Source organism: Nesoenas mayeri, assembly GCF_963082525.1.
Source record: "Nesoenas mayeri genome assembly, chromosome: 14".
NCBI lineage: Eukaryota > Metazoa > Chordata > Aves > Columbiformes > Columbidae > Nesoenas > Nesoenas mayeri.
The window spans coordinates 9,697,341-9,841,519 of NC_137556.1; the positions used below are offsets into that span (position 1 = coordinate 9,697,341).

The 144,179-nt window shown below is 40.9% G+C and overlaps 1 protein-coding gene across 6 annotated transcripts; it reads left to right on the top strand.

The window, feature by feature from the left end:
* Nucleotides 1-41,141: 41,141 nt before the first annotated feature.
* MACROH2A1 (macroH2A.1 histone) lies at nt 41,142-87,428 on the top strand. Of its 6 annotated transcripts, XM_080353058.1 has the most exons (10): nt 41,155-41,263; nt 42,042-42,159; nt 49,368-49,568; nt 62,692-62,798; nt 64,276-64,473; nt 66,608-66,718; nt 73,340-73,439; nt 78,811-78,900; nt 82,034-82,208; nt 86,697-87,428. In XM_080353058.1, the coding sequence occupies exons 3-10, from the start codon at nt 49,397-49,399 to the stop codon at nt 86,860-86,862; spliced, it is 1,119 nt and encodes a 372-aa protein (XP_080209184.1). In that variant the 5' UTR covers nt 41,155-41,263; nt 42,042-42,159; nt 49,368-49,396; the 3' UTR covers nt 86,863-87,428. The 6 variants fall into 6 exon arrangements, with proteins under 6 accessions (XP_080209183.1, XP_080209187.1, XP_080209186.1 ...); XM_080353057.1 differs by lacking the exon at nt 42,042-42,159 and having other exon boundaries at nt 41,142-41,263; XM_080353061.1 differs by lacking the exons at nt 42,042-42,159; nt 73,340-73,439 and adding an exon at nt 74,916-75,006 and having other exon boundaries at nt 41,142-41,263.
* Nucleotides 87,429-144,179: the final 56,751 nt, after the last annotated feature.

Genomic DNA, 144,179 nt, shown 5'->3' on the forward strand with positions numbered 1-144,179 from the left:
TCAAAAGCCAACACTAACTGCTCTCTGGCCTTTCTTTTTGTGTCCCAGCTAAATGGCCTAAGGCTGCTGATGCAAATGCGCTGGGAAATGTTACAGGCATTGGATCCTGAACGTCCATGTTTCATTCAGCTCCTGCAACTTCAGATTGCTGCTCCATCACAAAGCATTAGGGGTGGGGGGTTTAAATCGAGTTGAGAAGCAGATAGAAAAACTGTACAAAATCAATACAAATAGGTTCACCTGCTGTGTAGGGATACAATAAAAGCCTTCTCTACTTTTAACTAACACTGTGCCCTAAATTATGCCCCAATTCAGTGGCAACACCTGGTTTATTATTAAAGCATCACAGGGCTGGCAACCACCCTGGATGCAGAATTTGCTCTTGCAAATTAATTCCTTGCCCACCCAATAGTTTGCTTCACTAATAGCTCATGTGAGTTTAGTTCACTCTGCACTGGAAGGGATGAAGAGCGCCTGTACAGTCATCACAACATGTCAAGAAAGTGGGAACAGGGACTTTTCAAGCTTCTGTTGCTGTTTCATAAGCCAGTGCTGGCCTTTTGCATCTCATGAGCAGGACCTAAGATTCTGCATTTAGCCCACAGCAATAAAGGGAAAGAGAAGTGCTCAAAGTCAGAAAAAGGCGACAACAGACAGAACAAAATAATCTCAAGAAAAAAAAAAATTAAAAAAAGCACAAGTTTTCTGGGAACTGCATTCAAGCAGAATAAAATTCAGCCTGCGTACAATGCAGTTCTTATTTATTAGTGGCTCTGCATGAACGCAGCAAGAAAAGTGGGACAGAAGAAGTGACCAGCTGGCTCTGAGCACCTTGGTGGGTCTTACGGGCAGCAACTGGGTTGCTGGAAACCTGCAGAGGCTCCATGGGGCGGCTCCTGCCGCACCCCAGCCCCTGTGCCTTCATCCCCAGTACTCGAGCATCAGCCCAGCTCACTTAAACAAAAACACACACACACACACTTGCACTGATAAAAGGGCTGCAAACTTATTTAGAAACACAATACTGAAGAGAAAAACAAATAAATGTGGCTGTAAGAGGAGAAGTGGGATTAATTATGATATTTTCCCCACACCCTTGAGCAGCACCTGATGGACAAGCAGCAACCCCAGGCTGCGTGTAAAACCACCAGGATGCTGCGGAGTCTCCCAGGCAGCTCTCGGTGACCTGGGGAGTCTGTGCCTGATTTTCCTTTTATTTATGCCAGACTGACACTGCCAGCAATCTCCAACTGGCCTGCACAAGTGAGAAGAGAATTAGGCATTTTTTTGGCAAGCTTTTCAAAAGAACTCTCAGCAGCTACTAGGGTTCTCACTATTGGCAAAAAAATAAAGGGGATAAATCTAGAAAATTAAATATGTATCTGCTGCTCTAAATCTAGTTGCTGATAGCCAGATGTTAGCTTTAATCTGGGTATTTCAGACAGGAGGCACAAAAGGGCCAGCTACAGATTAGCTACAGGAAGGTTAGCTTTTGTCTTATGGCCTTCATCAAGTTTTCAGGAAACTGAGGAAAAATAGATATTATCCGTATGATATTGTGATGAGGCAGAGTAGATTGGGCTGAGGTAAGGGCATGGATAGTTGCATAGGGAATGGACACGGACCCCGATGCACCCTCCATTTTTGCAGTTTTTACTTGCCTCTTCGCAACATTCAACGTGCTTTCTTAGGCTGAACACTTTTTTGGGGGAGAATTTCACACTTTGGCCATTACATAGGCATACTGAAGCACTAGCATGAGGTTTAACATTTTTCCAACATTACTCAGCACTCGGGAAAAAAAATATCAGACGACAGATTTACATCCCTAAATTTCAGTGGATGCGAAGGGTCTAAAATCTCCTCATGTTTCTTTTTATTGATTGCTCCCAAGATGAAACAATTGGGAGTTTGAGTAAATTTATAACTAGCTTGTGAAATAAACCTCACATCTAGCGAAGATATTACACCGAACAGGAAACAAGCCCACAGAAATTCATTATGTTCCCAGAATTAAATGAAAACAATATCGTTTATGGACCATAGAAGGTAGTTACAGCAAAAAATGAAATGAAAATCCCCGGGTTGTGCAGACAGCCTGTGCAGGGGTCCTGGATCTTCTGGAGCGAGGACGTTTCAGCTGCCAGTTTTGTGTCATCACTTCGGTGCTCCTGATCCTGGAGCCGTGCGCTGAGCAGCGCAGCACAAAAACACACGCGAATGGTCTCGTGTCTCCATTCGCCCAAGAAATGCAAACAGCCACACTGCGGGATTGAGTCCCTGCAGGATGTCGGGGATCACTGAAGCGAGAGAGATGGCAGGGGATGGCACCACGCCAGCAAGGGTAGCAGCGACCTGGCCAGGGCAGCATCCCTCAGCCTCCTGCGCCTGGAGGGAAAAGGACAATGTGAGGTGGAGCCTTTTAAGCTGGCGATGAAAGGTAGAAATGGTCTTGATAAGCCAGCTTTCCCGAGCATTTATTTTTAGCAAAAAACATCCCTCTCTCACTGCCTCTGTGACTAGAGGTGAATTGCTGCAGTAGGAATCCGTGGGCTGAATTTCCAGTAGTGGAAATCTGCTTGCTCCAGGGTAAACACTAAGGAATATATGTATATATTGGTTTTAGGAAGAGCAAATCACTAAACAGCACAAGCAGCACCTGCACAGACCTTTCTACAGACAGCATCCATGGCTGCCGCGGGGCAACAGACATGTCCACATCATGCTGGGGGAGAGTCGCAGCTTTTGACCCTACATTTTGCCAGTGGGAATAATTAACTTACTGAGGTTAGCATCAAGGGGTGAGACAAAAGCAAGGACAACAGGGCTGTATGTCCACACCCAGGGAAACAAGTGTGGGTATCATTGAGGTGATGCAGCTTGGTGTCCTCAAAGAAGATGCAGACAGCAAGATGCTCATGTTGGCAGATATTTTATTTAGTTATGAAAACAGGCTGGAACATGAAAAGAGAACTAGAGTGAAACATAACCATCTCAGCCATTCATATTGCAGTAGGAAGGTTTTTAAAGGCTGAGTCGTAGGAGGAATGTAAATGAAATAAAACCCTATCATTGAAGACAGGCAGTGTGGGGCTGCCCCATGGAGCCCATCACTGCCTTGGGGGGCAGCTGGGGCAGGACAACCTGTTCTTCTGAAATAGGCTCAGCTGAAGTGCTGGGGATTTACAGCAGCACCAGAGTGCTGTGGAAGTGATAAATGATGTTTCTGTATTGCAGGCAGATGCTGGGACATAAAAGAGTAACTGTAAATTTGAATATGCCTTGAAAAAGGCTTTAAAATCCTGAGCAGTGCCTGCTTAACCCTACACTAGGAATGTGCAGCTGTTTGGCTGTATCAGCCCTTCCCCAGACCGGTGAACCAGCACAGCCCTGGCTCAGACTGGATGCTAAAAGGCCTGCAGGTGAAAAGAGAAAAGATTTTGAGTGTATTTAATGATGCTGCCTTTGCTCAGCCTCCCACCGCCATCCCCAGCCAACACTGCCTGTGCTAGCCCTGTGTGTCCTCATTGCAGCGGTCACGGGCAGGGTGGCTGCTGCTGCTGGAAGCAAAGCTTTATTTCTGCCTGATAAACCCAGGTCCTATTAAACCTTGCTAATTAAGAACTGACCCAACAAGGGAAAGCCCTGCTCAGTGGCCCATAAAGAATAACTGACAGACAGCACTTAAAAAATGGCCAAGGATTTCAGTGTGCAGCAAGCTTTGGTCACAGGGTTAATTGAGAGCGAGCCTTGGCTAATAGCAGCCCATGTCCACCTACAGAGGAGGCTTGCGCATTCGAGCAGGGACTATATTATATGATCTACGCCCTGTGGCTTAAGAGACATGCAGTGTTGGCATGCAGGTGAACTTACTTCTGTCCCCAGTTCAGCCTCTGCTTCACACAGACTTGCTCCATGCCTCAGTTTCCCCACCAAGAACCAGAGAGAATATGTGAACCCTTTTTGCAAAGAGATCTGCTGGTGAAGACTGCTGCACAAAAATTAGCCTTTAGGATCGTGACACACCTGTAAGGCATCCAGCACATACAATAACTGCAACAAAACTGAAGAAAATGGCTACAGCTGCCAGCTCATTGAAACAGAGAAAGAAAAAAGCTGTTCTGGGAGCCATGCTGGCTGATGGAAGAGAGAGCAGACCTGATGGGCTTGAGATCCCCTCCCAGTCTACGTCCCTCGTTCCTTCACTCCTCCAAACACGCAATCTCAGAAAAAGGGAGCGACAAGCAAAGGAATGGTGTTACAGCAGCTGGGATGGAGCCACAGCAGAACTCAGTCCAGAGCTCAGCTGCCTTGGGAAAGCCACATGAGCAGCACTGGCCGAAACTCAATTTAGAAAAAAGAAAAGCCAATAAAATGGCTTCATAGTCCCTGCAGTGAAGCAAGGAGGAGTGAAACTCTAAAAGCAAGAAAAAAGCAGCTTAGAGAAGGGTCACTTCTTTAGGAATTACTGCATGGAAGAAATAGAAGTGGTTTGGGATCCTCTCTGCCCTGGGAGTTGGGGAGCAGAGCTGGGTGGAGAAGGGCTTCCAATACCACATTTCCAACAGTACACTTTTACCTCTGGAAAAAGGTTTCAAATCTACTGGAATAAGACAAGATGTAGCAAATTGCATAATGGAAAACCTGGCAAGGCAGGTTCCCCCTAGGGAGTCACAGAATTTCAGCCCTTGGTTTTCCTGGTCCACACAATAAGCTTCCAAAAGGAGATGTCAGTGTGAGGAGAGATCTCAGAGCAGGCAGGTGCACACCAGGTCCTGCATCCCTGCCCAGGAGATTGTCATTACTGCACAGGCTGGGTCTGAAAACAGCAGCTTTCTAGCTTGGCAATAGGAAGGGGTTCTGACATTACAGCCCCAGTCATCTGGTAGAGCCTTTAGAAGAAACCAGGTTCCCACTGCTTAAAATCTTGCCCCCCAACACACAAAATGAAGCTGGAAATGAGAGTATTAACTTCCTTGTGAGTTTTAACACAACCATTTATTCTGTGAATAGCAAAACTAGTAAAGCCTGGATGTCTCCACACTTGTGATGGATCTTAAAGGTGAAGCAGGAGTAGTCTTTTCTGGGGTTGCTCATACACGGATGCTGTAGAGTATCTTCTGCGTAAGCTGGTGCTATAACATTACATGATCAGTATAAACATACATTGCTTCCCACTCCCGTAAACTTTTAAGAATTTAACTATATCTGAGCTTTCTTACTGTTTGGTGAATTTGGATAAAATTGATCAATAGATTAACAAGTTACAGCAGGGCAAAAGAGGTGGGAGAGAGCAGGCACAGGGAAGGATATGAGCGTTAGTAAACTCCCTTCCAGGAGAAACCAGGCTTAGGGCTGCTCTGCCTTCATCTGTGAATGGCAGAAAAGTTTCCACAGCATAATCCTTTCCAAGATTATGAGAAAAATGGTCTCATCTGTGAGCGGTGTTCCTGGCCAGGTTCACCTCTGAAGTCATTGGGACTTTCAGTGAGTTTGAACTGGGCACATCCTCAAATACGTCCCTCCTTTCGCAGGCAGAAAACAGCCTCCAACACACACCCTGACCTAATTGTCACAGGAGACTGCTGGGTTTTCCAAATTCTAATGATGTTCACACTGAAGTCAACAGCAAAACTCCCAACTGCTCCAGTGAGGGCAAAAGCTGGGCCAAAGCAAAACACTTTGGAAAAATGCCACTCCATCAAAGCATTAGGATTATTACACGTGGCAATGAAAACTACAGACGTGCAGAGAAGGGGTAAGACGTATGGCTTTCTTAGATGAGATATCACTTATCCACTTGCAGGCAAATAAATAGTATCAGAATTATCTTATTCCTTGGCAGCATCTGTTCCAGGCCACCAAACCCCTGACCTGTAGATGCCACCCACCAAGGGTCAGATGCCTTAATCACTTGAGCTGAACTAGGCTATTGGCACCAAAAGCCATGTCTGCCCAGGGCCAGGGACACTGTGCAGCCCCAGCCCACCCCAGAACACAGCAAGAGCCACAAGCCCACAGATCCAACCTCACGTGTCGTTTCCATGCAAAGGAAACCCTGAAAGCAACCCAAACGATTGCTGATCTTGCTGGATGTTTTTGGAAATAGCGTGGCCAGCAGGAGGCCCAGGCTTGTCTCCTAATAGTCAAACAGAGGGTGTTTTTATCACAGATATAAATATTCATCCCAATTTATAGCTGTTTCCTTTTATTATTGAAGTGGCTTACGTAAGTAGTTCAGATGAAGCCAAACTTTGAATCTTTTGTGTATCACCAATTACTAGTCTGTACCAAAGCTGGCTTCCTTCTTGCTCTCAGTCTGATGATATTCAACAGGACACTCACTCCATGGCAGAACTTTCTCAGGCTTGTGCACATCCAAAGACTGTACTCAAATGGCAATTATTCCTGCAGTGACTTATGTGGTTGAGCTGCCGAGGCAGCAAACACATGTTAGAAATTAGCGTATGTCTGGTACTGTCTCCTTTCTCTGTTTCTCCAGGTGGCTGAGCAAAAGCAAGAGCAAGAACATTTTCTGATGCTGACCCTGGTTAATGTGAGTGTAAATACAAGGTTAATACCCAAAGGACGGTTGATGAAGGAAAAAGTGAAGAAAAGTAATCAGGATGAGGAAAGTAATTCAAACAATTCCTTGAAAAATGTGCACCTTTGGCTTGCATTCTGACAACAAAGGGCGAGGATTACCTTGAAATAGGAGAGTAGCATGTGTTATGTTACTTACTCCTCAGGAAGTAAATCAGAAGATGTTAAATCTCCTAGTAAAACTAACTCAGTGACTATTTTTAGTCAGACAGCATGCCTCAGCAGCAGGCAGTGTGTGCAGGCCCCTCTGTGTGAATGCAGATGGCTTTCCTGTGTGGACAGATAATGTTTTCTTGCAATCTTACAGCTCAGCTTATCCTCACGGTTTTCAAAACCTGCTGCACTGAAATGAAGATCCTGCTGCCTGAAGCATCTCTGGAGCCACGTGCATCCCATTGCAGCACCCCCTGAGCACCTATGGGTGCTGCGGGCTGACACTCCCCCACATCTCCCCATTCAAGAGCCTCCAAGCTCAACACAGAGAAGGCAGATATTTAAGACACTAGATACAGCACTGCATGTCCAGCAGATAACAGACCTGGCAACTGTGACCCCAATGGGGACAATGGTGCAAAGAAGGATCAGCTGAAGGGCCGGGTACTGCGATGCCAGGGGAATTATTCATCATCTCCATAATTTTATTTTCTCTTTATATCATTTTTTTCAGTACTATGCCTTACTTCTTTTCTATATACCTGGAAAAGCAGCATTCTCCCATTTACCTGTTATGGGATGAGACATTAGAGCTGGAGGACCACGAGCTTTTATTATTCTCCTGGCCAGAGAAGTCCAAGGATCTGATGTAGCTCGTGTTGGAGTTGGGAGAAACGTGCTTGCGCCTGAGGCAGGATCACATTCTGGATGAACTAATGTTCAAATAAGCAAGATGTGCATTTTTGCCATCTACCTGTTGGCTTTCCTGGGAGAGATGTGACACTCATGCATGGGGCGGTGGAGGTTCTGCACCTTTTGGCCCCCAGTGAAATGATCCTCAGGATGCCGGGATATGTGGAAGCAGTGGCTGGAGAACAGAGTTTGAACACTGCCTTCTCCCTTTTCCGGCCCATTCAAATTGACCTTCTCTGAGCCATCCAATGATATCATTTTGGGCAAATAAATATACTAAGTCCTGCATTTTTTAATGCCAGAGACTATAGCACTTTCCTGTGGGAAGGAAGAGGGAAATTCCTGCTCCCTCCTGCACACACATACTCAAGTAAAGCACAATCTGTCCCAAAGCTTTAATAAATTTTTATACATACTTCAGGCCAGTTTCTGCTCTCAAATTCTTCAAGGTAAATCTGGAATGAGCAGACTTCAGTGGAGCTGCTTTATTTTCCCCAAGAGCAGAATTGCCCTCTCTCTGCCCAGTGCGATTGAATGAAAATAATGGGAACCACAGCTTTGATATCCTCACAGACTGGTTCTCCTCCTCTTCTCACTTATGCCTAAGTTCACTTCATTAGATGTGATCTTCTCTGATTAGCTTGTCAGCTACATTTCACGTCCCCTAGATGGGAAGTACTGTAGCAAATGAAGAAAAGGCAGCGCAAGTGCAAGGTTGGGCTGCAGAGGAGACTGTGGGCTGTGCTGAGAGCTTCTCCCCATGCTCCTGCACCATGCCAGGAGGGCTGCAAGGTCCACCAAAAGCAGGTCCCCAGCCCCCAGCACCACGTGTGTCTGCCCGGAGTCCCATGACATGACTGTGGCATGTTTGTTCTAGGGATGGATCCATCTGCGTGGGTGGGGTTATGGTTTGCGATTGCTGCTTCTGCCCTCTCTGGAAACACCCCACAGCATCTGCTCAATTCTGCAGATCTTTCCAGCTAGGCACCAAACCAGGTCTCTCCCTAGATGATCAAGGGATCAAGGCAAGAGAAGTAGCTCTTATTCATAAAGAGAAACATTCCCAGGACATTATGGCCAGTGCAGGAGAGGCTGCATTTACACTCTCCCCAGCTCCTGATTTACAGCTCTGTGGATGAACATTAGGAAATGCAATTCTTTTTCCAGGACAGAGGCTTTCAGCATGAACAATAGGCGAGGATATGAATACTTCTAACACTGCCTATAAATTCTTGCTGAATGTGTAACAGAGAGAGTTAAGAATAAGCTTGGTTGTCTACAGAAACATATTTCAAGTAATTTCAGACAAAATGAAATGAAAATTAATACAATATATGTTTTCAGCCTTCTGTAAGGCAACAGTCTTATCAGAGAGGTACAGCTCAGAATCTGCTCCTCTGTCATCTTTGGAGGCAGCAGACTGGACAGAAAAAGTAGTTTTTAACCCTCTGAGGTCATCATCTCTTTGGGTCTTAGGTTCCCTCTTGGCCCTTCCAATTCAGTACCATGTCACCCTTTTTGCTTTTAAACTGCTTTTGCTCTGCTTCCTTTTGACCACATGTCAGCTTGGGAGCAGGGAATGGAGGGAATCTAAAATCAGAAAAATCCTGCCCAAGGAAAAGGTCCAACTTAAGGCAAGTTCCCCCATGCCCAGCCAAGCCTTGTGCTGTTTTCCTCATTGTTCTTCTCCCTCCTGTTTCTGACAGACCCATGCTGCAGGAGTAGCACTGCATCTTAGTGTGATCTGTGAAATAAGCCTTCTCAGGACTTACCATGTCATCCGGCCACCCAATGATGCATTAAAATATACCACATTGCTTGTAATCTGTAGCTGTAGACAAAGAGCCGGCCTAAAACCACTCTCCCCTCAAAGAAAACCAGACACACTTGCAAGACTTTCAATTACCCCTTAAGCCACTTCTCCTCTCTGCTTCACTCATCCCTAAAGTCCCTGAAAAACAGATGGTCCTTGCAGCTCGCCTGAGAGTTTAACAAATCTGCTGGACCAAATGCGAGGAAACACGTTTCAGGAAGAGGGGGCTGCGATGAGGATGCTCTGTCAGCTATTCCCCCTGTTCACCATGGACTTTGGCCGGAGTCTCTCAGACACCTGTGGATGCTGCAGATCCATGCTGGGAGAAGAAGCTCCCTCTCCCCTTCCTTCCCTTTATTACCAAGGTCACAAAATGGTTAAGGCTTCGCAAGCTCTGCTCCAGACCTGGAATTCCACCCAGAAACCTGTTGGCAGCTGCGCTGATCCCAGAGCTCTGGTCTAATGGGCTGTGGGTGTGAAAATCAGCTTAATGAGGGGACAGCTGCATTGTGAGCTGCTCAGCCCCCAGGAGTGGCAGCATGGACCTTTTGGAGACAAAGGTCCACAGTCACATCTCCAAGCATGGAGATGAAAGCTGTGTCCAAGATGCACCTAATGTATCCCAGATAATTCATACACTCCTGAGAAGGAGCAAGGCTGAATTTATCACCTGTAGATGCCCCGGGGAAACGCACTTGACAGCTTTCCTATACTCATTGGACATATACACAGTCCTGCCATATTTATTCATGGAATAGCTGGATTTCTCTCTTAGGTTTTTCCTCCAGGAACCCCGTTGTGACCATTAGGCAAATCTCTGGAGCCACCACCTGCCTGTTTTTCACAACCAGTAAGAGGGATGAGCCACTGCCTGCACAACCATGGAACGGCTGATGGGACAAAGTCTCCTCCTTCCAGTGGGGCAGCTCAGGAGCAAGCACCACAGACATCAAAACCCTCATCTATAAATATTCAACTCCAACCCGGATTAAACATATGCCAAAAATGTGGACATATTCAGCTCAGAGTAATGGCAAAGCTTATAATCTGCTCATAAAGAGGACTTTCATCAGCTGTTCATATGGATTTCCTGGGTGCCACCTCTTCCAATCGCCATGTACCAGAGAAGGCTGCAGCAAGGGTGAAGAAAAAGGAAATAAAATAATGGATTTTGCTAGTTTGCTAGTTTAAATTTAATCTTTTAGCTCACATAGATTTATCTTCTTAATTTAGCTCCCAGAAAATAAGTCCATTTCCAGTTTAACCCAATGTGCACTGAGATTCCTGTGTTGAGTAATGGAATCTTGATTGCTTTTGCACAGGACAGGAATGTATCTGCAAGTGCTTCAACTCCGAGGTCACCACATTCTGCACAAGGACATAAAATATCAGCCGACCTCTATTTCCTTCCTGATTCTGATGGCACAGAAAGAAGAAACAGCAGTGATCTCCAAACCCTCTCTGAAGAGAGGGCTCAGATACTGTGCTTTAATGAGCTGCTATCACCCTGACTGGAGAGCTGAAGTATTTCAAGACATTTCTCAGCAGCTGCACTGCAAAGTTTATGATCTGTTCATTGCAAGAGCACATACAGATTCAGGCTAAAGGATGTGGAGTCAGCCTAGTCACCTTGAACCTTTTGATATTAACCTTCTCCTGGCATTTGACCTCAAAAATGTGACCAAGCAAAGTCATCAGCACAAAGAGAAGAGACTGTGATTGCAATTAGGTGATGGACTGCATGTTTGTGGAGTCCAAGTATGATGGATGTTTTCACAAAACATCACCCAGAGTGAGAGATAAATGCAGCTAAAACAGAGATGACTGATGTAAAACAAAAACAACAAAAACAAACAAACAAACAAAAAAATCCCAACCCAAATTATATGTGTGGATAAAAGCTGAACTAGCAAGAGCTGAATTAGCTTTGTTTCAATGAGTGGACAATTCTACAGACCAAAGCAACATAAAAACCTTACCAAGCTAATTCCAAGGTGAAAGCTTATGAGGAAAGATCTGTTGTTTTAACACACACTTGAGTGTTAACAGAGAAAACAGGACTGTGTTCATATCTCCAAATTTGCCCAAGAGAAAAGCTTGAATTTGCAGTTGGGAAACTATTAAGAGGTACAAGCTCGTTATATAAAAGAAAACCACCTGAGTAAGAGGTACTTGGATGCACAGAACACAAGATCATCAACACTTGCTTTGTTGATGTGCAAGTATTTCAGTTTGCTGAAGTAATTTTGAAGTGTTTGCGTAGAAAAGAAGAATTGCGGTGAACCACTTTGAAATCACCTCCAAACACTGAGGACAGAGCACTTGAGCATTTGAGTTTGGCAGCAAAGAATCTTCAGGGAACAGAACCTCAGAACAGCCAAGGACACTTCTGTATAGAGGGGAAATTAAGTAGCTGGCGTAAGAAACAGAAGAAATGCTGTTAGCACATCTATGAAAACAGCCTCTTCGTGTATCCGTGGCCTTGAGGACAAATAACTTTCAAGTACTCTTGCAAGCATCTGAGCAGGGGAATAGAGGAAAATGAGAATTTGCCATTAAAATCTTTATGACAAACTGAAGAACTCACTGGCATGAACTCAGTTCTTCTCAGCAAGGTCTGAAGCGCTCCTTTGTTGAGTGGATGAGATTTTGCAGAAGGTGAAGCTCCAAGCCTACACAGAAAGGCCAGTTGCTTTTGGCATCCCAGTAGAGGATCTTTCAGGCTTATTGAAGCTACCAAGAAACACCTCAGAAGACACTGAATCTGGCATTTGATGCTTAAGTGACTCATATTTTCATTGATAGACTGTGGGAAGCTTAAGAATAATGAATTTGTTTAAGGGAGATTTTTATCCTCTTGCATGGGGCAAAATGAATGCATGTTGCATTATTTTAAGATTCAGATTTTTAAAATGTCACATTTTAGTGTTTGAGGAAGGTTTCCTTTTCCAGAATGTCACACAATGCATGTAGTTCATTCTGGAACACAACTCATTTCTAGACAGAAAACCCTTTCACTGCCAACTTCACATGGGAAGAAAAACTGGTTTCCCTGGATGCAGTCTCCACTTTGTTACTCTAGATAGAAGCATTGGCAACCAGAAACGAGTGCATCGAGAGAGCTCTCTCTGTTGGGTAGTTTCATGAACGTTCAAATTTCCAAACTACTCACGAGTGAAATCCACCATTCGACAAAATACGTCCAAAACACCCTTTTCCTGAGGGTTGTACCTCGCTGATCAGCCTGGTGTGCTGGTATGGACACGGCTTCATGCCAAGAAGCAGAATTAAATGTGTGTTGCCTTCCCTGCAGTAACCAGGCATCTCTCACCACCAGACCCTGCCGCTGTGTGCAACTGATGTGTCTCCCAGCCGAGTTTCCAGTAATGTGCAGATCTTGGGTGAGCCACAACCATCACCAAACCCTGGTGTCAATATTGGAGATGCTCCAAGAACACCTCTCAGCTGTGGAAAGAAAAAAAAGACATTAAAATTTATTGGTTCAAGATGAATCTCTTCCCAGGTGCATGCAGCCGGGGGCTGAGGTCTGCACTGAGACCTGCCAAAGGATAAGCAGGAACTTAGTGCACTTGATCCTGTAAAGTGGCCAGAGCTCAGGTCCCAGTTCTGTAAGTCAGTGAAATGCAGACTTAACTTTAAGCACGTGAGTAGTCTCTCCCTCACTTAGTAGAAGCTTTTTTCCAGTACACACTTAAAACAAGGTCGGACAGAAAAACAGAAATCCAAGAAAAAAAGACTAATTCCCACAATAAGTGGGAAACAGAGAAGGACTAATAAGCATTTAGCATTTCTAAAAGCAACGTTTGCAGCAGGGAGTGCCTTAGAGAAAAATCTCGCTTGGGTCTGAGCCGGGAACGTGTCGTTTCCTTAGAGTCCTCCCCGTGCCTGTCAGCGGTGGGGTTATATTTTCTTCTTTTTCTGGGGCAGGGAGAAGGGGAGAGGAGCTTTTTTTTGCCTCTGTGTGTGTGTGTGTGTGTGCGCATAGCTCAGGAAAATAAAAGCAATATTTCCCAAATGTTGCAAGGTTCTCGATGTACTTCATTTGGTTGCTATAACATCATTTGCAATTGTCCTTGCTGCACCAGTAGAGCCATTTCCCAGTTGGTCTTGCCCTCAGAAACACTCTGGAAGCCTTTATGCATAAGGAGATCCAGGGCTTCTTCCAAAAGGAGCTGCAGAATTTCATTAACACTACTCCATGTTTGCAGTCCTGTGATTTCTCTTACCTTTAACATGAACTCACATACGGATTAAAGTGAAATAAAACCTACAATTTGAGTTCAATTCAAAGCTGATTGGAAACATGTATTACCTTTCCTTGACCCAGCAGCGAGAAGGAAGTTATTACAGTTCTTTAGTGAGTTTGTAAACTCTTTACTGCTGTGGCAGTTTTAATCCTGCTGAGAGAAAATTTGATCTGGAAAATAAATTGCTCCCATTTTATTCTTATGTTTTACAATCACAGGTTTACATATAGCAAACACGCATCAAGTTTTTTTTAAATCAAGAAGAAAGAGTATTATCAGGATCCAGATGGCCTGTTTAGGTTAAATAATAAATAATCATAAAAAATAATAAAGAATTGCTCCAGATCTTGCAGATTTTAATATGCTGACATGATGCAGAAAAATTTGCAAATTTTAATGATTCAGTTACAATATGACCAAGAAACAAGTTGTATGTCTGAACAAAATTAACTAGTCATATGTTCCCAGACAAAACAGCAGATTTTCAGCATTCTTTAGAAGTTTGCAAACATTTTAGGGTCATACACAGAAGAGTCACAAACTTGAGATGCTAAAATACTGGCAACACTTTCATGAAAATGAGAGTCTGGTCTCACCGAGTTCAGAACAAAATCCTGTTAGTTATAAAGTGCTAACAAGACCTAATGGTTGTTTGCATGTCAGCTAAATTGAACTGGAAACAAAGCACATGCAGTGAGTGATGAAGGTGATTAACACATTATGAAAGGAAGAATTGGATTTTCTATCTCCTGAGGTCTTCAGATGAAGGCAGGCTGCCTTCCTGGAAGATGTGCTTTGGCAAAAGAGAAATTATGAGGTTCCAAACAGAAATGAGCTGGGCAACATTTATTGGCCAGTGACAGATGAGATGTACCTAATCTAATGTGCTTCCAGCTTCCAGTGCCATGAATCTCTGAACAAAAAAATCCATGATGAGTTTCATCCAGGAAGTCTAAATCAAATATCTGAGATCTTTGCTTAAATTAAGCAAATCAAATACTTTGCACAGGACAGATGTCTCCTATGTGTTTGCTTTTCTGCATTTGCAGGGTGGTGAGGTACTAATCCCCTGCGCAGTGTGAGGTTCCCAGCCTTTCCTCTTAATTTACTGGGATGAACTGGTTCTGCATATTCTCACACGGAACAAACCTCAGCCAGCCCAGTATGTCACTGTCTACAGCAAAGAAGCCAACACTGGATGGAAGAACAACTTGATATATTTCAGCAATAGAGTGAAATGCCATCTACTAAGGATTTTTCCATCTTTCCTTAAAAAGAAGCTAACAAGGCAGGTACAGGAAGGAGGAAAAGACATTTTTCCTCTGCTCTTAATTCTCTTGCCAAGCTGGATGCTGTGTAAGCCACCTGGACACTCGGGCACTTGGAAAGGCACAGTCCACTAACAGGGTTTTCTATAGCACCTGGGCACCAAGTATCCGCAGTTTCTGAGATCCATTTGCCACACCATTAAAACTGAAATGTTAAACACTCCAGGATACTCAGCTGAAAAGTGGGGTTTATTATTCTAAATGAGCTGCAGACTCACCAGACAGAAATAGTCAATAATAGTTCTTTTTAACACAAATAAATTATTTGTACTACACAGTAGAGTCAACGTAACATTATTTACAGGAACATAATCATGCCATCTCTTTCAGTATCTCCTTTTTTTTGCATGGCACAAGGGTACAAAGGAAAAAATATTGATAGTGAAATCAAATCAGACAGAATATGATGCAGTGTAAATAAAGCATAAGGGAAGAACTTTCTGGATTTATTTTCACTGCTGGCATCAGTTCCTCCTGACACATAAAATCACAGAGAACGATAATGTGTTTTCATGGGCAAACAAAGAACTAATGGTAAAACAGAAATAAAATCAGAAACACATAGGAATGTGTATAATGGGGCATACCAAAGATGAACTACCTGACAGTAGCTGGTGTTCAGGCTTGCAAAAAAAATGAGTTAGAGCATAAATACAGTGCAATGCTCCCCCAGCATCCTCCCTGCTCCTGGCATGCCAACACATCAGGGCTCCCTAGGCAGGGGGTCTGAGCCCAGGCTGCCATGTTTCCCACTGAGCAGCTGAGCTGCAGGACTTCTACAGGATTTAGTTGTACTTCGGTTTATTCAGAAGCTACTGCCCTGTAATTTCACTGAGTGCTCACTCCTTTTGTCTTATGACAAAAAAGGATAATAATTTCCTATGCAATTTCTCTATCCACATGCAGTTTACTGATCCCTGCATACAAGTAAAAAAGTTTCTCCTCACGTTCAGATGGAACATTCTGTGCTTCGGTCTGTGCCCATGAGCCCTCATCCTCTCACCGGGCACCACTGAGAAGAGTCTGGTCCATCCTCTTGACACCCACCCTTGAGATATTTATCAGCATTGATAAGATCCCTCTCAGCCTTCTCCAGGCTGAACAGACCCAGCTCTCTCAGTGTTTCCTCATAAGAAAGATGCTCCAGACCCCTAAGCATCTAATCATATTCCCAACTCTCTGGACCACTCCTCTTCAGACTATTCCCAGTCTGAAGTCTCTCCTTCGGGAGGGATTGCCAGCCCCGAGATCTGGGCATAACTGCTAAAACATGAGGGGTGCAACAGCCTCTCCTTGCCCATCCTCCCCAGGCTCCCATTCGAGAGGCGAAGCATCTTTGTAAATACTTTTTAACAAATTCTGGAGGATTTTCAGACTGAAGGAGGAATTACTTTCCCTGTTGATAGATGCAGCGAGAGTGAAGAGGGAGGGTGTCACTGTGCAGTCCTCCACAAGCATGCTTGAAGCACCCGGTACCTTGGGTCATGCCAGAGGCTCTGTCCTTGCCCCTTGGGTGCTGTCACTGCTGGGGACACAGCCCCGTCCCTCCCCCAGGCACATGTGGTGCTCCTCCAGAGAAGGGCTGAGCACTGAGTTTCCATGTGCTTTCTCCAGCATTGCTGTAACCAGCTGACTACACTCCCCCCAGCACCAATTTAATGTTATATCATTAAACAACAAGGCACAGTCCAGAATATCTAAAGCCTTTGAGTGGTCAATGTAAACTACACCCGTCAAAAGCTCCTGATCCCCAGCCAAAGCTAACTCATTAGGTACCAGAGGAACAGCAGTGGTAATACTGTTTTTCTTGAAACCCTGACTGCACTGGGGATATTATATGAGGAATGTATAAATGGAATATAATTTTTACGTGGTCGGTAATAACCCTATGAGGTTTATAATTTCTCAGGTCTTACAGGTCATGAGTTTTCAAAATGCAGTTATTAATTTCGCATACCTACTGATGTCTGGAGTAATACTCTGAGAGACAAACATTTTGGTGCTTGGACAAGAAATCAAAGCTGTTGTCCAAGGCGGCAGAAAGGGTAGCAGGGATGCTGGGAGCAGGAGGGGTAGGCAAGAGCTGGTGGCTGAACAGCCCCAGGAACTCCCTCCCCTCTCTCACGCCATCTGCAAGCTTGTGCTCTGCAAATTTTTCTCCCAACCATTGGGCAGAGGAAAGAGGAACTGGCTCCTCATTTCATGTTCCAACTGTTCTAAGACACAGAGAAATAGGCACAAAACTATCTACAGAGATTTTTGGTAAAGAACATCAATTTCAGCAGAACCTGAGCAGGACCAGGACCTGCCACTTGTTTCCAGGATCCAGAGAAAGGTCTCAGCAGTGCTGGGCTGGAAAGGGAAACCTGGCAGTTCTTGGCTGTTGCTCACCCCTGCCCCTGGCTGTGCCTGGGCAGGGACAGGATGAAAGGAAATGGCCTCAAGTTCCACCAGGGGAGGTTTAGATTGGATATTGGGAAAAATATTTTCACAGAAAGGGTTGTCAGGCACTGGAACAGGCTGTCCAGGGAAGTGGTAGAGTCACCATCCCTGGAGGGGTTTAAAAGACATGTAGATGAGGTTATCAGGGACACAATTTAGTGGTGGACTCAGCACTGTTGGGCTAATGGTTGGACTCAATGATCTTGAGGGTCTCTTCCAACCAAGATGATTCTATGACAGAAGCAGCACTGTGGTTGATGCAGATGAGCTGGCATGGCTGTCCCTGCATGCTGCCCTTGCTGAGGATCTGACCTGGAGTGTGAGATGTGGGGAAATGAGCCAAGCTCTTCTTGCAGAGCATCTGTCATTCCTGATGCCACCTCAAGGATCAGGGGTGCTCTGAGTAGAGGAGGATGATGAAAAGTGTCACGGAGGACTACGAGCCTTTGCTTCTCACTGCTAATCAGAGCAGGGTTAATATGCCCATGGGAGTATTCGGCAATTGCAGCTTGATGTCTGGCTCCAAGGGTGCTGGGCAGTGGGACAGTGGTGTGGAGATGGGGATAGGGATAGGGATAGGGATAGGGATAGGGATAGGGATAGGGATAGGGATAGGGATAGGGATAGGGATAGGGATGGGAGCAGTTTTTCCCTGTACTGCTCCTTCCCTGCTCCTGGGCTCCCTGCTTGTAGCTCTCTTTTTGCCTCTTTGTTCTCTTTTTGCCTCTAAAAACCTGCCAGGGAAATGCTGTGCTAACACGTTAGCCAGTGCTGTGCTCAGCACACGAAGGGAGAAGGGGGGGAACATACAGGCACCAAAACCCAGAGGTCACCACACCGATGAGAAGCACAGAACAGGCTTTGTGCAGATTTGCCCTGCCATCTCCCTTCATTCTTGACTTGAAACACTTGCTGATAATCCACTCCTTGACCTCTCCTACACAGGATGCAGTGTCACTATATGGAAGCCATATGGAACAAAGGGATCACTCTCAATACACGCTGAGCATAAAAAATAAAGTTTTCAATGGCACTGTAACCACGGCAGCTGGGTCGGCTGTTTGCCAGCGTGCCCTCATGTTGGCAGCTGAAAGCTCGTGTGCCCGCTATGATAAAGCACAGTGTATCATGCTTTAATAAGAGGCATTTCAGACAGAGGATGTGTTTGTACCTCAAGCTAGCTCCTGAATTTATTGTCCAGCATTTTCCCCCCTTTGAATAATCATTAAAGATGTGAAATGCTTTCTAGAACATGAGAAACAGATACGATTCTTGATGTTCCTGTTCCTTTGAAGGAGGATACCTGGTTCTCATTAATAACCTATGTGTTACAGGATGGAGCTATGGACAATTTGCTTTCTAGTGATTGCAGATTGGAGTACAAAGCTCAGGAATACTCAGAAAATACACTGAGTTTCTGCTCCAAATGTTTTAAATGTGCATGCACCTCTCATGTCTAAAGTTTAGAAATATCCCATGATTTGAACAACTCCTGCCAGAATAAAGAACCTACTTGTGTTTGGGGGCAAAAATGGGGGAAATTAACTGAAAAGCTGCATGACTTTGCAAAGAAATAGTAAGACTCAAATTATGCCCCTCCAGTACAGAAATGAGTACAAGGCTTCAAATAAGCCTTAGAGGGATGGAGTCCCATGTAAGGTTTTGACCTTCTTGTTCCATATTTCTTCACTAATCTGGCTCTAATGGCAGAAAAGATGTTCTGGCAGACACAAAAGCCACTTGATGACCAAATCTGAGCCGATGTTTCCATCCCACTTTCATCGACAAGGTGCTAGTCATACCCTGCCCTGCATTTCCAGCGCTTCTGGAGCAGATGGCTAGAGGCAGATTACAACCAGCATCTTGTCTCTACTCCTTTGCCTTTCAGAAAGGTTTTATTGGAAATCTCATCTGCTCCTATTGGTTTGGTCCCGTGCCAGCTCTAAATGAGAAATGGCCCATTTCCCGCTTCATTTCCCCTTCAAAACTCACAGGGAGTACTTGGCGGTTTTCAAATCAAGCCCTGCCCAAAAAACCCACTGACTAAATCCGCAACCAGAAGCAAAACCCGGTTAATTTAGCCCATCACTGCTGCACTGGCACCGCTGTACAGGAGACTGAGCTTTGCTTGTTTTCAGCATCTCCACCAGAAACTCTCCTGTGCACACCACAAAGGTGCACGTAATTTTATTATATTTTTTTTGCAGATCATCAGAGATGTTTGATAGTGAGAAATTTTTCACTGTATGGCAGAGCACAAGCAATGGCTTTTTTGGCAAGACAAGACAAACCCTTCTCCGGTTTTCAGCCAGGAAGAAGGAGGGGGTTCGTTTGGGGCCAATTATTTAATTATTAGACTTAAATCTCGGTATCCCTTGGAAAAATGATAGAGAAAAATGTGGTGTGTTTTAAAGCAGAGATTGAGTGACCTTCCTTGCACACAGATCCCAGCTTGCTACTCCACACTTTTGGGTGGCAAAAAAAAGAGAACAAAATGTGTCTTTTCTTGTAAGCTAGCAGCTGACCTCAACACAGCCTGAGGGCATTTTAAACCTATCTCTGCCTTTATTATGTGTGTCATATGCCCCTATTCATCCTTTGTAGTTTAAAGCAAAAATTACCTTTTATAGCTATCTAAAGCATAATTTTGCTCATGTTCTCCACTCTCTCCATTTGTTTTGAGTTAAATATCAAACAGATGTGCACCCATTTTTTAAAAAAGAAGTTTAATATTAGAGAGCATGCCCTCATATAAGACTGGGAAAGCCTTTCAGAGAAATAAGCCTTTCAAATAAAAAGGCATATTAGTAAATTTTAAGGCGATTTTAACTGTATATTTTCAAGCATTAAAGGAAACAGATCCAGCAAGCCATAAAGTGACAAGTAGGAGGTGGGGAAAGATATACGGTACTAGTTTGAAAGAGAAATTAGACCTGGAACAGGGTGGAAAAATCCACCTACCCTGGAGCTATTTGGATTCCCAGGTTTGGGGGTGGGGACGCTGGAGCGAGGGAGGGCTGAAGGCTGGAAGGAGGCAGCAGCTCCATCCTTCACCCCCTGGCAGATACAGAAAATCACACTATGGAGGTGGCAACCTTCAGGCTCAATTTATATGTCATGACTAAAAGGTAAACACCAGCGAGGGCAGGTTTTTCAAAGCCAGGTCTCAGATGGAATATTGTGCTGTGGCTCTGATGAAGGTATCAGTCAGCTCAGCAAGAGCATTGCCCTGGTTCTCCTCCCTACTCTGCAGCCCTGATGGTGCAAGGCTGCATTCTACATTCCACAACCCCTAATATTTCTTGGCATTGCACATATTTAAAGTTCAGAACTAAATTACCTGGCTCCCATGATCTGCAACAGCCATCTCCTCTGATGGTTAATGCTGAAATTAAAGTATTTCCATGTGGCTGCTTGAATTTCTTCTCCTGTAGGAAAGGACTTTCTCTGCTGACACATGCCTGCAAATTACATTTCCATTTGGTACCAAAGCCAGTTTGCATAGCATTACTCTATTCTGGGGCTATTTCATCTGCAGTTTGTGGCACCAGGAAGGAGAGCTGATACCTTTGGTGTTTTACAGAACTTCAGGTCGTGTCTTTTTGTACAGTCCAGGAAGATCTAACTGGTTACCACTCCATTAGGCTGCTGTAGCAGCACCTGAAATCCTGAATAATCTGAAGTCGTTTTCCTTAATGACTGCTTAAGGGAAATGGTCCTGTTTCCATCTACGTAGCTTTGACAATGCAAGCAAGCCCAGGGGTCTGTAGGAATTAGACCTTTGAAGGTTTGGGGAAATAATTCTCTCACTTGGTCTCTCTGTTTCTTTTACTAGCCAGGCTGCCAGCTTGCACATCCACAACAGTCTCGCTGATTCAACTGTTCAGCTTCATTGCAGTAAATGAAATACGTTTTCCTCAACTTTGGGCAAAGACATTTCTGTCTCTTTTAATCCCTTTATTTACTATGAGCAGATGAAGTGGGAATGGGCATAATTTAGGTTTTGAGAAGTGTATCAAGGCTCTGGGAGGTTTATTCCTGACTCTCCTATCCTTGCTGAGGGATGTCTCGACCAAGGTGTCACAATTTGGAGGGCTCTGGAGCCTGGGGCAGAAGGCAAAGCCCATTTTGGGGTAAGTTTTGCATCTCCCAGGAATGGGCCATGCAGAGTGCAGGTACCCAGGGGTCACAGCAGCCATGGGACTGGATAATGGACCAGATCCCTCAGATCATGGTGGCACTGGAGAAATTAGTGTATATTTTCCGTGCCCACAACTGCAAGGCATGTCCATTGCATCATGAATTTTAAGGTCAGAAGGCACTATTAATACTGTCCTCCAGGAGTATTTGTTCCTCTGTTCACCTACTTAGTTAAATGATCAAGTCTACCACCACCACCTAGGTCTATCACGGGTTCATCAGTCACTGAATTAACTCTGATTTTGCTTGTGTTCCTTCACAAAAGAGCAGCTCAGCCATTCAGAGGCCTTACAGCCTGATCCATCCCCCAGCAAGCCAGTGGAACTGAGGCTGGGCCCTTCATGCTTTCTTCTGGGAAGGAAAATTAGCACAAGTCGGGCTGGAGAACGGGAGCAGTAGAGTACGCAGCCGTGTTATTAAGGCAGCTCAAATCACAACCCAACAGAATTAAATGGTGTTTTTAAAATTCAGTCCATTAAACCAGGACCACCCAACAAAACCAGCTTTTCACCCTAACAATTGAAAATGAACAATGAAATTATCACTGCTTGCAGTACCTGTTACTCGCTCAGGAGGATTTCCCCATCCTTCGCTGAGAACAAATACAGCGGCTGCCAGAATGTCAATGTATGGGACTAAGCAATGAGAATCATTTAGATTCCAAACCATCCCATCCTAATCCTCGCCTCCCCACTAGCTGACTTATTCATCGGATAACCAGAAACACCTGGGTACAAGGAATTTCCTGCTGCAATTCAGCCTTAATTTCCTCAGATAGTAAAAACCTAAGGCTTGCAAAGGTGAAAGAAACCAGCAGTCAATCAAGTAAATCACCACCACCACCACCACCACCACCACCACCGCAGCAGTGATAGTACATTCTAAATTAAATTTTAATTCCCACCTGATGGTTCACCGGGAGTTACTTTTATATGAACCATTCATCTGACCCACCTTTGTATTTCAGACGATTTGTTGGGGTCCCATTAGTTGTTAACACCCATCCAAGTTTCAGAATGTCTTTTTTTTCTGCATTTGTGATCAGAATCAAAATGAGAAGCAAAGAAAGCAAGTCTGTAGGTATCAGCTGGACAGACACATTAAGGCTACACAGACAATGTTACTGTGGAAAGCAATGAAGAACAAAAATGCCAAGAAATCTCCCAAGTTCAAGCACAAAGTATAAACAGGGCAGGTTTGGGATCTTTTATGTTAATTACTTTTTGGGTTAGCAAGTGGTTACAGTGCTTCCTGGGATCATGCCTAGAGATGAGCTTTGTCACGTCTCCTTGTGGTCAACAGCCTTAGCAGCAAAAACATCTGAGAGTTTGGCATAAACCACATGACATTATTCCTCAAAGAGGCTCAGACATTAATCAGAAAAGGTGATCAGGGCTGAGGCGTGAGGGAAAGCAAGAGGGGGCATTTCTAGCCAACACTTTCAGCCTCTCATCACCTGGATTAACTGATTAAATAAATAAGAGTAAACCAAGTCTTTAAAAATAATTTTTTAACAGAGATATTCATGGAGTTCCCATTTTCACATGCTCAGCACAGTATCCGCACTCATTTCTGTTTGCAATTCTGCCGGATCTTTTGAAATAGCATGCATAATTAAAGAATATTTCAGCAAACAAAAACAAACAAACAAAAAAGTGAATTCCATAGAAGATTCACCCAAAATTGCTGACATTCCTTTTTTCTTCTCAGTAAATCCAAATATGAATGTTCACAAATGCCTATGAAAACTAGATTCTTTATCCTAAGATGAGGTGTTGCAGGACAGCTTTCTGAGACACTTGGAGACTACTGAGACCAGGAAACCATGTGTCCTTGCCAGGCAGGGGACACCAACCTTAGGGTTGTGTTAACAGACAGCTGCCAATACCAAACGAGCAAGACCTCCTCAGCAAAGGTGTCGTTAGGTTTTATTGGCAGGACCCATGAGACGGGCATTCCAAAAACATGCATTGCAGCTCCAGCATCCCAGCCACAGAGAAATGTACCTTCTCTGGTGGGAGACCCTTTGCCTTCTGGGGTAGGAGAGCAATACAGCTTTCTTGATCCGCTTGAGAATTATTTTGGGCTAACCAATGTTGTAGTTATCAGTGTGAATGCAGCAGCATCTTTAAGGAAGGAATTTGCTCTGGCACATGGCCGTGTGAGCTCTTTAAAGAAAATACTATTTTTAAACTGTCATATTGTTGGTGTTCAAAGAGCAACAGCGTGGCAGCTGCAACATCTATTTTCAGTGGTTCAGTAACAAATTTATGCACCACTTGCCTCTCGTATCAATATCAGTGCAAAGCAACTAAGACCTTGCCAAATCCTGAACCACCACAATGAGGCAGGTATCGGTGCCTGCAATGATAGGCAGTGCAAAATCAAAAATAAAAAGGAAAACAAACAAAGAAACAAACAACCTACAACAAAGGCACAGGCAATTCTGCTATTGCAAACTAGGGAACAGCACAGGATGTTGCAGCAACAACTGAGTGATGTTCTGCCAACATGAAATTCATGTTGGAAAACTGGAATCTGGCACTCACAAGGAGAAAACAAAGCAGACATCACATTCAGGTCTTCATCCTTTCTGACTTCTATCATGCTACAAAGCTGACCACAGCCAGGAAAGGCTCCCAGAGTCAATGTCAGCATTACATCTCATACGCACTACTGGGACCTTCTGAAGCAGGAGGAAGATCTGGAGCAGATGCCTCTGTAGGGCTCAGCTCCTCATGGATCAACTAACTCCTTGGGACCTTATTCAAGTCAACACAAAGGAAGATCTGTCAAACCATAAGGGCAGCATTTCAAATCCACTTGGTCTCTATTACTCAGACCAAAACCTGTCAAAATGACAGGTCATGATAAGCCCTGGTCTTGAAGGGGAGAACATTTGCAGTGAAGAACGATTTCCACAGACCAATTTCCAGCCTATGACACACCGATTGCCCAGGCATGGTATGCTTTTCATTACAGCTCTAATGATACACGTGTCCATAGATGACCATAGCCAACAAACAGACTCTAAGAAGGGAAGTGTAATGGGTTGACTGAATGAGGATTGCACCAGGAACACAATCATGTGAAAATAATCAGCACGCTTTCTCAGGGGAGGAGATCTCTCTCGCCGTCTCCAAGCTTTTCTGTAAATTCCTCCTTTTCAGTTAGCCTGGGCAATTTTTAAATTCATAAACTATATTCTTTAGGAGGGATTTTCCAGCCTTCTGGTTGTTTATAGCAATTAGGGTTGCCTCTGTAGTGATATCATGTCTATTTTAAAATGTTTATAACTCACTGATTTAAGCAAATTTCAAAGCATATTTGTGTTGCCCAGCAACAGAAAAAGCTGGCTGCTGTTTCCTGAACAGAAAATTAGGAGTGTAATCACCTCATGTCATCCTGTTCACTGAAAATTAAGCAAATTATGTTCAAGGAAATGCCTTATATTAAGGTTAGAGCAGTGATTTTTGCTTCCACCCACAGGATCAGATCTTGGCTCCTCCTCTGTGGTTTGCTGAGCGACCTGAAAAACTTCATGTTTGATGTTTGTGTTACTCCTAAGTCCTAGTTACTCAGGACAACCTCAGAGCTATAACTCCAACCAGGTCATGAGAGAGAGGGAGGAATCACACTCAGACCTCTTGAAATTCATCCCAACACCCCAACCACAACATGAGACGTTCTGAATAGTGTGCAGCTATTTCCTCTAGGACTTCATTGTACCCTGCTTCCCATGACCAGAGGACCTGCCTGACTCCGAGGTCCCGCATACACCCACAGCTCAATGACACAGCAGTAATGCTTCCTGAGGTCTGCCCTTCCCAGTGGTCCTCTTGATCTTAATTTAAGTGGATTTACTTTTACATGTTGCTGGATGCAACGTAGTCCAGGAACAGCTACCCACTGTCTTGGGTGGCACTGGTGATCCCAATGAAGCCTGGTCCTGTTGTGAAAAGGATGATGAGAACTGGCTCCTCCAATGCTCTTCTCGTTGTCAGGGAGAGGAAGCCAGGGGCATCCTGAACAGCTTAGAGTCTTCATAAAATGAGAGCAATTAATTTTAATCCCCACTAGATGGTGCAGGAAGTCAATAAAAGTCAATCGTCCTCTAACACTGGACTTGTCTTTCAAGTGCTTCCATATTCCACTGCAAAAACCTCATCAGATGGTTTCTTTCATGAAGCCCTAAATAGGGCTTGACCTGGAATCTGAACAGCACCTGAACTCCCTGTCGTGCACCAGAAAGAGTTTTAAAATACTTTTTGAGCATAGCTCTGTATGTTTGTACAGCACATTATTATTTTACAGAATAATTAAAAAAATACTAAAATAATAACCAGATAGGAATTAGTTGTAAGAACTAACAGAAATGTAGCTCTGCTGACATTCAGAACTTGTCTATGAGATTGAATAGGCAATTGCATCCTTCTTCTATAATAGGATGGTTTAATGTATCAAAAGACAAGATCCGTTGTCTTATAATTAGATTGTAAATGATTTGAAAGTACAGACTGTACAGCTTCTAGTACAAATGGTCTAATTCATGGTTAAAGATCTCCAAGATGCTGGGATGATATAAAAATATACATAAAGATAATGAAATCCTGATGGATTTTATAATTATTTCTGTCTTGCAAGATCACAATAGCTTCATATCCCTATTGCAGTTTTCTGAATCTCAGGCCATAAACCAGTGGGGTCTTGCAGGACCAATATGCAAGTTATTTAGGAGACTGTTTGATGCACATCTGACTTTCTGTAACACAGACACATGGCAGCATGTAGATCTGAAACCAACAACAAAACATGCACACGCTTGGGTAAGGATGAAAGAGAGAATGAACATGGCAGATGTTAGCTGGATCACATAACGCTTAGCTAGGAGGCACTCAGATCCTCTCCAGTGATGAAGGTGGAATAACATCCCATATAGATGAGAATCAAATTTACCCAGGGAACTTGCAAGTGAGTAAAAAAAAAAAATACAGTACCATACTCATGAAATGAGCCCTCTCTCTTCAGTCTTAAATTTTGCCATGAGGCAGTACTCCCAAATATCTAAATGAACATGATTCAGATGAGTTTCCAGCTCTCTGAAAGCAAATCGTATTCAGAGAGATAATGAGCCAAACAGAGACAGTAATTATTTTTTATGTTGTCATTTATTTTGAGACAATTAATGTCATAAAAATATATAATATACATTTTCAATAAAGAATTCAAAATACCACAATCAAAGATCACATGACCTTACTTTCATTATGAAAAGTACCTGGATTCAATAAAAAGAGGACATAGCTTTATCCTAGACATAAATTTGGTTCAGGCAGCAATATTGAGAAAGGTTAAATGGTAAAGAAAGCTAATCTCTTAAGGCAATATGAATCATAGGAAAAGAGGCTGTGGTAAAGCGATAATAAAAATCATAGCTGTAATTTTCTTCTCCAAGCGCCGATGCCAGCAGCTCCGCCGGTGCCTCCATACCATGGCCATGGACTCATCGACGTGACTGAACAGAGACTGAATCTGCAGCGTTTGTACATTGTGCACGAGAAGTGAAAACAGGAGCAGATGCAACCTGCACCATATGAAGCACAGAATATCTCCTTAACATGGCTGGCTCACAACCTTTCATGTGTCACCAGGGTAAAATACCACAAGCACATTGCCTTCTGGTGTCAAACGTGGCAGCAGCATCCTATTATTTTGCAGTTGTGCCAGCTTACCCTAATGGACGACTCAGTGTCATATATTTCCAATTAGCATAGTTGCTTGCTTATATTTTTGAAGCCAGTTTAGATTAATCAAAGACAGTTTAAAACTTGTCCTTTACTCTTCAGTGTTTATTTTCTTTGCTGTTGGCCTGAAAATGAGACCACACCAAAGTCATTTGTTTTTATTGCCAGTTGTACAACAGCTTTAGGCTTTGATGTGTTCAAAATTTGGGGTCAGACTGCAGAGATCCACCTTTTGGACAGCACATCTGGTCAGTCTTTGGGATTTGGGAGCACTAATTTACAGACATGTAGGGGAAACGTTCATGTTGTTCTGCTTCCCTTTTTAGTTGTTTCCATTATTTATTGTAAACCTTGGCATGTTTGGGGTTTAAGGTTTTTAATAGTCTCTTTGGGGGCTCGAATTTGATCTAAAGAAATATACCATAAACTAACTCTTCTGCAATGCTCAAATGCCATTCAGAAGCAGCTAACTGCTGTGTATGAGTGCTTGGCACAGCAGTACAGGCTGGCCACAAAAAGGCCTTCAACTGTTTGAAGGTGAAGCAACGCTAGCTCTCTGCTACATCTTGCTTTTTCTAAAGAACATGAGAAATGCTCCTAGGAAAGAATGAGGGGGAAAAAATTGGAGAAAAAAAGAAAAGGGAAAAACAATGTTGTTCTTCTCCAGATTTATTCTGGTTTACTTTAGTCTTCCTGAGTCCAAATTGGAAAAACACAATAATGTGTGGCAAGGCTGTCAATCCCAGTGATTAAAGGAAAAAAAAAAAAAGGCTATGTCTTTGCTTCCCAAGGGATGGAACTACAACCTGTCTTCACTGATTCACAAAAGAGATAACTCCACCATTAGGACAAATGCAGTTTGGTTTCCCTCCTGGCATCAGAGAAAGACTTGCTTTAGACTGTTATTCCAAATGACAGCACTGCTGAGAGGTTTACGAAGAGAGGACTTGGATTAAATCAGCTTCTTTAACAAATCAGGTTTTCCCTGTATTTCCCTGATAGCTCTATGAAAACCTTTGCTGCACATGCATTATCCTGCTAGCAGCTGCCTAAAACCATAACGAGCGTCTCTGGAATGGCAAAGGCACCAGATTCATCTCGTATCTGAACCTCTGATGAAAACATTAGAGGCACAGGCTGGAATTGAGCTGGCTCATGAGGAAAGGCTGATACTTCCCCGAAATAAAAATCCCACCTCTGTTACTCACCAGCTGGATTTGGAGAGCAACAGCTCATATTCCTAATAATTTTCATATATGGGCATCAACCAGACTATGAAATGGATGAAACTGAAAACCTCCCATGGTGATGTCTCTTGGATTTGGTGTTCATGCAGAAAAAGAGGAAGAGCTGAGTGGTACTCAACTGTTTTAAGCTCTTGAGCAAATCAGAGACATCCTGCCATGCTGGCTGTGCATGGGACATGACCTTCTGTCATGTGTACTCTTCCCCTCCTGCACCCTTAAACTTGCAGTAAAATATTGGACTTATCTGTAATTTCTCTAACCCTCTTACTATTTATTGCCAGACCCTGTGGAAACTGTTCTAGCATCTCTTTGTTCCTATTTCCCTGGCAGCTCTGCAGCTACATTCAGGATTTATTTCTTCTTGACAGTACAGACTAAGTCCTAGACACAGTCACACTACATCACCGTCCTGTGCAGAGGTTGTCTTCACATTCTACTACATTCACTGTGAGTTTCTATATTATTTTAACTCTGACATTTTGTTTAATTACATTAACTCTGCTTTTATAGCTGTTAGCTTGTCTGATAACCAAAATATGTTCATTTGCGTTGGACATTTAAGTGCTTTAATATTGTACAATGTCTCCTGTGTGCCTTTTGGGGGAATAGATACAGCCCAGCTAATGCTGTCTGGATATTGAGAGTCCAGGAGCCAAGGAGAATGTGGTACTCGGGCATGTTTTACATGATCCAAAGCTCTGACAAATAACAATATAAAGCAAAATAATAAATACCTCATGCAATACACTGCAAGTACTGCCTAATGAGAAAATATGTGTCTTCAGGATGTATATCTGACAGAGGTCTTTACTCCATAAAATCAGCAAACTCTTCCAATGAATCCTCTTGCAGCCTCAATAGCTTAAATCTGCTCATTCCAGCTGCAATGTTCTGTCCGTTTGCTTCTCACACCATGATCCGCTTTTCTAGTCAGTCAGTGGCAATTCTTAGACATTCCAAACTGATCACAACCCTCTCCCTGTAACGTCAGTAATTAACCCAGTCATATAGCAAAACTGGGGCGTTCCCCTTGCCTTCTAAACAACTGCTTCTCCTGGCCGTTGAGCTATTTCCCAGATTTAAAGAAAGGAGCATTGCAAAGCAGAGCTGTCTTTGTATCACAGCAACCTCCAGCACAGCCATCCGCAAAGGAACGGCACACGCGCGCCGCAGGGACAGGAACAAACCCCGCTCTTTGCAGCAGGAGGTGAACGTTTCACGAACACACAGGGAGGAGAATAACCTAAAAAAAGCAACAGCCCTTCCTGACGAGCTGCCACAGGTCTCCTGCACACTTAAAGCTACATGATACACGAGCTCCTGCACAGAAACAAGGGGCCTTTAATAAAAAAACATGAGTTTCCTAGAAACCAAAGGTGATGATCTTCTACAATCCTCTCCCACGGCCAGTTCCCCGTTTTCCATTCCGCCCTCCTCATTCCCTCTGACTGGCAGAAATCGGCAAAGACGTGATAATAATAAAACACTCACTGTCTGCTTTGTCTTCGGAGCGAGGTGATGGCATGGATCTCTGCAGAGAACAAAAACTCACTGCCGATGAAGTAATTTTAAAACCATCTGTTGTAATTTACTGACTAATGAAGTGAAGGCTCACTCTCCCAAGCCTCAGTGCATTTTGCCATTTTTTCAGCACATACATAAAATGCCACTGGCCTCTTCTAGAAGGCTCTGTGACAGTTTCAAGGTGACTGGCCCAACACTCCTCACCGCTGGCAAATGTAAAATCCCCAAACTTAGCTTGACTCTCACTGATAAACACTATAATAGAGCCAGTTCTGTAGTACTCTAATAGTAAATTCTCTCCCAGTGGCTGGTATGCTGGCAGGAAAGGACAAGATCACACAGAATATACAGCAAACCCGACTAAAACTGGAGTTCATGGCAGAATTGATTAATGGAGGTTCAGATGCAACTTAAAAGGTAAAATCATGAGTTACTTCACCATCCCTTCTTTTATCTTATATAGCAAATCACCATCCTTGACTTTGAATTCCTTCCCTCTTCTCTTTTTTTTAATGCCCGTTCATTTCTTTTGATGTCTGAAATAAAAATCAGTGTGCTGGAAATATTGCAGCTAATATGTGGGAATCCAAGCATTGCATTACTTGTGGGATCCCATCTGATTTCAGGTGCATCTCGTTGACCTCATACCCCATACTAGATTTTGTATAGAAGCTGAAGAAAATATGAGAAAACTTTATTTAATTAAAAATAAGAAATAGCCCGATCTTGGCAGAATTTCCCACTTATAGTTTAGCGATGTTTATTGCTTGCCAGTTGCTGCAGCCTTCATCCTTTGCACATTTTTCTTCCTTTATGCCTGCAACTCCTTTCCACACTGGCAGGTATAATGATGTTGGGACTGTAAGCACCAAAGTACAGGAGTTTGCTGACATCAGGCAGGAAGCATCTCACCGGCAGACTGGAAAGGTAGTTTATAGCGTCATTTCAAGAATGGAACGCCACATATTTTCTTTGCTTTTTGTAGCTTTCTTTAAGAAGTTTTTGTGGAGCGCACTCCTGATTCAGCGTTGCCTCCTGGTGAGCTACAAGAGAGTGATGACGTGAAACTGAAACACTAGACCCAGGGCTGGAACAGATCCTTAGATCTGCAAAGCAAATCTTCTGCTATGGCAGAAAGCACATCACCCAAGCTTTGAGATTACTGAGGTTTGCTAAGGTGGCAAGCAAAATACTGTTAATTTTTGCAGCCAGCAAGACAGCAGGAATAAACCAGGGCTGGTTGTCTGAGACCACCCAGGCAGGGATGGCTGCCTCCCGAAATGCTTCCCGGCGTTATTCATGTCAGCCTCGGTGGCCACAGCAGCTCTCCTTCCAGCACCAGTGGCCAACTTTCTTTTTTTTTTGGCACTTAGTATAGGGAAAATTCTCCTTTTTGCCAGGTGAAACGTATTCACTGAACTGTGAGTATTTGGTAGTAAATTCTTGCTAGGGCTTTGTTTAAAGTTTCTTGGGTCTAGTGCAGTTTGTCCATCTGCTCCCTAGTTGCTGCATCCCTAATGGGTGCTGAGATGCTTGGTTTATAGCTCCTGTTATTTCCTTCTCCTAAGGCATTCTGCTGAGCAAGTGCCTGGCTGGTTTGAGTATATGAGCATGTTTTCAGATGTAAGAATCCGAAAGACATTTCAGTTCCTCCAAACACGTGGGCATTTTCCAGCAGTTTTTTTACAGCCTGTGTCATCTGCTTTGAACATGCTTTTTGTGGTGCTTTGCAAATCTCTGTTGAGTCCTTTGTCACAGGTTTAGTGTCACCAGTTCAGGAACAGACCTGGTTTAGATTAAAGCAGTAGTTTTTCCTGTAGCGTCTACAACTGAAATTTCAGCCTGGACATTTTTCTTCATTTTTTTTGCCTGTAATTCGCATTGTCTCTGCAGCCATCAGGTTGTGCCATCATGTGTTTTTAATGGCTGCCAATTCCCTTTCTTCTCCTGCACAGCCTGAGGGAGTCAGGGTAACCTGGCAGGCCCTGATCTGCCCCTCTGCTTTGCTTTCCCTTTCCTCTTTGCATGCTCCTGCCTGGTTTTGTGTCCAGTATGACTTTAGATTTTATAGACTGCATCTTCATGAGGTTCTGCAAGCCATTCCTGTCAGGAAGGTGCAAAATGTCACCCTTCAACCCCCTGAAAACTGTAACATAAGGACTTCCCTGTATGCCAGTACTGCTTACATCTCTATTAGCCAAAGAAAAACCATCGTGTTTTTTCTTTGCAGTCGTATACACTTCTTACACTGATCTCTACATAACAGCAGAAAATGCCTCCAGAACAGAATAGCTTATCATAGCAGCATTTATAAAATCAGTCTTCTCGTTAACCTTAAGCCAGAACACACAGGGTAAGATAAAGTGGTGCCAGACCACACAGTTCATCTCGAAGATGGAGGTATAAGGCTTGGAGTCTGGCGTCATTCCCGGGCAGATGCCAGCCATAGCCATATCCTGCTCAGAAGGCTTGGCCAGCTCTGGTTTCTCTTGCTTTGGCTGTTGTTCAGCACTAGATTCACAATAAAGCTCAGTGGCAGATGCAATAAACCCTTCTCTTGTCTACCTCCCATTGCTACCCATCCAGCATTATGATTTTTGTCAGATATTTCTTGACCCTCTCATCTCTTTCAGTGCTTAATACAGATACTAGTGGAGCATTGCCATTGAATTCTACCCTAATCCTATTTTTTGCTGTCAAGGCAAAAAAACAAAAGAGCTTAACTTGGGAATTCATTTCATCTGAGTGCTCCTTCCCCTTCATGTCTGTTCAGGTAAATATAAAATTCACAGGTTTTTTATTAATTTACACATAGCACTCTTCCACATTACTCCAAAGTGAGTTAACAAACCGTATGTGCCATCTTTGCACTAGCAACGTGACCTACATATAAATGGTCTGACAGCCAATGGAAGCTTTAACGACCCAACGCTCTTCCAGAACTGTCAGAAAGAGGCATTTTCAGTAGCGCAGTTCCAGCTAAGCCTGAATCTGAGTCTAAAGCTCTGCTCTTTAAATGCAATTTAAACTCCACCTGCTGGCTGAGCTCCTTAATGGCATCATGTCTACACAGACAGATGGTGAAGGCGCTTAAGGATGTTCTCCTTTTCCGCAGTAAGGGGCTTAAGAAAGATTTCATGATACACCCAATTAAAAATATGAGGCAATACTTTCTAAAGTGATTAATGATCCCTCTAGCTCTGTTAAATAGATACAAGTGTAAAAGATCTGATTTGCAAAATCACTGATCACATTTGAAAAAGTTGGCCACAACAGCCCAGAAACATTCTGAGGCACAAACAGGTCCAAGGAGAAGCAACAAATGTCCTCTCAGTTTTTTAAAAATGGAATATGTTTAATGAAAAAGGCTTGACATAGTGGTTTGAGTGACCAGATGCTGCTTTGTTTGCCAAATCGAGTTTCCACAGATATATTTCAAGTAATTGTATAACAGTGGACTTCACTAATTGCACGTACATATGCAGAACACAATGCAGAAAAATGAAAAGGAGGGTAATGGGACTGGTGCAGAAAGCTGACATTTACTTCTGTTGGGATTCCTGCATGCCTATGTTTTTACAAAATCATACAATGAAAAAAAAAATCAGGATTTTGTTTTCTCTTCTTTATTTCGGTACCTAAAAAGCAATGTCAGTGGAAAAACAATCAACAGAGTAGCTTAAGAATATGAGATGTATTCAGGAGATATGCTGTGCTCTAGTAAACGCTTCCATGTGTGATAAGGGTAATTTAGCATAACTCTATACATCTCTTATTTTCTTAAAACTAGCCAAACATTAGAAAAATGTTATGATATTAATGAGACAGAAACCTCTGAGAATTCAATGCACAGCATATAGGGAAATCAAAAATTAATTTAAGAAGCATATTCCCAAGCTATAGGGGTTATTCACAGTAATCAGTATACTCAGGAAGTCACCAAATACTATTTTCTTCTCAAAGGAGTACATAGAAAGATTTAGATTTTCATTTTGTTTCATATTCATATTTTGTATTCATTTATTATCCAATAAACAATTTATGTGACCATATTTCTATTGTATGAATTGTTTGGAAAGTATTCACCACAACTATCACCCAGAGAATGCTTTACTTTCCACAGCTCAATTTGTGGGACAGGTCAACTGACACGTGAGACTAATTCTGCTGGCCTGGTTGATCCACAACCTTCAGAACGACCTTCTAAGCACTTCCAGACAAATATCCTGGAATATTTCTCATCGATATTCACCCCAGTGCTTTCCATAAGCCATTTTTTATGGACAAAAATGTCATGAGACGAATTAGCAAGAAGTAAGTAAAGGGAATAACATCCCAAAATGAACTGTAGGGCTTTATGTAAATAAAGCAACGAGGAATATTGAAATATATATACAGATATATATTTTACAGGCACTTGCTTATTCTCATCGTGTCTAGTGACATAATCTGAAGATGACAAAGTCTGTCTCACATCTCTAGACTTTTGCTTGGGTTCAGCATAGTGACATTTTCCTCCCTCTGTAAAACAATGTGGTTCCTTCTTCTTCCAGGGACTATGCAGAAGGGTTGAACTGTCAAAGCACAGAAGGATGGACCTGTTCGCCTGGCAATTTACAGGGATTTGCATGCTGGTTACCCCATCAAAAGTAGCGCATGTACATCAATAATCACTGGTTTCTCATTAACATGTGTAAACTCTTTAAAAGCACAAGTTCTGAGTAGCTGTCAAGAACCAAGATTTTAGTTAGAAATAATTAGTTACGGTTCATACCCTCAGCATCTGCTTGCTGTTAGGACCCACAGTTCATCTGCAGTTAGCAGGAGCTGATGAGGTTTGGCCCACCGGACAGGTATCCAGCACTGCAAGAGATTTCAGCTGCCAAGAGCCTGGGGCTGCAATCCAGGCGACTCCCGTAGAGGGAGACGTTGCTTTGTTTCCTTCTTATTTTAAAGGTTTTCATATGTCCATGCCATGTGAAAAACTTTACATGTTCCAGTCATCGTGCAGACACTTCTCAACATGCAGATTTTTAAGACGAGCAGAGCATGCACTAGAACTTGTCATTCCTATCTATTATTGTATTACGTTTTTTTCCTTTGTCCTGACATAACAGCTTTGTTTCACATTTCTGCTTCCCAGAGGGCTAAAGATAGACTGTTACGGAGTGACAGTAGTGACTTGGCAAATCTTGTTGAAACAGCATTACTAAATTTACAATTCATTATTGTTTTCTTCACCAGTGCTTATAACATTTCCCAAAGAGGGATGGAGACAGAAACTGTTTTTAAGAAGAAAAACAGCTACTGCGTTCCCAGAGCTACCAAGGCCTTTGAGTCCTCCAGCAAAGCCCAGGATGACCATGTCATCTGGCACTACTTTTGACATAAACACACAGCCACAATTCATATTTCTGCATCCATCACAAACAAGCATCCAGCACCGTAATTTCTGCTTTCTGTAGTCCACTTCCTGAATAAAGAATATACTTCAAAATAAACAGAAAAAATAATGGACTCTCTGATACGAATGCATTTGTGATGTTAAGTTTAAACTGAGGATGTTAGCTCCTAGTAAACTTTTGTTTGCTATGACAGTTGGTGATCTTCATATCTGCAAGAGAAGTTTTGTTTAATTTAAAGAGTAAGGTTTGTCTCATGAGATGGACATGGAAGCTCTTGATTTCATTGCTGCCTGGTATTACGGTGAACTCTAATTCTCTTCACTCCTTCATGAACTATATTCTACATAATGTCTGTTGTCCAGCACAGGAACTTTTTTAATTACTATTCCTCAGAGAGGTGATCTGATTTTGCTTTTGCAGGCAAAGAAATGGATCTACTTTAAAAATAACCTCTTATTTCAAATGATGTATCATTGTGCTCTCATGCAGAACAGCAGCAGTTAGTGAAGTATTCCATAGCAACAGCCACATCTTAATAGAAGATAATCTCCTGGACATCTCCCTCTGCATTTCTGCAATTACCAACTATGTCTCCTACCATCTGCAATTATATAAAATCCCCCTGGAAACTACAGTTATTGCTTACATGCAAAATTAATGTTGGGGAAGCAATGGGATTTAATAACTAAAAATAAGAAATATGAGTTATTACATGACTATCCACCAAACTTTTTGCCAGCTACCAGGAACCATTGAGCAGATCATCATGGGATGTAATTTTGAATTCTCTGACTTAATAATATAAATCATAGCTCTTACATTTAATATTTCCTTTGCACACTAACACAGAACTTTCCCCAGTCACTTGACATTAAAAATGCAGTCATGCAAGAGGCTGTCTTGAATACCAGAAGAGAATGAACTTCTTGGCTTAATGCACAACCTGGAATCAGGTTGTTCTTGGAGCAGAGGCTGCCTACGTGAGGGACAGATGACAGTACCTGTTCTCCGTCTGCTTGAGAGTGCTTCTGTTGGGAAACAAGCATTTGCGTTTCCTGATGTCACTGTGTTATACTGCTGGTGAGCTACCAATCTTATAACTCAAAACAGCATTCAGCTTTTATTTGGAAGAAGAAGGTTTTGAAATGCATTCTATTGGAGCTCAATATTATCCCTAATCTACTGATCAATTATGATTTTACACGTTTCAGCACTTTTTTGAGTCACAGCATGAATAGCCGTATGAATGACTTTACAACCTGGGTTCAAAAGTGCAGTTATCACAGTGGCTTTCATTTTCCAGATTTAAAATGGAAAAAGTTTGCCTTCCTTAAAGTGACATTTTATTTAAAATATTTTCAAAGCAATTAAGCAGTTTTTTATAGGAGGTACAAGCACGGTTGGAAATTTCCATAGTTTATCTTTTTCTAGAACAAAGCAATTACTAAAACAGCACAGGTATTTGAAAATGTTGGTTGGCACAATTTTCATTTTGGAAAAAAGTAAGAGGTAGCCTGCTTGCAAAAATTTTCAGTGAAATAAGTAAATTATCTGCAATAACTTCGCTCTGTCTACCAACCCAGGAAATTAATCCCAGACATCCACTTATTCTGCCCTGAAACCTTACCATAACATATTAGCACCAGTTGGCACTTCTGCTGTAGAACAACACACCTGGCAATAATACAGAGTCTATGATTCTATGGTTCTGTGATTCAGAGTTGATGGTGCCTTGAGAATGTCAAGGCAGGCACAAGTAATTGTTTTCCATGTTCAGAAGAAAAGGAATATCCTCACAATTGTCATGACTTGGATGTTAAAGCAAAGAGTGACTATTGGAAAATGGAATTAATTGTGCTGGCTTGTGGAAGATAAGAAGTGTGAAACAACAGCTCACTTCAACAAAGTCAGCTGGCAGTGTTTGAAGTGTGCTGGAAACCAAACTGCAGTTCTCTGTCTAAATAATGAAGATAAAAAGATCATTAAGACCAATGGCTCTGACCCTGCACAAAACAGGTATCAAAACACACCATGGCTCCAGCATCAGTTTGTGGTTGATCTCACTTGCAGAAGCTCCTGATCTCGATGGGCTAATTTTGAATAACAGAGCAGCTGCATAATATCTTTATGGGGCTGGCCACCAAAGTGAAAGAAAAATAAACATCAGTCCCACACACATTCAAGTACCATAGTGAGGAATTTTTCAATATGGTAACAACCACAGTGGATTACAGCAATCTGCAGGAAGGCCAGTGTCAGCCCGCTGGAAATCACAGTTAATACTCTGCCATGAGAGGTATTAAGTCTGTGGGTTGCATTCAGAGCGTGGTGAGCACTGACCGGATTTGGTACAACATCACTGTGCCCCATTTGACAGGGAACGCAAGAATGTCAATAGCATTACGCACATTACAGGTACATCTATGTGACTGTTACCTGACTGTAAGGAATTAACTGAAGCGTGGATTAGTCATATAGTCTGCAAAATGAGAGGAGACTAAGCAGCTGAGGGAGGCTCAGCCAGCCCCTTCAGAGAAGTAGGTCGTGTCTGAAGAATATGTACTTTCTTTTGACCAAGTGAAGACAGAAGAAAAAGATCAGGGACCTGCTGGCTGGGCAAATCACACCTTGAAGAGATATTTCAGCAAACTGAAGTAACCTAGGACAGGCATCCTGAATATCCAATATAACAAATACACAGTGACAAATAAATAGCAATGACAAATGGGGTGACACATTCAGAATTAAGATAGCTATCTCAAAGTGAAAACGCTTATCTCAGTTTACAAGGATTATCATCAGCCACAACCTTCCCACATTGCTCTGCCCCCTCCCAAGTAATATTTCCTTCTTTGCCACCTAAGCTGTATAAACAAGCGAGGTGTTTATATTCTCAATCACTCAGAACTATCTTCTGCAAATAGTCCCTTGACATTGCTAAAATTGATTACAGTCAGGGTGTCAAAATGAAGTAAGAATAAAAGAATTTAATAATGTGGACTGTTTATATTAATCATAAAGACAGCAGAGCTCCAGAAAGGTGCTTTTTTATCATTCTAGATGTAAATAAAAACATCACTAAACCAGCAAAGGGAATAAAATCCAAGCCAAGGTGTGTTTTAGTGAGGTAGTTTATGTAGTGTCATTTCAGGGACTTTTGTAGCAATGTTCCCTTCTAGACACCCATGACACACTGTGTGCTTTCAAAATGGGTGCTCTTTGCAGACCCAGATGTTCAGTATGATAAATCTGTGCTTTGGTGGGAGGTGAGCCAGTCAATGTGAACATGAAAATCATCCACAGCAGCCTCCATGCTAGCATCCTAGTCCATGGACAAATTTTTCAGACCCTCTGCAAACTCAGGCAGCGCTCGCTCCAGAAAACCTCACCAATTGTGTTTTTTGCCTCGGGAAACAAACAAAATGAACAACAATAGTAGAAGAGCACAGGAACCAACCTACACTGGTTTTAGAGATAAATCCTTCTATCTGCCCCTGTAGGTCAGCTCCCTCCACCTTGTAGCCTTATATCAACCCCATTAGAAATGTGGTGGGTTCTTTAAATTCCTTTGCAGCTCATCATGTCAACAGAGATATTTAGGGGTTGTTTTGGTTTTTTTATACAAAACTTTTGTGGGTAACAGCAAAATGGAGTGGGAAGAGCCAAGCCTTGGAGGACCAGCTCTGTTTGGTGCTCTGCACAGCCCACGGGAAGGGTTATTGCGTGAGTGGTTCTACCTGCGTGGAATAAGGGAGCAGAGCTCTGCCGTGCTGTGGAGGTGGAGGAGGAGGGAGGAAGAAAGATGGTTTGTGTGGATGGGAACATGTCCTCAGCTGTGTAAGAGGAGCCACGGCAGATGGCAGTAAGTACTGTATCCATATCTTTGAGTTAAGGGCAATCAGGGACTAGAGGGTACTTTTCTTAGCAGGGAGTCTTTGTTAAGTAAAACTGCTTGTCTGAATAGTATTCAGGTTACAATTAGTACTCTGGGAGCACCCTCAGGCCAAGGCTGCATTTGACCATGCGCTGCACAGAAGCATCACAAGAGATGTCCTGAGAGACGCAGTTCAGCTGCGTTAAGAAACAGACCAAGCCTGGCCATTTTGATGGATGAGAACACCACAATTATAAGGTGTTTCAAAAAGATAGACCCAGTTTCAAAGCAATATATTTCACAATGGCAACATGATACAATTACATAAAAATTTATGAACAGTTTAATGAGTTATCAAGCAGCCATCATTTGAAAGTCTATGACCTGCCCTTTCAGGTAGTCATGGGCAGTTCATCGTTGCAGAGATTTAGTGATTTCAAATTGCGTCCGTCTTTATAATGACTGAGTGTGCCTAGTGGAATCACACACAACATTGCTTTTGTAGGCCACATGTATCGCTCGCAGCCCTGTGCATTCAGTCTTCTTGCCTCTTATTTCAAAGACACTTTTCGAAGGAATGTTTCTCAAACCAGCCCTGAGTTTTATATAGGCTGTCCACAGTTCCTTGTTTTTCATTCTTCCTTTAAACCATTATCTTCCTTTCTGCTTTTTATTTCGTATGACAAAGGTGCTGTGAATACATGCTGATACTGAACAAAGTACAGAGAGCTGGAGCTCAGGGTGGTTGAAAAGGGGGAGAGAGATAAACTCCTTGTCTCTACCAGCTGTTGGTGGCTGCAATATTATGCCACTGTCACCTGTCATAGCTCTAGACATGAAGGGACAGCAAGGTACAATGTGGGGCGAGGCCATGGGCTGGCATCCTGCTTTGGGCACTGAAGAAACGGGATACTCTGTTCAGGTGGGAGCAGCAGAAGGGTCTGGGAGTGCTAGCAAGCCAGGGGTCTGCCATGACATTCAAAACTCCAGCTGCCTATAGTCCCACCGCTGTAAACGCAAAAGCAATCTGCTGTGACTCGTCCGTGCTCCAGCCAAGGCCTGCTGTGGCAGCCACCCTGTTCCCCTGGCACCAGTGGGGAGGGCAGAGGAGACAGGGAGGGGGTGGTGAGGGCAGAGGAGGCAGCAAGGGGCTGCAGTCTCCCTTTGTCAGCTGGGTGGGCAGCAGCAGCAACCCAGCTTTCCCAACCCGGCAAGGTGCACTCAAGGACATCGGCATCTCCCATGTGAAAACTCCTCCGCAATCTCCATCTGGGGCCTTTATAAAATGGCAGCAAGCCAGTTTTGTACAGCATGGGTGGAGCGTGAACGCCTCGCACCAGCGCTAACGATCCAGTCATTCGTTCTCTTCTCTTCTCTTCTCTCCTCAAACAACCAACTTCATTTTGGGAGGAATGTGGCATTAACCCCCTGCTTTGTCCTCCCCGCTCGAGGAGCGAACGCGTTTGCAGACAATGGCCGGGCAGGTCGCAGGGAGCGGGGGGCCGGGAGCAGCTGTGGCGAACGCAGCGCCAAGGCACAGCCCCACGCAGGGACGCGGCTTTTCACCAAGCGGGCCGGGCTCCCGCATGGCAGCCAGCTGCCGCGGGGGAAACCGAGGGGGCGGCCGCTGAGGCGGGAGGCTCCGCAGTGCTGCCAGGCGGAGGGGGCGGCGAGGAGCGGGCTCCAGGGCGCCGCTTCGGCGAGGCCCCGCGGGGAGCGACTGGCAGCGGCGGCCCGTGCGGCGAGCGCGAGGCGGCCGCCACGCCGCCGTGAGGGGCGGGGCCACGCGGGGAGGTGGACGCGCGTGGGGAGGGGGAGAGGAGGGATGTGACGCGAGGGCGCGCGGGGCATTGTGGGAGTTCGCCGCCAGCCCCTCCAGCCGTTACCGTTGGCCCCCGCGGAGGCAGCGGCTGCGGGAGCGGGGCCGCCGCCGGCCCACGGGAGACATCTTGCCGCCGGAGGCCGGGCTGTAAGTCGCTGCCGTGGGGTGCCCGCCTCACGCACGGCCGCCCGCTGTGTGGGGAAAGGGGGCGGCGGGGTCGCTGAGGGGCTGTGCCGCGGCGGGTGGCACCGGGCCGGGAGTAGCGAGCCGGCCAGGGTGGGCTGTGAGGAAACTGGGGTCTTAGTATCGTCACCCCCCCGCCCACCCCTCCCCTGAGGAAAACCACGAGCCCGGGCCGCGCCGGGCGGTCTGTCGGTTCAGCCTCTTCTCGTTGTGCTTCGGGTGAAGCCTGGAGATCCACCCGCTCCCGGGGAAATGGTGGCAGCGGGGTTTTATTGCTATTGAATCTGCATCTGGGCTCTGGCAGGGAGGCTGGAAGGGGTCCAGCCGGCGCCCCGCAGACGCGCACTCCGCACGGTGATTCCGAGGGACGGCTGTGTCGAACCACGGTTTCTCCTTTATGCACTCGCACGGACTCTTCTTCTTTATTTTTTTTTTTTAATTATTATTTATTTTCCCTTCTGTGTGGTTTTTTTTTTTTTCCTTTTCCCTCTTTCCCACCTCGTGTCGTCGGGCAGGAGAAGAAGATAATCTAGAGAGACTGCAAAAAGCGCAAGTGAGAAGCAGCAGAGCATGTTTTCAGTGTGTTTCACTTTGAGATGAAGAAACTGTGGCGTAAAAGTTACCTGCCACATGCGAGTGACTTAATTAAAAAAAAAAAAATGGCACTTTTAAACCTGTAAGCAAAGGCTTCCAAGAGTGGTAAAAATAAATGTTCAGCTAGAAATGCATCTTATTCTTTCAGAACTGTCACTTCTTGTATAGCCTGCAATATGTCTGCCTGCAGGATCTGAGCAACCCGTACAGACTGTCTCTGGGTGTGGGTGTTTCTCACGGGGGACTGCGAGTACTGCAAGATGCAGGTGAATGCAGGTTCCTAAGACTCAGTGTGAGGCCTGTCACAGGCATCCACAGATTTAGACTGAAGACTGACATGTTTATTCATGTAGGAGACAGGGGAGCAAACTGTTTCTGTAACTTGTGTGTTTCTATAATCCTTTTGTTTCCTCTGTAATCTTTAAAAGTAAGTTGCAGAAGGCCCATGAAATTGCATCTGAAGCCAGCACTTGGAACCACCTCATATGCAAGCAGGCTAGTGTAAAACTGAGGTTGCTTCATTTATGCTGATGGGAGCAGACTGTTGAAATGTGTTTGGATGAGACCTGTTATTTATCTCTTGACCATACAAATGAACGACCATTTTTTACCCAGGACTGTGTGTGGCTGTCACTTAGCAACAGGTCTGTAGGGAACTTTGCAGATCCACTGCCTCCCTCATTCCTAAGAGCAGAAGAAATGAATGAGCTAAGGAGCAAGTGAGCAGTTAATAAAAACAAGACCCAGGTTCTCAGGCACAACCCAGAGTTAAAAGATTTAGGTGGGAACAAAGCAATTACAGTTGCTTTGAAAAATATATTTTAATGTAATGGGCTATGGGAAATCTTATATCAAGTGGTCTCTAGAAAACTACCCAATGTGTTCTTTTTGTTTAAGTGTTCTGAAAGAAAGGAATTGCATTATTGTTTACTTAGTAATGGCTGCACATCATTTTGCTGTGTTATGTGTCATAACCTCTCACACTGAAATCTTCTAGGCCTTCTGGGTTCCTGAAAAGTAACTTTGTTTTGTTTTGTGCAAGGCATACCCTTCTGATTGCCAGTAAAGCCAAATGTTGACAGTATAGATTAAACTATAACTGATCTAAAACTAGTAGAAAGATTAGTTTGGCCTAATGACAGTAATATAGGAAGAGTGCTTAAGCACTGCTTATTTTTTAGATCAGCATTAGCAAAAAGAAAAATCCACTGCTGCAAACTTAGTCTTAAAATAAATCGGTATGTTTAAATTTGTCTTTAGGCGGTTGCCTGGTTCTGCAGGTAAAATCCAATACACAGCAATGAGCTTTGATTCTCTTGATAAGGTAGGTGATATAGTCATATTCCTGAAGGATGGCCAAAATCTTGTTCTCTCAAAGAAATTCAGAACTATTTTTGTACAGCTCTGTCAGCCAGGATCAAGGCCTGTTGTCTGGTCTGCATGGAAGGTGGTCCTGCACAAGCAAGGTTATAAAGTAGAGATGAAGGAGCAAGAATCTACAACTGATGCCACAAGAGGAGAAAAAGAGTCTCCAGAGACCTTTGGAAGAGGGACTGTTGACCCAGTGGGCAGTGCAGCAAGTGTTATGTTTTGGCAGCTTAGTGCTTCCTAGAGGTAAAATGGCAAAAGAAACATGCAGTGTCTGTGGAAGGAACACAGTGCTTGCTTGCTTCTCAGGGAAAGAGGCTGTAGACACAGAAAGAGTTACAGTTCCTTACCCAGACCAGTCCAAAAGAGAGGGTGGGTAGGATTCATCTCGTGGTCCCTGCTCCAGAAGGAGTGATGCTGGAATCGTGCCATTCATGGCCTTCTCAGTGGGTTGAGTTCTTGCACTCCCTTCCCTCAGCAGTATAGCATCTATCATAGATTTCCTTCTGCATCTGGATTTTGCCTTGGAAACATCCACGTGAATTCTTGATTGCATTTTTGCTTTCTTCCACAAATGTCAAGGGGCAAAAAAGTTTTCGAAATGTTCTTTACAACAGTTTTTCTAAACACTGAGTTTGTAAATGGTCCAATGATTTAAGGTCCTGTGTCAGATTTACCTAGTATACTAAAAGCCATATGCACAAATGGGCTTGATTTCATGCTAGTACTCCCAGCAGTGGTCAGTGAAGACAACTGTATTTACGTTTTCCTGACTATTGGTGGCAGGATGCCCAGCGAAAACCGTCCTTGTGCTCCCAGTGCTGTTAATAGTGGAGGTTTGCACATTAGGGGGACATTTCGGGGTTTCAGACCCATTGTGGGTGGGAGGGACTTTTGCCTGTTGAATAGAATTGTGCAACAATGTTTTGTTTTGCACACAGATTTTGCAAAAATGTTATTCCTCTTTTTCCCATCCTTTGCATTATCACTGTGGGGATTTTAGTCGTCTTAATCTTCAATAGGAAGTACACCTATTGGGCATTCCTAGATGAGTAATGTTCTCTCAGTTTTCCAAGTGAAAATGAATGTATGTATGGTGCTGCCTTTTCAGATGAGAAATTAGCATAGTACTGGAATGGCTGTTTCATAACCAGTTTCAGACCACAAAGAGTTACTGCTTTGATAAAGCACTTAAGCTAAAATTTGAAATTGCGTCAGATCAAACGGTAACTGATTAGCTCTTATTACTGTTGCACTGAGGAACCACAGTCACAGACTAAGATGATGTTGTGCTAGGCAAGTAATAGTAGAGACCATTTTATAGCGGCTCTGTAAACAGTGCATTTTTTAAATATGCCAGACTAGTTTGTGAATAGCCAAGAACAGAGCAAGTTAGTTGTCAAAGTAAATTCAAATGCACCTTTTCAAAAAGAGTTCAGTGAGTGGCTATTATTGTAGTACATAAATAGATTTAAGAGAGAATGACAGCACTTACATTGTTAATCTTTCGAAACAATGCAAAGAAAATAGCATTGCAGTTAATCTCTTGTGATACAAAAATGAACTTTCCAGCTTAGTCTTTCTACTGGAAAGAAAAGTAATTACTAAATCTTAGTATTTATCCTGTTGTAGTAATGGTCTCCTGATGTTATAACATAGATCTAAATTTAATCATCTGTTTGCCGAGTGCAGTTAATACACCAGTGTAAACCTATGATCAGAACAGTCCCTGCTTGACAGCAGTAGCATACATAGTAATTTGTTAAGTCGTTAAGAACCAATACCTGAAAACTATTAATAGCAGGGGCTTTTATTACTACTGTTTGATGAAAATGTCAAACTGACTGAGTTAATGAAGTACTGGTATTTGGAAATTAGGTATCACTTTACCAGGATGTGCAGCCTGTACTTTCAGAATTGTGTGATGTTAAACCTTTCAGGAAAACTGATGCCTATGTGCATTACAGGAAGATGGTATTTGAAAGTGTGATTTAGCAGAGGATCTGTCTTCACACAGAAAAATATGGCTAACCAGATTTATTACAGGCAATTTCAAATAGAAAAATACTAGTTATGCTGATTTCATTGCTATACCTTAATATTATATTTTTCTTAGAAAAAGTATTTATGGCTTGCAAAGATGTGACAGCAGAGGAGCCTTGTAGCTTGAATCTTTGCTATGAGCCCAAATAATATGCCATCAAATTCTCATTTCTGTGACTTTTGAGATCTTAGAAAGCAGTATGAATCTTGCTACAGGCTTTAAGAGGTTTTCACAGGGCTATAAATCAGGTGCTAAATTCTGCAACTAGGGCAATCTGTGTTCAAGTACAGGAGAGCCACTGAAGAATATAGCATTAAATTGGGTTCAGTGTCGAAGGTGGACTTATCTAAGTTGGCTCCTCAGTGATATCCCCTGATTATCTCAGTGATAATTTTTGGAACTGTCACATTGAAACTAGATCATTTGATTGTCAGATCTTTGAAGACTTTGCAATGTATTTGATAAGTTTCTTAGTAATTCAATTGCAAAGACAAAGGAAAGGAGTGGTCCATTGACTGGAATTGTTGGTTTTGTTGTTTTTTTTTTTTTAATTACCCTGCTCAAATCTTGTCTGAACTGTGGCACATGTGATAAGGTTCCCTTTGGTTGCTTGGTTAGCAGTGACTCAGCAAACAGCTCTGGTTCATTAATGTTGGCAACATTCCAGCATTTCTGGTGTTACATGTTCTCAAATGGTTTATCTTTGTAAGGCATGCAGTTTTCTTGGTTTTTTGTTGCCATGCTCTTTACATTTAACTTCAATTTTTTTTTTTTTTCTTTTGCTGGCTGTTGCAAGTGAAATCTCTTTCCATTCTCTTTTGCTGTGGAGAACTAGAAGTAGAGAAGAGACTTTGCGAGCTCATTGCACCATCCCTCAGCTCAAAGACAGGACAAACAGGTTCTGCAAAGTAATGGTCCTGAATCTGCAATTAAGCCAGGAAAAGGTCTTCCATGCCAGACTTTCTTTTTCTCCTTCCAAATTACATGGTTTCCAAAATCAAAAGTGGTACTTGAAACCTAATTGGAATTTCCCTCCCTCCACCCTCAACATATAAAGGTACAGTGATTTACTACATGTTGTAGGAATAGAGTTTGTAGGAATGGAAGCTCTGAAAGTCACCTCTATGGTATTTCACCTTTAATCTCAAAAGCTGAAGAAGTTCTTGCTTTTTTTCAATATGCAAGCCCCTCACCTTTCTGGTTCAGGCAAAATTTTTCTTCACAAATAAAGTTACAGCTGGAAAGCTTTTTAATGTACAGTATGAGAGGATCAGGTGGATTGTGAAGATAGATCCAGGGCTATCTTAAATATTAATGAGAGAAATGTGACCAGGAGTATAAAATAAAGGGGGGAATTAAGCTGTGGAGTTTGCAGAAGTGATTAAATAAGCTTATTAAGACAGGAAAAAAAGATACCATTTTATATATGGGTAGGTGTTAGCTGCAGATGACAGGAGGCTTGGAGGTATTAAGTAGAAAATAGTAGAACATCTGGACACTAGATGAAAGAGGTTGGAAAGTAACAGCAAAGTGTTTTGCTCAAGGGTAACGTACGGGAGGTTGGTTCAGCATGACTGATGAGAATTGACAGGATGTTAGCAAAAAACTTAACGTCACTTTGCATAGGTGAAGTGTATTCAGAGACAGTGATACACAGTGCCCATTTGTTTCAATATATGAAGGAACCACTTCCTGTCTCTATGATTAGTCCTTTTCTTGGGGCTGAAAATGAAAGGACAGTGAGTGTTCCTTCTTTTTCTGTTACCAGCTACAGCACGCGTGTGTGTGTGTGTCTTCCACTGGGATTTTTAGTTTGGGTGAGCTGTATTTACTCCAGCCCCTTCACAGCCTCTTTGGCAGTAGTTCTGTATTGATATATGCTTTACTCAGACTTTGATCCAAGTGGTACAGCAGCTGATGGCTCCATGACACTCTCCCCCCCCCCAAAAAAAAAAACCCACCACCAAAACAGAAACCCAAAAGAAACATCAGGAAATAAGGATTTCCATGTTCTCTTCCAGCTATTCTGACTATCCCATAAACTCATAAGCCAAATCTGCCTAAGGCTTGCAGATTTTCTGTAGAAAAAATGTTTTTCATCATTCACCTATTGCTTACAATACAAAGGAATTATGAGGGAAGGTAGAAGCACTGGTATTTCTCACGCCTACTTTCCTAGGTGTTTGGTTCAGTGAATTTCTTAACACTTGTGAGATTAAGCAGTTGTAGTTTTTATGAAAATGTGTTATGAACTATGAAAATAATTTCTGGCAGAAAGTCCATAGCCAACTCAAAGGTACACCCAGCCTTCCTTCAGACAAGGCCAGAGCTAAGTTGGTGACAAAATGCAATTAAATGGAAAGCTTTTGAAATCAGTTGCGAACTCCGGTTAGGCAGTTTCTCAAGGCAAGAAAATTGACTTCTGTCCTCTTCTTAGCAGAATAATGGTTATTATAGAGCTGAGTTCACAGCAGAGGAAGGGGGAATGAGCACTTTTGATGGCTTCCCTCTTCCAAAGCTTTTTGTCTGTTTTTTGACATGAGTTTAGTAAATATAGTGTGAATTTAATCTGAACTAGTAAAATTATTTAATTTATCTTTAACAAGCAGTAAGCCCTTTGCATTTATTTTACTTAATGTGCTGTACAAGTATTGACTCCTTGATGAATGGAGTGTGGAAGTGGAAAGGAAATATTTGATACTCATGTTTCTTTAGTTATCCTCAGTGGTCTTCATTTGATAGTTATGTAGTCTGAATCGCAGTGACTCATTGAGATTTAAAAGACTGCAGGACATGTCAGCACAGAACAGAAGTTGCAAAACTTAGAAGTGAGCTTGGTGAATCTGTTTTGTCTAATTCTGAGCTCGACTGATCATTGTGGATTCAGATGTATGGCAAATACAGTTAGGTTCATAAGAATGGACTTCAGAATAAACGAGAGGAAAAAAAGGGAAACAGAACTGGTGTGATGGGAAAGGAGGTTTAAAGAGGCTTCATTGTGGAGTGTATAAATGCACCAGTGAATTTGCATTTGTGTTAGGATCTGTGCAACAAGGAAAGCACTAGAACATTCAGAGGTGTGTGTGTCACTGGTGTGTGCAGCCGATTTCCCTGGAGGTCAGATATGCAGGAGTGGGGGGGATATGGGGACAGTCTCCTTTCCTTAGAGTTAGTTTCAAAACCCAGTGCACTGCCTAAACCTTCAAAGATGCCTTGAGAGCCTGTGAAGCCTCCAACTCTTTGGATTTGTCAGCTTCTATTTACAGCCTGAGCAGAAATCAAAGAGAGAAAAAAAATATGTTTGACAGCTGTATCAGCAGTAGGTTTCTTCACTGAGATAAACCAAGATACAGTTGTCAGATATCTCCTGGGTGTTCAGACCACTGTTACATTAAGGAAAGGTGGCAGATTGAAGTTCATCACATTCCTAGAGGGTGTGTTGAAGCAGTACAGTCTTTGATATTGAGATAGCTGGTTTGTGATATGTTCAAATCTCAAGGGGTTCATTTCAAATCTTTCTAAAAATAGAACATTTAGTGTACAGGAGGTGTATTTTGCCATGCGTAGGCATTTGTTCTGTAAATTCACACATGCTTGAAGATCTAGTTCTTTAAAGAAGGTCAATGCACTTTATGAAGCCTTTAGTGGACGCAGTTTTTCCTAGTTAGGAGCATAGTTATTTGTGTTACAGTCCTACCACAGTTGTTCAAATGCCCAGTGAAGAGCTTTTCCCAGAGAGCAGAGGGATGTATCAGTTTCCTTGCAGGAAGCATTCTCTGCTTTAAAGCAGCAGCTCTACTTTACGTTAGGTAGTTATCACACTTAGTTCCGTTAATGGTACTGGGTTTCATCTGTTAGGAATTACAGAAATGTAATTCCAAAGCAGATTTAATGTATCTAAAAAGGTGACGTCTGTATGTTTTAAGCACCCTAATGCATTGCCTACCCCAAAATACTGATCTGTCTTAAAATCCAGTATATGGTGTTATGGCATCAGTCCTTATTGATAACCTTGATAATCTGTTGGTTTTTGTTTTGTTTTGTTTTTTCCTTTATATATAGAGTGCTGTTCCAGACCCAGTGCAGACAAAATGTCCAGCAGGGGTGGAAAGAAGAAGTCAACCAAGACTTCCCGCTCTGCGAAGGCTGGGGTCATATTTCCTGTTGGAAGAATGCTACGTTACATTAAGAAAGGCCACCCAAAGTACAGAATTGGTGTTGGTGCTCCTGTGTACATGGCTGCTGTACTGGAATATTTGACCGGTAGGTTTTGCAGAACAGTGTGAAATAGCAGCAGTGAAAGTAATAATACAAATTGAATTTGCACAGGACAAAAAAAAAAAAAAAAGATAAAGATCCTCTGATTTATAAATGACTAAAAAAGTTATAGCTGAAGTAAGTGCTATGCTGATCACACATCTAAGCCAAAATCAAGGTACCTCCAGCTCTGCTTCACAAGTTTGATGGCTTTTGTGCATTCCAGCACTGGGTTTGCTTTGACCTGCTGTAAACACACTTCTTCCAAGTAGGTGGGCAGAAGAATTCCTACTAACCTCAATGCGTATGGACTGAACCTTCAGTGTTGCAGTCCTGCCTGCTCCAGTTTTGTGCTTTATGGCTTTGTTTGGGTTCTAATTGTCTGTTAAGCATATACATTCATTTTAGAGAGCTTCTCAGTGTTTACACAGAGCTGAGATTGCTTACAGTGTTGTTTAAACGTTTTTGTTCAATTTGCAGATTATTTTTGAGACTGTGTATGTTGTGTGCAATTTGTTTGGTTGAGTCTGTGTATAAATGCACACTCTGTTCATCTGCCCCAGATCAACATAGCTTATTTTCTTACATTTGTCATGCTTTTTCTGTTCCCCTCATCACATCAGAATAAGAACACCTTAAATAATTATCTCATCCTCACAGTACCTTCTTGGAGGATAGAAGTATTTATTTTTCCTCCATTTAGAAAGAAGTTTCAAAGGAAGAAAATGATTTGTCCAAAGACAAACCAGACATGCAAGTAAAGAACATTACATAGCGATTCTCCTCTCAAGCGAGATCCAAAATATTGCAAGTTTACCCCACAAACAGCACTACAAAAGTAGTCTTCTCATGGAAAATAAACCCCAGCTATAATAGCATCAACATACAGGCTTTTCACAATATTGTTTTACTTAATATTTTTTTAAAAATAGATAAGAATAAACCACCAGTTCAGTCACGTTCGCGTGGCCAGACTGACTTACAAGCATATACCTGTAGGCTGGGGATCTAGAAGAAAGCACAAGTGCTAGAGGGATTGGTGTGGGGAAACAGGTTCTATTAGCATGACTAAGGAAAAGCTGCACTGGATCTCATTTCTCCTAGCAGTGTTTCTTTTTACAACGCATCTGCTCATGTCTGTGTTCTGGTTCCAGCAGGTGTGAGTGTTTCAAAGGACAGTAGTCTTTAAGCTATAATGGTGAGCTGAGTCTCCGAGGAAGAGATACAGTTCATTCCTTCTTTGACTTAAGTACAGAGTAGCAAAGCTACTTGTGGTTTACCTTTGCTGAGAGTATTTAAAACCCAAGTGACCTAACTGTTGAGAGACAATTTTAGATACACAGTAAAATGGATATTTACTTTGAAGAACAGAAATGGGCTGGTGGTTTTTTTGTTGTTGTTTGTTTTTTTTTTTTCTCTGTAGAGTCTCTTCTTCCTCTAAAGATGGAGGTCGGTAAAATTAGAGAATAATTAGTAGAGTGCCTGTTTTCTGTAAAGTATTCATATTACATAATTTTTCTCAGCCATTAAATATCCCTTTTTTATCTTTACTTGTTCATGTTCATAGTTGTCTTTATTTGGGCCTTTTCTTTAAAAGAATGCTTTTAAACTGCATAGATGGCATTAAAAAAAAATGACGTTTCCTTCAGATAGGTTCCTGCTTACACCAATAACAACTCACATAAAATTCGTCTTAAGGTGGAGGGTGCTTTGAATGCTGCCCTTTTAAAGAAAAAGAACAATAACACAGGAGCTTAAGGCACTGCTAATGAGCAGCACATGTTATTGGTTAACTGTTTGATTTAAAATATTTACTGAAGCAATGATGCTTTAGGCAGCTAAAAATAGGCTGAGGAAATAAAGATGTTTCTTTAACTGCTGTGCATCCTGGGAAACTGAGGAGATTAACAACGACAAAAAATTGCACACATTTCTTCTTTAGAAAGAAGAAAAATGGAGGAAGGAAGGAGAGCTGAAAGAAAAGTACATGCTTTTTTCTTCCTTTAAGTATTTTTAAGCTGTGAGTATGTTTGTTTGTTTGTTTTTCCTCTGAAGGCTAGGTAGATAGCTCTAGCATCTTGTATCTTGGGATTTTCTTTTATTCTTATACATAGTTGCACCTCAAAAGCACAGACACTCTTCTTTCCTTACTGAGTTAGTGATAGTTTTATGTTTTATGACTGTTTCAGTCTGGTGGGGGGTTTTTTCTCATTCTATTTCTGTAAGTTTTTCACACCCTATATAGTGTAATTCTTTATCGTTTTTAATGCTCAGTGTGTTTTCTGAACTTAAGGTCATTCATCTTATTGCAGTATGATTCAACAACACTTCCTTGAAATGGGATGCCTGGAGATTTTGGATGTGTGTTCTTTTTACTTCTTGGCAGTTATTGCTTTACAAAATCAGAGAAATGCTGACTTTTCTCCAGGAGAGTTTTTAAAGATGCTCATGTCGGCACATGATCTGAGACTAAATCAAAGCATTTCAGCCATTTCAAAATAAAAGCAGGAATGTGACATAACAGGAAGGAGACCATGTGAAGTGGCATGCTAGTAAGTTGGCTAAATCAAAAAAGCAATCCCATGCATCCAGGAAGGAGAGAAAAACGTAAAATATCAAAAGCAGTTGCAGGAAAGAACTTCAGAAAAGACTAGGAGGGGAAATGAGAAAGACGTGACCTAATAGAAAGAAACCTACTAAGGTTTGAAAACTAGTTCATGTGTGTGCAGAATATGGCACTGACTTTAATCCTTTAGAAGATGAGGTGCTAAATTTTGCTGGCCTTTGCTAAAGTTTAACTCTGATGTAAATCTGACGTTAGCCCATAATATGCTCAGATCTGGGATTTTGGTTCGGTTCAGTTTGAGATTTGAACTTCCATAATGCTTCCAGCTGTTAGACTTGGAGTTCTCTTCTGAATCCATCTGTAGTTATGACTTTATCTGCTTTATACTCGGAAGGTAACTTACTCTTATGAATATGTAGTGCTACTCACCAAAAAGTAAAATTATGCATTCTATAATTTTTGTAGTGTATGAGTGTATTTATAATTTAAGCACTTCTTCAGTCTGTGCCCAATGAAGTGCTTTTCAAACTACATTTATGTTGTTCTTCTACTTTTGCATTAGCATGTTTATACACGGTACAGCTCCGCCAGCAGGAACATGCATTGGTTTAGCACACAGGAGTTAGTCTGGCTGCTTCAGTTGCTTTGAACTAAAAACTGTGTGTCTTTGCTGCTTTTCAGTCCCTTGGCTTCAGACAACTTCTTCTACAGGAACTGCCTGGAATACATCTTGCCTGTGTTGCCTGTTCTGGTAGCTTTAAATATAATAATAAACCTACTGTATTATTAGATGTACAATTTGTCTTCTGGTCTTCAGCTAATAAAGTGTTTTTCCTTATCTTACATTTCAAATACTTGATATATAGACAGGTTCTACAGTGAGTATTATCCTTCTCTTATTTATTTACTGAAGATTCTTGATACCTATGAGTAATATTACAAAATAATTCTCTCATCAGCACACCCAGTGTATGCAGTTTGGTTTCTTAAGCAAGCCACCTGATTTTCTTTCCTGCTTTTCATCTAAGGAAATCATTTGTAATGTCCCCTATCAATGGAATGCAAGTGTGTGTTTGTGGGTGAATGTGTAGAAAGTACCTTTGAGTTCTGCTGATATTGAAGCAAGTAGATATATTTCCATTCTGTACTCTGGAGGAAGAGTGTGGGTGCTTAAGAACTGTAATGCACACTTCTTGTTTCTTTTCTGTGTTTGCAGCAGCACTTCATGCAGTGCTGCCTGTCTTGCAGGGAGTAGTCAGAATATTGGATTAATTTAGGCTTATGCTGAATTCTAAGCGTTATCAACTGCTTTAAGCTGTCAAGAAGTTCATTGTTAGTATTTCCTTTTGTCTTTTTTACTTATTGTGGCACGTGTATTACAATGGTTCATTACTTATTTATCTTCCCTAATGTGTAATTCAGAAAACTACAATCCATTCTTTATTTTCTCTACAAAGTAGTGCATCAGTATCAGTTTACATTAAAAAAAAAAAAAAAAAACCCAAACAAAAAACCAAAACAACTAGGTCAGTTAGGAGAATAGCCAGAGACATCATTTGGGCATTGCAGCTGCTGTGATGAAGTTGTGTGGTTTGTGTTTGTCAGAACTGGTCTGGCCATACATGTAATCAGGTGTGTTCCTTTCAGATTTGTAGCTTGCAAAGTTATAATATAGTCCAAACTTTTTTACTAACTGAAAAAGACACTCCTTTGCCCTCAAAAAATAGAAACCTCTTGAGTATATTTAAAGGCAGCAAGAACCAGGCCTGCAAGTGATTCTGTTCTCCCTGGCCCCCCATCATTTTCTCTACACTGTAAATAATTTTCAATTGCCAAAATGTCATAGCAAATGAGGAGAAGGAGAAGTTTATAAAACAGCAGGAGAACAGAAATACAGAAGAAATGAGACTTTGATTTATGTTTGTTTTGTAGATACTGAAGTAAGGTAGGAGAAAATGTCTGTTTTCTCCATTAGATTTTTTTCTCTTACCTGGGTTTTTATTGCCCATTGTGTGCTGTTGATCATGTATTTTGTTAAAATCTAAAGCACCTTTAGAATCCCACAGTTAGAATTGCATCTGGGACATTCTGGTGCTTACCTGAGTTTTTGTTTTCAGGCTTTCTGATGTCACCGGAATTGCTTAATGCAGGTTCATGTGCCAGAGCTCAGTTCATTGCATTTCCATCTTGATTAATTTTCGATGTGGAAAATTTTCTTAAGCCAGTTGCTGATTGGCTGCAGATTGAAACTTCTTCCCAAATGCAGTAAGTTTAGCTGCTCACTTCAGCTGCTCGCTTTCCAACGTGCAAGCTGATCAACTTGAACTGCTGCTCACCTCTTGTGCTTTCCTTGCTGCTGAAATTTTTTACAGAGTCACAGAGGAGAACAATGATTTGCCCTGTTTGACAAAGCAGATGTACTGCTGAACTTCTGCTTGGAGGCAGAGGGATAGCTCAGAGGTCCACAGTAAAAAAGCATTAGGTTAAAAGTAGATTCAAGTTCCAGGCACGCTGAGAATACCATAAATAATGGTCCTTAGGGAGTAATGAAATTTAAGAAGAGAAATAATTGAAAGTATCTTTTTGATACTGTTGAAATGTACATTCACTACCAAGATACATTTCTTTTATTTAAACAGGCAGCTTTAGAAACACTAATCCTTGTTATGGTGTTGTGCCACAAACTGTCCCTCAAAAGAGGTTTAAAATAAATTAGGGGCTTGTCACAATTTAAAATTACTATACTTGCAAGAAGTGCCTCTTTACATTTAAAACTTTGCCTTGTTATCAGCTGAATGACCAGGTCTCTTTCTGAACTTATAAATGCATGAAGCGGTGGAATTTAGTTGATCTTGGAGTTCGAAAAGCTAAGTTGATACAAAATTACTTACCTGATTAGGAACCTAATGTGTACTTCAAGCTACAGAGATCAGACTTGATGAAAAACAATAAAAGCAAAAGCATTTTCTCATAATAAAAGCCATAACAGTGCATACCAATATGTCAGTATATATACTTATTTCGGAGAGGTAAATATGCATCAGAATTTGCATTGTGACGTTTGTCATATTTGGATATCGTACAAAATGCTGGACTGGATTGGTTTGATTTTTTTATATCATAGTCACAGAATTATTTTCTCTCTTGAAAATGTTAAATTTTAGTTATATTTTAATATCCTTAGAGCTAGAATTATTTTTAATTCTAGCAACAGTCATTACATCTATTTATTTGGTTAAGTTGCAACAAAGCAATGACTTCTATAAATTGCTGTTCAATTTAATATTGGTATCACCCTTCATTTCAAAGAATGGAGTTTAAGTGAAGTGTAAAACAAAAATATAGCTGATTTTGCTACACATTTTTTTCCTACCCTTGTATTTATTTTTACTTATATCTCCCGTTGAGAACAACAGACGACATCCTTTCCCTAGGTTTTCTCGGACTTGAAGTTCTGACATCAAGTATTGTAAGCATGCTTTTTTCCCTTGTCTTTTTTTCATAAGGATTATTTAAGAATGCCCATGTTCAGATCACACTATATGTTTGGTCTTCAGTCTTTTTTCCACAGCGCATTAAATTCCATGTGGATTCTTGGGTGCAGTCAGATAAAATGCTTCATCCTCAATATAAATTTCATTGGGGAAAAATAAATTTATTGGGGTATACAGTGAATTACAATATTTTTAAAATAAAGAGGAGGTACTTTTGCTCCAAATTACAAAAATATCTGTGATGTAGTGAGGCTTGTTACTGCAAGATGTCATGGATACCAAACCATTCTGAATGGTTTCAGAAAACAATTAGACATTTGCATAGAAATAAAACCCACTGGGAGACTAAACACAAAGATGGCAGTTCTAAGCTGGGAAACCACTAAGCTGCACATAGCTGGAATCAGGGGGAATGTTCTGGAAAAAATAGCATTTTAATTTTGCCTGTTCCTTTAATCCTCCTGAGCATCTGCTCTTGGGCACTGGCTGGTGACAGGATATCGGGCTAGATGTATTTTTTTGCTCCAATGGAGTTATAGCTAATCCATATGCTCACCTACCACAGAATACACAAAGTAATAGAATTTTTTACATGCTTTGTTCTCCACACATAGATTTAAAAAAAAAAGTGTTGAACATGCTATACAGTTACTCCTATACTGCTTCTGTAAAGTAATGAGGGAAAATATTTGTAAAGGTTTTTCTTCTAAATAATAACAGTCGTATTTGTCTACAGATACTTGTATTTATTATGGTTTCAATTTTTATCTTGATACAAAAAGACTTGATGTTAGGAAAAGGCTTTGAGACAACAGCAATTTAATGTCATAATATTTTCAGTGACAAATATTGAATCCACTTTCCTCACTGTCAGAGGCAGTATCTAATAAAACCATTATCACCATCTGCCAGATCACTGAAGTGGGTACACTACAAAAATGAGAGCGGAGCATATATGGTTTACATCACCTTTGGTCATTGTTTAGTAAAGTTTTTGATGGTGACTTGTACGCCTTGCTCCTCTTTGTAGGGACAGGAGCACGCACACCCTTGACATACATTTCCATTTCCTCTTTCAAGCCCAGGTTTTGGAGCCGCTTCAGTAAAATCCAAAGTTTCAATATGAAGTCCTATTGTCTCTTTCTTTTGTTAATAACACAATTAATGTTCACTGAGCTTCAGTAGATGATTGGCACCTGCCGCTTCTATAATGTTTGGATATGCAAATTCCTAACGTGTGCCTGCAAAGGCCAGAGACTAAGCTAGGACCAGGCGTTAAGACATGAGGAGTATCCTGCAGACTGTAACAGCCCGGCCAAATCATACATGCTGCACTTGATTGAGAAATGTCTGGCAGAAGTGATGTTAATCATGTTTGATTGCATTTCTAAAACATGTAAACTGTTAGGAGTAATGGCAAAGTGTAAACTGCTAGGTAGGGGAAGCTCCACTGTGAAAAAAGAAAAAAGGTTCATTTGAGTTGGATCAGGATTCCTTGAGTCAGTGGAGGCTGTTGCTTTTTAAATTAGTATCTGGGGTGTGACTGTTGTAATAAATAACATTTGAGCTTAAATTCACTTTCAGGTTTCCCTGAAAAGTAAACTTACATACCTTTTACAGATTGATAGTAAACCACAACATTTTAAAAATTAGGAAGTTAAATAACTTTGAATCTCGTACCAAAAAAAAAAACCAAACAACAACTGGGGTTGGGGGATGGTATTGAAGTGTCAAGAAGCGCTGTAAAGAAGTGTGAGACAGATCAGAAGACTCTAAGTGGAGGTGGCTTTTGTGGCCTCAACTTGAGTTTTATGTAAACAGCAGTCTGTCATCTGCCTTACAGAAATGCAAAACTTATAATAACTTGGCAAAGTGAACAGTTTCTCCTTTAAGGGGCCCAGTTTTGATACAGCTCAGACACTAAAGACTGAATGGTTTGAGGTTTTTTTATCGTATCCTAAGAGAATGATTGCTCTGTAGAGAGTTGAGGTTTCATCAAGGCTTGTTCAAAGCAGTAACATTTCTTGAATTGATTTTCACTGCATCAAATTTCCATGACTTTGAACCAAGGCTGAGAACTGTTTTATTGGAATGCATGAGGGAAAGTGTTGTTAAATGATTCTACCTTCACTCTCACAACTGCAGATTCCAGGGAGATTGGGTGGAATAGACAGAGAGAAGAACGCAGGAAACTCTTAACAGTCTTGGTTGATTGGGATAAAACCTTCCTGAATTATGTAAAATGATTCTGAAGTCAATAAAATGCTATGGAAGGATGATTAATTTAAAGTACGATAAACAGACTCCTTGTCATGTAGTTGGCTTTGTAGGAAATACATATTTTTCTCAGGGGAATTGTTTTTCTTTATTTCTTTTCATTCATTTTTCTTTAATTTCTGGATATTGTTCTCAATTTTCTTTTGAGCAGAGGCTTCAAAATTTTTAGGCTTGTTCCTGTTGGAACTTGCGTGTTCAGAAATTGGCCTTGTGTCAGCATATCACCTGTTAGTTGTTAAGAGTTTAATTTTCAAAGCTATGATTTCATCTCCCTGAAGAGAAGGTGGACAAAGGGATTCAATGCAACAGCAGCATTTTAGCTTGAGATGTAAACGAAGAAAAGAAAAAAGAATTGGGGGATGAACTTGGACCAGGTTGATGATTTACATTTAGAAAGTATTATAGCCTAGAATGCATGATAAGCTAAACGCCTTGTCATTTAGGCTTTAAAGGAACTTTAGTCAGTAATGACCAGTAATATTTTGTTCGAAAATTAGGATAAATGAACCAGAGCATTCTCCAGGAGTGGAGAAGAATGCATTTGCTTTTGTTTTCCATCCAGGTCTGCAGTTGCTACTGTGCCTGCTTTGGTTTGGTCTAATTGTAATTTGTTTCATTTTAACCTTGCGCTGAGTTCTTGTTCCAAAATTTGCAAGTGTTGTGAAATACCCAAGCAACGGTATTTAAGGCAGAGCAGTACCACTGTGAGACAGGGAAATGCAGATAAGGAAATTAGGAACTTAGTAGGGTGGCCAAGAGATAACCAGAGATTATAGGGTCCCTGTGAGTAGAGGATGAGGAACTCGATCTGAAAACTTGCTTTAGGATGAGGTTTTTGTGGAGAATTCTAAAACGTTTTGGTTGTGTTTGATTAGGAAATGCCCTGAGACCAGCTTTTCCTGTGCTCTTACGTTAGGCTTAAGTGCAAAGATATACAACCTGGTTTGTCTTTTTTTTTTTTCTCCTTTAAAAATATTTAACTGAACTTTTCAAAACCTCCGAGAAAAAATAGTTTTGGTTCAAGTGCTGAGAACAGGCTTAGACCAGTTTTCACTGCCCGTACCATTTGCCTAGGTCTAAACATTGCAGAGAATTTTTCAGTTGATATAAATGACAACTACATTTCATAGAATCATAGTTCTATTAAATTAATTATATTAATAATTTAATAGAATTTAGAAATCAAATTGATCTTTTCGTATTATAGTCAGACTCCTAAGGCATCCATCCCTTTTCTTGCTATATAGCAGCTGTTCATACATGAATATGTCACATGCTGACATGGCATTCCTACATAGTTTTTAATTTTCTCGTATACTTCTTAGTTTTTTTGCTAGATTGTTTTATATTTGCAGGTAAAGTAATACATGTTGTTTTGCTTTTTATGGAAATTATTTAAAAGCACATAAAAAGCCATTTGTATAAATACAAAGAGTATCTCTTCATGTTAACCGAAGATTTCAATATGTAGTAGTTGAAGAATTATACCTTCAAAAGCTTATAATATTGAATAATTTGTATATTTTCCTCATTAAAAAAAATATGTTAGTGTTCAGCGCTGCTTTAAAGTGTGTTTCACAGTTGCCTTTTGCCTGCGTGGTGGGGGTGTAATTATTCTCTGGGGGGAAATGCCTTGAGTAAATAAATGAAAGGAATGGAATAGACATTATGCAACTTGTATCCTTTTTGTGAGGCCTCATTTTTGTAAAATGGTCTTGTTTTGGTCTTCTGGCTGGATAAATACAAGCTGAGTAAATCCTGATGTCATGGAAGCTCCTAACACTCGCTTTTGCCTCAACCCTGACAGCTAAAGCTTTCTCTCTGACCCTGTTCAGTTGCAGGAGTTGATTTTTGAATGTCTGTTTTTTCCCACTGTTGGAAGATCACTTTTAATAAACAGAAATCTTCAATGATTCAAACCTTTGAGCCTGGTAGAATGGCATTTCCAAACATGAGTCTGACCTAAGAATTCAGATCCCATCTTGCTTTTAATTACCTTTTCCCACCTACCACTATTTGCAGCCCCACATCTAAATCCAGAGTCATTATTTTGGAGATTCGAGTCAGTTCCCTTACAGAGAGAGCTAGATTTTAATCTAGTTTAAAATTGGTTTAAAACACAGATGAATCACCAGTTCAATCTTAAGCAGTAAAGTAGCATAAAACAGATGTGAAAGTAAAGCTGGCTGCAAGCAAAATCCAGACAAGATCCCATCCAGATCCAGCAAGTCTTCATTTCTACTATCATTTGTTGGGCTTGGATAAGGTTTGCCTCTGTCAGTGCTAAATTAAACAAAAAAAAAAAAAAAAAAAAAGTTGCCTATATTTGCTTCAGCTTGAATCTGTCCTAATTTTCCGTTTTTAAATAGGGGAGAGTTCCCCCTTTAACCAGACTTGCATGCATAGCTGTGTTTGGCTGTTCTCTGTGCTGCGGGTCTCTCTGCATGTGTGAGCAATGCTTGGTTATTATTGGAGAGCTGAGAAGGCCAGAAGAGAAATTCCACCCTCCATGCCCTCCTCTCTCCCTCTCCCCAGCTCCTCTTTTGTGGTCCCCAACACCAGTGCAAGGCGTTCTGTTCCAGCAAAGGAAGCGGGGTACCTCAACTTCCCTAAAGGACCATTAGAAAACTGTAATTTCAAAATGAGTTTCCTGTCCAAGGAAGAGGGCTTAGCACTTACAAGAACAGTTCTCCACTGTACGAGGCAGACATTTTACTTTTATGAGGAACAAATAAAACATTCCTCTGCACTTTACAGGCATAACACTTTCTTAGACTCTTTAGTTACAAAACGACCTGTCTGCATAGTTATGCTGATCGGTTGCAGAAAATAACACGGACCGACTGTTTCATGGTGCCTGATGCGGTAAAGAAGCGGAGGTGGGGGAAGCAGAGGCAAACCAAAAAGTTCTCTGCTGTTTGCGGCAGATTCTTCCCATGCTTTTTAGCCGGTGATATAGCCTGAGATACAGCCAAGACAGTTACTGATCTAGAGAGGTGGAGATGCTGGTGCTATTACAGTGACACAGAGTCTTGCTGAGGTCAGTGGGGATGCGTGGGTGTAACCCAGAGCGCAGCTTCTCCGTTGGAAGGTGATGACATGTCTTCTGTCACGGGCGGCTGTATGCAGTGCTGAATGCAAGCTAAAGCTCCCCTGTCTGAGCTGTGGCTTCTGAGAAGTATGTGGAAAGGATTATGCCAGGTTAATTCAGTTCTTTGGAGGTGTGGAAAGTATAGTCAGGTTGACTTTACCCTGCTAATCCTGCTTTAAAAATAAATTAAAGAAATTGTTGTCAGCACGAAATGCTGAGTTACTTTTGGGGGCTTAGACTTAATATTCTATCTTGTATAATAAAGTCAATTGTGCACTTTGAAGAATGCAAAAACAGTGAAAGCCTAGCAAAATCCTCCGTGAAGTTTAACCGTAGAACATCCAGAAGCAGCTGTAAGTTTTCCAGTAGGTGTCATAACTAGATTATTATGGAACTTCCAATGAAAAATAATTGGGGAATCATGTTAAATTCAGCCTAATGAAAAGCCGTAGTCTGTGCTATGTACTATTACTTAAGATTTACTGTGTGTTATGGTAAAGGCATGTGGTCATGTGGGCTTTGATTTTAGTCTTTTTCATTTCCAGATTAATGTCCTAATTCAGTTCTATTTACCTCTAAAGCAAGCTTATAGGAGAGCTTTCATGGTATAGCCAGTTGTTAAGTGTGAAATCAATCTCATACACTATTCTAATGTTAAATTTTAATATAATAGTGTGTAATAGATTTTAAAAAGACGCTTCCGTTTTCTTTTTTCTCTTTTTTTCTCCAAACGTTACCAGATTTGCAAAAGGAAATTTATCAAAAGCAATAGTGAAACACAGTCTGTACAGAGGGAGATGAAAGGTTACGTGTAACGGAGACAGCAATAGCACATTATTGTGAAGTCAGATAAACATGTTATGTCATTTTTTTTAAATTGTTCCCCAGACTTTCTTGTAATTAATTGCATTCTTTGCCTAAGGCTTGTTGAGTTGAAGACAGATGAGTGAGCAGGTAATGCTGTAGCCTTTCACTTCATAGATCTTTGCAGGGGAGCAAGTTAATCTTTCCTGATTGCAATAAAAGTCATTTTATGCACAGCTGCTAAATATGTTTTGTCAAGACTGGAGATTTCTTTTACAGAGATAATTTACTGGGAGCAAACAGACATGAATCATCAATTACTTTTTTGGACAGAAACTTTTCAGATAGAGGAAAAAAAAAACCCAACATTAAGTCGGTGCAGCAGTGGAGTTTGTAGTCTTAGTGTCCTAACTTGGATGTGTGCTTACATGTTTCCATAATGTTAAAAATTACAAACTGAGATTAATGTCGTTTCCACTAATAAAAAAATAGAATCGATGTAAGCCAGAACTCGCATATATGACAGATTTGAGGAAAAAAACCTGCAGCGTTTGTACATCTAGTACTCTGTCACCTGATAGGAGAGAGATCCTGGGAGATGAACGCACAGTAGCCCTGACAAGAACACTGAAAAGTCAAGAATCTAGAGGAACTGCTTTAAAAGGACAAAAAAGTGAATATAGTTTAGACTACAAGAATTCGAGTGTGCACTCGCCCATCGGTGATTAGATATATAAAATGAAATCATAATATTAGAGTTAGATGTCTATTGAGGGTATTCTACAGTAGTTAGGAATAACATGATATAATTCAGATATCTTTTTGCATGGATGCTAAATAACACATTGATTTTTCTTAACGATTGCAATAATTAAAAGGGACTTACTTTTTTCCCAGCGGAAATTCTTGAATTGGCTGGAAATGCAGCAAGGGACAACAAGAAGGGTCGAGTCACTCCTAGACACATCCTGTTGGCTGTAGCAAATGATGAAGAATTAAATCAGGTAAGAAAAAACTTCACTGTGTGAGGGCCATGATTTCCTTTAGGGCTTTTAAAATTGTCTTTCCATATAGCTGAATTGTAACTCAAGACCTCTGCTTATTGAGTAGCCCACCAGGAAGCAGCTCATTCACTCACTAGCACACTGCCTGCCTAACAAACTGTAGCACTCAGCTTAATTATGTATTTCAGGACTCTTAAAATGTGTAAAAATGCAATGGAGAAGCTCTCACTATTACATCCACTTCTGTTAGAGCAGGACATTGTCATAAACTCTACAGAGACATGGAGAAAATCTTGTAGATGCTTTTTTGTTTGTTTGTTTTTATTTTCTCCCTTGTGCAGCTTAGGACTCAGCAGGACCTATCATGTTCCCATTGAAGTCTGTTAGTTTTGACCACAGAATTAAGAGCGCTGGATCTCTTGCAAGTCTGTGTCCTTTGCAGATTTCAAAATGCGTGTAACTCAGCCAGAAAAAAAAAATTGAGCATTATTATTACAGTGCTGTGGTGTCAGCCAGGGACACTGGCTAGGATTAATGTCTGTTTGTGTGAGGTGCTGTAAAAACAGGTCTGAAAAGATATTGTTTCCAAACCTACATATCATGATGGAGCAGGAAAAAAGGAAATAATATCCCCAAACCAACCGCCTCCTGACTTTGTCTGAAATTTGATACTTTCCATTCATCATCCCTTTGTGAGCTTGGAGCCTCACTGAGTTGTGGCTGGGGAGCAGTAAACACAACTCAGAAGGTGGGAGTACCTGAGGGACTTTAATGTCACCTTTTGTATCCTCCTGAACAGTGAATGAGTCCCAGTTAGGTGTATAAAAAATGGGTTAAAGTGGTTTTAAGTACAAAACATTATATATTTCATCTCTGCTTTTAAAGGCTTGAGTGAACTGCACACTTTTGAGTATTGATCTGCTTTTCTTCAACTACATAAAGATTTTTTTTGAAGAAAGACTTCAGGTATAGAGATTTGTATAAATGTTACCCTCCATTTGAAGTTTCATCTTCTAATAAAAAAAAAAAAAATTGTTTTAAAAATGCACTTTCAAGAAAATTCAGTAATTGGGACAGATATTGGGTTCTCCACAGCGTGGTAGCCATTGCAGTCCCATCCCATGGACTTTGGGGTCCCGTCCCTGCCGCAGACCACCTGCAGAACCTTCACATCTGGGCCTGGGGCTGTTCTGATTTGTGGCAGCTGGGTAACGGTCTGGATGGCATGGCCTCACAGAAACTCATCTGGTGTGAGCCCAAGAGATACTAACAAGCATATGTGCAAGAATACCTATTCACTTTATAGTTAAAATTTAGTACGTGATCAACTCCATTTCATGGCTCTCTTCTTCAAGGATAATGTGTTGCAAAAAACACAAGAACCAGTTAAAATGTACAAAGTTTGTAGTGACTGTCATTTTCTATTTGTGAGTGAATGCTGAAAATTGTTATCTACAACTTTTATTTTTTTTGTTAGCTATTGAAAGGGGTCACCATAGCCAGTGGTGGAGTGTTACCCAATATTCACCCAGAGCTGTTGGCAAAGAAACGAGGATCAAAAGGAAAACTGGAAGCCATCATCACTCCACCTCCAGCAAAGAAGGCCAAGTCTCCATCACAGAAAAAAACTGTATCAAAGAAAACAGGTGGCAAGAAAGGAGCGAGGAAATCCAAGGTAGAGTCACCTGTTTGTTTTAAACCCAACAAGCTTGCTTGTAGTAGCTGTGGGGGGCATCACACAGGGTCACCTTTCTGTTCCATGTGTTGTTGACAGCATGAATTTCAGAGGCAGTGTGTCAGTCTTGTGTGTGTGTGTGTGTTTTGGCTTATTTGTTTCGTTTTTCATTGTGGTGTTTGTTTGTTTGTTCCAGCTTAGTAAAAGATTCCTCTTAGTCGATTTGATGAAATCCAAAAAGGGTGAAATATTTCAGTAGGGTCCATTTCTGCTAGAGCAGGTAGCTGAGTCTCTTGCAATGTCAGAGTAGCGTTATGGCTATGTGTAGCATTATGGCTACACAAAATTGCTTTGGCTGAGCTAAAGATGCACAAATGCCCCCCTCTGTTTCTAATATGTTATAGATGAGAATCCTGCATGTTTAGACTTGTATTTTATTTTGGTTTTAATTCCTAGCAATTAATTAAACTCATTCAAAATGAAGTGTGGAGGTGAGGGGAAAAACAAGAGGACCAAAACATGATTTTTCTTGTGTTAGGAAACTAAGAATAACTTTTTTTTTAAGCTAAAGTGAACATTCCTTTCCTCCTTTTTTAGTATCAGATTGTAGGAGCAGGGAATCTTTCTAATGTGTGTGTGTTTAGCCAAGGATTTTTTTTTGCAAAACAACTACAGTCAAGCAGTAAGCTCTGAAGTTACATAAAAAAATAACATGAATTTCATGTGTAATGGATGGTGCATGTGAAAAGTCACCTTTCCTGTCAGACAAAGCTTCTGTATGCATCATGTATGTCTCTGTTATTGTTTACTTAGTCACCCTTCTAATTGTTTCACTTTTTTGTTTTTTGAACTGTTGAATTTAGTTTTGTCTTTTAGGGCACCTAGTAGCTGACATTTCAAGTGCAGTGCCTCTAATAAACATGCACTAATAATTTACCTAAATCTGGATTTTTTTTTCCCCCTACTTGATTACAAAAGCAGGAAGTCTGTTGTGGGGTTCTGTTTTTCTTCCACACAATAAACTGTATTGTCTGCTTACTATATTGGTATTTGGCTAACAGTAAACTCCTGGGAAATTGAAATTGGACCCATGAAAATCTAATTTTCAAAACATTTGTGTAAAGTAAAGCATAGTTACAGCTTCTACAAGCACCAATATACCCTTGCATCAAAGTCATTTTAGTTGCTCAGCCACAGATTTAGTTTATATACTTTGGAAAGGGAGAATAGGAGAATGGTGGCTTGCTTAATATTCCAGGTGTGCTTTTTAGTTTCAGCATCTGTATTGCTGAGTCACCGAAGATTTATATTAAATCATAAGTAGTAATTTTATGGAAAATATAAAATTCTTTTGGTCACCAACTGAGTTAATAACTACAGCAGTCAGTTCACTGTCTTCATGAAACATCCTTTTCAACATGTTCCTAGTTCTCATTTTTATTCAGTAAATCAATTCATTCTTGAAACCTATCATTTTATTTCAGTAATACAGTTGGAAAAAGGAATAGTGGTTGAGAGGAACTTCCTCTCCCCCTACAGCTTTACTGGAGATGAAGATGATCATGTCAAACAAGACAGAGAAAATTGTTCGGCCCATTTTCTGCTACTAGGCAGGTAGAAAGTAGATGTATTGTTCTGACACTGGCTCTAAGGATGACCAGAATTCAAAGCAGTATTTCTAAAAATCAGTTTCTGAAATCTGGGAGCACCTCCCTTCACAGAGAGATAAAGTTTGTGCTCTAACAAGTCAGTTTTTACCTTAAAATTAATGTCCGCCTACATGTATAAATAGATACATCATCATTTTCCACAAAAGCCATTAGAAAGCTGTTAAAAGTCTGAGGTGTTTACATGTTTTCCTGCAACATTTAAGAGAACTGTCGTCTGAATTGTGCACTGTCCTAGGCAAGAAAAGGCTTATGTAGATGTGCAGACGTTGAGGTCATTTTTTCTATTGGTTCTTTCAGCTGAAATCAGTCACCTTAGTTAGACTGAAGGATAAAATCCAAACCCCAGTGTTTGTACTGGCATTTTATTGCCTGGTAAGCATTTATGGCATGTCATATATCTTAGTGTTGTTAAATGGTGTTTTTCTCTCAGTCTTGAGTTAACTAATTAACTGTATTTTTGGAAGAAGAAGCAGGGAGAAGTGAGCAAATCAGCCAGTGCTGACAGCACAACAGAGGGAACTCCTGCGGATGGTTTCACAGTCCTGTCCACCAAAAGTCTGTTTCTGGGCCAGAAGGTATGCTCCTGCATTTTTATAATGAATACCTATTTTCAGCGCTGCTTAGGGAATACCCCCTCCCACCATCCCACTTTCCCCAGAACATCTAGGTACAATGGACATTTCCCCACTGAGCACTTGAGGAGATGTATCATATTAGTTTTTGAACAAAGAAATTCTCTGAAACCACTTTTGGAACATTTTAACAATATATAAATGAGACTTCATATGGCTACATAATTAAATACTCAAAGGAAAGCCTGTGTGCTTGTAATCTATCTCACTTTATTCATAAGCAGCATAATTGTTACAGCTCAGCTTCTGCTGAAGATGAGATTATTCTAAGACTAAAATGTCTTTTTTCCAATGGGCAGCCCACTTCACTGCTGATGTAAATGATTTACAGGTTTTTATCAAAAACTATTTTAGACATTTGCGCATAATAATGGTTTTATGCTTTGTTCTGCTTTGTTATTTACAAAAGTTAATGCTGTGTAATAATGATGCTTTTATGAAAAGCTAGAAGTCAACAATCCTTTTTTCCCTGTGAATATGCTTTGGGACATGGGGTGGTTTAATACAAATACATGTTTGATTAAAGAGAGGATCCATTTGAAGAGACAATTCATTAAATTAATTCGGTCTTTTATCTTGAAACCTGCCTTTAGTTCATGATACAAAATTTTGTTAAGTAAAACTGCATCTTTCTTCCATCATTCAGTAATCAGATCATTGTAAGTCATAAAAGATGAGCCATTGTCCATTGTGGGATGTGTCTCCTCTGACTCATTTTTATGTCATACTCAGGTGGTTCTCCATTTATCCTCCTTCCCACAGTTTGTTTGCACGAGAGTAACATTGTTTTTTGCAAGTTATGTGATTTTCCACCTTTAATTTTACAGCTAGTGTTAGATTGCTTATTTGGTAGGGTTTTTTTGTTAGGGGGATAGTTTTGAATATATTTTTATAAAACATTTTAATGACTAAATTAGAACCCAGAATTTACAAACTATTTCAAAAAAGCAAGTAACATCAACCTTCTGGACCTGATCTTGAGCCCCTTTTAGTTACTATAAGAAACCTGTAATAAGACCTGGTGTTGCGTTCCAGCAAGATTGACCCAGCAAATAACCAGGACTTTGGTCTTGGTGCAGTGGAAGAGAATCGTGAACTCCAGGACTGCTTTAAGCTGTGGGGAGCAAAGCCAGAGTCTGTTGTAGAGCTTTCCAGTGAGTACCTTGTGCTGGGAAATGGATTTTCTGGCTTTCTCATTTGCTTGGAGTGCAGTCCCTGACAAAACTACTGATATGACATGTTTGGCCCCATGCTGGGTCATGGTCAGTTAGTGCATGAGAGGGGCCAGGTGTCAGCTTTTAGTTGTAACACAGTACACATAATTAAAAGAAAAATGGAAACCCGTTTGTCTCCTGTGAGGGAACACTCCAGTTGAAATGGATGAATTACTGAGGTGCAGAGAATCCATAGGTGCTGTTGAGATGTCTCTGGCACAGGTTATATTGTGATTTTGATTCCCTGTGAGAAACTGTCTTCAGAGGCAGTAAATGGTTACTGTAAAAATCTAAGCAAAGTAGGCTATGTCTAATGAATATAGGAGTTTTCTGTATCCTATTATTTGTGACTTGTTTGAGCTGAGAAATAATGTATTAATGTCTTTGTTCTGATTTACCCCCAAAATAGCACATTTAGACCAAGCTAAATTCTTTCTCATTAAGACTGAAAATGTGGAAAGCGTAAAATGCAAAAAACCTTTATGCTGTAGTGATCAAAGAGATTATACTTAGCATAAAAACAACAACAAAAAAAACCCCTTTTATGCTGGTTTATTCCTAGAAATATTTTCAAAACATGCATTTTCAAAATTATCAAAATAATGTTTATTTCCTTGGAATAAAAAGGCAAAGATAAATCTTTCAATCTTGGGATCAGTGGGAGTTGGAGCCTTTCTCTCTCCTACACGTGAGGTGTGTTTTGCATGGGCCAAGAGGCTCCTGGGTGTTTGCTGCTCCATGCAGGTTTATCAGGCTGCAGTCTCATTGATGGTGGTGGTTGTTAATTATTTAAGTGACACATGGAAGTCTCAAATAATTGCTATTTATTTTGGAAATTTAAAAATTAAATATAACAATTATCTGTAAAAACACTAGTGACTTTGAATTGGCTAAATGCTTCTGCTGAGCCATTTCTACATGCAATTGCTGTTTAAAAATATAATATTGGTTTTAAAGTATTTATCTAAGTACGATACTTCACAGGAAAAAATCTGGTTCGTTACAGTTGTCTTAAATTAGTGCCATTTGGTATTCATAAAGAACTAAGAATTTGCTTCTGCACAGTAGTGTTGCAGTTTGATTCCTTAGATTTGTACATGTTGTTTTTTGGCAAAGCCTGTGAGGGCAGAAGGTGTTTGCCTGTTTGCCTGTTTGTGGCAGAACCCGTCTGCCGTTCAGCACATCCTCACTGTCCTTAAACAGCATTTTAAGGGAAGGAAAAATCTCTTGGGCAGGGAGGAACAGGGAGTTTAGGTGGTTCGGCTGGAGGCCTGGAAACCTTGACTCCTGCCTTCTCATTTTGGCGGATTCAAAGAGACTGTAAATGACCTTTTCTTTCTCTGTTGCCTTCCCCATTTGCAAAATGGAGATACAGTTACGCTCTTCACATGGATGGAAGGAAAGCTTAATATGTAAAAACATTTTGAGCTTTTCCATTTGAAAAGCTAACATATTTGTATTAATCACAGTTATTTGATTTTTCTTGAATTTGTACATACGGATTCTCAATATAATTTCATGCTCTGTGTGTTCTTAATAAACCACAGTGCAAACACAAAAACCTGAAGCAGAAAAAACCAAACTGCTATCTTTCGAACCTCCCGTGACATCCTTGAACACCTTTGCATCATGTCTCTGGTCTGCAAAACCACTATCTGCTAGATCAGGAAATAATTGACTAGATGCAGAGAAGGAAGAAAATAAATCCTGTTCTCAGTATCACGTCACTTATGAGTATTTAATGGGAGAATTCTTTTCTTGGCTCCATGTTTGCAGGAGGGAAAGGGAAGGGCTTTATTTGCAAGAACAGCTTTTCTTCCTTCTCATATCCACAAATTTAGCTACTGAAGACACAAATGAGAATGTTGCAAACCTGGGTATCATTTAGTTTTTAAAATATACTGTTATTGCATTTAATCTTCAGGTAACTGCTGACAGTCAGCTAGAAATTCTCAGAGGTCAGGAAACGGCAAAGAACCCTTCAGTTATTCCTGTGGAAATGTATTAGTGCTACTCTAATTAACTCTTAAAATCTAGTAAACTATGTAAATAATTGCACATCCCACAAGTGACATCCCAAAGAAAACATGGTATTCTGCACATTAACTAATTTGTTTTTCCTGAGACAATTATGGAGTAGATGGGCTTGAGGTCTTACAACTCTGCCTCTAAGCGTTAGGATTTGGACTTTCAGAGCGAACTCAGCTTATTGTCTGCAATAAGCATCTTCAGTTTTCTGTATGAAACTCACACCAGAAAAAAGTTACAAGATTTTAAAGGTAATTTTGTCTGAAATAAGAAATGCAGGGTTTGGTTCAGAAAATATTCATGGACCTCCTAAGTGCCATCTGCACTTTATCTAGTCTAACTCACCTGTAATATAAATATTACCTGAAGTTATGTCCATTCTTTGCACATGTATTTGTACGTTGTGCCTATTTTTTTAAGTGGCCCGTTAGGGAATCACTTCTTCCGTCTAATACGTGTTTCCTACTATTGGGTAGTAAAATTAAGCAATTATTCATTGGAGAATTTAATTCTACGGGACAACATCTTTTTTTTAATTGTTTTTTGGCAATCATATAGCTAACAGCGCAGTGAACAGTACATGCAACATTTAGTAAAATAATACTTAGCTGCCAACATATGCTATCAGTGCTGGGCGCCTTTTTAAGCATCTTGTTGCTGTTAAAACTTTAATTATCAGCTGGTTGCTATGTAAATCCCATATATGAGTAGGCACAGAGGTAGATTAAAGATCTGAAACCAAAATGGTCTACAGCCAGGAGATCTGGGGCAAAAAGTTGTAGAACACAGAATTAGGGATCAAAAAGAGTCACCTATAAAATGAACAAAATGCACTTAGGAACATGCAAAAATCTCCACAAAACAGTCTTTTGGTGTGTGCATGTGTTTTGTTGTTGTGTTTATTTCAAAATTCATAAAGTTTCTTTAACATTTTGGTTTTATTTGATTTGACTTTTTTTTTTTTAAACAGCAGTTGCTTGTAGTCAAACTCAAGACTCAAACTCAAGTATGAATAACGTGCCACGTGTGAAGTATTAAAAGATTCTAAGCTATTTGGAAAGCAGGCTTGCTTAGTTTTTATTACGAATTCCCGAACAGACCTGTACCTAAACCAGAGCTGAATTACACTCATTTTTAGCCAAAATCACCCTGTTTTGAGGGAACCTAATTTGCATATGTTGCTTGAGTAAACTATATGAAAATGCAAGCTTTTAAAAAGAGAAAGAAGGTCAATTCATGTAATCACATGAATGGAATGGAAATATTTTTTTCATAAAACTAAGCATATGGATGTTGGCCTCCTTAAATGACCCATTCACTTGTATTGGTTATGTGAATTGGCTCACATTCCCTATTAATAAACTCACATACACAAGGAGAAGATTTGAAGTGTTAAGTTTACAGAATGTGGATTACAAACCAAGAGACAGAACTTAGTTATTGATGAGATTCATTGCCATGCCTGAATGTAGGTGTTATGCTTCATAGGTTGAACCCAGCAGGCTTTGGCTTAGAAAGAAAGCCTGGCTTAACTGCAGCTGGCTTCAGGACTTGCATAATGAGAACTTTCTGTTTCATAGATGATTTTTATATTGCCTAATCAGCTACTGAAATGATCATTTTAAATGCATGCTGTTAATATAAGCATAATGTATGATATAGATAACCAATTTCCATGCATGAAAGTGCATGTTTTGCACTTTAAAGTGTTTTAAGTTTTGGTGGAAGTAAACTTGGTACATGTGAAATCAGACTCCTGAGACTGAGGACGAAGCAGTGTCACGCAGCCTGCTTATGAGCTTCCTCTCCTACCTGTCAACCTTTGCCAAGTTCAGCATTCTCATCAAATTGCCTTAAATGATGTTGCTTCTGTGCTGTGGGTCACGTACTATGATGAGACACCCGAACTGTCAGTAGTGAGCAAACTGCTGTTGCTTTACACCTCCAAGTACTTCCAAAAAACATCCTCACTAGTAAGATACAGTAGGATCAGTTTGTTACCATTGCTGGTCCGATTTTTTTTAATCAACTTCTTATTTTATATACTAGTTTGTAAGGCTTGCTCAAAATGTATTGCTAGAAGCTGAAATCTGCGCTTTCTCATATTTTATTAGTTATTTTTGTACTTTAAAGAGCATATGCAGATTTGAGATTAATTTTTAGATATCTGTGCTAACTGCTTCACCTTCCTGTATACCCATGAGAAATCCTTCTGCTTCTGTAATGGTTCAGGCAGCAATTGAGAAGCATGTTTTAAATACATGGGTGTTAATGAGAGGAGTTAATCATAGCATCATCTTGGTTGGAAGAGACCTTCAAGATCATTGAGCCCAACCATAGCCTAACTCTGGCACTATAACGTGTCCCTAAGATCCTCATCTCCACATCTTTTAAACCCCTCTAGGGATGGTGACTCCACCACTGCCCTGGACAGCCTGTTCCAATGCCTGACAACCCTTTCCATGAAGAAATTTTTCCTAATATCCAATCTGAACCTCCCTTGGTGCAACTTGAGGCCATTTCCTCTCATCCTGTCACTTGGTACTCAGAAGAAGAAACCAACACCCTCCATGCTCCAACCTCCTTTCAGGCAGTTGTAGAGAGCAAAGAGGTCTCCCCTCAGCCTTATTGTGCATTAATGGGTGGGGTTAAAGTCTCAATTTTCATAAGTGACAAAGAGAAGTAAAGCAAATTAAAAACTAGAAGCAATCAGTACAGAATAGTGCCTGCTTACTGCATGTCACCAGCCATTCCAAAAGGCAGCAGAATTGTACAAATGAAAACTGAAGTGACAGCGATATAGAAAACGGTGACCACTAATAACGAAAGAAAAAGAAACATGTCCTTTTGTTGGGATGGAGGAACCACTGGAGACAGGTGCGTGCTTCCCCCCAGATAGGCTTCTGTTTGCTGGCATAAAGAAGGAGGAGCAGCATCTTTTATCCAGTAGCAGCGCTGAACGATCATGGCACATTCCTGTAATTGATGCTTGAGAAATGATTAGGGTGTCCTTCATCTATACCACGAGGCGAAACAAGTATCCTCTTATAATGCCAGGCTAAGAATCCCAAATAGGAGTCAGCGCAAAGCCAAAATAGAGCTTATTAGTCGGTACATTCATATCCTCCCAGTGTGAACAATGTTTGAGTCTTGTGTTTGAATTTTTTTTGGATAATAATCCTCATTTATGACCTGCCTTTTATTTTGCATATATGTTTGCAGTGATGCTATCTCCATCTGTGTTGCAAAGCTCACTTTTCTGCAGCTTCTCTGTGATTTCCCAGCTGTCCTGTTATTTCCCACCTCATGCTTTTCTTTTCAGCTGAACCTTATTCACAGTGAAATCAGTAATTTAGCCGGCTTCGAGGTGGAGGCCATTATCAATCCTACCAATGCTGACATTGACCTTAAAGATGACCTAGGTAAATGGGGCATGGGTTGACACAACTAACGGTCACATGGAAGTTATGGAACCCAGAATTTACTCTTTAGGGCTTCATACATTTAATAAAAGCAGAAATTCAAATCTCGCAGGTTCTGTTTTCTTGAAGAACTGTATTCAAAAGACTTTTTTTTCACCAAATCTGAATACTTGCAGTTATTGCTGGTCTTCAAGTTGATTTCAGTTAAAACAAATCATTTAAATTCTTTTCCATAATGATCATATGTGACTGTTAGCTATTTTGGGGGGTTTCTTATTTGGATACTTTGAGGACTAAAATACCTTTTTGTCAGGTTGTTTTCAAAATAAGCAGTTTCTCCATTCTAACTGCAGTCCTGGGGTTTCTTCCTGATACTCAGAGTAACCATACGATTTTTAGAGGAATAATGAACTATCCCCAAATCTTTCTTACCTTGATTTCATGTTTAATTCTGTTAAACAATTTGTTTCCATTATGCTTAAATTACTCCTTGTCCCTTTCACATTCAGCTGAAAAAAAATGCTGACATTATACCAACACTGAACTTCCACATACTATCATAGGTGGTATATTGCTTTTAAAGCTTCTGTCTTGTTCCAGATTGAAAACAAAAATCATCCTTCAACAAAAGCCTGTTCTTCAGCAAAAGAAAAATTTATGCATTATGTACTGCCTTCCTTTCTTATTTGATTATACCTGCTGCTGTCTTTTTTTAGAACTTCCTTAATGGATTGCAACCCATAATTCCTCTACTACTGCATTTCCTATGGGAATGTACATATGTAATTTAATAAGAAAAATATTTAAAAAGGCTAATTTTTAAATCAGCCTTTCTCTGAAATATGTATATTTGTACATGTCTCAGTCATTCCAAGACATAATTAGCAAATATGCTGTATCTTTAAAATGTAATATCGATCATTTAAATTTTTAAAAGCAAATTCATTACATCCCTGCCTGCAAATACATGGTGTCCTCCATATGAAGGAGACTGTCGTTTTTCAAAACAAAATGGTGAGTCGCTCACTATACATATGAAGATTAGTGCCTGTCAGCTTATTGATGCTGACAAAATGGAGAAACTAGTTATTTTGTTTGGCTTGATGATCTTGAATTTCTTTGTTTAAACAGATTCCATATTTTAGTGTCATGCTCTGTGGGGAACTGGTTGTTCTAGGTTTCTGCAAAGTGAAATGGGGTATTAGCTGATTTTAAAACTTTGGAAATGATCTCGTGTGATTGCTCTGACTTGTCATTTTAACATTTATTTGATCATGTCATACTCAAGATTCCTCCTCCTGTTCCCTACACCCCTTTCTCTACACACACCTGCACACACACTTCAGCATACTCCTTTGGCGCAAGGTTTGGAGATGTAAAGGTAGGAAAATATGGACGTTGGTACATGTGTAAATGTAGAGCCTGTGCTGGGTCTCTGTCCAACGTGGTTGATATACATCTGTTTACCTGTTGTAGTTGCAAGTTGTACAGGCTGACATTGCCACGATCGACAGTGATGCTGTCGTTCACCCGACAAACTCTGACATCTACACCGGTGGTGAAGTAGGTAATGGCAAGTTCAGTGCTGCGGAGTTTGTATGTGTGTGCATGGTCAATCAGCAGCCACAAGCTTGTTGTAGCTATGCAGATTTGCATTCATTTCTCACTTCCAGCAGTCCTGACTGATAATAAAAAGAAATGCATAATTGCAAACTCAGTTGGCATTTCTGATCTTTATCACCAAATCAGACTTTCAGAAGTAACAACAGAACGCACTGCCAAAATTTGAAGTGCAGGAACAGTACGTTCAATGCAGGCGTGTGACCCAGGAAAAAGAACTACGGCATTGTTTGTTTGACATGTTAAATGCCTGTTTTGAATATGATTTGAGTCTTGATCGTGAGACTTACAACCAGTTCCAGTTCACTCTTTCCATGCCAAGTTTCAGATGTTCACATCTGACGTGCTGAATCTAGCCCATCTGTATTTTATGAACTCTTGAGATTGGTTAGTTCATTTACGTTTTACCTATGGACCAATTACCGTTGTAGCCGTGTTCAATGGTCCTTACGCCCAGACTAGTGACCATGGCTAGTGACATTACAGGCATTTTTCAGGTGGTCAGTCATCTAAGCTACACTGATGAGAGAACACACAGTAGAAAACATAACAGACATCTTAATTCAGTATCTTAAGTGTCCCTTGAATATCTTAGTTGTATCCCTCTCTGCGTACAGTATTTTGAAGGGTTTTGTAAAAGGGTAGCAGTACTTTTACTGAACTGCCTTGGTAATTGGACAAGGCAACTCAGAATTTGGGCTGAATACAGAAGTCACTGGTAAGGGTGAAGACCCACCACACTTAAAAACCACATCCCAGCCTCTCACCTGAACCCCCTCTTTGCTGTGTGGGTGGAGTCCCTGCAGGCCTGAGGTCCTGTTCCAGTGCTGGTTTGGAGGGACACGTGTCCTGCTGCAGAGCTGGGTGTTATACAACACCTGCTTTTTCTGAACAGGCTACTTGCTGAGTAATGTGTGGGCAATTGCAGCTCTGCATAGCCTGCCAGGAGCAGCTGGGACTTGGCTGGCTAAATGTTATGCAGAGACATTAAAATAAAAATGCCCTAATATCCTGTATCTGAAGAATATGCTTTTTAAAGTCTTTCAGACCCATTTAGCTGATGTGCTTGCTCCTACTCTTTGACAAAGAAATGCTTTCCTACCCTACAAAGAAAACTGTCTCTCAAAGCTGCACTGCTCATTCCTTAGTGTAGGTTCCTGTTGCCTCTGACTGCTGTAAGAAAGAATAGAAGTGCACAAATGCTTAGCTTCCAATGATTAACTTTTACCCATCTAAATTATTTATTTATTTATTATTTTTTGTTGTTTTTTTCCCTAACAATTTAAATGTACTGGGGGTTATCCTGAGACTTTTAGAGCCTAAGTTTCTGCTAACGCTGTTTTCAACACTGATACCAATGCCTGCTTGGAAAGCATGAGATAATAATGATCTTATTCTCATGGGAGTGACACATATTTATGCCTGTGAGCAAATAAGCTACTAACCTTGAAGCTGTGAAGCAAGACTTCCATCAAGAAACTTGCCAATGTAGTGGAAAATAGTTAAATACAGTATGTCCTTTCCCAGATGAAGCTAATTTACAACATAGGTCTGAAATACGATTTTGATATAAACCCTCACTATTAATCAGACAGAGCAGCATAATTGAGGAGTAAATGCAGAAAGCCTCACTGATTCCTAGCAAATACTACTTTTGCTCTTCTTTGTACTGGATCTGCAGGAAGAGAGCTCAGTGAAATAAACTGATAGGGTTGTTCATTGCTTTTAATTATAAATTAATTCCCCATAGAAGGAAAAAAAGAGATCCTTCTGGATTGAATTAAACCAAACTAGGCTAAATTCCATTAAATGTACAACAGCTTTGCAATGGCAAAGAAATGACCTACTTAATAGGTCTTTTCTGTTCCTCGATTCTGCACAATGCTTAATTATGTTTCCCCTTGAAACAAGAGAAATTAAGTATTATGAATGTAATGGGTTTTAGGACTGATTGAGTTTATGGACTGGAGGAGAATGTAACTGGAATATATACAAATATAAATAGGAATGATATAGAAATACATACAACAAGACTAGACTAGAATGGAAGACTGTTTGCTTCCCCATCCCTGCTCTGTCAGTGATGTTTGTATGACCTGGTGTCTGGCAGCTCATTTCCAGGCACCTCCATTCTGGGCTGGATCTCCCTTCCCAGTACAGTCTGCAAGGACTATTTATTTGCTGCTAGAAATAAATTCATCGCTGTCTTTTCTAAGAGAGTGCTAAGATGGTGCTTTCCACTCAGTTCCACGGGAATAGGTAACTTTGAGTTTCAGAAAATTCGTAGTGAGGAGTTTGTCTGAATAAACTTACACTGAAGTATTTATATAAGAAAGCTCAAATGAGCACAAAGAACAAATTACAATCTGACATTGCAATCCAGCTTTTGGCCAATACTCATTGTGAATTGGTTATGAAAAAGGCAAAAGAAAAGGCATGCATTGTTTAATTATCCTCAGCTTTTGTACTCCAAAAGCAATGGACTGCCAATAGCAGAATAGAGGCAGGGTCAGAGAGCCAGTATTTGAGTGAACAAACAAATGCATTGTTTTCAACTTCTAATTTTACTTTTGGAAGAAATGTAGCAATGGTGTCAAAGCAAAAGCATCTTGCAGTCCTCTTAGTTCTTAGAGCTATAACTCCATTTAGTCAACTGAATCTTGGAGGGGTTCTGCTTCCTTGAGCGTATAGTATGTGCACTTCCATCAGAAAATGTGGTTTTTCTTTCTTCATCAGTGAAAGTAAAGGGTTTCACCGAATAAATGTCTAGATCTTTAGAGATCCTAGTTCTGAATTATTGGAAATCAGTTTTCAAAGTAATCTCTCAAATCAGAGCCTTTATGATATCACTGCTTTGTACTTATCTACCTTTATAATTAATATGCACAGTGCAAAATTATGTGGGATGCTTATGTAGTTAGGAAAATGCTTTCTTGGGCCATTTTTTTTAAGTTAATATTTACAACTAGAGCTGCAAAATAAGATCTAAACCATTTAGTGATGGACTGCCTTTGTAAACAGCATACCTTTTGGTTGCCCTGACACGCTGCACAGCTCTTCTCCTCCCAGAATGATTTTGTCCAGCTCCTTAGCTGTAGTATAGAGAAGTTCATTGGAGGAATATGTTCCTTAGAGATTCTCCTGATTTCTGAGGCTCTTCCTCTTGGTTAAAGGTGGCTCAACAAGCTGGGCAGTTACCAAGTAAAGCAGCCCGCTGCACTCACGAGACTGTTTCATTCCTGGTGCCACCTGTTGGGGTCAGGGACCAAGATCAGGTGAGTTTCAAATTCTTATTGTGGCAAATGGCTCTTTAAAAGAATTTGTAAGAGAGAGGGGAAATGAATCTTAGGGGAAGGAATTATGAACCTTCAGCCACTCTTGAGCTAGCACATTCTTCTGGAACATTTCACACTAACAGATGCTCGTGCTAAGGAAGGAGGTAGGGATGTCACATCAGGTGTTTTGTCTTTAAAATTGGATTCTGAGAATGTGAACAAGGGATGTGAGGTTTTTGGGTTGTTAGGGTTGTCTTTTGGTTTGGTTTAGTTTCTTTTTCTTTTTGTTGTTGTTGTTGTTGTTTTTAATGACTAGCTATTTCTGAAGTCCCAAAAGGTTTAGATCTTACTTTGCAGTCCCCCAAAAAATGTTTGGGCAGAAAACTCTAGAATGATGTAATAAAAAATAACGATTAATCACATGTTTGCTGTGGAAACCTGGGATCAGAGGAGTAAGCTAACGATTCTCTGTTCAGGGAGCACTTTGGAAAAGAAAGGCGGCAAGGAGTTTGTGGAAGCTGTCATTGAGCTTCGGAAAAAGAACGGACCGTTGGACGTAGCTGGAGGTGAGGTTCTGCGCTTCGGGAACCTGCAAACGAAAACTCTGCGGGCACCGGCTTCGCTGCCTGCCGGGTCTTCGTTGTGGTCAGGAGGCTGAAATCCTTCTGGTACAACACTTGGGTTCTTGTCACGTCTCCAGACAACTCTTACAGGTTACATGATATTTGTGTTCTCCAAAGTTAAAATACACGCGTTGCATCTTAAGTAACCTTTACCAAAGCATCTAGGAAATGGTGTAGTGATGTGGTGTTACAAGTACCAGCAGGCTGTGCATGGGTACATGCACACACAGCAAATGTTGATTATTAAGGGCACAGTTCAGAAAAGCAATTAATTAGATGCTTATTTTTCAGAACAGTTGAGCCCAACTCTGTTAAACATCTGCTTTGCTGAAGTGCCACTGACTTTCACTGAACTTAAGAATGTGCTTAAAGTTAAGCATCTGCTTGGGTACTTTGTTTAATCAGTGCCAAAATCATCACTATAAAAGCTTATGACGTTTGGTGCCTAGTTATCAAAATTTATGTAATATCTGAGAAAAATCTACTATATGAGTAATAAAGTTTGGTAATGGTGATATATAATTTTACACCATCTGTGAAATTGCTGATGCATGTTGTTCATATAGAAGGCTGATTCTGCCATCTGTGTTTATGCTATAAAAATAAATACAGTGTGCACAGTTTTGTAAACGAATTCTGACTGAAGCTGAAAGGGAGATATAAGCCTTCAGCTCTGACAGGAAAAATTTCAGCTGTTTACTTTTGGTACTTAATATGTTGGTCTTTTTCCTTTTAATAAGTTTTTCTTGGAATTCTTGTTCTGCAAGAATATGTGTAATAATTCCTTTTACCTTCTTACTTCTGTACAGTGTTCTGTATCAGAACAAACTGCTCACAAATCGGTTACAAGTTAGAGAGAAAAGATTTCTTTTCCCAGCCATGCGTGCAGCCCTCGGGTCTGGGGGTCTGGGGGGAGCTCTAGAGGACACCGCCAGAAACTGCTTGTCAGGGACTTTTAGGAGAACTCTAGAGAAAACTGGGGCACCTCAATTTCTCAGTCACACAGATAGCCAGTTTTCGGATTTCTCAGTTATATGGATATCCCTTTAATCTACCAATAACCAGGATCCATACCCGGATTATAATTGTAACTAGCACAGGACATAGCCACAGTTCGCTCTTTCTCCAGCAAAAGCAGAACACTCTCCTTGCAGAGCATTTGCATTTGAAGTAAGGGACAACTGCTCTTAGTAATTAACAGTTGTCCTCAACAGAATTCTAATAAGTTAATGAATGGCTACCCTAGAAAACACTCCCTGAGAAATATTAAAGTTGGTGATGCATATCGATACAGTATTTTATTATTTCAGGACAATGATATTATCCACATTTCACATCTGACTAGAGATATGTCAGCTGCTTTTAATAGATTTTTCTTGGATTTATGATGTATTATGAATCTGCCAGCATTTTAGGTGCACATTATGACAAATTAGCATTGACTAACACTGAGGCTATTCAACATGTTGAGAATCTACAAACTCATAAGAATATAAATGCTTGTACTTCCATAGTCCTTCAAAATAGACCCTTCTGATTAACCTCTGGTCAGAACGCCACATGACAAAGTCTGTTTTCTCTTTCCTGCAGCAGCTACAGGATAGTATCCATATGTGATGACTGTGCTCCAATAGTTATTTCTACTACACTTAAATAAAAAAATGTCTCATAAACATTCCAGAATGGAGTAGGGGATTTCTGGCCTTTGTGCACCTTCACAAACCTGGCTTTTTATTAAAAAAAAAAAAGAAAAAAAAGGGTATTTTTGTCATAGTTTTTGGAGGTGTAAGTTGCCATTTTATACCTACACTTTTGTGGCCATGTATGATCACACCTCAAAGTGTGTGTGTATTAAGGAGCTTGACTCCTTCTGAAGGTTCAGGGTGTGCTCTTCAGATTTCAACTAGGTGTTTTTCTTCCCTCAGTTTGTGATTAGGATTGGAATCTTTTCCTTGCCCTTCCTTTTTTATTTATATATTTATTTCTTTTTTAAACAAGCCAAAGTTACAGGCTTTTAATGGCAACCACAGACTTGTGAGTTCAGAAGTGACCGTGATCCTCTTGTCCTGTTTCCTGGCAGGCAGGGCACAGTCTGTTCTTGCTCTGTGATGGGCTGTGGTGAACCCAGACTCTGTTCTCCTGCTGAGAGAACGCCCCTGTGCTGCATCTTTAGTCCCCACACATCTGTGGTAGTATTGTGGTGATCATATAGGATTAACATACTAAAAATTCTTCTTTGTTTCTTTGTAAGTACAAGGCCTTGCCCATTTGTATATAAACAGTGTGAATCAAGCGTTGTAAATATATAAATGAATCCTCTCCAACTGTCTGTCGAGAATGTGATGAAAGAGATAAAGTAGAACCAGCATTGTTTAAGTGGTCTTGGATGACCCATACACAAAAAAAAAAGCTTGAATAAGATCAGGCCCAAAGTCTTGAAGTCCTGCAAAATGTTTTCTTTACAGTTACTCAGAAACAAATCCAGAACTAAAGCAAAAATCTTAATTCAGCTCTTTTCTAGCCTTCCTTAACAGTTTGCAGAGCACTAGTAGCTCTGGACTCTTCCAGTTTTGGGGGCTGCAGTGTGATCAGGAGGTGTCTGAACAAACTGTATTGAGCACAAGTAGCTGAAGGTCACACAGGTGGTAACTGTGTGACTGTTTAGCATCCTAATACTTACTGGAGCTCTGAAGTAAACTGAACCAAAGCAAGATCATCCCCTGAACAGTTTACATTCTAACAGATTACTTCCCCTTCTCCTTACATATTACAGAAGTTTGCACAGTCCCCAATATAAATGTGTTTCCTTTGATGTCGACCATGAATTCTTGCTGTCTCTAAAATAAGCTCGATTATAGCTATTATTTATAAATTACCACAGTAAAATGCAGCTGGAAATGGAAAATACAAAGTCTATGTAATCATGTTGTTATATTTCAAGGCTCTGTGATTTGTAATGTAAAACATTCAGAGGGTCTAAAGGAATGTCTGTCAATTGTTTGCTATTTTAATCATATGTGCACTCTTAATCCTAAGGAGAAGAAAGTAATAGTGTTTCACTTTCGGTTCTTACTAGCTGTTGTCAGTGCTGGCCATGGATTGCCTGCGAAATTTGTGATCCACTGTAACAGCCCAGGTTGGGGCTCAGACAAATGTGAGGAGCTGCTGGAAAAGACGGTGAAGAACTGCTTGGCTCTGGCTGATGAAAAGAAGCTGAAATCAATTGCATTTCCTTCAATTGGTAGTGGCAGGTAAGGCTGTTACACAAACCCCATGCCAAATAGGTCACATTTTCTTAGTGCCATCTCACGTGTTCCAGTTCCTTCTCATGCGCAAAACCCATTGCTACAATGCTGACTTTATTCTTGTTTGTTCAGGTCAGTTCCCTGAATGAAATGTTTCTTCTAGGTTTCTTCAAGCTCTGCACAGAGCCTGCAGTGCTTTCCTGAATACTAGTTCAACTTTTTGGCAGGTCCAGTAGTGATCTCTGCAGAATCTTAAAGCACACAAATAAGTTAAAGAGCATAAAATGAACTTTTCAAGATGATACTAAAAGACTTCAGGCTGTCGATTTTTTCATATAAATTGAAGATGTGGAGGAGAACATGAAGAAAAGAGATCTATTACACCTAGTTTTAGTGCATAATTAAACTTACTGAACACGTCTTAGGATGACCAGAAGACATGGCTGAGCATTTGTTTAAGCAGGAAACCTGAAATGCCTTGATGCTCAGGATTTGCAGAGTCACTTCAAGCTTTCACCCAAAACTGTAAGCTGAATTCCATGCAGTTTACATCACAGGAATTTTTCAGGGAAAAAAAAAAAGGCTTTAGAAACTTTTGCCAAGGTTTTCGAAAGCACAAGTCTAAAGTTAAGGTCCTTTGACTTTGTACAGGATGCTCAGTGCCTTTGAAAGTTGGATCATGGTCTTAAGAGCCTAAATATGGACTACAGATTTAATCTGACACTCTTTGAGTCTGAGATGGGAAGGCAGGTTTGGAACACTTAGCCCGTAATGATGGCTCAGTGTGAAGACCAAGGGCCAAATCTAGGCTGGATGACACAGTTGTGTATTTAACCCTGAACAACTGCTCCTTTTGAATTTGCCATGAAAGAAGTTGGCTGATGCACAGGAGGAATATTCTTCCCATTGTGCTGTGTTGCAACACTAGATGAATTCCTGCATGTTCTGGGGGTTAGGACAGGAAGGGCTATTTGAGCTTTTGGGTGAAAAAATAAAAAGAAGTTTCACCAGGATCATAAATTTAAGTCACTTGCATCAGACAAAGCTCCAAATAAGGTTAATTTGCATGGGTGTCATTTTAAGGAGGTAATATGAGCAAATGTTGTGGAATGGTAGAGAAATACAGTAAAGAGTTTGTATTAACGTGTTGAATTAGCTGTCAGGTTCATGGGCTAGTCAGTACAAAGTGAAACTCTGAATTGCTCTTTGGAGAGACTGTATTTCTCCACAGACTGTAGAGCTGGTTATGTAGGTGCCTAAAGTGAGACTATAAAGTATCTTCCACAGAGCCCTTTCTTTTTGGGATAGCTCCCAGCAAAGCAGCATTCCCAACGTGAAGAACCATTTCCAACCCTTGTTGTGAAGTAGTGGATTGGTAGTGGAAGATGATGAGACCTAGAATAATCATGAGATTTGCATTCTGTTATGAAATCTGGTTACTGACAGGCAAGATCTGTGGCTAAGTCCTCAGCTTGGCGTATGAATGTCATTCTCACTCAAAGCAGTTCAAGTGGTGCATTTGAAAGATGGAGAAGGATCAACAGGCCTTGAGAAGTAGTGAGGTTGTATATTTTCCCTTTTTCTCCTAATTAGAGATATTCAGCATAAATTACTTTTGGAGAGAACAGAATATATTCTGACAGTACTCTACTTTTTTTTATGAAGTCAGAAGCGTTAAAAAAATAAAAGTAAAGCTTTTAAAGACAACAAATGCCAAAGACACCACATGTATGCAGCTGTTCTAGTACAGACATCTGTCAAGCAGACATCACCCAATAAACCCACATAAACAGTTTCTTTCTCTTTTATAGTTGAGGAATGGGATTAGACGAAGGCAGTTCAAATAAATCACGGACGAAAATAAAATAGCATATTTGTAGCATTCAGTGGGCCAGATGCTCAGCTACAGCCAACTTGTGGAAAGCAGAAGTTGGGTGCTGTACAAAGGTAGCCTGGAGTTCAGTCTGGTAGAGCCAGCAGGAGAACAGGGAAATGGGAGTTAGGGATTGAACATAAAATCATCCTGGGAGTGGGGATCTCATTCTGAGGCTCAGACTTTGATCTGAATTGACACTAACTTGGCTAAAGTCTCAAACTGGCTTTTCACAAGAGTTTAGTTCAGACCAGTAGATCAATGTAAGAGGCTTCTGTTTCTTGCAGCCCACACATGGCCACTGGGTCAGCAGTTTCTGATTTTTTACTTTTTCTTCTGGGAGAGTGGTCCTAATCAATTTACTTTAATTGGCTTCCTGTGTGTGCGCCTCCCTCTGACCAGGCTGCTCTTCTTCCCTTTGCCCCGGTGTGGCCACCTTGCTGGAACACTACTGAAGTGGAAGTTGTCTGACTTCAGAATCCCCTGTGAGCAATTCAGCAGTGGTGTGTACCCTCATTTTGATGCTGACCTGCATGACAATTCCCGCTCAGGAGCAAAATTCCTCAAAGATGTGTTCAATTATGTGCCAGAATGCAGCATTCATAAGTAACTAGCAAGTGATCAGAGGTGGAGGGATGCTGAGTCTCGGTCTTTTTCACTGTGTTAGCTGACAGTAGGAAGTAGCTCCTGTATCAAAACTGTGCTCTCAGTTGATTAACTTGTCACACAGCTGATTCTTCCTGACCAGCTCATTTGGCTTAGGAAGAGTACAAGTTTTTCTCATAATGCTTTTTCTTCTTTTTCTTCTTGGGTAAAAGGAAAAAAAAATGGGCTTTTTTGGAAAAGAAAGAAACAGCATGAGCTATTTCATGTCATCATTTTTGATATATCACAAGCATTATCTTCAGGCAGTGTGTACAATATCACATTACAGGCAGCACTACCACAGAGTTGCTCTTGGAGTATAGTTTATGGTAAGGTAATGTGCAGTAAGTGGGCCGTGACACAGGCAGTTGCCTTTCTCATTTTGTGTCTTACCGCATGTAATGAGAACAGCAGCATTTCATTACCAGAGTTTGGTGCTTCAGTGAGCAAATGCTATGTGATGTTGCACCTCTTAGTGCCAGAGGTGAATTTAGCCCAGCTTCCTCAAATTGCTGAGGACACTCCTGAGGAACTCTGCTATCTGTAATCTGTAAATTATTAGTAGTATTAATAGTATGCAGTTTATAACCAAGAGTACTGACCATCGTATGTAAGTGCATGGCAGGCAACCAGGTGATGTTCAGCAGGGTTGTTCAAGCTCTGTATGGGTCCTACTTGTAACACTGATTGTGTCCTTTGGAGCTCACTGCGGCTCAGGGAGTGCACAGACTTGGGCCAGGGCGAAACTGCAGCCTGGGTGGGTAGAGGTACCTAGTGAGTAATACAGTAGCAAAGCTCAGGCCACATCCACACTAGTTACCAGGTGTAATTTCAGAAGCTTGCCATGACCTGTAAAACTCACAGTTTGGGTCATGGCTTTGTTCAGACCATTGTGCTTGACCTGTTTTAAGATTAGATGAAACTTTCAGACAAGGACTGTTAGATGAAATCGTGGAAAAGAAGGTTAAAAGGGGTTCCCGGATTAGGCACTGAGCTTTGAAATTCAATCATGAAGAGAAAGTAGCAAGGCTTGTTCTGTTTGTCTGTGGCTTCTTCAGAAGGAGGCAGGAGCCTCTTCTTTAGGCATTGCTAGAGGAGTAGAAAGGCCTCTGGTTTTTAAATCTCTCTGGTTGATACCAAGCAGGTGTCTTACAAGGTATTTTTCTTAGGACTGTACTTCCATTGAATCAGCCTTTAATTAAAAAGGGTCTAATGCAAGTGTTGCTGAGGTTGGCTTAGAAAAGCCATTGTGTCCCTCAAGTCTGTCCTTAGCTCTGACACAGCTCCTTGGGCTTCCCAAACCCAGTGGGGTTAGACTGACCCCATCTGGACAAGGCTCGTGGTGACCCAGGTGACCCTCAGCACACATCACTTCTACCACATCTACGATGGGAAGGGGGCTGCCAGTGCTGTTCCTTACTACCAAACCACTACAACTCATACTCTTCAGTCTGCAGCAAGGCTGTACGAGTAACTTTTAAAATGTTGTGCTATATTATTAACCAGTAATAGCGGTAAAACCATTTTGTGTCTTTTCATGCTTTACTTTCTATATCAAATTCTCTATCCCTTTTTAATTTTCTTTAATGGTTGGTTTGATTTCAGGACAGGTTGGACTCCGCAACTCTTAACATATATGTTGCTTTTCTGAACAATTCAGGCTGACTGGCTATTGGTTTATTCTCTATTAAATGAGAATAATTGACCCATCAGATACTGTAAGGTTCAAGCCATTAATGTGTGTGGACTCTGTGTTTATATTTTTGGAATGTTTTTCTTCTGTTTGAACATTTGAAGTCTTGCCTAAACAAACAAGTTTGTATTTTCTGGTTCAGACTGTAAACGCTGGCTTTGTAGCTCTATTTACTGTGCTGTGGTAGAGAAAAAAGACTGAGCATTCCCTGCAAGGTCAGATTGTCAAAAGCTTGTTCAACAAGTCTTGATTTTCTTTCCTTTTTTTTCTTTGCCTCTCCTAGAAATGGCTTCCCAAAGCAGACAGCCGCTCAGCTCATCCTGAAAGCCATCTCCAGCTATTTTGTGTCAACAATGTCCTCTTCAATCAAGACAGTGTACTTCGTGCTCTTTGACAGCGAGAGTATAGGGATCTACGTGCAGGAAATGGCCAAACTTGATGCCAACTAAGCCCAGAAAGCTGCAGTACCAGCCCTCTCTCTTCTACCCATTGTCCTCCCCCCATCCTTAATTCATTGTGAAGCAGAGCATCCCTTGTTTTAAATTTTGCTCATCTAGGGGAATAAAGGGTGGGGTTTTTGTTGTTTCTTTGTTTTGAGGATTTTTTGTTTGTTTTGTTTTTACTTTCTAAAATGTTTTATGTTGGCACTGATAGTTGGCATTACTGCTGTTAATGCACTGTATACCAGGCATTGTCTGAACTTAGTGTAATCTAGGAGATTTTATAGTTTTATTTTAATGAAGTATGAATTGAAGCAGAAAGCCGTTAGGAGTATGTAGTCTTCTACTTGTGAAAGAAACAGGCCAACCCTATTTTGTAACTGTGTTGTGGTGCTTTTATCAATACATCAAGTGGCGTTCCTTTCATTTTTTTAAAAGAACAGATGCTATAAACCTAATTTGTGTTTGTTTATTGTCTTATTGATAAATCTGGAAGAAAAAATACAGAAACCCTGTTGTCCTTAATTATATTTACAATTTTGAAACTGTGTGAATTGATTTAGTAAAATGTTTGAACTGTTGGTGTCCTTGAATTAATTTTTCCCTTAAGCCTTCTTTTCTAAATTCTAGGAAGTTAGCTGTGAGAAGGCTGGTGAAACACCAGATCTGAACCAGGGGCCTGGAAGCTCGTTTGGAGATGTTGGGGCTCTTACCTGCACCAGCTGGACACGTGTGTGCCAGGTGACACGTGGTCAGATCTTTTCCTGGTGACCATTCTGTCTTCCCAGTTGGTGCTTCACAGATTCCTGTTCTGACTCTGACTTACTTGCCTGTAAAGTTTGGGGAGGTTGAAGCCTCTTAGATCAAGCAAGGCCTAGGATTTTTTGAAGGAGTTCCAGTCATTTCATATTGGCCTGTTTGAAGCCATTTTGTATTTTTTCCAAATATTTATGAGCCCTGTTTGTATTGGTTGCTCTATCATTTGCACAGCTGAATTCCATACCAACATAAACCTTTGCAGAAGCCACTTGTTTTTGTACTTTAAGGAAGAAGAGGTTACACATTCAAAAGCAGTTACATATGAATGCTTGCTCTGAAGAGGAAGCTTTTCCTTTGAAGGCTGTAACCTTCTCTCGAGGAAGCAGGCATGTGTTTGCCATCACTGTGGAAAACTTCATTTGCTGCTGAAAGAATGCTTCAGATCCATGTTAGATTTATCTAGAGCCATGAATGAGCCAAATCTGACTGACTTTTCAGTGAGCCCAGGAATACCAAATATTAAAAACGCATAGCTCAAGCTCTTGCAAGAGTTTGGTGTTTTGTGTAGAAGTCCAGATACTTGTGGCTTTTACAGGTGGGCTGCTCTAGAGGAACAACAGCAGCAACGAAAGATGACAAAATTTAAAATAACTGTTATCCTACATAAAAGTAGGAAAGAGTACTATGGGCTCAAACTTAACATTTTTAAATGGCCAAAATGCATCTGGTGTCATTCTTCAAAGGCAGCAGTTCAAGTGGCAGTAAATTAAATAAGGTGCAGCACTTCAGCGTTTAATTGTGAAAGGTGTGTTACTGCAGTCGCATTGATTCTTCAAGAGAAGTAAAACTGCACTTTCCACAAATTTCACTAGGTGTCACTAAAAGGATTGAAAAACAAAACACGCACAGATGAGTAGGTACCTGAGGAAACGCTTGGTGAGAGAAGGGCCCAAATTTTCTCAGCACAGAAGGGAATTTTTAACACAGAAGGAATGCACACATCAAAATGAGTGTACAGATCACAGCGTTCTACACTGTAGACTGTACACTGTAGACTGTACACTGTATAAAGTCTCACTTTTCTAGAGTCTCAAAATTCTAGTGTCAGCAACAGAAAACAAAAATAATATGTTTGTCCACAAGTATTTTCAAAGTAGTGAAAAGCACAGCCTCCAGCTGCATTTAATAAATCAGTATTTTACACTTACACTATGGTGGGAGGGCTTTGTGTCTTTCAACAGTTATCAAGGATTTTTATCACTCCTGAGCAGGGGACATGCTCTGCTTTCCATGGCAGGCAGGGCCACAGTCCCAGAGCTGTCACAAAGTCTCTTCTCATTCCAGCTTGTCACTATGGACTATGTTTTGCTCCTGTGCAAAACCATTCAGTATTGAATCTGGTCTCCCAAGGGCATCGCTGTATTCTCCTTCTGTACCAGTTCCAGAGCTTCCTCTCCATTATTATTCATTCAAAATCCCTTAAACCCTCAGCATGTCCAAAGAAAACAACGAATCTGCTACTTTGACCCATCCTGTTCTGCACGTGACCCTGAACCCCTGCCCAGCCGGTCCCCACTGACTCAGCCAGGTGAGTCTGTCTGGAGGAGGGTGAGCCCATCTCTGCCATGGTCCCACCTGCTGGTCCGTGTTCTCCCACCTCCTGCAGCCCCGGGAACGCTGCTCTGAGGTCCAGAGATCCAGCAGGCTCTGTCAGGATAACCTGAGGTCCCAGCACAAGCTTGACCTCAGCCACATGGGGCAGCCCGAGCAGATTATGGCATGCAGTCAAGAACCTAAAAAGTAACATATCAGGTTACACACATAAGAAGAAAAACAAGAGAAGAAATTCCTGCTAACACATCCATTGCAGCCAGGACATGACTTTGGGAATCTCCCTAGCGTTTTGCTTGTTACAGCTGAGTGTGCAAGCACCACTTGCAAAAAAAATTACCACCCTTTGGGAAGGCCGTAAGGACACACCAATACTTTACAGCGCTTTACAAAGAGAGGTCTGACATCTGCCGAGAACAGTGGGTTTCCTCATAATACTCCATTTAGCTGATTATTTCCAGATTATGTTGGATTTCCCTTTGTTACATGTACATTTTCAGAAAAACTGCCTGCAATGAGCATCTTTAAGTGGCAGCATAACCTCAGATGTCAGTTATGAGATGCACAGGATGTCACTTGTCAAGCCCACATTTCGTTGCTCCTACACTGTTTTTCCCCAGGTATTGATTGTTCTTCCCACAGACTAGATTTATTAGGATTCCAACCATCTATTCAACGATATCTCTGCTACAAATTGAGTGGGCGTTGCAAAGGCTCTCTCTAAACTATCCCATTGCAGAAATCCAGTGTGCAGCACAGTAATAAACGCATTGATGGGACAGCATCAGAACATCTGCTCTCCAGAGATTTGTCATGAACAAATGCTTCCATGTACAAGATTTCATCATAATTATAAAAAGTCATTCACTGGCTCATTAGGAGCAGCATCAACATAATTATAAGCATAATATGAAAATATAAAAAGATGAGTATTAATAGCTAGATAGATGAGCTTGTAATCGTTCAGCCTCCAAACGTACTAAGGAGTCATCAGTAGAACAGCTGTGTTTGTCCAAGTGTGAGGAAGGCTGGAATCAGAGTCATTGGGTGTGAGCAAAGCACTTTTAGAAATGCCTTTTTTTTAGTAAAAAGAGGCATTGGGAACCTTTCTATTTGTAAACCCCAAAAACCAGAGTACATCCATCCTATAACCTGAGATATTACGAACTCAGAGAAAGTTCTCCAAAAGGGAAAAAATCACAAAACAGACAAAACATTAGTACCATAGGCAGGCTGTGACTGCATTAGCCAAACAGGCAAAAGTTCGCAGAAAAAAAAAGCTTCAGTTTCCCAGCATTCATTAGCACCAAGTTTTTGTGAGCTCAGTTCCCTTGATCCCAGCTCAAACAGGGTTTCCTAGCCTTCAAAATGACATTGACAGGAGGTGCAGGTGCCTGGGTGCTTGAAGATCAGGTCTGTAGCCTGTGGTAACTAGTCACATACTCTGCTCTACAATGGGTTTCCAGAGGACAGTAATGCCTGAAGTTGTAGCAGCAACTCAGAGGGAGCAGCATAATTGATAGGCCTGAGGAGCACAGGTAAGTAGAAGGATTGTGTTTATATCCCTGGTGTGAAACGCAGCGGGAACCGGGCTATTGCACACCGGCTAAAGTGCTTGAAAATTGCCACCGAGTCCTTTTTGTGTTGAGTTCTTCAGAGATTTAGTTCATTCCTCCATAGAATCCTACTTAATGCCTCCACAACTCATGTTTAACCATTATCACTAGCAACCTGCTCATAAATGCTCCTTCCTTGTTAGATTCCACGAGCAGGAATCAAGGGGCAATGATGCTGCTGTTTCCTAATACAAAGGCAAGAGCGACAACATTTCACAGGGTAGCTTACGAAATCCCAACTCTTTCACACTTTTTCACCAGCCTGGTTAAGGGAAGAAATTTGATATTTTTGTACCTTGAAATGACTAGCCTTCTCAGGCTTAGGAGAATAAATTAAAGTTGAGCCAAAGTATGCCTCAGCTGCAGCGATGGGCAGATTGATTTGCTTTCCATCTGGGAGATTAAATTCCACTGCCAAAAAAATGGCACCAGCATAATTAGCTGTCAGTCAAGCTGCAAAGAGACAGACTATGTGGGATAATTGAAAGCCCTGCAGCTTCTCATTACATACTACAGTAGCCCTATTTGCAAATTCCCACCTTGAGGAGGTTCTCCCAGCAGAGTCAGGATTGTACTTATTCCTCCTGGCACATTCTTCTGAAGTGAAACAGGAGCATCGTGCAGGGATGGATTAATTTTAAGTAACTTTCGCTTAAGCTAAGTTGCTTATAATATATTTGTCAACAGCCCCTGACAGCTTCACTAGGCTTTAATTGCAAGCAAATCCAAACAGCTAGAACAAAATGGTAGGTCTTCAACTCCAGTTATGCCCAGGAGACACCTTTATAGACATAAAAATCACCTCCTGCCTTTTTTCTTTCTTCTCTCTCCATGTGCTATCCCTCCCTCGTGAATTCTCTCATTCAGCAAATTGTAATTCATAATGAGCCAATCAGTATGCGATATTACAAACATGTATGTTTCATAGAGAAATCAATTCTTTTTTTTTTCCATGAGGTGTGAGCACACCTCAGTGATTGCTGAGCATACAGGGAACTTTAGGAGGGACAAGTAGCTCTGATGATCATCAGCCCAAGCCTCACTGAAAGCAGGGCAGGGCGGGGCGGGGGGGGTCATCTTGGCAATAGGGCAAGAGGTAAAAAAGAGCCTCAAAAGTAAAATACATTACAACTTTCATCCTAAAACCATAGGGAATATGTAAAACAGATTTTTATTCCGAGTGTAATGGGAGCCAGCAGTGAACGCAGTCTTTTAGGGTGACATGTACTGTTACTGTTCCCCAGTAACTTCCTCGCTCACTGATGAAACAGGAGAATTCGGTGCATCACACTGAGCAATTTGCCAGTTTTTTAGCAAGAAACAATTCCTGCCCGCTCCCGCCGGACGCCCGGGCCGCCCTTCCCTCCCAGCTCTGCCCCTCTGATCTCACCTCCTGCACTGGTTGCGTGTTGATGCCCCTGAGGTGGGAGGGGAAGGAGGAGATTTTCTGGGCTTCACCTGCTTTTTGGCAGCTTCAAAGTCCTCCAAACCACAAAAGTTACTGCTTCCCACAGAAGAGGGAGCCAGCGTCCCACCTCCCATATGACTCCAAAACCTCCAAGCTCATAAAGCCCAGCCTAATACACTAATACCTCTTCTTAAACCAGAGCTTTCATTAGAAAGTGTAATTTATGTTCACCTCTAAGAGCAACACAAACCTGAGCCCTCTTACAGGCACAGATTTGCCTCTTGCCTCCCTGCAGCACTTCCTCGAAGCTGGGAGTGTTTCCAGACCTGACAAGACTCACTGGTGTGAACTGGGAGCCAAACTGGGAACAGAACAGGTGGTTCATAAAACGAGTAAAGCTGAAGTAACCAGCTTGCTGCTGTGATGTGGTAGAAGACTGGCTGGGGACAAAAGAGCGTGACAGAAGCTGCAGAAAATTGTGTGAAACCATTTCTGATCATTCAGGCTCTATCAGAAATATAAACACACCAACCTACTCCTAAGTCTAGGGGGAGTGAGTCAGGATTTAGTACACAGCCAGGTCTCATGCTGATTTATTCTCATGTATGTTAGGAAAGGGAAAATTGCCCCCCTTGTATGTGCACAATGCCTCTTTATGATTTATTAGACAGTCCTCCTTCTTTGCCTCAATTACTCACTTCAAAAGAGGGTGGAAACGGGACATTCCTAGCCCTAATACTAAATGCATGTAGTCAATAAAAAAAAAGAAAAAGAACTTTGAAAAATGTTTAAAGGGAGGGTGCTTAAGTTATTGCAGCCCTTGGGAGCACTAATGTATGTGCCAACAAGTTACTGTATGTGGCTTTAACATGCTTATTTATTCTGCTGCGCAATAAAACTCTGTCTTAAATAGTGCCAAAACCTGTTTGCCATGGCAACCCCTCATCACACATGTGTTCCAGTAGTACTTACAAGCACCTTCTTAAAGAGAAATACACAGCAGGATGAATGGCTTGTGACCTTCAGGGCATTTTACTAAGTTTTAAGTACCCAAGTAAATATTACTTTGGACTGAAATATTTCTTCCAGGTATTTTTTTTTTTTTTCCTTTTTGAGTAACTCTAAGCAGTGAAGCAAAGCTTGTTCCTTGCTCACTCCTCTCCAAGTGGAGCTCTAATGACTTGGACAAAGCACAGAGCCTGGTTTTTACCTGGCAAGGCTCAGGTGTTGCCAGTTGGCTGGGGAAGCTCAATAAGAATCAGCTGGTCTTCTATAGTTTCAAGTGCACTGCAGCTGTTCCTGCTGTAATTAGTCATCCTTTGTACTGGCACAAGAAAATAGATGTTTTCCCTCCTCCTACCCACACTGAATATTTGCTCAGTCTAGCCACTGGCCTTTAAATCCAAGTGTGCACGTGTCCATAATAAAGCCACATAATGCTAAGGTTGCACTTAGCAGTTCTGCAAGTGCCCAGTCCAGGAAACAGTTTAATTCTTCATTCTTTTTACACTGCTTCATTATTGCCGTGTCTTAATGAAACCAGAGAGATGAGCTCATTTCCTATAGAATGGGGAGATCCATCCACAGATCCTAGCAGCTAATCACATTAAGTGGAGTAGTTACAGGTTTGCCATAACCATCCTCCAACTACAGGATTCCACAGCGTGCGAATCCCCACAGGAAACCAGATTCCCGGGATTGCTCCCGTCTTACTGTTCAACCGCAATATCTCCACTAGACACAGCACTGAGTGGAGGAGCAGTTCCACAACTTCTCCAGATACAAATTCAGTTCAGTTTAATCCTTATGGAAAGGACTCTCCAAACATGACCAGCCTCTCCTGGGCCACCTGCTTTCCCTAGAGTTAAAACTCTCACCCACCTAAACCCCTGTCCCAGGCCCTGCTGCGCACTGCGGTGGGAGGGACAGGGCTGGTCCCAGCAAGGCACAAGGGACATGACCAGAAATGGTTGTGGAGACCTCTCCAGCACCCAGGAGAGAAATCCTAGAAAGCACCAAACCCAGTTGTTTTAAAAATAAATATATATAAAACAAGAAAAGAAAACAGTGTATTCTTAATGCTCCATTATTAACGGTGCTCAGTAAGGGATTTTCTGCTTTGCTGGAGCATGTAACAGGCTTAAATAACAATCCCTATCAGAATATAACTTTGTAATCATGCAGAAGTGTTGTTCTTGTAATGACAACATAAATACTCACCAAGTGCATCGGTTACACATTTCAGGAAATAGCAGAGATGTCTTTTTAGCTTGCACTTGAATAAAGACCACAAATGCGTCACCTTGACAAACTACTCTCCATTTAAGACTTCAGGCGTTTAATAGTGTTGTCCTGTTGTTTTTAGTGAGGCTTTCGGCTACTGGTTCCTGGCACAATTCCTGAAGCAGTTGTGCCAGGGATGAACCCTGATTTCCCAGCCCTGTGCTGCTAGTTAACCCTTTCCACTCTGCATCATTACCAAATTTCAGCACTACCTCAAGTTCATCCTTGTGATGCTCAGTAAACCTGTAGAAACAAAGTTGTCCCAGGGACAGTTTTCAAACATTTCAGTTTTGCTCTTTATCTCCCAAAATAATACCATTCCTAGGGGGGGTGTAAAAAAGACAGATGAAATATCCTTTTTATTTCTTTTTATGGTGACCAACATGGAATATAAACACAGCACTTACATACTTGCAAGTGTGACAGGACATAACTCAAAATTCCAAACGTACAGAAATAAAATGTAACAGCTCTGCACAGTAAATGATTCCTTTGGGTAAGCTGTGACCTGCTTCTGTGCTCTTGCAGCAAATGTGTGGTTTACTACCCTGACAGCGGGATCGATCCTTTCACAGTAAGTGTTGTAAACAGATCCGTTCCTTGCTGGAGAGCTGACTTTGGATCCACTCCATGCAAGTTAAAATTTGTGCTGAAATGTCCTATTATGAACACTTCTGTCATGTCTTACAGCTTCCTACATCCCAACTAGAAAACATTTTGATATTATACTGGTGTCATCAGTTTAGAAAAATATATAAAGCTAAGTTTATTGAGCTGCAATTCTGCAGTGTATTTGCAAAATTCAGAAAATATGTTAATGTGTTATTTCTCCTAAAAGCAGGCGCTGAAAACACACACTGATCTACTTGTGCATGTGTTTACAATTATTTCTGTACATTACTGTTCCAAATAGCTGTTAGAATTTCCAAGCTCGTGTGTATATGTTTAGTTTTACTCAAATTCCCATAAATGCATAAGAAATCTTTGCTGCCTAGAGACTTCTGAAAATGTAGTTTTAACTGGAATCAAATATCATGAGTGATACCTATAACTGCATCCTACTTGCCTACTCCATTATAACTGGGAGGCATCACAGTATTTTGTGTCATTACATAGTGCTGGAGGCATGAAAACTCTCCAGGCTGATTAGCATCTTAAAATTTCTCACACTAAAGCACCTAATCCATCAGAAAGGACTGTTAGGTCTCGGCTGATCATTCATTTGTCTCATTGAAACCCTATGACTCCATTTTAAGAGCTTTTTTATAGACTCGTATAAAGGAGAAAGTGAACTTTTTAACATGTTTGCACTCCACTAAGTCAATACACATAAAAAGAAGTAGAACTGGGGTTCCTGCATGAATATATGGTGCAGAAGTGCTAAGCTGGTGAAGAGATACAGCTACTAGTTAGGCAGGAGATTAACTTTTTGGTTTCCTTTTCTTCACACTCCTTCCTAGAAGCAAGAGTCATCCAGGAATTTGACAACAGGATGAGCCGGATCCCAGCCTCTCCAGACAGATGTTTTACCCAGTGAATTCATAGGTGCTTTATTTCCCTAAATTGTGCTCTTGGAATAGCCCATGTTACTCTGGTTATCATTTTGCTGTTGCTTATCTGTTCTTGGAATGTCAGTCCAAAACCAACAGTATTTAACAGGACTCCCACAGCACTGTCATTTCTGTCTTTATAGGACTGTATTGCTCAAGGAAATACCCAACATAAAATAAACAGTAGCCTCTGTCCCAATAAGTTTTATATATGAAATACTTTGCTCAGTCACCATCCTTCCAACACCTATACAAACAGCTGAGTGATGGGAGAGAGAATAAAATCAAGTTCTCTCCACTGGTGTTGAAGACACTTGAACTCCCCCATCTCTGATGGTTGTGAGATGATACAAGAAACTTAGAGGAAGCAAGACAAAGAATCTCAGCAGCTGCAAGATGCAGCAAATGGAGAGACAGTGTTTTTAAATAGAAACCACCAGCACCAATACAGCTGTCAACTGTGCTTTGCCCAAAAAGCCAATTTTTGTTAAGCCCCATAAAAGCTTCTAAATATGGAACTTTAAAAGCATTTCTGTTTAAAATAAAATTTTAAAATGGCAGAGGTTTATTGAAAGCTAATGTTAAAGCAAGAGTTTTGCCAAGAGAATCACTGAGATGAATACTATTGTTAATTATCATTTAAAAATCTACATCTTCTACAGCCTTTCAAACACTGACTGAAGTGGTACAATCAGTATCTCCCAGCCAGACAACTACTGAAGTACCATCAGCCAGCCTTTCCCACATGTGATTACCTTCCAAAATGTCCACATCACTTACAAAGTTTAAGAGGTTTAACCCAAACTTAATGATATTGGTATAGTATCATTGATTGCTCAGTTTGCAGGAACCTGAGTGGTATTTGGGAAGTAATGAAAGAAATACAGAAAAGCTCAAAAGGCATCCTGAGGCCACAGAAATCAAGGCAGTTCTTTACTACCTTTAGGTCTGAAGAACATTTTGCTTTTTAAAAATCCAGAGCTGAGCTACACATCGAGAAAGTGGAGACTGAGGGGAGGTGACAGCACAGTCAAGCAATGGATTTGTTAAGAAGCATAATTTGGGCAGGAAAGGCAAAGAGGAAATCTCAGGACTTTAGATCAAGTGCATAATTTGGCCTCGACAAGGACCTGACTTTTGCCAGGGCTGGTTGGAACTGTTCAAGACAAAGTAATTTTGAACTGCAGAAGAACTGGGAAGGAAAACGGCAACATAGGAACAAACAGTGGAAGGAATGCACAGAGAAATGAAAGAATGAATGAGCAAAAAAAGATTGAGAAGAAAAACAGGAAAGTGAGAAAAAATAAAGGAGGAAAGAAAGACTAGGAGGTGGTATCCAGAGATTCAGAAAGCCTAGTTATATACAAAGGGAAAAAAAAATCAAAACCACACACACACACACACACACATGAAAACCCTCATGTCAGGTAACACAACCAAAGGAAAAGTTATGACTTGTCCTGGATGGTGTTTTAGCTGAAACTTTCCCAAGCTGTTTTTTTGATTGTTTTCTTGGAAAATATACACTTCAGTCCAAGTGCTCTGAAGGGCAGTGAAAGCCACAGAATCCCAGGCCATTGCCAAGTATTATCTTTTCCTAAAAGTACTGTTCTATTCTGTTATTTATTTGACAAAAATGTTGAGAACATTTAAACCAGAGGGAACCACACACTAGAGAAAATGCTTATTTAAAACAGCCTCAAATTATACATATAATTTGGTACTCTGTTTTTAAAAGTACATAACAATAATTCAACTTTTCCAATAGAGTCATGTTATGCTGCCCAGCAAAACACTCTGGACAATGTTTCCATAGGGGAGATTTTTCTGATCATGTTGTTCTCTGACTCCACCAGCATTTCATACACTTTCTTTGGATCACCCTACACATTATTTACACCACGATACAACACGAATGGCCACATCTCATCTACACACCTGCAAGAAAACAAGGAAACTCATTCCAAGGAGGAATCAGGTTTAGTCTCCAAGTAATAGTTCATACCTACCCATTGACTTCTTGAAGAGGACAATCCCAGTTGGCTCCTTTGAAAGGCTTTGCTTTCAAAATACAGGTGCAAAACACACAAGCCACCATGGTCTTCCTGGAAACAGGGCATAAATTTATACTGTCCACTCCTTTCTGACACTCCAGTGTTAAATACTCTAGAAATTCCTGTTTTATTACCTTAAAGTGAGAGTTCGAGGTGTTTCAAAGCAAGCAAAACGGCAGCTGCTGGATCAAGACAAACACATACACAACAAGAGAAGAAAATGCTCATTGGTAAGCCTAGGATTTGAGGGAACCCAACTGCTCCACAAGTTTTATGCAACAGGTCCCTGCTCCACAGGTTTTATGCAAGTAACTTATCATATCCATAACTGTATTAAGACTATAACTGCTGATTAAAATAACCCTGAGAACTAGGTACTTACATAGTTTGATAATGGCCCATAGTTTGGACCTTAACTTCTTAATGGCCACATTTCTGTGTTGTAGAAGTAGGGATGTAAACACAACTCTTGCCTCACAGAAAACAAAACAAACACATTACTTATCCGCCTCTGCCTGGAGGGACATCCTGGGAGCCACCAAACCTGTTGCTGAGCTCTGCCAGCCAGCAGACAAGATTTCCAGTCTTGGGCAAACTTGCTGAGGAAGATCAGAGGTGGACAGAGCCCAGCCTTAGAAACCAAATGACAGACAGTGCCACAGCAGCAGCAACGCAAAATCCCAGTGCCTCCTACTGCTCAAACATATTGAAATGATCTGTCAGATATAAAAGGGGCTTGAGAGCATTGGCTTGCAGAATATGTTCCCCAAGTCTACACCAAGCTAAAGTTTTGCAGGAAAATCCTGATTTAAGTATCCACATAGTGGTGAATTGGCCTCATCACCCAGGGAATTAAGAGAATCTCAAGACAATTGCAAGCTTCTTATAGAACTGGGGATTTTTATTTGTTTTAATTCCCTCCCTCAAAAAAAAAATCCACAGTTTTGGGAGCTCCTACTTCCACAGGATCTGCAGACCCTTCAGACAGCAGGCTAATTAGCTTTTCATTCTGAAAGTCTTAAAAGGGTGTCAAGAATAAAAAGACATCAAGGTCTTTGGGTGAATGAATACAGAATAGCAAGCAGTAAGTAAGCCAGACGTTCTAGTGTTTCTGCGGTTACTCTTACTCCTAATGTGCTTTGGACCTGGTGGAGCTGAAGTTATGATAGACAATTTGACAACCGTCTGAAATATGACATATTCAAAGTAAAATCTGTGACAACAAGCCATCCAAGCAACAAATACAACATTTGAATATGTAGAGTCGCATTAAATGAGAATTTGAAATGCTTTAGAGTTGGACTTTATTACCTCACTCAGTGCCTCTTTAACTAGGCTTAATTTTAATCAACCAACTGTCTTAATTTAGCAGAATTGTGTTCTAGGGAATGGTGAGAACTACAGGTCACTGCCACATTACATCTCTCCAAGGAGCAGCATTTCTGGAGTGTTTGTCATTCTAAATGGTTTTGTTTCAGAAACAATGGGTAGGACAATTTTATTCAGCCGTGATGACGGTCTTGAGATCCACTTCACCATATTTCTCACAATGACAGAATTCTCAGAGATCCAAGTTTCCAAGCTGTTCACTTCAGCAAGATCACCATGACTTTGCTCCCATCTCACAGAAAGGTCAAGACAGCTCTTGGGCCAGAATACTTGGACCTTTCCCTATTGGGACAGTTCATCAAAAGATCTCTAACTTTCCTTAACTCCAAATGGGCAAGTTTTCTAGGAGCTTTTTTTCCCCCTCTTTATTAAGACAACCTGGGTTTTTTTTAATTAAGAGAGCAAGTGCCCTCCTGAGAGATAAACAAGAGGGAGGGGGAATCACAGCCAAGTGAACAGGATCCACTCTCTGATATGCAGTTTGTGCATGGTTAATGGATGTTGGGCATTAATATTTCTTACCCTTTTGTCTGTGTTCACTGTAATAGAAACCCCTGTCTAGACTGAGTGGCTACTACAAGTAATCCCAGTAATATCCAGTAAAATCACTCTGAAATGCGATAGCTATAGTTATCAAGGAGCACCAGGATTAACTTGATTGATTGAACAATGGACTTCTGGTTTTTAACATGATCTATATATGTCCCAAAAAATAAAAAAAATATACATATGGTTGTAAACCCTTCAATGGAGGGCAACTTATCATAGTCTGTAAATGTACTGACACACCCTAAAAGGATTGAGATTAGTGCTGCTCCAAAATGAAAGGATAAATGGCAATGGCCATAAAGAAATACTTTCACTCAACCAGCTTCTGCAAGGACAGGACACATCAACCACTCTGCTGGCAGCCAGCAAACAAACAATACATACTTGGTTCAATCTTTCCTTAAAAGTCCTCTCCTGAAAATGCATCACAGAGGAAGACGTTTGCACTAAGTCAAACCAAAAGAGCCATGTTCTCTTCCTAGAGAGACTGCTGCAGTATCTCAGTAAATAACTAATTCAACAGCAAGAGCTAGGTTCTACCAAGAGATACAAGATTACATTGAATGCATTTACTGGATTTAAATGAGCAGTAAAACTTCTAGGCCCAGGTGCAGATCATCATCCACTTCTGTTATGAGCACAGGAAGGTTTTCTTGCTGACTTCAGTCTGCAAGTGTGCAATAGATACCTTTGCTTGAGTTGAGATAATCTGTAGTATGGCCAGTCTTTCTAAAAACTGATTCACATTAGTGAATAATTAGCCAAAAAAAATAAGACTTGGAACCAGAAGTCCTGCACTCATTTCTAGCACTGCTCATAGTCCTCATGAACTTGATCAAACCTTTGAGTTCTTTGTCTGGACTAGCACAGGTCTGGAAATGAGAAAAATGCTTCAATCTGGCACAATGGATCCAGAATTGAATAACAACATACATAGTTAGATAAAAGATAAACCACTTTGCAAGCTAGAAGAGTATTAAGCTTTAGAAGAGTTACTTCATAAATAGCTTTCATCTAAGGAATCACCATCTAAAGAGCTGAATCTCTAGAGTTCATTATCAATTCCCACTAAATTGAAAGAGAGCTATATTGACTCTGCAGTAGCACCCATATGTAAGAAAGGCAGCAAAAATATACATATATGGTTACCAAGTGTTTTAGTACAGTGATATTCTCTTTAGGAATAGCTTTTTAGAATTACCTAGCAGGGAGGTGGACTTTTTTACTCATCTATAGTGCACTGATAAACAACATGATTACAAAGGAATGAAAAACTACTAACCTTATCACATTCCTCTGATATTCAGGTTATTTCTGCCTCAATTATGCAATAACAAACAATAGTCAATCACTGAATTTTCAGGCTCTGTCTCATGCTGTAGTGAAAAGAAAAGTTTCCTTCCCAAGCATCTCTGTCTTCCCTTTCATAATACACCTGTGAATCACATTGCCTTTGCTTCCTGCATTTAAATAGCAGAACAGGTGGCTCAGGTTTGTCTGAAAAAACAATTAAAAGGGCTCTCACCATATTGATAATTGTTAAGTAGCTCATACTTACTCACCTGGGACTAGTCTGCTGTAATAAGGCTGCTTGTTCCCTTTGTTTCTACAATTAATCCAATTTGAGCAGGGCAGAGCAGGAAAGGGAACTGCACAGAAAGTTCTCCATTTGGGGGTGTGTGTATATATATATATATATTTTTTTTTTTTTTTTCCCCCCTGGTGGAAATACTTTTATTTCTGGAAGCTGAGTCTGTACACACTATTTAATCTAATACTTAAAATGAGCAAGAGGTGAATGATTTAAGTAATTTCCACTCCACCGGCTGCTATGGAGCTGTGACAATTTCTTAGGTGAAGACATGGTCCATGTCTACAGACCACAGTTAAAGAGCTCACTGTGCTGACCTGATATTGAACCTTGTGCTGAGCCATTCTCAGCACAGGAAAATATTTATTTTATTACAGCCCTGCAGAACTCATCCCAGCCCAGGCACTCAGATTAAGACCAAATGTGTTGAGTTTGCATTAGGTGAAGTTATGAGAGATCTGTATTTGGGATTTTATCTGACTTCTTTTGTAGATGCTAGTGATGCTGAAATGGCACAAACTAAAAGAATTGCAATAATAATAGTGCTCAAGGCATCTTGCAGGTTCTGCTGGGGACTTCATAAAGGGGATAGTCTTATCCTGTGTCAAATATTGTTTTCAAAGGATTATGTAACTCAAGTATCCCTGAATACTAAGAAATTCCTTTTACAAGAATATTCATGAGGCTCTCCTGGCTGGCTGAGCAACTTCAAGCCTTTGAGTCTTGGCTTAAATCAGTTCCTTGCATATGACAGGGCCTGCAGACATCTCTAGACCTTACTCAGTAACAGCACAAACCATCCCCACTGCAAGAGAGAGGTGGAGGAAAGAACCAGAATTGGAAAAATGTCAAACTGTGGAGAGTTCATAGAGGACATATGTCTCCAGGCATAACCCAGATCTAACCTTGGGAATCCTCAAATATGACAGAAGGGACCATCTGACCTGTGCTGAGACTTACATCTGAGATGTACAGTAAGACACTGATGAAACACACTTTTATGTTTCTGACTTTCACTGCGTTAATAGCTATTTCAATAGCAGTGAAAGAACTGAAATCTCCTGGGGTTGGACATTGATGAAGCCATTAAAGAGTTTTCTCACCAAAATTTCTAAGTAATCCATGTTCTCATGGTAACAGCAAAATCCCTGTTAAAATATAGTTGCAAATATCCTGTTTCTTTTTATTACTGAGCTGATATATCAGACCTGGAATATGAGATATATGATATTTCCATTACAACCATAATGTCTCCTTGGGACCTATATGGTGTCACTGTGTATTACCAGGCTTCAAGAGTGATCCTGACTACAATGATTTTATTTACTAAAATATCACATATACCAGTTCCTGATCCATCTTCTGTTATACAAAGAAAATGAAAACTAATGAAAAATAAAAGCTAATCCTAGTATTTTAAAGCCCAAATGTAAATTTCAAACTTAGAAAGTGTGGTAGGGAAAAGCAGAGGAAGAAAGTGTGAAATTAGAAGTTCTTTTATTTGAACACGACCACAAGAAAAATGCCAAATGAATAGCACGAGGCTTTACTAGTGTCTCTGGGCATATTTGTGTGACTGTGTGAAAAAAACCTTTATAAAGAAGGCGTTATTTGAAGACGTCGCCCAGTTCTCATACAATTTTCCAAAAGTGTAACAATATATCAGTAATACAGAAACCAAGATCTGCCACAGTATTATCTATCCAATCTATTTGGAAGTAGCTTGAGACACAAGGAAGAGTGGTGAGATGCAGATGTTATCAATTAACCAAAGAAGTTAACAAAACAACTTCAAACCGCAACAGTTGTTCCAGCTGAGAAGTTTGAAGAGCGTATTGAGCTGTTGCTGTGCACTCACTTCTTTTGTATGTAATGATAGGAAACCAGTCAGACCACAGCTGTGAAATCCCAGCTTTGGGAACCAGATCCTCCCTGTCAAATCCAAGGCTTGAATTGCAGGGGATGCCCAGTCCCCAGGCATAAATCACAACTGAAACGCAACAGGTCTTGTAAAATAGTTATTGATAAACAGAGTGATAAAGAAATGTAAACCCACTTCTGTCAGTGGCCAAACCAGCAGTGATACAAAGGTTACGTGAATTGCTGTTTAAAATAATTCCTCCAAATCATGACAAATAAAGCAAATGTGTGGGAAAGGATGATCAAGTCTAGAAATGGAGAGGAAATTTGCTTGTTCTGTACCCTGAAATGCCACCACCTGACTGAGGTGCAGTAACACCAGAGTATGTGGGTTTTTGCAAACACCTCATCTTCAGACTATGCTGAATCCTCAGCACCATCCATTGACCACTACCTAGAATAGCTGAACTATGGCAGAAGGAAAATCAGGGATTTGTATTTGTTACTGACAAGAAAAATGCACAGGAGAGACCCAAGTCCCTCCTCTCCTACTCCTCTCCTACTCCTAGCCCCTGTATCTCCCTTGTGTATTTAGTGCACCCTCTGACCATTCTAGCAGGTCCATCACATCTAACTAAACCTGGTATTGAAAGCCAACGTACAAATGCACCCGGAGAATGAACATGATTGTTCGTTCAGCCACTGAAGGCACTGCAGGTGCAAGAGAAGCCTGAGGATGCTGTAGGACTGGAACAGGCTGCCCAGAGAGGCCATGGAGTCTTCTTCTCTGGAGACATTCAAAACCTGCCCAGACGTGATCCTGTGCCATCTGCTCTGGTGACCCTGCTTTAGCAGGTGGGTTGGACTACATGATCTCCAGAGGTCCCTTCTAACCCCAACCATTCTGTGATCAAGGTAGTGTCTAGAAGCTGTGGGAATGAGCAGAGCCTGTGGTGCTTCCTGCAGGACCCCAGTGAGCCAAGCAGAAACTGCTTATCACCTCTGTAAAACTCATCCAGACTACAACTTCTGACCTCCTTCCATGGAATTTAAAACAGAGTCTAGGAAACAAGTAAATTCAAGATAAATGCAGCTTGCCTGCAGAGGCATGATGTCTTGATTGTGACAAGGCTCTCAATGATGTCCCTGGCTCAAAATCTTTGGTGAGAAACAGCAATATAACACACTGTTGAGCCAACAAGGCTCTTCGGTGGCAAGACCACAATGTAGAGCAAACCAGGGAGAGATTGTGGGTTACATGGTTGGAAGCAGTAAGAGACCAGAACAATCAAGGACAGCTGAGTAACTGTACTTCTCACAGTTAATTAAAAAATCAGTGTGATTCAGAAGAGTGCAGCCAGAGGTTTATAAGCCAAAATGTGGTGTGGAATGTGTGTGTGTTGGTGTGATTTAAAAGAAACAACAGCAAGAAATACTACATTCTCTCATACTGAAGGGACAAGAGAGAAACAATAAAAAGTTGCTGTACCTGCAGTTTGTCAGTGAGTTCTACAACATGCCAAGGGCAAATGGGAGTGGAAGAGTTTATTTCACTGCCTTAGAGCAAAGAGGCATCCCTTCTGTACCATCAAGTCCTGCATGCCATGGCCACTAGCCCAGAGCTGCTGCCATCCATGCTGTGTCATTCGGATGGCATCTTATCTAAGGTGAAACACTAACTTCATTGAGTTCATAGGCAAGTGGTTGCACCACCATAGAGCAGTTCGAGCAAAGTCTGAGTCACACAGCCCTGGCACCTGGTGCACCAGTCTTTGCATAAAATAGGACAGAGCAAGGCCTCCTGGGTTGTCGAGCCTTGTCTCCTGCTATCACAGGCACCATGTCCTCTAATCCCCTTCATAAACACAGCAGCAGCTGTGCGAGAAAAACCTGGACCGGCTAAGGATGCTGAATGTGAGGTGTTATAGGCCCCTGTGTCAGGGACATTTGGAGTATGCAAAGAATGCAGCTTTGTGCTATTTATAAGAGCAACATGATATTTTATTAATGAAGCTGGAAAGTCATATATGCAGGGAAATACCCAAGACCTTAATTATGCCAGAGAGGCATCAGGGTAATGCAGTACTTGCAGTACTTCTGGCCTTGAGTTCAGAGAATTATTTTCCTCTGTTTCAACATTTGGTTGAGCACAACATGCCAGCAGGAGAGAAAAAAAAAAGCACGGCTTTCCATTCCTGCAAGTACTGTGTCTGTTTTAAATCATGAGAGAAGGAGACTTCTAATGAGGCTGATTCATATAATGATGTATTTTACAAGCTATTCTCAGCAGATTCACTGCAATATGTCATTCTTTATGCACCATGAGAGATATATGAGCACACGAGCTTATGAAGGGTGGGGAAGTCTGAATAACTGACCAGTTTTGCACCTCATGTGCTGGAGAAGGAGAGAAAGAATTGGAAGTTCACATAGACTATTGCTTCCAAACCCTCCAGACCTCAGGTCCACTGTGAACTCCACTCCAATAAATATGAACATTACAAGACTCATGTCTTAAAATTTATTTCCAAGGAAGTGTCTCATTTTATTGCAACATGAATAAGAGACTCTAAGGCAATATTTAGTTTGTTTTATGTTTCATAAAAAAAAAGAAAAAAAAAAGAAAAAAAAAGAGGACTGTAATTTCATGGAGGCTCTAACAGAAATTCCTCTTTCCACCCAAGCGGAAGAAATCATGTTCAGGACCTTTCCCTGAGGGCTCGAGGAAAGCACATTAACATGGAAACTCCCACTTCGCTTTATTTGTGAGTTACTCTTCCAGGAGGATGAGGCTGGAATTGAGAGAAGCTATAACTGCACTAACTGGCCAAAGCCTGTGACATTAAGGGGTAGGCAAGGATGCCGAGAGGATAATCCCAAAGATGCAGCTCTCCAGTTGATGAAAATCAGAAGAGCCAGATAATCACTGGAGAGATTCCCACCTAGAAAGAAGCTAATTGCAGGGGCTTTAAGTCGAAGGGTGTAGTAGTTACTCTAGTTCTGCCTGTCACTTCTGTCATTGCTGGCTTTCCCAGCACTGTCTTTTAAGATGCTGGAGGAGGGGTCGAGGCCCCTTTTAATGAAGTGAAAGTTTGAGTGGGAGGCCTGTCCAGAACAGCAGTGGAAAGAGAAAAGCCACATGCAGAGAGCCCCATGCATGGGGAAACCAGAGTTGCAGCCTGTTCCGGACGCAGGAGCTGCTGAAGCACAGATGTCTTCAGGAAATCTCCACGGTGAGCCCCAAAGAGTTTTGACCAGGTGAGAATGTCAGTCCACGCCAGCGCCTGGTTCTGCCACACACCAACCAGCAAGGACATCCCGACAGCGCCTGGTCCCCGGGACCACTTGCCGGAGGACAGTGCAGGCATCTGACTGGTGAGTCCCACCTGGCCGTGGCTTTTCAAGCCACGACATCCCACAGGCACGGTCACAGATCTTTTCCGGGCATCTCTTTGCAAGCCCCATGCCTGCTGTATGGAAGGGGCCCTGCTTTAGCTTTTTTCCACCGCCAGTGTAGCAACCTGATTTCTGGCAAGCAGAGCTGGCTGCCGTTCCCTCGCTGGGCTGCCAATATACCTCTCTTTCTGGCCCGAGGGGCCACTGGAGAGCGATAAGGGCTGTTGCCAACTCCCTCTGCCTGGGAACAAGGGACCCGGCTTGGAGCACAAGCCCAGATCTTAGCGGTTCCCTGCTGCAAGCCCGCAGACCAGCCCTTCTGGATTTCTTAAAGGCAGGCTGCCCTTACATACTAATTTTCTTAATTTTTTGTGGCCTTATCGGTGACTTAGTCATAACACCGGGGTCAGGCACCAGCTGCTGCCTATTCCCACGGTGTAACCTGCCCACTTCACTGTCTATCTTTAAATGTAATACGTGGTGCATTTGTGTCTGCTACTTTCTCTTGTTTCTGCAATTGAAATTTTATCCGTTCATGCAGTACCCAAAATTCTGCAGAGACACTTGGCCTGAATACTCATTTCATTGTTGAAAGCCAATACTGTTTTAACAGATGCAGTAAAATTGTGAGAATCTAAAGTTCACTTTTCTGCTTTAACTACCGCAGATGAAAGGGGGCTACTCCACACAGCTGAAAGCCTCTCTCACTTGCTGGCACATTAGTTTTTAAGGTGTTCTGGTAGTTTTCAGTCCTCTGTGTTGCCTAAGTACTTTAGTCCAGATCCTCAGCTGCAGTGAATAGATACAGCTATGCTTCAGTCAGCATGGCTATGCTGATTTATACCCCCAGGCATACTCTTTTTTATATATAGATGTCCTTAGAAAGTAATCAGCAGGCTCCCTCAAGCTGATTCCACACGACTTGCAACTGCAGTTTCAAAAGCAAAACTGTTCCTGAAGCTTCAGCACCCCTGGCAGCATCTCCCCTCACTGCATACGCTTCTGTCCAGGGCACAAAGGAATCCAGTGGCAAACTCTCAGCCTCCACTCAAAGTATTGTTCATCCTCAGACATGATTGACCGTTTTGTATTGCCTTGCACAATTTCAAACATTTCATAATGACACAGAAATCTCCAGACCAAGCTGTCAAATTATTTTCATTGCAATAATTTAAAAAATACCAAACCTGTCATTTCCTCACCTCTAGGAAACAAAACCAGATCATGCCAAAGTGTTAGCAGTGCACACTTTGTCTAAACCTGATGTTTTTAGATTCTCTTCCAATATCATTTTTGCCCTGTGAGTTAGACCAGTGCAGACCAGTTCCCTTCTGCGTTTGCAGCAACTAAACATCCTGTGGAGATGTCAGGCTCTGTTTAGTGTACAGAACTCACAGTCCTGCGCTACATGGCTGTCTCCATTCAGCAACACAGTTCCTCTGTTCCCTGCCGACCTTGCAGGTTTGTCACCATTTGAAAACAATTATTTTCCTCTGACTTGGCATTTTTGGCTGCTGCCCAATTGCTTGCGGGCACTTTGGGATTTATAGTGAGAGCCCCTCAAAGGAATAGTTATCTTGAAAGCTGAAACTATTTCCAAAAGGCTAAAACGCATCTTTCAGCTGAGTGCGGTTTTCCCTGCTAGAATTGCTTCATATGCATCCAGCCAATTCATTTTCCTGCAATGAAGTAGCTGCAGGAATACCCAAGGGTTGGGGCAGAGTGAAGAGGCTGATCGCTTCTTACCTCCAAGGACTTTAAGACAGCTGTACAATTGACTTCCTTTTTGAGATGCTTTACATAGTGGATGAATGTGAATCAGATCTTCTAACGAGAATAACTTCTTATGAAGAATTAATGTAGAACGAATTAATTTGGCTAGTAAGCAAAGCTAATAAAGATTTTTAATGTTCACGAGAGAAGGACAGAGGAAGATCCAAGGGTTAGCACCAGTCTCAGCTCCCACCGAAGTGTTTAATACCCAGACCAGGAGTCCTCGCACACCTAAACATGAAGGTCCTGACCCTGACAGTCTGTCTACCACCGTGCACCATGAGGCTGCATCACTGATGGAGAACACTGGGAATGGGAGCTTAGGATAAAATTACATCAGCTCTACCTGCCCTCCAGACTGTAAGTCAGGATCTTGACATCCTCATGTGCTATATAGTGATGAAAATGATTGTGTGTAGTCCAAACAGGCATCTGGATCCCAACTTTTCTGGCTAGTGTTTAGCTGTAGGGAAGCCTGAGCAAGCCCCTAACTTCAAAAAGGGGGAATTGTGTATGTAGCAGAAATGAGATTCCAGACCTGGAATTGGCACCATTTTCCTAGATGAAACTTTCCAGGTCTTTATTTCAAAGGTGACTTTCTGATAGAGAAAAATGGAAATAAAACAAGGAATGTCAAAATGTTTACCTTGCAGTTTTCTCTTATTCAGTGCAGTCCAGATGTCTTTGACTTACTTATCACAAACACACTAGCAACAACAACAACAAAATCCCTGGTTTTGGTGTAAAGAACTTCTTTCTTGGGGTAACACATCTAGCACCTCATGCTTTTCTCACTTTTTATAAAAGGGGAAGGCAAGATGTTAAACTAGATTTGGAATTTGTGCTTTGATCACTAGCTATGTCATAAAGGGCCATGCCAAGTGGAACTTTCTACAGTCTTCTTACAAAACACCCTTCTACAGATCACATAAAGATCTGGACCTCACTCTGGAACGTTTCAGACTTGCTGACTTCTGCAGTTAAGAAAATTAAAAAGGAGCAATATCACTAACAGCACGTTTGGAAATGTTCAATACCCCAGCCTTGTCATGCAGCTTGTTCATGGTGCCATGAGTCCACCTCATGCTCCAGCTCACATTTCTGCCCCCTATTATGACTCACTCATTTAATAAGAAACAAATACTTTAGTTGTCTTTCAAGCCTTGTTTCTGCAGTTGCAATATCTTCCTGAAGTGTAAGCTTTCACCTGCTCATTAGTAAAACATGCAGATTACTATGGTAAAAAGGAGTGAATCCATGCACCTTTACACTGCCAGCAAAATGTCAGTAATTTATGATAATTACTTTAGCACAAGTCAGATGAATTGAATGGTCAGTGTGATTTGTGTCATTGTTCTGATGGTGACAGTCATGCGTCATCTGGAATGACACCACCACTTGACCAAAGGGGACAACAGGAAACCTACACAAACTGACACATAGACAAAGAATTGGGTATGCACAGAATTCTTTCCAACATAAATAAAGTAAAATCATATCCACACTGGGTCTAAAAAGGATTTTCAAGGCTCTGCCATTGCATGACAGGGTTGTCAGGCATTGGAATAGGCTGCCAGGGAAATGGTGGAGTCACCATACCTGGAGGTGTTTAGAAGGCATTTAGACAAGTTTCTTAGGCACATGGTTTAGTCCTAGAGTTGGGTTATGGTTGGACTCAATAATCCGGAGGGTCTCTTCCAACTGAAATGATTCTATGATTCTATGAGTCTATGAGTCTATGATACTATGAGTCTATGAGTCTATGAGTCTATGAGTCTATGAGTCTATGAGTCTATGAGTCTATAGGTCTATGAGTCTATGAGTCCATTCCTTTGCAATTAAATGAGCTTTTTCTCTTTCCATACACAATAATACATATTTGTAGCTATCACAGCAAAGTAAAGCTTCAAGCTTACCTTTAAATAGATATTTAACAGTCTATATTCCGTTATAGTAGGTGGAGATGAGGAAGAAAGCCAACACCAAACAAACACCAACAAAAAGTTTCGTGCTGCTTGTCAGCTGTCTGTGAACTGTGATCTGGGAAAATACTCGCTTAGGAAGATCAGTCAGAGACAGGACATGATATAAGCTGATACCTCTGCCTTCTGCAGTGCACTCAGACTTACACAAGCAGATGCATGAAATGGAATTGAGCCTGTCTGTTTTACAAAATGCATCTTATGCCAATGCTAGCTTTGGCCATACTTTATTCTCAGGAATAATTCCTGGCATTCCCTTTGACTGTTTCTCAGCACACCAACAGCTGAATGATCTCACTGGAAAGCCCTTCTCACAGGATGCCCCATCCTGCCAGGACTCTGCTTCTGCTCGTGCCAGTGCTACCTGCATGCACTGATGCATTGGAGTGCTTCCAGTTCCTTTGAATGCCTTTCACCACTGAGAGACTACCATTAAAAACTGTTAGTAAATTCTGTTTGTAAGTGCTTAAATCTGTTTCCTTATAGAAAAATGAAGCCACAAGCAGGATAAGAGAGTTGGAGAAAAATTCCTAATGCCTGGAATTCAGCACACTTTAGAATAAAATACAATAAATTTGGTTAGTGACAGCAGCACTTGGTAGGATAGTAATTGTGAAGCACACTATTTATCAAAGCTGTGCTTTGCATCGCAGCTTTATTGGGCAGATTTCTTTGCAGAGCTTGACTACATCACCATCCAAAAAACTCATAAAAATGCAAAGTTAGGTCTTACCTGCCTTCCCTGGCCATGCAGTTCCTTGACTTGCACTGGATTCCTGACACCCTCACCTCTTGCAGACAAGAGCTTCGTTCAGCACAAGTTTTAGATGATATTCAGATTGCTTTCGACACCCAGAGTGCTTAATTCTTCGGGCTGTCTGGAATATATTGGCATCAGTGGTGAATAATTCCTCCCAAGTCATCACATCAAGCCTGCTTTAGTAAATCTTTCCACTTATTAAGAACAAATTTAAACTGCCCAAATATGCTTATTTTTGTAAGGAGTCCTTTAAAAATAGTTCATAAATTTATAAGCCAGCATGCACTGCAAAAATACAATAAAAAAGAAAAAAGTCAGTGACGGATTTTAGCCCAGTTTAAACTGTCAGCCAAATCCTCTCGTCTTGTACAAAACAAGCAAGAGGTTTTGCATAAAAGCAGTTGGCAAAGTCCTGCTGGGGTTAAGATGTTCTTTCTTAGGCACAGGGCAACACTTCATCTGCTTTATTAGCCCATGGCTGAGTTGGTATCCACATTCCTGAACAGGCAGACAGGATTTAGAGAGGAACATGTGCAGACCCAGTGACTCCAGCAGAGGGGAGGGGATCTCCCCTCGACCCAGCTGGACACACAAGCTACTTGCATGAGCTCCTTGTGCCCTTGTTGCTCACAGCCCTGACTCAAGCAGCAGATACAAAATTGAGTCACTGAAGCCCTGGTGTATCCCCTGAAATGTTGCCAGATGCTAAAGGGGTCCTTGGGAGAAGTCAGGGGACCAGTTGCTTGGAGCAACCTGCGGGCTGTCTGTGGCAGCCACAGGGAGCAGGGCTCGTGGCTGCCATCTGTATGCCCACGTTTTAGCTGAGCAGTGGGGCCAGAACGTTGCAATATTGTTTAAGAGATATCAGCAAAACTCAGGGGAGTTACTGTAAAATCTTAGTGACTCAGAGCTTTGTACAACCGAAAGCCAGACTTTCTTCAGTGGCACATTTATGGCTTTCCTCAGGCCGATGGACCAGTGCAAACACACCAGCCACTGCCTGGTGAGGGGACCTTGCCCTCTCTTCACATCACTTCTGCTACAAGGTAGTGGCTTTGAATTCTGCTGAGATCTGCCCTCACTGGTGGATGTACAAGAACAGGTGCAAGTCCAAAACTGGCTGTTACCCTACTCTGCCCAAGAGTACGTGCTGTGAAAATTGCAGTGTTTTGGTCAGTGTGTTCTTAAATCAATGATTCTTTTAAAGAAACAGACTGCCAATGGATGGAGAATTCATTGGTATTGCAGGAGCGTCTTTTAAAGATGTTCCCCTAGGACCAGCTTGAAGCTTCTGCTTGACAGGTGTACGTAATGTACCGAGATCCAGGGAGAAATCCTGCCCTGTCAATTCAGCTGAAATGAGGCAATGAACAGAAATGACAGAGACAGAGGTTTCACATGTGGGTTAATTTACAGCATCTCTAAGTGTCTGCCATTTCAGTACTTGGAAATCCTGTCACATTCTGTGAGAATGTATGAATTATAAATTCCCACTAAAGGCCTCAAACATACAGATATTTCGAGAGTTAATAATTGCTTATTTTTCCTTTTCTATGTAACAGAAAAGACAAAAGGAGTTGCAGCCCCTTCCAGAGTAATCTATTTCCCATAATGATGGTACTTCCCTATGCTAGTAAGAGTTGTATTTATCATTCAGGAAATTATTCTTCTATACTTGCAATATAAGTAGATGTAAAGCATTTTGGTCTAGCTTTTATTCAGGCAGATTGATGCCTTGAATAAAGCCCACATCTCAATGTACAGACAATATTAGGCAAGTCAAAACAAAAGCTGATTTTAATAAACACACAGTTTGGGGTTTGAAAAGATTTTGCCTTTTTTCCTCCAAAATATACAAATACCAACTGTGCACCTCACAATGTTCCCACTGAAAACAAGTATGATTCCACTGCATGAGGCACAATCAAAACAAAGTGTGTCTGTACAGCACAGAGAAAGGTTATTGAGATACCCAAAGAAGATTATGGTATCCTGCTGCAACCCTGGCCTCTGGGTTTGAAAATAGCAGTTTTGCTGCAGAGCACTGTAACTCTGATTTCCAGTTGGAACCTTTTGATGGGAAGAATCACATCTCAAAGACCTATGGACTTGAGGAAAGGGTGGTTAATATTTTAGTTAATTAATTACTTTGAAATGACTCTAGATTATACCTTAAATTATTCCCCAACTTTTCTACATTCCCATAGGTTCTCTTGATTAATTTGGTACTAAGTACTATTTGAAAAGCTGGCTGCACACAAGTATATATGATGCTACAGCTAGTTTGGAAACATTTTTTCTACAAGGTTTGTGTTTCTGTGAAGAGCTACAGTCGCTGCACCATAGGTACATCACAGTGCTTCTGTGCCCTGTGTTCAGAAAATACAGAAGAGTAAGCAGGGGGATATTGCATTCTGCATCAGCAGTTGTCACAAGTCCACCAACACACATCAACGTCAACACGTTTATTTTTGCCACATATGGTCTTGCGGTATTGCAATACAGGGGATAGACCTGACACAATAAAGGAAATTTTTATTTTGTTTCTGGAGGTACATTCACTCCTCTGCCAGATTTCCTCCTGCAGTCCCAGTCTCCAAAAGGCTGTGATAAGGGAACACAACTCTTAGAAAGTATGCCCCATGCTGAACTGTCTGATTTCGGGATCCATTTTTTGGTAACACATACTGCTGTGACTACATCAGTAAGCGGTGATAACAGCTCTTTTCTCCAGGGCCACATTAAGCTGCTTCAGGGCAGACTTTTTTATGTCCTCTTTCTCATGCCATTATGCACAAGCTTCATGTACAAAAAAATCGTCTGTCACTTCTAGTTCCTGCAACATTATTCTGACAAAAGTCAGTCACTAAGAAAGTCCTTGATGTCAGAGGTTTCATCAAAGCAAAGTAATAAATATTGCAGAAGTCAGCTTGTCTTCAGAGTCCTAGTGCTTTTGCCAGAAATCTCACTTAGTCCTTCAACACTGTGTTGTCAAAAGAATTTCATTTGTTGAAGTTTCTCTTTCCTCCTGCTGCCTTTTTTTTTTCCTCCCCTTTTCTTTTTCTTCTCTTCCCAAGGAAATGAGAGGCAAATACAAGTGAGATACTATACCATCTTTATCACTCCACCATCTGCAAATGGTTTCATTCTTCTGACAATTTCACATGCAACCTTATAAAAAGACCTGGCTCACTTACGCTGCTAACTTCAAAGATGTACAAAGCTCTGTTGGACCAGTCTATGCTGGTGGGGCAGATAAGAGGAGGCTGTGTTTGATTTCTGTGAGAATCTGTCTCTGTCTCAAATGGCTAATGGGTGAGAAAACATTTCTTCCAGTTGTAGAGCTCAATCCTTCTTCAAAATGAAGGCAGAGAACAAATTAGCAGCCAAGTGAGGTAAAGGAACCCTAGAAGTAGAGAAAGAACCTCAGAATTTTTCCTGTCATTCTACAGAGAAGCCTATGTAAGCTCTTGGCATCCCTGTGAATATTTCAATGGAATTTAATATTGTTTCTTTCTCCTTTTAATTCTTTCTCTGTGAGGGAAGTTTAGTGAACTCCTCGAAGCAGGATACAGAACTCAAGTCAACTGCATAGTGCCCATCTTTGCCCAAGCCATCTTTTCCTTTGGATGGCGCAGATGTGATGCAGTGAAGTCTGACCCTCCCTGTCTTTCCACAGCTCCATCCTGTCGATCCAAAACAGTTCTGCCATGTGCTCGCCCCTCCCAGCTGCTGTTAAAACCAGGAGGCTTTGGGGATGCTCAGGAGCTTGCAGTCCTGTGCTGGGTCTGGCCTGCAGCCCACAGTTCAACACAAAACCTTTGTACCTGACAGAAGGACAAAGAGAAACAAGTCTTTTTTGTCTCTTTGTTAAAGGCACCTCTCTGAATGTTTCAGTAGCTGTTTTAGTTTTTTTTTTTAACATTTTTCTATTTTCTATCTGTTAGAGAAGGTCATGACATTGTATTTTGCCCTGTGGAAATGTTAAACAAAAATAAAGCTACTTTTATTTTCATTTCCAGTTCCTCTGAATATCAAAGGAATGTACATTAGCCCCTTTTCTTTCAAAATGACTTTTTAATAAGAACAAGTTTTTCCCAACGCTGAGGACATGGCTTTCTGTTCCCCTGAACATTCTTGGGTTTGCTTTAAGTAGTTTTGGTGAAAACTACTTTGGTTCTCTTTTACTAGAGAGCTTCCATGTAGAAAGGCAGAACGTTGCTTGGAAATGAAGACAAGAAATCTCTGATTTTAATGCTTTTATAAAAAGCCTTACTTTTTTTTCTCCACCTCATTGCTCATATTTGAAAAAAAAAAAATCAGAGGACAACATTTTGAATATTGCTCTTGGGCTCTGTGCTCAAACTGAAAGTTTCTTAAATTCTCCTTGACTGTTCACAAGCCCAGAGGATTTCTTTTTATTTTTTAAGCTTCTCTAGAAAGTGCAGCTTTTTCTCTGGGGACGAGTTCTGAAGGAAACAAATGAGAGATGAGGAATTTTAGTAGTCCGTTCCCTCTCTGGCTCATTCCTTTGTCTTTCTCCTGTCAAGACACTTTGATTCTGCATCCCCCACATATCTCAGCCTTTTGAGGCATTTATAAATTATAGAAGTATTTATTATTGTGGGGAAAATACGATCATTCACTGAACTCATCGTGAACTTTGCACGCATGCTCGCTCCTTTGGTCTTCAGATTTTTTTCCATAGCAAGCAACCCCCTTGCGTAAAGGCTGCAGACAGAATTCCAACGCTGAGAGCTTGGCAGGTGATTTCAGGTTCATACTGGGGACCCTGGAGTAAGAGCAACATGTTAAAATGTCCACTATATCCGACTCTTTTCTAAACCAAGTCTGCAACTTTCCTTCCTGTTTATCTCGTTTATCACATAAATGCACCAGGCACCATGTCAGTGTGCAAATCTCTGGGGAAAAAAAAACAAACCAAACAAAACAAACAAAACAATCCTACCCATCATCGCACATAGCTTTATGAAGAAGTTTTTGTGAGATTTTCCATTCCTCTTGTTGCTAAAATATATGCTTATGAGGATAGGATGTGAAAAACTGAATGCAATTAAACTGTAAGTTTCACTTTCTCTGCTAAATAATACAAGGATCTGCTGGTAAATATCTAACAGGCATCTTATTTTTCCTTCACTGTTCTGAAAACTATTAAACAGGATAGTTCAATGTAGAAGAGGATTCTGGATATCCAGGTGTGAGAGAGATCGATAATTCCTAATATGTGCGATCTGATTATGGGAATACATGATAATGTCACATTTCCTTCCATACTCTTCCTTAGAGCCGAAAAGAAGAAGAACGTTCTTCTCAGTGTGTGCTGTTCTGCTGCAGCAAAGACACTTCTTGGCTATAGACACCCTGGATTTGAACTCAAGCCCCCAGAGAAGGTCATTTAATCCTCAGAAACACCTCCAGTAGCCCCCTTAAAGACTCCTCACTTACTACGTCTTGTGTGATATCTTCCATTAAAGCTACCATGGAACCCATACTCTGCCTGATCACTAAATGATCTGTTCTCCACCAGGCCAGAAAATGAATGCATTTAATAAGGATTAACCCCTGCTGGCACTAGGGAGCAATAAATATCATAGCACCGGCATTTGTAACGCTATAGTTATCATTGTGTCAGCATTTCTGTTATAAACCAGGGTTTGGGGTGGATTAGAACTCAGCCATAAAATTTTCTCCAGGCTGAAACTTGGCATGAAAAAGAAATAACAGTCTATGATTATTTTTTTTCTCTTTTTTATTTTAGCCTTTTAAAAAAAGAAACCTCTTCAGTCTTTTTTAAGTTGTAAAAGGGAAGAATATGAGACTCTTCCCAAATTCTTGAAACTGGCATCCGTACCTCTGGGAACAAAGACGGACTCTGCTGCGGCTGCATTTAGGGGTGAGTTTTCATTGGGGTATAAGAAATTCAGGGATTAAAGATGCTTTTTGGTATTTCTTAAAAGCCAAAAGCTTTGTCATATTACACGCAAGAGCTCAGTGCTTTAGCAATGGTGCTTTGAAAGTATTTTTTGCCCTCCTTTTTGTGCAGGAAAGTGGATAATTTTAAAATGACGAGGACCTCCAAACCACAGTCAGTACCTTGACCATGCTCCGAGCAAGGAGTCCCACCAGGCTCCCTGTTTGTGCCAGGCTTCCGTGGCACAGGGGACAGGCTGGGCTATCTGAAATCAGGTTTGTTTGAAGGTTTATTCTGAGCTCAGCTCAGTTGCCTCTCAGAAAACAGATGCAAAGAAAGACAACCTGATGCTGCTGATGGTGGGAGATGTGGAGGAAGAGTCAGCACAGACCTTTGCTGTAGGATGTTACACGTGAGTCCAAGCCAGGTCACAGCTGCAGACATTCATCCCCCTGCTCCTGACTCGCTGCCATCCAACAGCACCACCGAGGTTTCACCGTTTCTGGAAGTGCTGCTGTTTGGAGAAAAACATGATTTACCCTGCAGTGTATAAGCTCACACTGCCAAAAGGGTCACCACTGTTTTGCGTAGACCTCAAGAGAAAAACATGAGTTAGTTTGTTCCGCCAAAATAAGGTTTTCTTTTAGAAACAGGAGTGCTATTTTTTTTCTCATGCAGTCTGAGGTATAATATTGAGTTCCAGTTTCCCTTAAGAGTTCAACTTCATCCTCCTACTAGCATGGTTTTATTTTAGTTACCAAATATTTGAGGTTAAAGTGAATAGTTCATCTTTAATGGGATTATCTCTTTCAATGTTTGCTTTCATTACAGTTCGAATTGCTCTGAGCATGAGAATCTAACCTCACCAAAAGCATATTTTTGTAATTTGATACAAACTAAATTTAACCTTTGACTCTCATCTATAAAGACGTTACTTTTTTTCCACCAAAAAGCAGAATGTTAGATTAAAGATCTGCCAGTTTCAATTTCCAGGTTGCTAACCTTCCTGTGATTGGGTCCTGAAATGTGGAAAGCTCTGTATTTAGTAAAGGTATTTAATATTAATAGTAACAGTCAAGATGGTCTTATACCTGCTGCTTACAATAGCTAAATGGAGGATAATTTCCTTGACCCACACCGTGCAGTACAGTAGAACTCTTTGGACAGAGATATTTAAAATAAAATCTTCCCTTTGAGATACTTAAACAGTTTATCACAGTTCTTTCGTTAAACAAATAATTCTCATGCGAGTGCTTTGGAATATTAAGCCTGTGCTTAGGAAAAAAAAGATTCATGTTCTCTCTCCTGACGGCTTTAAATGTGATACAGAAAGGGAAATGGATTCTCTGTACTAGTCTATATTTTCCCCAGTAAATCATCAGGAAAATTGGAGAGAAGGGGTTGCTTTTTAGAAAAAAAATGATATTCTTGTTCTCTGCCGGAAGAATCCTTCTAAATACGTGAAGTTCTTCACTTCTACTTTGATAAGATGAAGTGTTGAAACTTTCAGTGAAAAAGCTTTCTAGATATTTGTCGGGAATTTAATTTAAAAAAATAAAAAAAACACCACAATTAAGCATGAATGAAAAATTACTATGTCTCCTGTTCTGCAAAAAATAGATCGATAGTGGATTGACTGTCAGAGCTCTGGTGAAGTCTGAACTATTTCTTCCCTGCATTTCTGCAGTAACGAAGTAAAGGGGGAAATGGCTCATCGCAGGCGTCAGGACATGAAGGAGAACGTGGGTGCGTGTATTTATTTAACCCAGGAAAATTCACTATGAATTCTACAAAATCCTTCCACTGGATACAGTTCCTATGACTCTATTTTTGTACAATTCATAGAAAAGCCTTTGTGTTCAATTACTTACTCAGGCTCCATATGGAAGACGGATTTAGATATAAAAATTATACTCTGTAAAATCTGTCCATGCTGTACAGGGAAGCAAGCAAGAAAAAAAGAAACCCACCTTATATTTCAGCTCTGCAGTCATCAGAGAAGAACACTGCAACCAAAATTCAAATTTTAGTTTGAACACATACTGCGCTAATAAATGGTCAGCTTAGAAGCATTTCCTGTTTATACACTGTGTTAATAAGCATCCATCACCCATGTCACATATACGGGATACCAAATTCAAATGTCAAACAAAATGTAAGAGGTCACACATTTTCCTTTGCTAACTAAAAGTGTAATTCATAAATATTATTGCTACCAAACTCTCCATCTACAGCACTTGTTTAGAAATATGCACATGTAATATAAATTGTGATTAAGTTAAATGGGTATATTATTTCCTGTTTTAAGGATGAACAGCAGCATGAATTATGTTTTACTCAATAGGCATTTCAATAAAAACCTATAGAGTAACAAGCTGCTATCATATAGTTCAGCTGCGCAGACTAACGTAGAAAGGGTCTTATGATCCACCACTGATATTTAAGCTGTTCCTGTGCCTATTATTTCTGCTGATGCATAGAAAAATATTTCCCTAGTTCAATACCCCTTTCTATTTTTCGTTATAAAAATAAAGTCTGCAGGGGGGTTCTACATGCAGAATAAATAAGATAAATTTAATCAGCAAACATCAATATTTTTATTTTTACTGCCTGAAGAAATGTAGGATTTGAGGAAATATCTCTGTGAGAATAACCATCAATGCACACATTTTTAAATGACTCATTTTAGTTCACAGAAATCAAATACTCAAAGAACAAAATCAGCCAAAGATTTTTAAAATGGCTTAAACATATTTTTGAAAATGCGAAATGTATTTTCTACTGTCATGTAGTCATTAGATTTTGTAGAATTTTCCGGGGAGCCTGCTGCTATGTCTCTTTCTGTCTGATCTGTATTTCCAGTTAATTTTAAGCATTTTAGGGCCTGATTTAGAATTCTCTGTGGTCATCTTAAAGACACGCAAAGCTGTAAACAGATTAGACTTAAATGATCTGAAGTAAAAAAATGAAACTCTAGTGTTACAAGCAATAATGCTGTACTGACAAAATATTCTCCCTTCTGGCCCCGTTGAAGATTTCTCACAAACAAACACAATGAAAACATTAAAATTGAATTAAAAATATACCATTCTTGCCACTGTTATATGAAAACTGCATGAGTTAGTTAGCTTTCTGAGTGCAATTAAGCAACAGGAGCAAAGGCGCATTATGCTAAAGAAATATCTTAGATTGTATGTAAAGAGGGTTATTCCCAACAAGGAGCTGCATAGCCCAAGATAAGGAAGCCCAGTTACTGCTTGTCTTGAACAACTGCATACAAAACGCGGTTACAAATACCATCAAATCAAAGGCTTTTGAGGCAAATAAGAATGCCACACATTCCCAAGTTATCTACTCTCTTTTTTTTTTTAAGCTTCGGTAGAAAAGAGATTTTACCAAGTCGCCGGAGTCTGGTGTTCTTTTAAAAGCTTGTAAAATGGGAGTCTGAATATTTTGTTTTATTAGGAGGAAAATAGCGCATAGCAAATGCAAAGATTACTAAAAAGGAAGGGGTGCTAAGTGCTTTAAGATACTCAAAAATGAAAATGAGTTCCATATTCTGAAAATCATAGGAAAGCAGACATATAGGAACACTGTACATTAATATAATTCAGACTATTTTACAGTAGTATAAAATATTTTATGTGTCCCTACTTATCAAGTGAAGGAGACACCAAGGCAGATAATATCAAAAAGGGAAAGACATCATTCCATTTAAGTGTTCAAGTAACACGGAGTCGTATCATTAAAATTCCAACAATAATGAATAACTAATTTTGTTAATCTTATTCTCCATGGATTGGCCACTGAATTTCAGTAGTTGAAAATACAATAACTTGCGTTAAATTATTGTCAAGTTACTGAGTTTTTTCCTTGAAAGCAGCCGAAAAATACAAAAGAAATCCAAAATCCATGTTTATGAATCCCTGTGCTGAGTTCATTTTGCTGTAAGGTCATATTGTTTATTTTTCACAACAGTTTTTGGTACTCCTGAAAAATTCCCGGGTAGAATTTCCCAGGAGAGGGTCTGCATTTCCACCTTACCCCACGGGGACCTGGATTGTCTGTCCATCTCCAGGGTAGAAAGATAAACCCCCGGGTGGTCCTGGGAGCAGCTGCTGGCAGTCGGCTCTGGAGGGAGAAGATGCTGGGCAGCAGCAGCATGGAGGCTCTCAAGGTCATCTGGACAATAAAGGTCTCACATGGGAGCAACCAGGATTTTCTGGATCCCAGGGGGGATCTGGAGCTTGGGAACCATAGCCCAGTCCATAAGGGAAACAAAAATGATGGAGATGGGGGAAGAGGAGGCCAGCAACTACAGATCTCTTGACTGGATGATGTATGGGGAAGTCCACGGGGCAAAAACCTCTCCTGGCATTTAATAGGGGAGGGATGGGGGTGCGATCCAGCCCCAGGTTAGGAATCCTTGCATGTTCAAAGGAAAGCTTTTATGACTAAAGACAATGTCCTTATATGAGTGAAGATCAAACCCTTCCTAATCTTCTGTTGCAACAGACAAATGACTTACTAACTGTCTGCATATTCTCCACACAAGCTTTTTAAAAATAACAGACAAAGTTAGTAGGGTTGGTATCCCTAACTATTGAAAAACAGAGACTGGATAAAGTAAGAACGCATTTGCTTTCCTCTCCAAGAGGCCAAATCATTGGTTCGGTTTGGTTTTTTTCCTTTCTCACACAAGCAGTACCATTTTCTTGAGAGATATCATTTCTCCTGAAGACAAATAGAACTAATGCCACCATGTCCTTCTGGCCCCGAAGTGCCCTACACATGTTCCAGTTGATCCCAGTTTGCTGGGAGAGCTGCTACAAAACCTGTCCTTTTCTTCTACGCTTATTGCCAAAATCCCTATTTGTGCTCATATGAGATTTTGATACAGTTAATAAAATCTTTTCCTCTTCTAGATGTTTCGTCAATGTGCATTAACATGCAAGTAGACCTCTACATAATAGCAATAATTTCTGTTTGCGAAAAATTAACCAGTGTTGCTACCACAGATCTTTACAGTCCAGTGATGTTTTAATGATAAACATTTCCCCTCCTCCCCAAGATCTCTTTTAACTAAAAGTAAAACTTTTAAAAATTTAATTAAAATTAAAACTCAGTAATTTTCATAGGTTGTAAAAGAGCTCTGTGCTGTTTTCATTTCCTATATACATTGTTTAAAGCACTTCCTCCACTGAAGGTAAAAGTGCTTCACTGCTAGGTTTCCATTTTCTTTTCATTCACACCTGTGAAATTTTACAATTGAAAGGAGATAATACAACACCTAGACACTGATACAGAATGCAATGTTGCAACTCCTCCTCCGTGTCAGAGACAAATGGTGAATTCTGATGGGAGGAAGGCTGTGGGACACAAATTCTACAGTAAAAGCCAAATGCTATTTCTTCCTGTTTATAACTGTGGAATTCTGGCTCAGCAGTGCACCAACACGTCCCAGGCGCTGAGCATGTGTACAGCACAGAGCTAAATCCGCATTAAGCCCTCAGACAGCAAATGTAACACAACTGTCAGGTAAGAAGAGAAATTTTATCCATCCATAGTCAATTAAGCTAATTTAATTCCTCAGCAACTCAGTGGATAATGTTCAGCCCTTTCCATCACTTGTTTTGTTCCACTGACATTCAATCACTTATTTATCTCTTTTGCCGAAGGACCACACCTGAGTTGTGATTTATGGAGCACAGTCACAAGGGAAGAGCAGCCTGTTTTACTGTTGAATATTACATTTCTATTTAGTGAGTAACAGGTTCAACCTGCACTGGTAACTTGGAGGGAAATTGGCAACTGACACTTCAATCCTCCCTCCTGTCCAACTGCATTCTCTGCTTTTGTTCGAAGTACCAGGCTTTTCCTGTTGCCTGTGTGGACTTTTCATGCGCTGCTGGGTTATCTTGCAATATTTCTTTCCATGTACCAACGGTGTGTTTTCACTGTTAGGTATATTTAACAAGCCTGACATTTCTGGGAAGACTCAGTCCTGTGCAAGCATTGGTAGAGGAAGCCTACCATGACTCAAACACATCATGTTTATCACTAACAAAGACTGTGTCTACAGCTCCTGAGCAGTAGGTCTGACTATCCCCAAAGCACTTATCTCACAGCACATTCGTGATAGCTTTGATCTAATCACGGGCAATAGATAGAGCTGAAATTTCAGGATGGCCAGCAGCTTAACTGGCACAAAAACCCACTTGGATTGCCAAACATCTGGAGATCCACCCCTAAAATTAAAAAAAAAAATAATAAAATAAAATAAGAAAAATCTCCAAATTACACTCAGACCAAATTTCCAGAAGAAAAGGGAGAATGTGTCCAGGAAAATGCAGTTGACGAAGTAGCTCTCAGTTGGACTGTGTTTAGATTGGTGGGGTGGGGGAGTAGGGGCAATTAGGATTTTTTTAATAGGAAAACAAGGTTGTAAACCAACGTGAACTAGTAGTGGGCTTCATGAATAAATGCAGGCTTCTGGTTTCTGGCCCTATTCTCGGCGGTTCTGAGCACTTAAAATTCATATTTAAGGCAAACAGACCTTTAGATGTTCAACTATGTTAAAGTCATTGAAGTCTATTGTGTCCCTTGAACCCCGAGACACAGCAGCCTTTTAACTGCAACTTCCCGTGGCTCATTTCCAGCACAGAAACATAAACATGTGAGGTCTGCTGACTCTACTTCTCCATTTAGACTCTGGGAACTTGATAAATGCAAAACATTTGCTTACCTTATGAGAAGAGGAAGTCGTGCTCTCGATTGCAAAATTTTGATGGCAGAATGAAGGACTTGCTGCTGTAAACCAAGAAAAATAATGCTAGAAAAGTGCATTTTCAGACAGATTGCGTGGATTATTTTTTATGATTTCTGACTGTTTTGACTTGGCAAAGCAGGAGTCTAACAAAACAAGTGATGAAGGCTCCTGGCATGTGACTTCTCAAATATTTAGCAAGCATTTGTAAGCTTTATTAAGTCAAGATGAGTCATCCATCTTGACTTGCTTACATGTATGTATCATGTACTATGCTACGTAGACCAATAGAAACTGTTAGTCATTTGTTTTATTACTGCAGGGTTATATTTCAGTAAAACTATCTAGTTCTGATGCTGTTTATTTTCAGAACAGCTCGAGGTGAATTTTGTAGGTCTGCAAAGCCACTGGCCTTTCTAACTTATTTTCTTGGCAGAGGAGACCCAGAAATGTGAAGTAGAATCTCAGTTTTCAGTTTAAAATTAAAAGAATAAGTTGCTTTCCCTTTTCTTTGGGGATTGTGTTCTTGGAAATATAATTCTGGTAAAGGCAGAGCAATTACGCTTGCCAAAACTCTTTCACTGCTCTTTGCACAAGGCCAGGTCTTCTGTAGCCAGGAAAAAAGACACCCACAACTGTAGGTGTTTTGATTTGGGGAAAGCATCCACATGAGGTACAGTTTAAGAAGGGAGTGACAATGACACAGATATTTGCTTCAGGGGGCATGGGCATTTTAATATTTTTGGGGTTCAACTTGTTCCACTTAAACGCATTTTATATAAATGTTTTTATACACACACACACATATATATATATTATGTATAGTCTCTTTAGAGCTGTAGCAGCCACTGGCTGCCCAAAAGTCCTGTACCAGCAGCCACTGGGTTTGCACAGACTGCCTTGCGGTATGTGCTGGGTAATTCAAGACCAGGACAGAAATATGGGATTTCTCAGCCTATAATAATATCATAACTGTGCCATATTATTGTATAATCATTGGAGTAGGGGTTATGGCCAGCTGTGCCATGGCTGGACAAAGTAATTTCTTCTGTAACTAATTAATGAGGTGAATCCTCTGCTTATCACAAGTGGGGTGAGCAGGTTTTTGACCAGAAAAAGGGGTCAGCCCTCTAAGAAGATTGCAGCATGATCTAACGAGCTGTTTATCAGTCTGACAAAGGGATCAGATTGTGCCGGTGAAACATTATGAAGTCATACAGGCCACAAGGCAATAATTTGGGACACGAGTGTTCAACATATGACCTAAATCTAACTGAGGTTTGTTCATCTCACCAGATCTTACTTTAAGCCAGTTCTGGAATTACTGTCTGAAGCCAGGAAACCACACAGCTAGGACTTATTTAAAGAAATAAAATAAAATAAAATAAAATAAAATAAAATAAAATAAAATAAAATAAATAAAATATAACAAAATATAACAAAATAAAATCTGTTTTTTCTGTGAAAAATTGTTGTTCTGACTAAAAGAAACTTGCAGACAGTGCTTTCTTTCTGCTAAAAACTTTGTCTTTTCACTGGAAAAGGGAAATCCTGGGCACTGAAATATATCTGCTGAAAAGTGCAAATTTTATGTATTAGTTCCTGCCAACAAGTTGCTCATAATGGAAACTTTATTTTCATCATACTTTCTGCAGAAAAATCTTGCCCAATATTTTATCAGCTCCACACATCAGTAATTTCCATTTGCAAAGTCTACGCTACATTTCTTCATTCATGTCTTCATCATATAAACAGTCATTTTTATTGCGCTCTCTCACTCTTGCAGACCAACAGCACTTCTTCAGAAAAGAGAGTAAGGGAAAGTTAACTGTTTTCACTAGATGTGTTTTTTAGATCAGTAAAAGGGAACAGATGGAATGACATGTGAGAGGTTCTGGAACTGAAAAATATTTCAGTAGTAAATACATATATTTATGTGTGTATAAATCACATACATGAACACACAGGCACACGTGTACGCACAGATGTGCATGCACACGCAAACAGCATATACATACTGCAAGGTAAATAAATGCAGATGGAAACAGATTTATGTTTCATAGCCAAATGCTCTTAACAGTATCCAAATGAACCCCTAGAACGACGTTGTGGAAGTATATTGTATCTGCAATAGCAATCTACCTAATCTGTTCTGGACCTCATAGGTTTTTGGCTGATGTCTCGGCGTGCTCTAATGTTGCCAATTGTGCAGTAAATCTGCTGGGTCATATTACTAGATATATCATACCATTCACGGTACAAATGAGCCATCAGCCAAGAGCAAACACCAATATGGATGATTTGTAAAAAGAAAAGACAAAAATAGGCGGGACTGCCCTATCATCTTACAGCCGTGTGAGTGAAAAATGAATTCTAATGCAGAACACCTGCACCACATAATGAAAGTCCTGGAAAGCAGTTATGGCTCAGGAAAGCTGGCTCGCTAGCACAACATATTACTGCGTCCACCATCCAGGAACGTAAAGCACCATAAACAAACCCAAACCAGCTCAAACTGGACACCACTTTTGCCTAGGTGTTTTTCTGATTACAAAAAAGCAGTAACAGAGTTCATTGCTTAAGGTATTTTGGGGGAAAACTTAATATAAAGACTTTCCCAACTCAGTCTGGTAGATGGATACTGACACAGAGTGAAGAGTCGCCCAATTTGAAGGCCCTAGGGAACACAGAAATAATGGGCACTGCCCTTCTCTTTGCTCAAGTCAATAATTTCTTCACCAAGTTCAAAACCATACGGATGAGCCACTAGATTTATCTTTCAGAAGACATGATTTGAAGAGGCACAGTCTGTGAGTAGATGCTGCTTCTTTAGACTAAACATTATTGGAAAACAATGGAGAAGTTTTAGGGCACAAAAGCCCTTGTAGAAGTCATCAATGTCAAGCCCAACTCAGGCTGAGAAAACCTTCTCTGTTGGTGTAATTACGTTAGTCATTTTGTTAGTCTGAGCAAAAAGGGTGATTGGTGTCTGAGAAGCTGAGGAAGGTGATCAGATTTTAACCCTGTGGGACAGAGAGCAGGAGTTTTGGAGGGTTAGCTGGAGAGAGGCGTTGTGAGGAAAATTGTAATGGCCAATAAAACCAGAATTCAAGAGACTCTATCATGTTCCTTGGGAAGCTGTTTCTGTTAATCACATGTTTAAAAGTTTACCTCTTCATTCCAGTTTTGATTTTTTCATCTCTGGCTGTGAGCCAGAGGGTTTTGTGTGCCAACCTTAAACAGATTTTGACTTGTGATATATAAAGGTTGGTAGGACAACTCAGAACTGCATTTCCACTTACAGATCTTTCCTTCCACTTCAGGGTGTTTCCACTGCTTTTTTAGCCAGTGTCTTCTTTTGTATCAGAAGGTGGAGTTCCTAATTTCACTCTTTGGAGGTCAAACGTAATACAGCACAGACTGCGTAGAAAGGCACTTAGAAAATGCATACAGAAGGTCTAGAGAGATCGTGAAAATGCTACAAAGCTCTGCAATTAACACAAACCAGAACTGGTTCCCGGAGCCTTCTAAAACAAAATGGCTGCCTTATTAAAATTTAAAGTATTAAACCTAAATCTCAATTTGAGTGGCAAGTACAGGGGAAAAAAAAAGCTGAGAATTGGTTTCCAGGGGGCTGGTCCTGTGTGGTGAACCCACTGGTGGAGTGACTGTGGATTTATGCTGTTGTAAATAACAGCAGAATTGTCTTCCTTATCAGGAGATTTAACTATATTGTGCCTTGTAGTCTTGTTATTCTATGGAAGGTCTTTATGTAACATTATTGGTTGTCCTGAAAAGATCTGGATTAACTTGGAAGATATATATTGCAGATTGGATTAGACTTCAAAGAGATGTTGTCAAACAGAAATTTTTAAGAGCTTTAAAAATTAGTTGTACCAATATAGGCTCTTTCCCTTTGAACATAAAAAAAAAAAAAAGGCAGAGTTTAACATTACTTATTTAATATTACTTAAATACATCCAACAATTAAGTTGTTTAGTACTCAAGCAAACCACACAGGGGGGTTTTCAAAGGAAAGTGATGGTGATTCAACCACTTCCCTGGGCAAGCCTGTTCTAATGCCCAACAACCATTTCTGTGAAAAATTTTCCTCATATCCAATCTAAACCTCCTCTGGCACAACTTGAGACCATTTCCTCTTGTCCTGTCACTTGTTACTTAGGAGAAGAGACCAACATCCTCCATGCTACAACCTCCTTTCAGGCAGCTGTAGACCATGATAAGGTCTTCCCTCAGCCTCCATTTCTCCCAGTTCCCTCAATGGCTCCTCCTAAGACTTGTGCTCCAACACGCCTGACCATACCAACAACTTCAGCTCTGAAGCACCATGCAGGGTTTAAACTGGGGACAATGAGAAAGTGATGGGCTAATTTCTGGCCAGTGCCTCATGGCCAGTATCTGTCCCAAAAGCTCCACCCTGGCTTGGAGGAGCTGAGAAAAACAGTGAAGAGGGATGGCTTCACACCACCACGTGTCCTCCAGCCCCAGTGCTGCTTTCCCTTGACTCTTCCCATGCCATTGCTGGAGACGATGGACAGTAAGGCTTTTAGGTAATTTGTTTTACTTCATGGAAGATGAAGCACTAGCAAATGAAGTAAAGTGCTTCTCCAAGTATACCTGGTTGTTTGTAAGGGCACATGAAATGCATGGTAGAAGTGCCAAGTGTTGCTCTGTTACCCTGGCTTAGTGCAGATTTTCTGTTGGGAAGAGTAAATACAGAGGGTAAAATGTCATTGCTTTTGTAGAACATAATAGCTCCCTTTCTTTTTCTCCTGAGAAGCCTGGGAACTCCAAATGAATTTGGGGGCAGTTTTATTAAATGAAAATATTCATGCATTATGAGCTAATTTATATCTTTCCAGCCCAGCCCCGTGAAAGGTCAGTTTAACAAACCACTCTCTCAGGAGCTGGGGAGGAGTTAGGAGCTCACAGTAATCCTCCAAATTGCACTCTACTTTGGTTTCTCATTTTGCTAATCAGTGGCCAACAAATCCCAGCTTTCAAAATTCATTATGAGCCTGCTCTGTACTATTACCCCTGCCCTCTCCCTTGGGATACACACTCTGCACATCCCTCTGGCTTAGGTATCCTCCAGGTTGCCTTCTCCATCTTTCCCATTCACAATCATAACCAACTTCTGAATATAGGTCAGCTATAAATAACTGGGGTGCTGCTGTACGTATGGATTAGTGCCAATGAAGAAGCAGAACAGAATGAGTGCTGGTGGCCAGCTCTGCTCCTGTGGGGAGCTTTAAAATCCAGTCTGGGTTCCAGAAGATCTCTGCCAGTGGAAACTGCCCAGGCCCAACACTTCATCACTGTATCTCCTGGCTGGATCAGCCCCACCCAACTTTATTATTAGACAAAATTTTACAATTGGAAGTTCAGGTCAACTTTTCACAATCTGCAAATTTAAAAAAAAAAAAAAAAAAAAAAAAAAAAAAAAAAAAAAGTAGTTTGAATTTTCTCCAAACTTTACATGACCCTTCTCCCCTCTAGAGTAGATCTGGCAATTTTAGGGTCTAATGAATTTTCCAAGTCCCAGTAAAAGGGGAAGCTGCCTGCAACTCTGCCTACAAGCTTCCAAGCCTGCCAGCTCCTCAAAGCTCAGCAGCGCTTTCCACTGGGGTGCCTCTTCATGGTATGTGCAACAGAAGTGTAAGTTTCTCCTGGACTTTCTTCTCCTTCTTCTTTTTTGGTTACTGTCTGTCTCAAACACACACAAAAAAAAGAGGGTTAGAAGTGGAGTTTGGCTGAAGAACAATGACATCTGTTCCAGTGCCAGGTGAATGCCATTTTTTGAGGGTTTTGTGACAAGAACGCTACTTAAGTGCATGGCTAGATGAGAAACATGTCCCACCTCTGTCCTGTGGATTCTTGACCTAAGACTGTGGAAGCTGTGAAAAATCCATTTTCTGCAGCTTCTTTAGAAGACAGAATTTATTTTATAAGGACATTCAACTATTTTATCAGCTGTTTCAGATCAAGTATCCACTTGTATCCAGAGGAGCAGTGGCTACTTCTTTGCTTCCTCCCCAACCCTCTGGAATTATATTCTCAAGAAATAAAATAACAGTAGTCATTGTTAACTAGCCATAGCCCATCTGTTTGAGTTTGTCCTATAAAAGCCATATGAAATATCAGCCTTTGGCGTTCTTTTGGTGTCTGGACATTACAGCACATTATGCTCAGGCAGCATATACAAGAGTTAACCTAGAATGAGGTCAAAATACCATGACAGCAAGATTCAGGGGGATTTTCTGCCTCAGTACTCAACATCCTTGATTGCATGGGCTTGCAGCACAGCTGCATTGTCATACTCAAATAAAGAGAATGGAGATGGTTGAGTTTCTTACACTGGGATCTGGGGTTTTGTAAGTCACCAGTGTGACCTGGCTTCCTGCTGTGCAAGACAATGTGGGCACCTCAGAGCTAGATGTAAGTGGATAGTGTGCTCCAGCTCATCCTTAGGATGAAGGTGATGGAATTTCCCATTCACATAGATGCATTGACACAAGAAGAAAATATAAAGCAGTATTCAGAAGCGGACAGCTTTCCTTCCTCACTCCTGATCAGCCACAAACACTGCGCACAAACATATGAACCCCTCTGCTAGAATCCAGCTTTATGTGCATGGACTCTCATAATGACATAATACCCAGATCTCCTCACCAGATTCAGCTGTAATTCTTTCCCAGGACTGCTCAGCCCAAGCTCCTTCCACCCAGGAAGATTCTCTCACTTCATGCACATGAAGGCTGAAATAAATAGCCACCTGCAACAGGATTCACTGAGCATCTCCCAAAAGAACCTATAATGTTACATGCTACATGTTCAGAAACACTCCTGCAAATTTAAGTACACTATTGTTTGCTTTCCATATGTAACAGAAAGGCCACATCACCATATGTCCAAGAATAAAGCAAATCCTCCTCCATCTTGCATGCAGAAGAAAAGGACTGACCTAATTCATCTCAGGTTTCCTCCATTTTGACTCAGATTTTTACCAGTTTCTCAAGATGCAGGTAGAAATCTGAATGGGTTGTTCCAAAGCATGTGTTTACCTCCTTCTACAACAGAAGGACCTTAAAGACTTCACCAAATCTTACCCTTTGCCTATCTTCTGTTGAGGAGTTGCCACCATCAGAACACTGCCCACTTCTTTTTGGAGGCTGGAGGCCACGGAAGTCATGTCACTTGTCACCTAGTCTCTTCACCAACATCTGTTGCACCATCAGCCCCCACCATGTCACATGAACTGCAGACTCTGCACCAGAGGAATTACGTGGAGCTTGAGGAAGCCATGATTTATGTTGCAATACAAATTGCATTGTAAGTTATGCTGCACTCAAAGGCAAGGGATGCTGACAAGAGCACCTGTTGTCCAGATTCTTTTCTTCTCTCCAGACCACTCTCCCTCAAGGTCAAGTCATGGCCAGAATGGTTTAGGGTTCAGGTCACAGGACTTCACAAGTAGAAGGTGTTGGGGACAGTTACTTAGTCAAATTTACAAGGGGGAGTTTTAAAGATGCTTAGTATATAAGAATAGAGGAATTTAAGTCAAAATTTGTAGAGACAAAGTAAATAATAATGACTAGACCTACCCTGGCTCTCTAGGCTGAATGTCTTTGATAAAAACAGAAATCATAGTAACAAATACCCATCAAGCAAAAAATGAGACAGATTATCTGTGCACTGTAATGGCTTATATTTTTTTAACTGTTCTTTTTCTTAGTTACTAGCACATGCTGATGTACATTAGCAAAGCTTACAAGGCAGACTTAACAAAATCTGTATAGTTCATTCTCACACTTCAAAACTTTCTCGGCCTCCAGGGGTTTAAAGCTGTTCGTGCCAATAGCTGTGATCAGTTCACATCAATAAACCAGAGATGAGCAATGGCCAGCCATGCAGGAGAGCTAAATATTCTGTTTTAATGGATAATCATCTCCTCTTTTTGGAAGTGTTTTTTCTCCATCGCTTAATGGAAGTGTTCAGTTCCCACCAGGCTGTCAAGAAACACAGGTTTTCTCTTTCATTTAGTTGCCTTACATCTGGCCTACATAATCTAGAAATTAAGAAAAGTGAGATGACCTGGTGTGACGTTCTGGTGTTAGTGTGGCCATGCAAACAAATATCTCCCATTCAGACCAGAATAGCAAAGGAAATGACATAGCCATCTGCTGGGTTTTTCCACATCATGCCCTCGTTTTCCCCTGGGAACTTTTGCTTGGGCACAATCTGAGGAACTTTAAAAAAAAAATTTCTCCAGCGTAGCCAGTCAACTGAAGTGACTCTGCTCCCAGAACTACCTGTCGTGGTTATTTCAGGTGCCCAAAGCAGCTATTTAGAGCTGTTCGGTGCAGCTGCTACAACCTGTCCTGAACATATTGAGGTCTGCAGTACACACAGCTTTCTGTCTTGTCTGTGGCACTCAGAAGGACATGGCAGCATAGCAGAGGTAAGACACAGCATTAATAACTGCACTGAGGCTGAATCTTGGACTTTGATCCCCCCAGTGTCCTTTGGACTCCCCCCTTCATAACATGCCTGTTGCGATGCACAAATCTTTGAGATGAACTATAGGAAAAGGCGTGCCGTATTTGTTCAAAAATTAATTATTGATGTCAGTCAAACTCCTCAGCCTTGAAGGTGTGAAGGGGAAACATTAAACCAGTGCAAAGGTCAGCTTTACTAGGACCTGCCTATACAATGAAAAGAACTAAGGCAGAATGATGAATTGCCAGCAAGTTCCTGTGTGTTCAAGCAAACGACAAACTATTAACCTGTAAAACTGAACATTGCAATACAGGAATTCAGCTTTGGGATAGATTTTCCACTGAAGTATGTAAGCAGGAGGTTCTGTGAGTTGCAGATAAGATCTGTTGTTTTCTTCCTTCATATTTTAATCTTACGGTCAATAACTGAGTACTAAATGTGGAGAAGCAAGATCATGCAAAAGAAAGTAGAAGTTGATGAGAACAAAAGAGTGATTCCTCAGCTATACACACAGGTGAAAAATGGAAGACACTTTTACCAAATTAACTGTACTTTTTGTTATGGATATCCAGATTCCTGTGGACTGAACAAGAAAGTGCTGGTGGCATATGGAAAGAAGATGCAAATGGACCTTCCATTACTGGATACTGGAGTCTATTAATATGGAACCATTTGTTGAACTGGGGTAGTAAAGTATTCCTTTGTTTATAATCCTCTTGTTTCCAAAACACGCCACTTGTGAAACAGGAAATCTCTTGAAGTCAAAACTTTCATTGAGTTACACTTAAAGACCAAGTGTAACTAAGCCCAGTGAATTATACAACCGCATATTGGTATGGATAGAAGAGCAAATAAAATAAAAATGGCAGTTTTGACAATAATGTACTTCAAATACTCGAGTTCAACACTTTTCCCAGTTTTCCTCAGTTACTGGGATGAAGATTCTTCCATTAACCTGTTTTTTCTGCTATAAAATTGGAGTGCTTGTTAAGAGAAGGCTCAGGGTCTGAAGTAATACATAGCCAGCTGCCATGCTTGCATGTGATCTATAGTCCCAGCTCACAGAGAGTTTTTAATGTAATGATTTTACAGCCCCAGGGCTCCCACACTTATTGGGATATGAACAGACACTCACACGTTTAGGAACCTAAACCAGACCAGACATTTTTGTTTAGGTCCTTCAAAAGTTGCTCCCTCTGTTTGCTTTCCTTAGTAATCCACCAGTGTTCAACATCTGGGACTCATCATCTGTTTTCTGATGACGATGAGGTATCTCATATTTTGAGCAAGCCCAGCAAATCTCAGTGTATTGCCCAGTAAGTTACTAGACTATGTCAAAAGAACCCAGTGGGCAGTCACCTGAGTCTCTAGTCATCCAGCTCCATCTGGGCAAGGTCTACCTGATTTGGATGGGATGTCACATCTGTTTCAATCTCTCCGACGCAGTTTTGTTGTGCAACTGCTAACACTAACTTGATCTAGGACATAAGTTGACAACAAGACACTCAAAAAAGCCAGGAAACATTCCATTTCCAAGATAGAAATAAATTTTCAAGATGCTTCTTGGAAATATGCATATATTTTAAAAATAAACCACACCAAAGAAAGCAAAGAAAGCAAAAGGCTCTGATAGTTTATGATACTTATTTCAGTTTAAAGTGAATTCAGACCAATGGCTTGGGTTATGTCTACACTAAATCTCAAGGTCTGCCAGCAGGCCAGTGTTAGACAAACTTTCCTGTAGTTCCAAAGAGAGAATCTGCAAGCACAGCTTTGTGCAGGGCTATAGAGTAACTCTGCATCCTTCCTCAGAGTATGAGGAGACCTCAGTCCCCTCATGCTGCTGTGTGTGCATGGTCCAGCTGCATGGACAGGGCATGGGTGTGCAAACACATATCACGCTCAACACCATCCTTGAGGGTGCTCTCTGTGTCCACAACTGACACAGGCACCAGTCCCAGGGAGGTGGAGATGCTAATGCAAAAACAGTCCTGCAGAATTTGATGAGGAGCTGTAGGTACTCACCACCTCGTCTAACAGCATCCAAGACTATAAAAAGCAAGAAAAAAGAAATAGTTCCTATTTTCATAGGGTCTGCAGACTTGGCCTGCCTGAGAAGTGAAATAACTGACTGCATTGCAGCTAGACTTGGATTGTACACACAGGAGAATACTTAGACCCATGCTTGTATTTCACATGCTTCACAGGTTCTGAAGATTATGAAGATCAGCTTTGTTTGGCTGTAAGTTATACTGACCAGACAGATGCAAACACACCTGAGTAATGCCACTTCAACTTGGAGTTTAACACAGATAAGTCACCTGAATCGAATTTATTCACATGTGTTTTTAAAGACTTCAGTTCTCAGCTGGAGCAGCCAAGGCTCAGGACTGAAGTGCTGACACCCTTAGTGGAAAGACAATTCAGCTGGCTACAAACATCAGCAACTATATTGGCATCTGTCATCACAAATATATTTTGGTTTTAGATGGAAGGAGAAAAGAAAACAAACACAACATTTTCTGGTTAAACAGAAACAGAGTAGGGAGTCACTGAGACTTTCTAAAGGAGAGTTTATTTAATTTATTCTTCTGTACACACAGCCAGTTTGCTAGTATATTATAACTCAACTCATTTCTCTTGTGACCCATGGCAACCTCTGGATCAAAAGGATTACTTGTGACTCATAACTTACCTTGGCTAAATATAAATATAGGGGTTCAGGTTAAGTAATCTAGGCCTTAATCAATAAAACATTTAAAGTGACAGTACAAGGAGGGATTTCAAAAGTTGTGCTATTATAGTGTTAACTCCTAGTACCTGCATTTCTGGGGCTGTCCTTTCCTGATTTTAACACAAATGCCCCACATCAAGGATTTTCCATGCATTTTGTGCATACAAGTACAGCTGCATACAGTTTGAATATTCTCCTGCTCAACAGAGGACATATGCTTCTTTTTCCCCACAGGAAATCCAAGCAATCACCCCTATGTGGAATACCACAATTAGGTGATCATAACTGCATACTTAATGAGCTTTTATATGTCTTGACTGCCAATTTCTCATATGTGGCCACCTGAATGGATGTCTAAATCTCACTTTTAGGTGGTGAGGTTGATAAAAAAATGTATGAAAGTCTTATTTCATATACTTAAATCGTACCATTGAAGTGCTCAAAACTTGCTTAAGTGCCTGTATTTCAATAGAAAATCTTATGTGCAAATCAGCCAGCCCTGTGGGCTAGTGTTGGCAACCAGAGGTTGAGAAAATACAAGTTGGATAAAATGTGACTCCTTTAAAAGAAGTCTAGAAGCTTTCCAAATAACTACAAGGATGTAAAGATTACAAAATTGTTTCTTCTCAGCCAGGGGAACCTGCAGGATCATTCCTACTTATAGCCATGGTAGCTAGTTGAGGGATGTGGTTGTCAGTCTATTGGGCCTTGGGACAATTTCGAAGTGTACAAGCATTAACAGATTAGACTTGATATGGAAATTATTTTCTGACTGGGTAGGAAGTTAAAAAATTGATAAAAAGCTGGTTTTATCTGTAATTGTTTTAGTATTATTTACTAGCTGGCACTTTGCAAACAAATATAAACGATGCTGTCCACAGTCCCTAGTTCCCCTGATTTCACAGGAGAGAGTCTGGACTAACGCACCTTCCTCAGAGCTTGTACAGTCCAAATTATGAATAAGCGGAACTACTAGTTTCAGATATTAAATAACTACATTTTTTCCTTTCTGAAAGAAAGAGCCAAATTTGTATCTGGCTTTTATTCTTGCCCAAGGTAATGGAAAAGAGAAGATGAATTGCAGCCTTAAAAACCCTTCCATGAGTCCTCCACTATGAATTATTTTATATAATTCACAGAGAAGGTGACATGATTTACATCAATATATACAGTTAAATTGTTCTATATTGTAAACCATTAGCAAAGAGGGATGAAGGGCTTATAAAGAGGAGTGGAGAGACTACAATGTTATGACAGAATGAAAAATTTCTTGACATGCAAGAAGACATCACATTGTTTCCATTGGAAGATACTTGTGTATGTTTCCTACAGCAACTATAAGATCTTTGCCCTGTGCACTGGAGACTATACTTTGTTTATTTTTATTATATACCAGAAACTTTTGTACAGAAGAGCAGGGCAGATCACACTTCAACTCCTCAAGTACAAAGTGGGGTCCATTATGGAGGCATGTTTCAGGGGATGTAAGTCACAGGTTTTATCCAGTCTACAATATTCATCCAAGTCCTCAACAGTGGCAAAAGGACAATTTTTATAGCATAAGGCTGGTGCTTGAGAAAATGTGAGATCCAGTTGCCCCGTGTGTCTCAAGTGAAGAAGACATGTTCTCAATGTCAGCAAGTTGGGCATCAACGCCAGAGCTTCTGCAATGTGAATCCCCTGAGTTCAGGGAGTAGGAGGTAGAAAAGTCTCCTTCCTCCCTGTGTGCAAGAGCTTCGGAGCGTGGTGCTGCATGGTCTGGGCTAAGAAGACCAGAATTTGAGGTGGTGTCCCCAGCTCCCAGTGTTGGGGTTTGCTGTTGGAGGATCCCACAGGAGGTTGTGGATGGAGGAAGGAGGCAACGAACCTACCAAATACTTTATTTTGAGAACTAGAACTCACTCTGGACAAAAAGGATGGGAATGCTAGGAAAAGAACTAGGAACACTAGGAAAGGAACTACTGAGTGTCTGTCTTGTTGCTGACACAGACAACTTTGTCCTTTCCATCATCTGCTCTTGTGGTCTGCTACAAATCCGGGGAAAGGAACCGTTTCAAATCCAATATGGGGCTCTGATACTCTCTTCATCTTGGTAGTGGCTTCAGCCTTGCTTATTTGTTATTGTTTTCTGTCTGGTGCTGAAGATTCCTAAGGAAAAACTGCCAATTAATCCCTTAATAATTTCTGCAACTGTATTTCAAGAAACATTCTTGTTTTCTAAAAAGTTGTTTAATTTTTCCCCCCTGGGGACCCATTTAACTTTCCTTTCTAATCTCCTAACAATCTGGAATGAGGTCTTTAGTAGTTCTGCTTGTTGTGAAACAGCTTTGGGAGATAACTCCTAGTCCACGTTAACCACACTTCAAATAATCTTTGTGTAACTGTGATGCAAACCCATAATCTCCCAAAGCAAGTTTATAACCATTTTAACAACCGAGTCTTAGGGAGGTTATTGCAGGATGGGCAGGGAGAGAAGGGTGAAGAACTGCCCAAGGAAGCACAGTTCAGTTTGTCTTCCAAACAGCTCCATATCTCTTAAAGCTTTACAAGGATGAAGAGACTGGTGAACAAACAAGGAGACCTTATCTCAAATAAAGAAAGAGGATCCCATTTTGACCAGCAGCCTTCTTCTGGAAGGTCACATAAGCACATACTTGTTTCCTTGCAGTGAGACAGATGCATGAGTTTCATAGGACTCAACACCTTCAAACATAAATGAAACATACCCTTGGGATAATGAATATACTGAGCTCTGACGTCTGAATGCACACACATAACAGCTGTGTGCTGTCGTCGGGGACATCAAGGGTGAGTGAAAAGACAGGTTAAAGCTTTGTATTTGAACACCAGAGAATATATTGCAGTAAAATGTTCCTCAGACAAAGTCTGCCTCTGACTACCATCTTGTGGCCTGCCTTTTGGTAAAAGAAACCTTGCACATATCAAGGACAGAAAGCAGATTGGAATTTAAAAATAAGGTGGTTTCAACATCTCTTCAAATAAGACTACCAAGAACACAGCAAAACACACAGTAATATACAAGGGCAGAACTGTTTCTAGAGGATAAAAGCCTCTAAATATAACTTTTGAATGTTCTCTGTTTACTCAATTGCTTTTAATTAAACCCTGCTTGATTTGGGGAGTCAGCCAAATGTGGAGAACAGAAAGGAAAGCAAGAAACCCAACCCCTCAAACCTTTGCTCAGTAGTTGAATTTTCACAGCTTTAAAACACAGTCTTCCTCCATGGGGGCACAATGCTTCTGTCTAAACCTGCTTGTGAGAATTTATTATCCCTGTGTGCAAGTCTTTGAAACCATGATTTTAACGGTAATAATTTCTAAGCAGTGAAATTCATGAGAGGCTGTAATATAATGCCAAGTCTATCCTATTATGGTTTTAATTGGAATATATGTTTTATGTGTTATTAGAGAAATGTTACTGTCCTCCTTATGCTTAATACTGTATGAATAGCTAAAGCCGTTTAATGACTGCGTAATTTATTGTCCCTATAGTTATGGCATTAAGCTACAAGTCACCTAATACTTGCAAACATTGTAAACTCCAATTACAGCTTCACCAGTGATCCTTCTGTCAACTGAGCCAGAAATGACTGAATGATAAGGTTAAGCACTGAGCCACGTAGCAAAGTTATCTGGAGCTCAGCACCTGTACTACAGAGAAATGTCCAATAAACTATGGTTAAATAGTTTTACTTTGTTATCAGATATAAGTATAGCAAATACAACCAGCTTCCCGAATTATGTTGATTGCTCGGATCCCACCAATCTTATATGTATTTGTCAGCTTTATCCTAATTTACTGCTAATTGTCTATCACTGATTCTCAAGAGCCTGAGAGATACCACAGGCACCAAAGCGGATTCTGCCTACCCCTACAGAAATCTTGGAGTTTCATGAAAAATTGCCTGCAGTTTCTGTGGAAGGTGGGCTATTCTTTTCAATTATCCACAGCTGTTCGAGAAAGTGCAAAACTAGATGACAACAGAATTCAGAGAATTTGGGAGCAAGTTAGACAGCTTTTGGCTTCTAAGTGACAGTAACTACTTACCATTTGAGGGTAATCTTTACCTAGAAAGCAAGGTAACCTTCAACAACAATTGTAAACTGCCAGAGTACAAAAGCAGACCTGAATACCATGGTCTGGCAACTTCAACCAAGGAGTCAAAAATTCACTCAGCACAGAGAAGCCAATGCAAAAAAGATCCTGTAGGGACCAACCTGAAAAAGCCCCCCAAAACATGAGACTTCAACCATGATTCAACCATGATAACTGAAGACATGGCTAGTGTCATAAGACATACACAATCCTAATTCTTCATTGGCTTTTTCTGAACATGAATGGTACAAGCCTAATCTGTAGACCAGAAGACCAGCAAGCTACATGCAGAAACTAAATCACCTCCATGCAAGCTTGTTATCAGCACAAATGGCTCTTCAGAATCATTAACAATTTTATCTTCAACAAGTTTTTTATTTTTCATTGCTCAGAAAAAGGGTAGGTGGAAACAAAAGGGGCTGTCTAGATTGATCCCCTTTCTGAGCAGTTCTGCACCCCATAGCTTTTAAGCGCCTTCCAAATACCTATCTCTAGTGTTAGCTTTTCAAGCCTCTCTATTCCAAAAGTAGAGTTGAAATTGAACTTCAGAAGTGACTTATGAGTCAAGGTGGGCTTACAGAAAGAAAGGCAACTTCAAAGGCTCATTGGATCCAGGTACTCTGCACTGTACCACTCAGGTACCATTCCTGGGTCACAGTCACTGTCATTTCTGGTGAAGCTGTAAGTGAAACACAAACACACAGTCTATCCTAGGGACATTCTGTTTCTATGTAGTAAAACTTTTCCTAAACAATCTATTTGAAATATTCCTGAGATGTGCCATGAGGCTGAGGGAGACTCTATCACAGTATTAAATTTCATTTCCTTTTTAAAGGTGGAGATGTGTGAGAATTACAACTTCATTTATTGATGATATCATATTTACCTGCAGAGTCACTCATGGTCCCCAATTTGCTATTTGCCACATGCTTTGCAATACTGTAATGTACAAAAGTATCATAAAAAACATCGGTCTGGTTTATTATATTTCCTATAAAAATAAGTAGATTATATGTGTGTATCTATATTTCCACAAACTGTCGTTTGTATTTGTTTTGGAGGGTTTTAAGCCAAGCAGAAGGCAACAGTTAAAGAGAATCCCAGTACCAGTTGCACTGAGATTATTACAAATGTTAGCGGAATTCATTTACTGGATGATCCGTGATGCCTGTGTAATTCCTCTGGCTAAACATTCCGTTCAAAAAAGACATGTAGCAAATCAAGTGCGCAAAATGGATAAATCACGTTTCCTCACTCATTATTTGTGATTGCTCACTGAAGCCACCTAACACTTCTGCAGCCCAAAGAGGTGGACTAAAACTTGCTAAAGAGGAAAAGAGTAACTTAAGCAGTTCAGCCACACATTTTTAAACGAATGAACACTCTAATTACATTTTGTGACACATTTGAGATTTGTGTAGCTTCATACATTTCCCATGACCGTCCAAATATTCATGAAGAATTAATAATATGGTCCTGCCGTTAGCAAGTTCCATTCATTCTTATTTGTATCTGGCTATAATCAGCACCAAGACCCCAAATATTGGATGACTGCATTTGATTCTTGAGTTCTTTTCTTTTTGTTTATGTCAAAGCAAATTAGCTGGAAGGAGCCTGACAAGGAAATCGAGCAAACTGTGGAAGGTCGAGAGGGTATTTCACTGAAATGTAATATAATAAGTACAATTTAAACAATGACAAATCCCATTCACCTCTTTTGTTTTCTTGAAATGTTTAGAATTATTTTTAGCCGTCTTCTTAATAAATAAAATTGTTCTATTAGTTTGGCATACATTTGGATTTCATTAATTTTAGAACATTTTCCAGGCATCTAAAATTAAACAGATGTCATCGGGCTCATTTAGACCTCAAATAACCCTTGCAACAAAACCAATTATTCAAGGGTCAGCTGGAAGTTGGAATTTTATAATAAAGAAAAGTTTAAAAGTTAAAAAAATACAATGAAGAAGAAGAAATAATGCCAATTCCCTGTCCACACAATTGTTAGTGCAACAACTGAAGATTTGTTTTATTGTTAGGGGAAAGGGTGGAGCCACAGAGTGAAAGTTCAGGAAAGCCAGTTTATTCCCTGAATGCCCTGATTGTTCCCTTTCCCATGGGGATTAGTCAAGAAATCTTTCTTCCAGGTTTCTAGGTCTATAGTAGCAATGTATAGCAGCACAAAGGTTTGATTTTGTTCTGAACGTTGGTCCTGTGGGTCAAAGAAATTTCCAAATCACAATCATGTCTGGGCAAGCGCAATCCCAAGAAACAGCAGAATGAGCAAAGGCAGAACCTGGCAGCCCTGGTTACAACCCCATACTCTAAACAACACTTCCACCTACTGTAAGAACGAAGGGGATTAGTTTTACCTTGTAAGCACGAATTGTAATTTGCTGAGGAGGTTTTAGGCTGTGGAAAAGTTTTGCATCTCTACTAGCCTCTTTGAAACTTCCAGCTCCTCAGCTCAGATCCAGCTCCACGAGCAGATGATCTGATATTTGGCACAAACGGTGCAGCAGGTCTGCAGCAGGAGAGCTGGTGAGAGGGACCAGGCTGACAACAAGCCATGGCAAGGATGGGTTGGAAACCAGCTGGAGATATCTCAAGGGACCACGCTCAGCCAATACAAGATGCTTGGAGTGAATAAATGGCTTTTGTTAGCCCTATGGAAAGGGAAGCTTGGAAACATGGTAGAAAGACAATTGCTTTCACTTTTCCCTCACCATACCAAAGAAGTAACCAGGTTCCCAGCTCTGTAAGCATCTCCAGATTTACAGGGGTGTGTCTGAGATCAGATACAAAAAATCCAACCATTGTGATTTCTTCACTGAAAATTAGGAGCTGGGTTTCACTTAGCTGAGCAGGAGGGAAAATGAAAATTTCTTTTCCTTTGTAACCTGAGAGGCTTAGCTTAGCCTGCCAGACTGCAGAGATCTGCAGTGGCCCCTGCCCTAAACTATACCATCCCACTTAGCTGCCAGGACTGCTAAATGGAGACCTAGAAAAATGAATAATGTATTGTACAAGAACTATATTACCATAACTTTACAATCTTGCTGCTAGAGGCTGAGGATCTTTCTGAAATACTATCAAGCATAATGGAAAGGGAGAACAGGGCTAACATCTGAAAATCAATTTAATCATTGACCTCTGAAAATCACAAGTTTGCTTTTACCTTTTTTTTTTTTCAGATACAGTAGCTATAACTCTCCATCTGACCTAACATTAACTTTCTGCAAATTATAACAGATGACTTATAAAAACACCCCTTATCGCCTTGACCTATTTTATGCTGCTCTTGCCTCCTACACAATTGTATTTTGTGGTCTCAGTCAACATGCTGACTTGTTGCTTTGGGACTGAAATTGGTCACTCAAGCCATGACGGTTGTTCCCAGGGAGGCACATCAGCCCAGCTAAGCTTCTGTCCACAGGAGGTTTAGCTCTAACACAAAAAGATACAAGAATATGACAGGATCAGTGGAAAATTCACAGTGATGAGCAATGGGTAGAAGTCCTATGAACAACCTGAGCTGTTCTGAGCACAGCTGGGGAAGGAGACAGTGCTCCACTTTGAAAATCCTTCCAGACCAGTGTCAGGACCCTGGCATCTACCCAGCCAGTCTACTGTGGGGATTTGTGTCCTAAACAATGAAGACTAACTTAGAGAACAGCGGGATGCAAAGTTAGTAGAGAGTTTTCAGAAACAGCCCTGTTCCTGTAGAATCTCTTTGGATCAGTGAGGACCCTGAGGATCCTGCTTAAAGCTTCTCCTCAGCAGCTGAGAGGGTGAAGGGTCTTCTTCTGCCTACCCTGAGTTTGGGTCCTGGGCTTAGGTCTGGGCTCAGGTTTGCAAAGCCAAATGACCCAAACTGACAGCATTAACAACAAGGTAATATAACCCCCCTTCCAGGGCTTTCTTGCTGGGTGAGCCAGCAGGTTTGCTCCAGGGACACAAGGGGACAGTCAAGACATGGGCAGTGTGGACATAAAGGTAATGGAGTGAACACAACAGCAATATGGCAAATGCTATCCTAGTACAAGCAGCACCCCAGTTCCTTGTGTCTTAGTGCTGCCATGTTCCCGGGCGCTGGGGATTGGTGACCCTAGGGAGGACAAACGAGTTCAGACAGTTATTGGCTGAGGGTTTTCTTCGCAGAGTAGATTGCAGCCTGTGCCATTGCTGGGCTTTGGGTATTTCAGATCTACTCAGCCACACGGCTACAACGGAAAGTCAAAAATGCTACTATGGTAATAATTGCATTTTCAGACTGCTTCTTCATCAAACAAACACAGAAAAAAAAAGTCCACGAATCTGAGGACTTTTATTGATCTAAGACGCCAAAGAGCATGAGAGACTTAAGGACAACTTCATGGATGGCGGTCCCTGATGTCTTTGCTGAGCTGTGCCAGGCTGCGAGGCTGCATAGGAGCTTCTGCCGTGAGCCGAGCACAGATCACAAGCCTCGGCTGCTGCGTCAGAGGAGACTTTTTAACATGGCCCTGGTCACGTTGTCAACCCATTGCTTGTAAATAATCTCAGATAACAGATGGCAGAAAAACAACCACCGTTGCAAATTAGTACTAAATTTTCCTAGCAATAAGATTACCAGACCTGCCAGGAGTTTGTTTCAGTTAATGCAGCAGATTCTGCTACAGAGAGAAATGCCTGCA

Excerpts from the sequence above, each read along its gene's own strand:
- MACROH2A1 (XM_080353057.1), top strand. The coding sequence starts at position 49,397 with ATGTCCAGCAGGGGTGGAAAGAAGAAGTCAACCAAGACTTCCCGCTCT. Across the intron at positions 64,474-66,607 it reads AAGGAGCGAGGAAATCCAAG|AAGAAGCAGGGAGAAGTGAG; the intron begins GTAGAGTCACCT and ends TATTTTTGGAAG. Across the intron at positions 73,440-78,810 it reads TGACCTTAAAGATGACCTAG|GGAGCACTTTGGAAAAGAAA; the intron begins GTAAATGGGGCA and ends TTCTCTGTTCAG.